Here is a 130,680-nt window from a genome sequence, read left to right as displayed (position 1 = left end):
TAATGTACAGTGTGAGTAAATGTGGTGTTCGCATCAGCAGGTAAAATAAAGAGGCTGCCTATTACTTAAATGCTGAGAGAATGCAGGGATAGTGGGACAGCAAGTAGTTTGGGAAGCTGACAGAACGTGCCTCTTGCAGAGAGAACTGAATATTACATCGGGAAGGGGCACTGGTGGGATCACATTTGGACAGCCAGTGCTGGTCTCGTTATTTAGGTTGTTAATATGCTAGATCAGTACCTGGAGTAGCTGGGATGTCTTACGAGGAAAGGTTGGACACACTTGGTTTATATTCACGGACGGAATGGTGGAGTAATGGTAGAGTGGCTGCCTTACAGCCTCAGAGACGCAGGTTCGATCCTGACCACAGGCGCTGTCTGTATGAAGCTTGTACGTTCTCCCCGTGACCTGCGTGGGTTTTCCACGAGATCTTCAGTTTCCTACCACACTCCAAAGACGTGCAGGTTTGTAGATTATTTGACTAGTGTGTATAGGATAGTGTTAATGTGCAGGGATCACCGGTTGGTGCGGACACTGTGGGCCAAGGGCCTGATTCCGCTCTGTATCTCGAAACTAAACTAATATCCACTCGAGTAACAGCAGAGAGAGAAAGCTGGAAATACTCAGCAGGTCAGGCAGCATCTGTGTGGGGAGAAGGAGAGGCAGTACTTCAGGCTGATGACTTTTTGTCAGAATTGAGAAGTTGCAGCATATCAACTTCCGCATCACAGTCATAACGGCCCAATCCGTAGCATTATTCAAGCCCATTCCAGGCTCCAAACACACCACATTGCTCATGCTTCCTCATCCATTCAGCTGGTTGCAACTTCAAAAATTACCCAGCGATGTGTCAGAGCTAGTTAGACAGAAAGTGCTGGGGTAAAGCCCCTGTCCCACGTACGTGTCCTTGGCACGCTAATTAAGCGACATCGTGGTCGCGTTGAGGCGTGACGGTCCCGTGAAGGTCGCGTGCGACTTGATTCATCTGCACAGCCGTCTGGAGCGTGTGACGTCATTTGAAGATGGACACAAAATGCAGGAGTAACTCAGCGGGACCGGCAGCATCTCTGGAGAGAAGCAATGGATGATGTTTCGGGTCGAGACACTTCTTCAGTCTGAAAGAAGGGTCTTGCCCTTAAACGTCATCCATTGTTTCTCCCCAGAGATGCTGCCGGTCCCGCTGAGTTACTCCAGCATTTTGTGTCCATCTCCAATGGTCTTGGCCCCGCTCTGGGAGTAGGAGTGGGGACGGATCCGGATCAACAACGGCCGTGAGCCCCAGGCCGTGTTCGACGATCGTTTGCCTGCTGCTGCTGCTGTTGGAGGTGAGACGTTGCATTGTGCCAGGCCGGTCCCACTTTGGCCGTCAGGCCGTTGGTGCGCGAAGATTCAGTTCGGTACAAACACTTTGGAGCTCCGCGCGATACCGCGCACAACTACTTACCCCTCCGTGGTTGTCAGTGGGACCGGCCCCACGCAGCCATATGATGCCCGTGCGCCTCAACGCGACGACGAGGTAACGTAATTTGCATGCCAAGGACACGTAAGTGGGACAGGGCCTTAACTCAGTGGGTCAGGCAGCATCTTTGGAGTACATGGATAGATGACATTTCAGGTTGAGACCCTTCTTCAGACAGAGTCAGGGGAGAGGGATATGAAAAGGTACAGAACAAATCAGTCGGCACCGATGACCAAAAAGCCCACAATGGTCCATTGTTGGCTGCGGTGATAACAGAAGGATATGAATGGTAAAACAAGCAGGTTGACTAGGGTGGGGGAGGGAATGGAGAGAGAGAAAAAGCAAGGGTTACTTGAAAGGAGAGGTCAATATTCATACTGCTGGGGTGTAAGCTATCCATGCGATATATGAATCGCTGTTCCTCCAATTTACAGATGGCCTCACTCTGACAGTGGAGGAAGCCCAGGACAGAAAGGTCAGTGTGGGAATGTGAAGGGGAGTTAGAATGTTTGGCAAGTGGGAGATTGCGTGGGCCAAGGCAGACTGAGCGAAGGTGCTCAACAAAACGATCGTCCAGTCTGCGCTTGGTCTCATCGATATATAGGAATCCACAATGCAAACAATGGATACAGTAGATGAGGTTGGAGGAGGTGCAAGTGAATCTCTGCCTCACCTGAAAGGGCTGTCAGGGTCCCTGAATGGAGTCGAGGGGGAGGTATAGGGATAGGTTTTATAGACAGATCTATTGTTGGTCCATGGCCACTGATTCTGCGATGCTCTGATACTGATTCACAGGTGCCTTCCCAGTAACAGACTCTGGCATTTCCCCAACTGCCTTCAGACAAGTTTGGTTTGTGGTTCCCAGTCTTCCCTTCCCCCCTCTGCTCTGGTATCGTGCAGTCACACTTACCACCATCCGGTCTGTGTGGAACCTTCTAGATTCTGTGACCTCTGGAAGATGCCGTCAGCAGGCACCTCCTCTAAAATCCCCACACGTACGTCATCAGGCCCTGAGCAGATTTTAGTCCCATCCATGTCTCCCATCTGGGAGTTTCAATTTCTTTACCAAGATAAGTTTCGTTTAGTTTTAAAATGCAGCGTTGAAACAGGCCCTTCGGCCCACTGAGTCCGTGTTGACCTGCAATCACCCCGTACACGAGCACTATCCTACACACACGAGGGGCAATTTACAATGTTACTGAAGCCAATTAACCTACAAATGTGAACGTCTTTGGAGTGTGGGAGGGAACCGCAGCACATGGAGAAAATTCACACAGGTCATGGGGCGAATGTACAAACTCCGTACAGACAGCACCCGTTGACTGGATCGAACCTGGGTCTCAGGCGCTGTAAGGAAGCAAGTTGAGGTTCTCATTCACTGAATTCTGTTATTTCCTGGCAACATTACTAACCCTTTACTTCAATCTAACACTTTCTTTAACTAGAGATCAACACAAAAAGCTGGAGTAACTCAATGGAACAGGAAGCATCTCTGAATAGAAGGCATTGGTGACGTTTCGGGTTGGGGTCCCTTCGACCCTTCAGAGGGGTCTCTACCCGAAATGCCACCCATTCCTTCTGTCTAGAGATGCTTCTTGATCTGCTGAGTTACTCCAGCATTTTGTGCGTATCTTGGGTGTAAACCAGCATCTGTAGGTCACTCTTACACTTTCTTTAATTATTCTTGACAGCCATGGTTGAATGTAATAAACAGGAACTGCACATGCCAGCTTGTAACAAAGAAAGACAGGGGGAGCTCTCCTAAAGTCTACAATCAATTCCACTGTCTTAAGAGCATTGAGCTCCAGGTTGTTGCGATGGCACCAGGATGCCAGCTGTGACACTTCCTGTCTGTAGGAAGATTCCTCCTCATCCTGGATCTGTCCTGTCAGGGTTGTGTCGTCCGCAAACTTGAGAAACTTGACTAGGTGTCTGTGGAGGTGCAGTCGTTGGTGTAGAGAGATTAAAGGAGAGGGGAGAGTACGCAGCCTTGCGGTGCTCCTATGCTGAGGGTCAGCGGGTCCGAGATGTGTTTTCCCAGTAGGGTAGTCAACTGTCTCGTATTAACTGGGACATCCTGTATATTGGGCAAAATTGGTTTGTTCCATACGGGACCGCCCTTGTCCCGTATTTGACCGCTACAACTCGGGTCGAGGAGACTGTCGTGTCAGAGCGCCGCGTCCGGCCCCGCCTCACCCGTCCCGACGTGGTGCAGCCCATGGAGTGCAGCAGCAGCACCTCGCCCGTGGCCCCGTCGGTTGGCAGCCCGGCCAGCTGTCCGACCTTCGGACCTTCGCTCACCACCGACATCACCACCCCTCCTTCTTATGGCCGATCATCGGTTCACGAGTTGGATGGGGTGCTGGAGCAAGAGAGAGGGGGAAGGGGAGAGGGGAAGGGGTGAGGGGGATTATATTTAGTGAGATTGCAAAATTAAGGTGGGTTTTAGAGCAATTATATTTTCTCCTCCATATGAATAATATCAAACAATTGGAACTGCTTTCTTTTCCTTGATAACAATAATAAAAAATATGAATACCATAGTTTGCGACTCTTTTTGCATCATATTTTTAATATAATTTGAATATTATAAAAATGTGCATGTTTTCAGGATCATCATGGATCTGTCTGCAGTAATGCAGCAGTCCATTGATGATGTTGCTGCTGAGGAAGCTAGGCAGAAGATGGTTAGAACAGGGGTGGGGAACCTTTTCATGTTGGAATGCCACATTAAGTTAGCTGTAATCTAATAAGGCCACATCCAAGAAACTTCAATTAGATATACTTCAAAATGTACATCATTTTGTCAAAATCGAATTACTATGTACTAACTTCAAGAAAATGAAAATAAATTGTTAATTCTAAAGTTAACTAAGCTTTTAATGATTTTGTTGTGACTGCTTTTTGTGGGTAAGCATTTGAATATTTGGTGCAACATGGAGGTACGCAGTTTCAGCTGATCTTCTAGATGGGTATCCGTCATTTGTGACCTTAAGGGCATCTTGATTTGGGTTCGGTAGGAGAATGTACATCGCTCAAAATTAACGGGTGCCCAGTTGCTAATGGCCATCTAAAGTCCCACCGGGCAACCTAAATGCCGTGTCATTTTGCCCGGAATTCACAATCGGCATTTGATTTTTTCGAGTAAATTAAAAAAATTGGGGCACAATATGTTTTTATTCTACACCAGGACAGATGGAGTCTTCCCTTTGGGCTCCTTGTCCCTCTTGCAGCCATACAGCCACTGGATGACCCTGGCATTGCACTAGATGACCGAGAGAGTGGAGGCTTGTTCTTCCCCCGAAGGCGGCATCGGCGGCAAACTTCTCCCTGACCAGGTCTCGATCACCTCGGGCTCGAGTCCGCAGTGCTCTAAATAATTGTCCAAGCTCGAGCAGGCTTGGGAGAAGCGGCAGCTGAGGATGGAGTGTGAGCTCCTCGATCCGCTTGAGCGGCTCCTTGGGGCACTCTGCCGCTGCTTCTCAGTGCGCTGCTGGCGTGGCAACTGGGGGAGGGGGAGAGAGGAGAGAGGTCGGGGGAGGGGGGAGGAGGGGATGGGGAGAGGAAGGGGGGGAGAGAGGAGCAGTGGGGAGCGAGCATCATCCAAAGGAGGAGGGACGGGTGAGGGGTTGACGACACTCGCTTCGCGAGCAAGATTGTGCAGACTTCAAAGTTTGTCAGATTTTTGAAGATTTTCATTAATAACTCGAGAAATAAAGCATGACATTTTCAGATAAGGCAATTTTGGACTCCAGGGGAAAAATCTCTAACGGAATATGTAAAAATGTTACCATTACCCCGTCCTTTTTTCAAGAAGATGTAATTATACACAAACAAACACACACACATGAACAAACACACACACACGAACAAACACACACACACGAACAAACACACACACATCCAAGTTCAGACTTATAATAGTTACTAGACCAAGTGGGACCCATAGGGTCCCGTCCCCTCAACACGCGGTTGGGGGCGGGGGGGGGCAGCCTGAGGTGTCACACACACACTAAGGAGGAGGGAGAGAGAGAGAGGGAGAGAGAGAGAGAGGGGGGAGGAAAGAGAGAGAGGGGGGAGAGAGAGGGAGAGTGGGGGAGAGAGAGGGGGGTGAGATGAAACCCGAACCAATGCGCGAGCATGCGCCAACCAAAGCTCTCGGGTACAGGGCCCGAGCCAAGCCGAGCCGACGAACATCTTCAGTCAACAGGGTGACTTTTGAACAACGGGGGGGAGGAGGGAGGGGTGGGAGGTGACGTCAGTCGCAGTGCGAGGAGACGGCAGGCAGATCCATTGTCACGTCATTAGTGAAAAAAACAGGCATTTTGAATTCAAAGTTGGATCGGATTTGTGAAGATATTTATTAATAACTCAAGAAATAAAGCAAAACATTTTCAGGTAAGCCGATTAATGACTCCAGGGGATAGATCTCTACTGGAATATGTAAAAATGTTCCCGTTAATGCGTTGTTTCTTCGAGTATATGTGATCACACACAAACAAACAAATAAATACACACACACACACAAGATCAGAGTTTTATAGTTATAAGGATATGATTGAATCAAAATCAAGAATTATAAATTCACATTTCAAAAATTGGTTTCACAATTCAGTAGTACTGATTTTCAGTATTCCACACTGATATTTGAGAATACATGTTGAATGCAAAATACTGGTTTTCAAAAATTCAGTTTCTGTGTGGTACGTTCTATTGTATTTATGTGAGAAATACTGATTTCCCCAACAAAATACTGATTTTCAGCCATCAAAACACGGAAATGCTCGGTGAAACGTGGCAGCTCTACAATTATTCACAATCACATTGTGTTTGAGAATTCAAAATGTTATTTGTGATCTTGTTTATGAGTTATCATGGAACTAAAATGTGTTATAATAGTATGACATTATAATAGGTTAGTTTGAAAGCGATCATAGTATGTAAGTGTTTAAGAAGGAACTGCAGATGCTGGAAAATCAAAGGTAGACAAAAATGCTGGAGAAACTCAGTGGGTGAGGCAGCATCTATGCAGCGAAGGAAATAGGCAATGTTTCGGGTCAAGAACCTTCTTCAGACTTCGTAATTCTTAGTAATGTAAATGCACCATTTAGTTTGACTTCAATTTTCATGATGGAAATTGAAGTCGAACTAAATGTTGTATTCAATTCACTATTCCATGTTGAAATTGATGTGATGTGAAGTTGTTCGGTCAGGAGGACCATTAAAGGTGCACTGCACACACTAACACAGTCCAACAGTAACAGGCAATCAAATCAACACACAAAACATTTTCTAAAAAAAGGTTTTATTTACTGCGAAAACTTACAGTGTTTTATAATTAATCGTTTTTTATTGGAGGGAAGAAAATAAATAAATAAATTCACGGTACATCTGATGTATGGCATTACATTTTCCTCCATTTTGTTTTTTATAAATAATAATAATAATAATAATAATAATAATAATATAAACAAAATAACCCTAACCCACCCTCCCTAAACACCCCTTGGCAGCTTATTTTTTCACAATCCAAATATATCACAAAATCAAGTGCACTTTTTAACAATAATAAAGTAACAAAACAGAATAAAGGCGGATCCCCACTTACTGTCAAGTGCCCTCAGTCAATAGGTAGCTCCTTTAGACTCTCAAAGTATGATAAAAAGGGTTCCCATTTCAAATAAAACTTTTTCAATGTGAATTTAATCTTTTCTAGCCTTAAAAAAAAACATGATGTTTTCCAGCCAAGCAGCGGCAGATGGAGGAGTGGTAGATTTCCAGACCGGCAAGATTCTCCTACGGGCCAAAAGTGATGTAAATGTAATGAGATCAGACTGGGTTGTATTTAAACCCAAGGTTTTATCTGTTACACCAAATACAGCTACAAGCGGGCAAGGTCTCACTGTCATCCCAAGGACTTCACTGATGGTTTTAAAAACCACTGCCCAGTAGTTAACAAGTTTGGGGCAAGACCAGAATGCATGAGCTAGATTGGCTGGAGAGAACGAGCACCTGTCACAGCCAGCGTCCGTCCCTGGATATATGTTAGCAAGCCTGGCTTTGCTTAAATGAGCCCTGTGTAAAACTTTAAATTGTATGAGCCCCAATCTAGCACATGATGACGAGGAGTGGACTTTTTTCAGCGCTTCTGTCCAGCATTCCTCAGACAGATCCATACCAAGGTCATCCTCCCACCTAGCTTTAACTTTGTTCAGGTTTTGATCTCCTAAATACATCAATTGAGAATATACTGCAGAGATCAGTCCTTTATTTGCAAAGGTAAGAGTGAGTTTATCCAACACTGGAAGGAAAAGAAGGAAATGTTTTCATGACAAAGTGGCAAACCTGAAGATATTTAAAGAAATGATTATGTGGGAGGCCATGTTTTTTGTGTAGGTTGTCGAAACTATCAAATATGTTGTTAGTGTATAAATCCTTAATGCACATAAGACCATTCAAACCCCACTGTCGAAAGGTTGAGTCAAGTGTAGAGGGGGGGAATAATACAGTGTTTTATTTGCAGTTTTTGCATGCTCCTTCATAAACGTTTTACATAACATTTTACAACTGTACAACTTGATTATTAAAACCAGGACAACTTCAATTCTTGATTTAAAAAAATGTATACAACAATGACCCCATTCCACCCACTCATTACTCTTGACTCAACCAAAATTATTTCTGAAATATTGGTCATAGATTTGGTGCAAAAAAGCTCCAAAATAAGGCTCAGAATGCACCAGAGAGCATCTAAAACCCCAGAGCTTCCAAGGCCCTTAAGCGGGCCCTGGAACCCGGACGCAAGGGGCTTCCCACTTGTGATGTGGGCTGCGCGCACTTATTTCACATAAAATTTGCGTAATCCTGTCATGCCACCCCCTTTTTGAAAATCTTTATACGGGCCTGGGCAGCATCTATGGAGAGAAGGAATAGGCGACGTTTCGGGTCGAGACCCTTCTTCAGACCAAAGATCATAGAGCGGAGTATGATGGTCCACTCCTACAAAATCCAATGGACTGACGTGTAGTACGCAATGGAGCGGAAACTCCGCTGTTTTAGTAAACCCGACCCAACTTCAGTTATGCCTCTTGCAGTGTAATCAGCATTGCAGGGGAACAGTTTGTGTGTGTAGCTCATCTACCAAATTCTTAATTTTATTAATTTTATATTGAAATGTTTTTTTAAATGTTCTTTTTAAATGGCTCATGTCCTGTGTTTGAATTGATTTTTGTATTAAAATTTGCACTCTGTAATTCATCTAATCCCATTGACAGTATTTTGTATGCTCAAAGTAAAATAAGGAAGACTAGGCAGGAATATCAAAATTATCACCTGCAGCTGAAAAAAAGATGATTTGTGTGGTACAGTATTTGGTCAAATAATAGCAATATGAATATTCCAGTTGCTCTTCTTTTGGAGTGTTCCTTAATAGCCAGAGGGTGGAGTGAGATCTGTCTGTAATAGTGGGGTTATCTAAATGAAGTATTTAACAAACTAAAATTTGTTTTGAGCAAGATTAACAAATGATGTATAACTTTATTTTATTCAGCGACCATACAACTTATTTGATTGTGTTAGAAAGAACTGCAGATGCTGGTTTAAATCAAAGGTAGACACAAAAAGCTGGAGCAGGACTAATGAAGGGTCTCGACCCAAAACGCCACCCATTCCTACACTCCAGAGATGTTGCGTGTCCAGTTGAGTTACTCCTAACTTATTGGATTGATCAATTCTAAATTGCAACCATATACAAGTGTTGAGTGAGAATTTGGAATAGTTAAACGTTACCATCTTCACAGCTCCAATTTCAGAACGTTGCCATTTGCTATGTCCTTTTGCTTTTTGTCAAGGTGCTATAAATTTGGCAACTGATGTGAAAGGGTGAGGGATTAGCTGTTTTAGCCATTGTATTTCTCACCCTTTCAATAAATTACACACATATATACACACATATATAAATGTGATATAGATGTATATAATTATATAACACATACATATATATTTCTCGTTTCTTATATATATAAACACATATATTCATTATATATATATGATGCATATAAATACATATGTAAATATATAACACACACACATATATATTTCTCTTGTTTCTTTCTTGAGGTCTCTAATTATTTGTTGAGCATCCTTTTTCTTTCTTTCTTTCATCCATTTAAATCCCTCTCTCTCTCCCCTATGAAATCCTAATATTGTGAATAAAATATCAATGAACACAAAGGCTGGCGTGACAGGATCAAGGGTTTAGTTTAGTCCAGGGGTCGGCAACCTTTATTTTTTATTGGGCCCAGGACCTTCCAGGATTAGCTGCAGTTCCCAGGTCGCCTGCGAGCCCCTGATCTAGCTGCAGTTCCGCTGTCCGGTCCTGGCGGCCGCTAGCAGCCACCCGAGCTACTGAGTGAGTTGCTGGCATGATCCCCTGATCCCAACCTTCTCAACGCTCCTGCCCTCCCCACAACTTTACCCCTGGCGGCCTAGCCGTGCTAGATTCCCCACATGTTGTAGAAGGAACATAGGCACAATTTGGCTTTTTATTGTGATTTATGGATTATGCACCAACCCACTCAATTTTAAATAATGTAACATCGAAATTCATAAACAAGTATAACACTTTTTATTTCGGTCATTCATGGTAAGATTTACATAGTTGACATTGTTTTGTGTGCGAGATATACAGGGTTGCAGTGTTTCGCATATCAGCTAACCAATGACGGCAGTTCTTTGACAAGTACTCCGTAGTTCGGTGTAGGAGATCTTGTCGACGAGTATTCTGGTCGACATCTGAAATTACAGAAAATATCATATAGGATTAATTTATAAGAACAATCTTATTATAAGATTGACATAAGAATATCTTATAGGATTAACATAAGAACAAATTTGATTATAACTACATACCTGCAGAATGGATGACACTTAAATGCAAAGATTGTTTTCAGGGGTGGGGAGAGACATGTATATTGAAGACGCATTTTTCCTCTAATATGTCAATTTATCTTAAATGTAGTTTATAAAATCTTCTTACACTAGCATGCATGCCTTATAACAAGAACAAACCCTAAAATGTACAGCAAGTGCATACATCCTAGTAGGAGGTGGGGCAGGTTGACAGAGCAATTAATAAAGCAAATAGGATGCTGGATTTTTGGCTATATTAAGGGGAAATGGCATGATATTGTCTAGGACAGCTTAATTTGGGGGCTGAGCTCAATGTACAATTCCAACGGCGGAAGTCAATAATATTCGGGCCACCTTAGGTGGCAACGAGAATTTAAGGTATCCCATTTTTGATACCTTAAAATCACTCTTTTTTTAAAATTATAATTCACTGTTATATGGTTTACTTAATAATAGTATTCTGTTTTTTCTATGTATTTTTCAACGCACTTCTTTTTTCTTCCTATGGAGGTTCAATAGACGGAGGAGATGTAAAATAACGTTAATAGGGGACGGTTACCCCACACCCAAAACCTCAAGGTATTTAACCACACCACATGAAATAAAACTAGCAAAATTAATTAAGAATGCAAGACATTAGGGGAAAAAGGAATGGAGGAATCACATTTTGTAGTTGGAACATTAGGGGTGCGAACGATCCAATTAAAAGGGGTAAGATTATGGCTCAATTAAAATCTTTAATGGTGGATATTGCGTTTTTACAAGAAATGCATGTGAAATTACAAACACAGATGAGACTAAAAGCAAATTGGATAAGCCAGACTTATTATTCGTCATTTACTTCTAAAGCTAGAGGTACGGCTATTATTATTCGGAAAGGTATATAATTTATATCAAAGAACACTATATCTGATAAGGAAGGAAGGTACAATATAGTGGCAGGAGAAATTTATTCTACACCACTGACTCTGATAAATATTTATGCACCAAATTTTGATAAACCCCAATTTTTTAAGAAAATCAAGGATATAATAGATGAGTATAATTACCAAAATGTAATATTAGGGGGCGATTTTAATTGTGTTATAGATACATATTTAGATAAATCAATAAAAGTAAGGAAGAGTAAGGTTAAATCTAAAACTAGTGAATTTTTAAACATATATATATAAAACACTAATATAACAGACGTATGGAGAATAGTCAACCCTACGGGAAGGGAATACTCATTTTACTCAGCGGTACATACAACTTATTCGAGAATTGATTATTTTTTAGTGGACACAAAATTAATTCCTTACACAATTAACCCTAAATATCACAATAGTATTATTTCTGATCACTCACCATTGACCTTTACTTTAAAACTAGAGGGAACGCCAGGTATAAAATCGTTTTGGCGTTTTAATACACAGTTAATTAATAATTCACAAGGTTATGAATATTTAAAACAACAAATGAAATTATTTTTTGATACAAATGAGACACCAGGCATTTCACCATCTTTATTATGGGAAACTTTTAAGGCATTTATACGTGGAGTTATAATCTCATGTCAAAGTTACCAAGATAAAAAGAACTCCATAGAACAAGAGACTTTAGAAAAGGAAATTAAAATATTAGAATTAGATAACGCAAAAGACCCAACTATAGATAAACATAATAAGATCACAATATTGAAATTTAAACTTAATCGAATATTATCGGCAAGAGTAATAAGATTATTTCAGATCACAAAACAGGCACAGTTTGAATTTGGTGATTAACCACATAAACTTCTGGCTAGTCAATTGAAGAAACAGGAGAAGGAAAAGACGATTACTAAAATCAAATCAGAGAATGGAGAACTATTAACGTTACCCCAGGATATTAATAAAAGGTTTGCCCAATTTTATCAAAACTTGTATACGTCTAAAACTAAAATAGAAGATTTTATTATAAGACTAAAATTGTAGATTTTTTAGATAATTGTAATCTGCCAAAATTGGATATTTTGGAACAAGAGGAATTAGGAGCACAGATCACAAGGGAAGAAATAAGTGAAACAATAAAAGAGCTGAAAAATGGGAAAACGCCAGGACCAGATGGTTTTAATAATGAATTCTATGAAGGTTTCCAGGAGTTAATGGTACCACGGTTATTTAAGTTATATAAATATGCCTTTACCGAAAATAAATTACCAGAAACATTAGCCGAATCCACAATTACGTTAATACCTAAAAAAGATAAGGACTTAGAAGAACCAGGCTCATATAGAGCCATATCACTCCTAAATACAGATCAGAAAATTTTAGCAAGAACTTTAGCAAGAAGATTGAGTAAATATATTAATAAATTGATAAATCCGGACCAAACGGGGTTTATACCTAAAAGACAATCATCTAACAATTTGAGACGCCTTTTTAATATAATGTATTCATACAAAAAGGAAAAGGAAGACTTGTCAGTTATATCTTTGGATGCAGAGAAAGCATTTGATCAGGTAGAATGGCAGTATTTATACAAAGTACTCCAAAAATTTAATATGGGAGAGAATTTTATCAGATGGGTTAAATTACTGTATGATAAACCAATGGCAAGAATACTAACTAATAATATATTATCTTCAAAATTTCAATTATCGAGGGGCAATAGGCAAGGCTGTGTTTTATCACCCCTGCTATTTGCACTTATGATAGAGCCGCTTCCTGAAAGGATAAGAAGGCATCCGGATATTCAGGGATATAACACTAAGGATACTATTAATAAAATATCACCATATGCAGATGATATACTTTTATATATTACAAACTCCCAAACGAGCATCCCAAATCTATTTTACTTCGGAGTCACGTGAGTGACTACGTGAAGAAGCCCGCCACGACGCATGCGTGTCATATCGCTTTCACGCTTGCGAAACGACAGGCGGGGTGGAGCGTTCCCCCGCAGCGGTAAGTTTGAAACCGCGACCTGCAGGTAAGTGATTTACTCTGCGGTAGTGTTTGTCCCCGCGCTGTTTTACACAGGGACAAAATAGTGTCCACAAGTGCTGCGAGTGAAGCTGGCTGGGGAGGACCGCGAAGTTGCGGGAGCCAGCATCAGCTGAAGGCACAAGCCCCGTAAGGGATCAGCTGTGCCGATTTCTGATTCCACGCCGGCCAGAACACCACGGCCGGGCGGGAGACTATTCAGAATGGGGCCGTCGACTTTTGACAAGTCGATAACGGCAGGAGGCGGGGTGGAACGACGTTCCCCCGTAGCGACAATTTAAACCAGGACCTGCAGGTAAGAACTGCGGTCTTTATGTGTTTTCCCATGCTGATTACAGGTGGAGAAAACAAGGTCTGCGACAAAGCTGGTGAGGGAGGACCGCGGAGCAGCGGGCAGCCAACAGCAGCCAGCGCCACTCGGTTCACCGATAGTGGGATCAGCTGTGCCCGATGTCGCCTCCGCACCGGCCAGATCCACGCGGCCGGGCGGTAAGGCTAGACACAAAAACAAACAAGGTCGTGGACTCAGAGGAGTCCGACTTTGAACAACCGCGGGCGGCCAGCGACCGAGAGCGCTGGAGCCGGATGGAGTGGTGTGTGAAGCATTTGTTCCAACGTGACAGACTCCGGGAGATGGAGTTGGGTCACTGTGATAAACCCACAGCAGTACCTCTTGAAGGGCTGCACAGTGCTTCTACCTCATCAGAGGGGAGCACTGCGGGTCAGTTCTGGGCTGACCTGGAAGAGGGGCCCGCAGAAGGAGAGACAAGTGTGCAAGGGGTGCAGGAACGAGAGAGCCTACTGGACTAATAAAAGGGACTCCAACAAAAACCCACTACAGCCAAAGACAGCACCCCTATGCACCCACCAGCAGAACAAGAATGACTGGTGAAAGCTCGAAGGCCCGGTACTCAAAACATGAGTCTTTTTTAGGCCAGGGCCCAGGTCGGCCTTCTTGGAAGATGTGCGGGCCTCCAACGCCAACCAAACCGAAAATCCAGACACCAGCGCAACAACAGCAGCGAAGAACCTACAAAAAGAAGTAAACCTGCCACTGGTAACTATGGAGGTAGGTGGGTCTGGTTCCCTACAAAATACAGGGAGCATGGAGGTTGGGGGGAGATTACACTCTTTTCTGAATGCATGGAGCATGTTAACAACCGATACTTACATCTTAAGCAGTATCCAGGGATATACAATAGAGTTTATACCCAAGTACAACCCTCCAGTTCAACATATACCGAACCGAATGTTCGTGCTCTCTGAAAAAGAAAAATCAAAAGCGCAAGCTGAACTGGAGCGGCTTTACGTTAAAGGTGTAATTGAGAAAACTCAACACGAACCATTAGAATTTGTGTCCAATATATTTACCAAAAACAAAAAAGATGGTGGTTGTCGCATCATCATAGATCTGACAAAATTGAATATATTTGTACAATATATTCACTTCAAAATGGAAACCTTTGTTACTGCTAAACAATTAATTTTCAAATGTTCCTTCATGTCCAGCATCGATTTAAAAGATGCTTACTATTCAGTGCCTATACGAGGTGACCACAGATGTTACTTAAAATTCAACTGGATGGGACAACACTGGCAGTATAAAGCACTGCCAAATGGTTTATCATCAGCCCCAGGCTGTTCACAAAAATTTTGAAACCAGCCCTAGCGTTTCTACGGAAACGTAAACACATGGTCATGGCATATTTATATGACATACTCATTGTGGGCAAAACATTGGAATTGGCCAAACAAACTTTAACAGCCACAAAACAGTTATTTGAAAAACTGGGATTTATTATCCATCCAGTTAAATCTAAACTAACGCCTTCCACTACTATGGACTATTTGGGGTTCACCATTGACTCAGTTCACATGTCGGTGACTCTGCCTAAGGGAAAGGCTAGATATTTAATAGAGGCTTGCAATAACCTCATTGACATCGGCAAACCATCCATCAGATTGGTAGCAAAAGTAATTGGCAAAATGGTGGCTGCCTTTCCAGCCACACAATTTGGACCTCTACATTACCAAAACTTACAGAGAGCAAAAATACAAGCACTCTAAATTAATGCAGGTCACTTTGACAGACCTATGAAACTACCAATCAAAGCTAAAATGGAACTAAAATGGTGGATAGATAACATCTGGCTTTGTTCCAATCCAATCATTGTCAGTAACCCTTCCATGGTACTACAAACTGATGCCAGTGCACTTGGGTGGGGAGCCACCAATACCATCACCAGCTGTGGAGGTAGATGGACTGCTCAGGAGGCATCATTATTACTCACACTGGGCATAAACTACCTGGAAATGTTGGGTGCATTCCATGGCCTAAAGTCATATTGTACTGGGTCATATCACCAGCATGTTAGACTACAGATAGACAATACCACCGTGGTAGCATACATTAACCACATGGGTGGAAACAAATCGACATCATGTGACAATCTGGCTAATACAATTTGGCAATGGTGTATCCAGAGAGATATTTGGATATCAGCCACTTACCTACCAGGAAGACTAAATTTAGTGGCAGACACCAGGTCACACAAATTTAATGAAAACACCGAATGGATGTTGAATAAAAAAGTATTTGCTGATATTACAGCAAAATATGGAACACCAGATATCGATCTATTCGCATCCAGACTTAACCACCAGTTATCAAATTATGTTTCATGGGAACCAGACCCTGGGGCAGCAGCGACAGATGCATTTTCGCTGCATTGGGGGAAATTGTTTATTTACGCATTCCCTCCTTTCTGCCTCATCAGTCGGGTATTAAGGAAAATACAACAAGACTCTGCGTCTGGTATTTTGGTAGTACCCGATTGGCCTACTCAACCATGGTTCCCAGTGGTATTAAACATGGTATTAGAACCATGTATCGCCATCCCACATAGACCAGATTTATTGCTACATCCCGTAACAAGGGATTGCCACCCATGCCATAAACATTTGAACTTATTAATTTGTAGAGTTTAAAAACACCTCTACTACAACTGGGACTGACGGACCGAACAGTGAACATGATCTCGGCGGCCCAAAGACAGTCAACCAAAAAACAGTATCTGGTCTATATCAGGAAGTGGGAGATGTACTGCCATAAAAACAACATCACCTACAGAGACATGAACATCCCGTCTGTTCTGGAATATCTGGCAGGCCTCCACTATGATGAGGGGCTCAGTTACAGTGCCATCAACTGCGCCAGAAGTGCCCTATCGACTTACCTATGGCAGGGGACAGAGCGTTACACTGTTGGGACTCACCCACTGGTAACAAAACTTATGAGGGGAATTTTTAATACTAATCCCCCAAGAACCAGGTACTCCCAAATATGGGATGTAAGTATTGTCCTGAAGATGCTCAGGAATTGGTCTCCAGCAACAGCTCTGTCCCTACACAGACTGACATTAAAAACAGTCATGCTAATGGCATTGGTCACGGCACAGAGGGTACAGTCACTGCATAAACTAAGACTGGACAACATGACTTCCTCAACAGAAAATATTACGTTTCATATCTATGAGTTAGTAAAGCAGAACAGACAGGGATCAGCAGGCCTCAATATACAATTTAGGTCATACCCAACAGATGACCGTCTGTGTATAGTAAGACATCTGTTGTTATACATGGAGAAAACGGAAATCCTAAGAGGCAATGAGAAGGCACTTTTTGGTCAGCCACAAGCAACCACACAAAAGAGTGACGGTCCAGACCATCTCAAGATGGCTGAAACAGGTGCTAACACAGGCTGGGGTGGATACTAATATTTTAAAATCTCATTCCACCAGGGCTGCAGCTATATCAGCAGCGATACAGTTGGATGTACCAATGGACCAAATCCTCAAGGCAGCAGGATGGTCTGGGGAAAAAACATTCCAATTATTTTACAACAAACCAGTAATGAAACCTGGAACGTTTGCAGAAACAATTTTAAGTTCTGTAAATTAATTTAAACCCATAAAAAGGGGTTATAATTTTGTGTTAATAAATTTTATGATTTCAATGTCGAATTCATGTCCAAATTATGTTAACACAATTCCTCCTACAGTCATCAAGGCAGACGTGATGCATGGACTCGTTTCCACGGCTCCGCTCCCACCCTTGATCATATACTCAACTGGTATCTCTTCTCTAATCTTACTATGTTTAGTCATTACAGTTATCTGTGATTTCACACAGCTGCTTTGAAGAATGACACGCATGCGACGTGGGGGGCTTCTTCACGTAATCCCTCATCGCAACTCCTCATAAAATACAGATCAAACTTCAAACTTTTAAGTTCTCGTTTAATCTTACTATTATATCTAATTGAGGAATTTGGCTCTTTCTCCGGTTGTAGAATAAATTGGAATAAAAGTGAAATTATGTCATTAAAACCCCAGAAAGCGAATCACCTATTAAAATTTCCATTTAAAATCGCAACAGAAAAATTTAAGTATTTGGGTATTCAAGTTACTAGAAGATATAAATCATTATTTAATGCTAATTTTATACCATTATTAAATACATTTGATTCACTGATTAAATTTTGGAGAACGCTCCCACTGTCACTAATCGGCAGAATAAACGCTATAAAAATGATAGCGCTATCACAAATAATATATTTATTCTAATCTATACCGATATATATACCAAAACACTTTTTTTTTAATTACTCAAATATTTTTTATCTTATTTGGGATTATAAAGCACATAGAATTAAAAGAAATCACTTGTGCAAACCCAAAGAGGTGGGGGGGGGGGGGTTTGCATTACCTAATTTTCTATACTATTATTGGGCAGTACATATTAAAAATATAATTTATTGGTTGGACAGTTCTGCTCAACAGTTGGAATGGATAAGAATGGAGAAAGAGGATTGCGCCCCCTACGATCTAGGAGCGATCATTTTTCCCCAATAAAGCTGAATAATATGTTATATAAGAAGAATCCAATTATACAAAATACAATACGAATCTGGAAACAAATAAAATTAACTTTAAAATTAAGAAATTTATCAGTGTTAACACCAATAGTGAATAACCCAGTATTTAAACCATCTGGTATGGATAAAACATATAAACAATGGGAAAAAGTGGGAATTAAAAAGGTAGGTGATTTGTATGAATTGGGAAATTTATTATCATTTCAACAACTAAAATCAAAATTTAAATTGAATAACAATCAATATTTTAAATACCTACAGGTATGTGACTTTATGAAGAAATATATACCAAGATTCCAAAGTATAATTTTAGACCCACTGGAAGAAGTAATGAATATCAATGCGGAGTCAACAAAATTAATATCATACTTGTATAACAGTATTTTAAATATAGAATTACCATCAACAGAGGCAATTAGAGAAGACTGGGAAAAATAATTAATGATAAAAATCTCAAAAGAAACATGGGAAAAATATTTGATACATATACATAAATGTTCGATCAATGCTAGACATAACTTAATTCAATTTAAAATATTACATAGATTATATTATTCCAAAACTAGGTTGAATAAATTTTATCCAAATATTTCTCCCATTTGTGATAAATGTCTTTCTCAAAATGCCAATATTACGCACTCATTTGTCTCTTGTTCAAAACTTTATAAATTTTGGTGTGATATATTTGATATATTCTCAAAGCTATTTTAAGACAAAAATGGAACCTAACACTGAAATGATTATATTTGGAGTAAGTGGAGATGGGAACAAATTAAATACACACCAAAACTAATTTCTCAATTATGGGTTAATAACAGCAAACAAACTTATACTTAAATTTTGGAAAAATGCTAATATACCAACATTTAAAATGTGGATCAGTAATATGCTGGACACAGCACATTTGGAAGAAATGAGACTCCTCCTAATAGACAAACAAGACCTATTCTTAAGGAGTTGGTCCCCATTTATTGATTTCTTGGATTCATGTGGTGACATAGTATCATGAAAACCAACAGTTTCAGGTATGGGTGAAAGATGATTTAGAATATTTGAAAAAACCCCATCTCACTGTGACAATGGAATAATCTCTCTCCTGCTTTCCTTCTTCACTTATTCCTTCTCTTTCACTTTTTCTTTATTGGTTTTTCACCCACGCTCACTAATCTATTCTTCACTTTTCACAACCTCTTTTTCTTCTCTCCTTTTTCACTTCTCTCTTTAAAAAAAAAGGGAAGTTGTACAGAGAATGTAATATGTTAACATCGTTTTTGTACCAATGCATTGTACTCACTTCTAATAAATAAAATATATATTTTTTAAAACAGACACTAATATAAAAATAAAAATATGATGTTGGGATCATAGGAATAGAATTGTACATATGTTATATGTATATGGTTACAATCATCATACATTGGGAAGGAAATTAAGGCTGTAATGTGTGCTCCTCGTGGCATGTCGTTGTTCTCTTAGATATGGGAACTGCACGTGCAACAGAGTCTAGATCAAAGTTCATAGTCCCTTCGTGGATCTTGGAATCTTGGAAACTTTATTGTCATTCAGACCTTTCGGTCTGAACGAAATTTTGTTGCCTTGCAGTCATACATATAATAAGATAACAAAACACAGAATAAACACAAATTTAACATCCACCACAGTGAGTTTACCAGACACCTCCTCACTGTGATGGAAGGCAAAAATCTTAACATAGAAACATAGAAATTAGGTGCAGGAGTAGGCCATTCGGCCCTTCGATCATGGCTGATCATCCAACTCGGTATCCCGTACCTGCCTTCTCTCCATACCCCCTGATCCCCTTAGCCACAAGGGCCACATCTAACCCTCTTAAATATAGCTTGGGAAGGAAATATTCCTTCAACAAAAGAGTCTTTGTCTCTTCCCTCCTTGTTCTCCCTCTGCGCTGAGGCGATCCAGGCCTCCAGACCGGGTGATAGTAAGTAAGTCTCGCGGCTCAACCGTGCTCCGCGAACGGGCTGGTTCAATCTCCGCGGCCCGGGGAAGTCGAAGCTGCCGCCCCCCAGTCCAGCGGACGAAGCTGTTGCCGTGGGAGCTCCGGAAAAACAGGTCACCAACCTGTGACCTGCGAGCTCCCGACGATGTCATCTACTGGGCCCGCGGCCAAACCTCCGAAGTCGGGTCGCCGCCGCCGGAACGCCACCACAACCCCGAGTCGGGCCACCACCGGAACGCCAGAACCCTCCACAGCCCCGAAGTCGGCCAGCCTCGCGCTGGTAAGTCCTGGCTGGCTCTGCCTCTGGAGCCTTGAGGTCGGTCGCAGTTGGAGGCTGCCAGCTCCGCCATTAGCCCTCAGCGCAGATGAAGACGGGAGATACGGGGCAAAAACAGGAAAGCAGACTATTATCTAAATGGTGGCCGATTGGGAAAGGGGGAGATGCAGCGAGACCTGGGTGTCATGGTACACCAGTCATTGAAGGTAGGCATGCAGGTGCAGCAGGCAGTAAAGAAAGCGAATGGTATGTTAGCTTTCATTGCAAAAGGATTTGAGTATAGGAGCAGAGAGGTTCTACTGCAGTTGTACAGGGTCTTGGTGAGACCACACCTGGAGTATTGTGTACAGTTTTGGTCTCCAAATCTGAGGAAGGACATTATTGCCATAGAGGGAGTGCAGAGACGGTTCACCAGACTGATTCCTGGGATGTCAGGACTGTCTTATGAAGAAAGACTGGATAGACTTGGTTTATACTCTCTAGAATTTAGAAGATTGAGAGGGGATCTTATAGAAACTTACAAAATTCTTAAGGGGTTGGACAGGCTAGATGCAGGAAGATTGTTCCCGATGTTAGGGAAGTCCAGGACAAGGGGTCACAGCTGAAGGATAAAGGGGAAATCCTTTAAAACCGAGATGAGAAGAACTTTTTTCACGCAGAGAGTGGTGAATCTCTGGAACTCTCTGCCACAGAGGGTAGTTGAGGCCACTTCATTGGCTATATTTAAGAGGGAGTTAGATGTGGCCCTTGTGGCTAAGGGGATCAGGGGGTATGGAGAGAAGGCAGGTACGGGATACTGAGTTGGATGATCAGCCATGATCATATTGAATGGCGGTGCAGGCTCGAAGGGCCGAATGGCCTACTCCTGTACCTAATTTCTATGTTTCTATGTTTCTATACAACAAGAAAAGTAGCATCCCCCCGAAGGAAGAGACTAAAATACGTTTCACCCACCCCCCCACACATACACAACCTAATAACTCAAATTAACAAGCTACGATCTTTGGTCTAGATGTTCAGCTAAATTTGTATGAGAGGCTGAAAGAAATTATATTATTTAGCCTGCCCGGTCTCTCCCACTTGATAGCTCAGATAGTCGATCCTGGCAACAACTCAACTAACTGAGCTACAGGGAGAGATCGGGCAGCTAAATAATACTTTCACTACACGACAGAAAGTAATACAATTTTTCTCACCTTTCGTTTTTAGTGGGGAACCTGATGAAAGACAGGTCGGGTCGCCTACATTGGCGATTCGAGCAAATTATAGCTCCGCTTGTAGGTGTGGATGCCATGACGGAAGCCGGTTACGGAAATGGAGCTGCAGATTACCCATGACCTACTATGGCTCTTTCGCTGAGTGGACTATCTTGCTCGGCTCTATGATTTTTGCTTCAGACTGATGTCGGGGAGGGGGGGATAGAGAAAGGAAGTAGGCGGAGACACTAGGACTTGGAGAGAACTGGGAAGGGGGAGGGGAAGGAGGAGAAAGCAAGGGCTGACTAAAATTAGAGAAGTCAACGTTCATACTGCTGGGGTGTAAACTACCCAAACAAAATATGAGGTGCAGTTCCTCCAATTTGCGCTGGGCCTCACTCTGGCAATGGTGGAGGCCCAGGACAGAAAGGTCAGATTGGGAAAGCAGAAGAGGGAGGAGATGGGAAAATGTGGCCAGTAGTGGGATCCCGTTGGAGGTGGCAAAAATGTCGGAGGATTATATGTTGTATGCGACAGCTGATGGGGTGGAAGGTGAGGACAAGGGGGACTCTGTCCTTGTTATGAACAGGGGAAGGGGGAGTAAGAAAGGAGCTGTGGGATATAGAGGAGATCCTGGTGAGAACTTCATCTATAATGGAAGAGGGGAACTCCCGTTCCCTGAAGAATGAGAACATCTCCGATGCCCTAGTTCGTCCCTTCCCACCCAAACCTCCCCCTCCCGGTACTTTCCACTACAACCGCAGGAAATGCAACACTTGTCCCTGTACCTCCCCCCTCGGCTCCATCCAAGGACCCAATCAGTCTTTCCAGGTGAGGCAGAGGTTCACCTGCACCTCCTCCAACCTCATCTACTGCATCCACTGTTCTAGGTGCCAACTTCTCTATCTCGGCGAGACCAAGTGCAGGCTCGGCGATCGCATCGCATCGCTGAACACTTCCGCTCAGTCCATGTTAACCAACCAGATCGTCCGGTTGCTCAGCACTTCCCCTCCCATTCCCAATCTGACCTTATAGAAACTTACAACATTCTTAAGGGGTTGGACAGGCTAGACGCAGGAAGATTGTTCCCGATGTTGGGGAAGTCCAGGACAAGGGGTCACAGATTAAGGATAAAGGTGAAATCCTTTAGGACCGAGATGAGAAAAACATTTTTCACACAGAGAGTGGTGAATCTCTGGAACTCTCTGGCACAGAGGGTAGTTGAGGCCAGTTAATTGGCTATATTTAAGAGGGAGTTAGATGTGGCCCATGTGGCTAAAGGGATCAGAGGGTATGGAGAGAAGGCAGGTACAGGGTACTGAGTTGGATGATCAGCCATGATCATATTGAATGGCGGTGCAGGCTCGAAGGGCCGAATGGCCTGCACCTGCACCTATTTTCTATGTTTCTATGTTTCTGTCCAGGGCCTGTGAGGCCCAGCGCAAATTAGTGGAACTGCACCTCATATTTCGCTTGGGTAGTTTGCACCCCAGCGGTAAGAACGTTGACTTCTCTAATTTTAGAATGGCCTTGCTTTCTCCCTCCTTCCCCTCCCCTTCCCACCTATCCCTCAAATCCTACTGGCTCCGCCAACTTATTTTCTCTTTCTGCCATCCCCCCCCCCCCCGCTGCAGATGCTGCCTCACCCGCTGAGTTTATCCAGCATTTTCTGTCTACATATGATGTCACAGTGTCTGTATATTCATAGAGGCTTGTGGTTGCTTCCCTGCACGCATTCCAATCAGTGCAGTCAAAGCAAGACTGTAGGTCATCAATGCCCTCGCTTGTCCACTTTTTCATTGTTCTGACCACAGGCTTAGCAGATTTTAGTTTCTCACTGTAGGTTGGTATATTGTGAACTGCACAATGATCAGAGATTGTTTTTTAAATTTTGCGAAAGTCCGTGCCCAGCTACTTCCTCTGGCAGCTCGTTCAATACACCTACCGCCCTTTGTGTAAAATAGTAACCCTTCAGATTCCTATTAAATCTTTCACCTCTCACCTTAAACCCATGTCCTCTGGTTCTCAACTCCCCTACGCTGGGCAAAAGACTCCTTGAGTTTAACCAATCTATTCCTCTCATGATTTTGTACACCTCCTGCACTGCAAGTAATAAAGCCTTAGCCTACTCAACCTCTTCCTATGGCTCAGTCCCTCGAATCCTGGCAACATCCTGGCAAATCTTCTCTGAACTCTTTCATAAGTTCATAAGTTCTCGAAGCAGAATTAGGCCATTCGACCCATCAAGTCTACTCCGCCATTAAATCATGGCTAGTCTATCTTTCCCTCTCAACCCCATACTCCTGCTTTTTCCCATATCCCCTGATAAATTTCACACCTGATATCTTTCCTATAACACAGCGCCAAAAACTGGACACAATACTCTAAATGTGGCCTAGCCAATGACTTATATGACTGCAATATAACCTCCCAACTTCTATACTCAATACCCTGACTGATGAAGACCAATGTGCCAAAATCCTTTTAGACCACCCTATCCCCTACAGTCAGGCAGCATCTCTGGAGAACATAAATAGTGATGTTTCAGGGTGAGACTCTTCTTCAGACTGAAGCATTAGTCCTGTGTGACTGGGCCTTTAAGGGAGATTAATTCTTTTTGAAGGGTCTTGACCTGAAACGTCACCCATTCCTTCTCCCCAGAGATGCTGCCTGACCTGCTGCGTTACTCCTGCATTTTGTGTCTATCTTCAATTTTAACCAGCATCTGCAGTTCTTTCCTACACATTAATTCTTTCAATGTTAGTCATCATTTGTTTACTGTCACACCTTTTAACATTGTTTCCTAAGCTGCCGTAACCAGCATGTACCTCATGACTTCATTATTCATTTTGTTTGAATTTCAGACTCATTTTTCATACTGAACTAAATTACATTTTGTCAACACTGGGCTTGTACTCGTTGGAGTTTAGAAAGATCATTGAAACATACCAAATAGTGAAAGGCTTGAATAGAGTGGAATTGGAGAAGATGTTTCCACTAGAGGGAGAGTCTAGGACTAGAGGGCACACTCAGAATTGAAGGTCGTACCTTTTGAAAGATGAGGGGGAATTTCTTAGTCACAGGGTGATGAATCTGTGGAATTCTTTGGCACTGCTGTGGAGGCCGTCAATGGATATTTTTAAGGTGGAGATTGATAAATTCTTGATTAGTACAGGAACAGGAGTTATGGGGAGAAGGCAGGAGAATGGGGTTTGGAGGGAGAGATAGATCCGCCATGATTGAATGATGCTGTAGACTTGATGGGCCGAATGGCCTGATACTGCTCCTGGAACTTAAAATCTTTCGATCACATTATGATCAGTTTGCTCTAGTGGCCGTGACTCGTGGATGTGTCACATTGCAGCGGTGGATGTGCCCAAACACTGGTTGCCCTCAGAGCTGGAACCGTCCCTAACCGGGTACATATCACCGCAGTCAATCAACCCGGGTTACATATGTCTTTAACTTTCCGTTGTAGTTCAGATTCGCAGCATCTGCAGCAAGAGCTACAGAGCGACCCAGCGGTGAAAGCGGCCCTTCGGCCCACCCAGTCCGTGCCATCTTGGCGCAGTGACGTGTATGCTGAGCATCGACGAATGATGCGGCGCGTTGACACAAGGCTGTGACGCGGTACGCAAGGATGGTCCCGGCGCATTGACGCAGGGCCATGACGCGGCACGCAGGGTGGTCCCGACGCGGTGACACAGGGCCGTGACGTGACACGCAGGGTTGTCCCGGCGCGGTGACGCGGCACGCAGGATCCCGGCGCGGTGACGCGGCACGCAAGGCGATGGCGGCGCCGCAGGCGGGCGGGCCCGCTCTCTCTCCGCTCCCGGGGCCGGCGGGCGGCGCTGCCGGTGTAGCCGGTGTAGCCGCTGCCGGTGATGCCGGGGGCGGGGCGCTGATATACTCGCAGCTCCTGCAGCAGCTGGTGGGGGAGCGGCGGCAGCCGCGGCCTCTCAGCCCCCGCAGCGCTCGGCGGCTTCCCCGCGCCCGGCAAGTCGGAGGAACAGAAGATGGTGGAGCGGGCCATGGAGAGTTGCGGCTTCAAGGCGACGCTCGCCGGTGTGGGAGGTCAGGGTGCAGGGAGGGAGGCGGGGGGTCAAGGGTGAGGGGGCGGGAGGTCAGGGGTGAGGGAGCGAAGGGCCAGTGAGCGGGATGTCAGGTGTGAGGGAGCGGGGGGTCAGGGGTGAAGGGTCAGGGATATAAAGGTCGGACATGGGATGTCAGGGGTGATAGGTTGGACTGTAGAGGGTCAGGGCTGAAGGGTCGGTGAGCGCAGGTCAGGGGTGATGGGTCGGGGTGCGAGGTCAAAGATGAGGGTTCAGGATAGAGAAATGAAGGGGTCAGATCTGAGGGGTCGTGTGCAGGTTAGAAGGCAGATTAGGGTAAGAGAGCAAGACTGTGTTAAGGGTGAGCGGTTGTAGGGCCAGAGGTGAGGCGAGCAGTTGGTGGTCAGAGGTCATATTGTTTATTATCCAAACGTTGATAAATAACCATGCGGCAGAGGGGGGCAGGCAGGCCCCAGCAGAACACCCTGCATGTTCAGGACATCAGGAGGGCAAACACGGGGCTAGAGAGAATTGTGGTAGATAAGATTTTATGTACATTAGGGAAAAGAGCGAAAAGGGCCCCATGCAAACCAAAGCATCGTCTCTGTGTGCAGCTGCAGAAGGTCCACAATATTTCTCTTCTGTTTTAACCATGGAGAAACAGGTGAAGGCTAGGGAATAAGGGACAGTTAATGGAGGTGTCTTGAGGACAGTCAGTATTACGGTAAACATCCTAAGGCATATAAAGGTAGACATATCTCCCAGGCCGGATCTGATATATCCAAGGACACAGTGGGAAGCTAAAGAAATTGCGGAAGCCTAGATAAGATATATGAATCATCATTAGACAAGGTGAGATGCCAGATGACTGGGGGGTGACCAATGTGTCTCTATTTAAGAAAGGCTGCAAGGAAAAGCCTGGGAAGTATAGACTAGTAAGCCTAACATCTGTGGTAGGCAAGTTACTGGGGAGGATTCTGAGGGATACAATGTAAATACATTTAGATAGACAGGGACTAATTAGAGTTAGTGAGCATGGCTTTGTATGTGGGAGAACAAACACCATCAGAGGGGGGGGGGGGACACCACACCGGCAGCGAATTTGATTGTTTTTTGAAGAAGTAACCAAGATAATTGCATGGACGTAGACATTGTCTATATGGATTTCAGCAAGGCATCATATAAGGTCTGCATGGTAGGCTGCTCTGGAAGGTGAGAGCACTTGGGATCCAGGGAGAGATAGCAAGAGTCCAGTATAGGGAGAGTCCAGTATCGACTTCATGGAAGGAAGCAGAGGGTGATGGTGGTCTGTGACTAGTGGTGTGCCTCAGGGGTGGGTGCTGTTTGTGGTTTGTGTCAACAATTTGGGTTCACTATTTGGCAATGATTAGTAAATGTGCAAATTACACTAAAATGGGTGATATCATAGATTGCGAAGATAGTTATTAAAAATTACAGCGGGATCTTGATTAGCTGCGTAAGTGGGCTGAGAAGTGGTTAATGGAGTTTAATGCAGATAAGTGCGAGGTGTTTTGGAACATCAAACCAGAGCAGGACCTTCACAGTGAGTGGCAGGGCTCTGGGGAGTGTTGTAGAACAGAGGGAATTAGAAGTACAGGTACATAGTTCCCTGACAGTGGCATCACAGGTAGACAGCATGGTTAAATATGTTTTTCTACATAGGCCTTCATATCAGGGTGTCACGTATAGAAGATGGGATGTTATGTTACAATTGGACGTCATTTGGAGCATTGTGTTAGTTTTGGTTACGTTGGCACAGGAAGGCTGTCATTAAGCTGCAAAGTGCAGAGAAGATTAACAAGGGTGGTGTCAGGACTTGAGGGCCTGAGTAAAGGGAGAGGTTGGGCAGGCTGGGACCTGGAGGGGAGGATGAGGGATTATCTTATAGAGGTGTACAAAATCAGGATATGGTAAATGCAGTCTTTTATCCAGGTTAGAGGAATCAAGAACCAGAGAACATAGGTTTCAGGTGAAGGGGTCAACTTTTTCACACTGTGGGTATATGGAACGAGCTGCCAGAGGAGGTATTTGGGGCAGGTACTATAGCAACATATAAAAGACGTTTGGACATGTACACGGATAGGAAAGACTTTGTGATATGGGCCAAATACAAGCAAATGAGACTAGTATAGAGATGGGGCATCTTGGTTGGCATGGATAGAGTTTGGTTGAAGGGCCTGTTTCCCTGCTGGATGTTTTTGGCCACAGGCCCAGGGCCGGCATCTGTTCCCTTCCCAATTTTCCATTTTCTACTCTTCCTTCATTGGTGCTCCTCACCCTTTCCCTCAATATCCTGACTTCTCTGTTCCCCGGGCGGGTCTGGGTATCTCTGATCATTGTCTAGTTCGCCTTATTCCGACCTACAGGCAGAAGCTAAAAGCCTGTGGTCAGAACATTGAAAAGGTGGACAGGCGAGGGCATTGAGAACCTACAATCCTGCTTTGACTGCACAGATTGGAATGTGTTCAGGGAAGCAACTACAAGTCTCGATGAGTATACGGACACTGTATCATATGTTAGCTTTTGCGAGGACAGTTGCATTCCAACTAAGACCTGGACCTGGTTCAACAACAACAAGCCCTGGTTCACTGCAGAACTCAGACAGCTCCGACGGTCTAAAGAGCTGCCAAGAAAAGGTACGCTGAGAAGTTGAGGAGCAAGTTCTCAGCTAGTGACTATTCTTCAGTTTGGAAGGGCTTGCAAGAAATTACCAGCCACAAGAGGAAAGCCCCCCGCTCTTTGGAGTTTTACTGCAGGTTTGAAAATCAGAAACATAACCCTGGTACCCCGACCCCAACCAACACAGCCAGACCCCCAGTCTACAAAGAATGGACCCTGCACCCTCTCCTTCCCATTCACCACTTCACACCTACTTAGGGCAAGACTCCAGTATGAAAAGACTGGACCATTTCGCACCTCAACCAACATGTCACACCCGCTCACAGCCTGACCGCATTTTGCAAAGACTGGGCCTTTCTACACCCACCTCTCTCCAATCACCACTTCACACCCAATCACCCACACCCTCCGAGCTGCACAACATCACTTCTCCATCATCAACAATAAAAATAGAGGAGGTGGAGAGGCTTTTCAGAGTACAAAAAAGCCAGAAATCTCCAGGACCTGACAATGTCTCCCCCTCTACTCTTAAGCTCTGTGCCAAACAGCTGGCACCAGTCTATAGACATTTTTAGCCAGTCCCCGCAAACATGTACTGTCCCTGCCTGCTTCAAAGTCTCCACGATTGTCCCTGTACCCAAAAAGGCAAGGATTACTTAATGACCTGTCGCACTGACCCCTGTGGTCATGAAGACACTCGAAAGGCTTGTGTTGGCCAAGCTGAAAAATATCACAAACTCCCTGCTGGACCCTGTGCAGTTTGCATATCGGGCCAATAGATCTGTGGATGATGCAGTCAACCTGGGCCTGCGCTTCATCCTACAGCACCTGGACCGCCAGGGGGCCTGTGCGAGGATCATGTTTGTTGATTTTAGCTCTGCATTCAACACCATTGTGCCAGAGCTACTACACTCCAAACTTTCCGAGTGGACTGTGCCTGAACCCCTCTGTCGGTGGATCACCAGCTTCCTGACAGACAGGAAGCAGCATGTGAGGCTGAGAAAGCAAATCTCGGACGCGCAAACCCTCAGTATAGGAGCACCGCAAGGCTGCGTACTCTCCCCTCTCCTCTACTCTCTCTACACCAATGACTGCACCTTCACTGACACCTCTGTCAAGCTTCTCAAGTTTGCGGACGACACAACCCTGATTGGACTGATCCAGGATGGGGAAGAATCTTCCTACAGACAGGAAGTGTCACAGCTGGCGTCCTGGTGCCATCGCAACAACCTAGAGCTCAATGCTCTTAAGACAGTGGAATTGATTGTAGACTTTAGGAGAGCTCCCCCTCCCCTCACCCCACTCACCATCAACAACACCACAGTCACATCTGTGGAGTCTTTTAAGTTCCTGGAAACCATCATCTCCAAGGACCTTAAGTGGGACGCTACCATAGACTCCACAGTCAAAAAGGCCCAACAGAGGATGTACTTCCTACGGCAGCTGAGGAAGCACAATCTGCCACAGGCAACAATGGTCCAATTCTACACGGCCATCGTAGAGTCTGTTCTCACCTCCATCATGGTCTGGTTTGGCTCAGCCACCAAGCACGACACCTGGAGGCTGCAGCGAATCGGCCGATCAGCAGAGAAGGTTATTGGCTGCAACCTTCCCTACATTGATGAACTGTACACTGCAAGGGCCAGGAAGTGAGCGGGCAAGATCATCTCTGACCCCTCTCACCCTGGCCACAAAATCTTTGAATCACTTCCCTCTGGAAGGCGACTCCGGACTGTCAAAGCTGCCACATAAAAACAGTTTTTATCCACGAGTAGTTGCTCTACTCAACAGCCAAAAATCTGTAGCCTCCCTTTGATCTGGTATTTTGTTGGTTCATATGCTTGATCAATGGTGTTTTATCATTAATGTTTCATTATTATTAATGTTTAGTGTTTCCTGAGGCATTTGTAACTGTCACTGTATGTTATGTTGCTTGTGGGCGGAGCACCAAGGCAAATTCCTTGTATGTGAATACGGCCAATAAAGTTACTTACTTCTCTGTTTCCTTCAGTACTATTGTCCCAAACTGTCCCTCCCCTGCAGCCCCTTTCCCTCTCTCTACTCTTAACCTTTACTGTTTTATTCGTATGGCTGTATGGTAACTCAAATCTCACTGTACTAATTGGTGCACGTGCAATAAATGTGACTTGAACTTGCCAGCTCTCCCTTTCCCCCCCACCATGTTCTATTCTTCCCCATTTCCCTTTTTCCTCTTCCCTCTGCCACCATCTGCCGGTGTCGTGACTCCCCTCTGACGGTCTCTGTTCCCCCTCAGGCTTGGTGCTGGGCGGTGCGTTTGGCATCTTCACAGCGGGCATCGACACCAACGTGGGCTTTGACCCCAAGGACCCTCTGAAGACACCGACGGCCAGGGAGGTTCTGAAGGACATGGGGCAGCGCGGCATGTCCTACGCCAAGAACTTCGCCATCGTCGGGGCTATGTTCTCATGCACTGAGTGCATCATCGAGTCGGTACGGTTGTGTGTGTGTGTGTGTGTGTGTGCGCACACGTGTGTGGGACTGTATTTGTGTGAGTTTGTGTGCGCCCACGTACCTGTAGCCATGTGTGTGTGTGTGGGGGTATGTATATGTGTGCGTGTGTGGGTCTGTGTGTGTTTGTGTGCGCATGTTGGTCTGTATGTGTGCGTGTATAGGTTTGTGTGTGCACGCGCGTGCATGTGGATTATCGTAGAGGATGATTTGTCCCCTGTCCTCACTGATTGGGGTCCGTTGGTCAGGAAGTCAAGAATCTAGTTGTAGAGATGAGTGAGGATACCAAGTCCCGCAGGTTTTGGTGATAAGGGCTGTCCCACTTGGCGATGACGTATAGATGCACGGTGTTTCCTCAAGTGGCGCAACATTGTTTTTGTCACCGCTGGATTTTGAAATGTTCAAAATCTTTCGGTGACCCTGAAACGTCAGTCAATGACGCCGGCTGTCGCTGAAAGAATCTGCAAGTGGGACTGGCCCTATAAGCTTGGATGGTATAATGGTATTAAAGGCAGAGCTGTAGTATATGAATAGGGGTGAATATATGTGCGAATGCGTGTGTGTGTGTGTGAGTGTCTGTGAGTGAGAGTATCTGTGTGAATGCGTGAGAGTGTCTGTGAATGCTTGCATGAGAGTGTTTACGTGTCTGTGTGTGTGAGAGTATTTGAGTGCTGCACAACTAGTATGATGGCATGGGGAAGGGGGGGACTGTTTACACGTGAGGATAGAGGCTAGCACAGCGGCTGGGGCTGAACGGTCTCCTTGGTGTGTGGGTGTTGTAACAGCTGAGGCTGAGGGTCCAGCGTGTGTGTGACTCTCTGTCCTTCCTAGTACCGTGGCAAGTCCGACTGGAAGAACAGTGTGCTAAGCGGCTGTGTGACAGGTGGCGCCATCGGCTTCCGCGGTAAGTGTGTCGTGTGTTCCCGTCCCCCCCATAGATAGCTGTTTCTCCCTCACCCTCCCCACCACCTGTAACCCCCAAACGTGTCTCCGTTACCCGGTCGTCCACCATGCTGTCTAACCTTCCTGTCTCAGTCACCCCGTCGCCTGTGACCTCCAGCTGTCTCCACCACCCGTGACCTCCGACTGTGTCTGTTTGTCCCGTCCCCCCCCTCACCCGTGCTGCCTGTAACGTGCGTTTGTGCCGGCAGCTGGTCTGAAGGCGGGGACGCTGGGCTGTGCCGGCTTCGCCGCGTTCTCTGCCGTCATCGACTACTACCTGCGCTGAGGTGGTCGGGGCCGAGCGAGGACGGGACGGGCTCCCGACCAACAACACCGACTGACGGGCGGCTGTGGACGGTAGCTGTGGGGCCGGGAGCGGGCTGGCCGGCCGGCTGTTGACGCCGAGTGTCTTGTGACCGGCACTCACTACGGAACCGGGCATCGATCGATCGAACCAAACGCCTGTATTTGTCTCTACCGACGGCATGCCATTAAAGTACTGAACTGTCCACACAGACTGGCTGTTTATTCACAGTGAGGGATCACCAACGTCGGGGCGGGCAGTGTGTGTGTGTCCTATGATGCCCTTGGTGACGGGTACAAGGTTCAAGTGAGTTTATTGTCATGTGTCCCTGATAGGACAATGAAATTCTTGCTTTACTTCAGCACAACAGAATATAGTAGGCATTGACTACAAAACAGGTCAGTGTGTCCATATCTCTATATATATATATTACTAAAACTCTGTTCTTGACCGGTCTTGGCGATCTGTGTTGCGATTTCCGAGAGAACGCCGCCACCTACGGCTGTCATTTTTGGCCACCTCGCTCAGAGCCCCCCTCCGCTGCATTTGTGCCGAGGATTTTTCCCGTCGATGAAATATGACAGAGATATTAATGATTTTACAAAATTCTCCATTCTCTCTGCTGCCCCCGCTGGCAGCAGGGGGGAGGGACTATAAAACCAGGAAGTGGTGCGCCTCAATCAGTCTCTGCAAGTGGTGTGCCTCAATCAGAGCTTTGAATGACACTGCCAAATGTCTACAGCACTGTGAGTACCCTTAATTTGGTTTGAAAATGAAAATATGGTTAGAGGTAAAAAAGCACTGCCTGCAAATGGTTGTTTGGGTTTGGGTTGAAGTAAAAAGGCACTCTTTCCCCCCCCCCCCCTCTCCTCCCCCACCCCCTCCCCCCCCCCCCCTCTCCTCTCCCCCCCCCCTCCCTCTCCTCTCCCCCCCCCTCCTCCTCCTCCCTCTCTCTCCTCCCCCCTCCTCCCTCCTCCTCCTCCTCCTCCCCCTCCTCTCCCCCCCCCCCTCCCTCTCCCCTCCCTCCCTCTCTCCCCCCCCCTCCCTCCCTCTCCCTACTCCCCCCCCCCCCTCCAACCCCCTCCTCTCTCCCCCCCCCCCCCCCTCTCTCCCCCCCTTTCCCCCCTCTCTCTCCCTCCCCCCCTCTCCCCCCTCTCCCCTCTCCTCTCCTTTCCCCCCTCTCTCTCCCCCTCTCCTCTCCCCCCCTCTCCTCTCCCCCCCCGACTCTCTCCCCCCTCTCCTCTCCCCCCTCTCCTCTCCTCCCCCCCTCTCCCTCTCCCTCTCCCCCTCCTCCTCTCCCCCTCCCCCTCCCTCTCCCCTCTCCCCCCCCTCTCCCCCCCTCCCTCTCCTCTCTCTCCTCTCTCCTCTCCCTCTCCTCCCTCCCCCCTCTTTCTCTCCCCCCTCCATCCCCTCCCCCACCGTCCCTCCCCTAAACCCCCCTCCCCTCCACACACCCCTACCCACTCCCTGCTCCCTGCCCCTCATTTCACCCCCCTCTCAGCACTCCCCTTCTCTCTCCCCCCCCTCCCTCTCCCTCCCTCTCTCCTCTCCCCTCTCTCTCCCCTCTCTCTCTCCCCTCCCCTCCCCTCCATTAGCGGGAGTGCGGGAGGGGGGGGGGGATAGTTAGTGTGTGACTGCATGCCGCCTTCCCCCACAACCGCACGCTGGGGGAACAGACTTGGTCTAGTACCATTATATAAATATATACACACATGAATAAATAAACTGATAACGTGCAAATAACAGATAATGGGTTATTAATGTTCAGAGTTTTGTTCGAGCCAAGTTTAATAACCTGATGACTGTGGGAAAGTAGCTATTCACACAGGGGGAGCTCAATGTAACATCTATACACTGTAAATAGCTCGACTGTAATCATGTATTGTCTTTCCGCTGACTGGTTAGCACACAACAAAAGCTTTTCACTGTACCTCAGTACACGTGTCGCTGTCTTACCAATGTAGCCAACAGAATCCTGGACCCATCATCACATCCACGTCATTCCCTCTCCCATCAAGCAGAGATACAAAGCTGGACAGCACACATAATTCCAGGGAATTATAAACAGTTAAGTTCACATGAGCAGTTGGGAAACTTTTGGAGAGGATACTTTGGGATAGGATTTACTCCCAATTGGAAGATAATGGGTTAATTAGGGACAGTCACCCCGTGGCTTTGTACACGGCAGGTTGTGTTTTACTAACTTGATCGTGTTTTTTGAGGAGGTGACAAAGGTGATCGACGAGGGTCGGGAGGTGGGTGACGTCTGCATGTATTTCAGTAAGGTATATGATAAAGTCCCCCATGGTAGGCTGATCCAGATGATCAAGATGCACGGCATTAATGGTGAGGTGGTTGTATGGATTCAGAACTGGCTTACTGATAGAAGACAGGGTTATGATTGAAGGTGGTTATTCAGGCTGGAGGCCTGTGACCAGTGGAGTTCTGCAGGGATATGTGCTGTTTGTGATATATCTATCCATATACTATCCCAAGTGCAGACCCGTTGGGTCTGTTCCCCCAACGTGCGGTTGTGGGGGGGGGGAGGTGGCATGCAGCATCACACACACTAACTATCCCCCCCTCCCCCCGCACTCACGCTAATTACTCCCCTTGATATAATATTAATATTATTAATTTGCTCCTTTTACCCCATAACCACCGTATCTACTGACGCATAGCCCCCAACTTGCAGTCACAGCTAGAGGGGGGGGGGGGATGAGAGTGAGGGCAGAGAGAGAAGGGGCAGAGACAAAGAGGGAGAGAAACACAGAGAGAGGGGCAAGAGGGAGAGGAGGGTGGGGAGGAGGAGAAGGGACGGGACGGTGGAGGAGGGGATGGGGAGAGAGGGGGGGAGAGGGAGGAGAGGAGGAGGGGGAGAGGAGAGAGGGAGAGAGAGCGGTAGGAGAGATGGGGGAAGAGAGGGTGTGATGAGGCGGGTGAGGTGAGGGGAGGGGGAGAGGTGGGGAGCAGGGAGGGTGGAGGGAAGGTGGTAGGGGTGTGTGGAGGGGAGGGGGGTTTAGGGGTGGGACGGTGGTGGAGGGGAGGAGGGGGAGGGGGAGAAAAAGAGGGGGGGAGGGGTGGGAAGAGGAGAGGGGGGAGGGAGTGAGGGGGTGTACTGAGAGGGAGGTGAGGGGATGGTGGCAGAAGAGAGGAGGGGGGGGAGAGGAGAGGAGGGGAGAGAGAGAGTGCCTTTTTATTTCAACCCAAACAACCATTTGCAGGCAGTGCTTTTTTACTTTAACCATATTTTCATTTTCAAACCACATTAAGGGTACTTACTCATAGTTGTGTGGACATGTGTTCAGTGTTATTCACAGCTCAGAGAAACGTGACCCTCTGCCTTCCTCCATCTTGAAGAAACTGATTGAGGCACACCAATTCCTGGTTTTATAGTCCCTCCCCCTGCTGCCAGCGGGGGCAGCAGAGAGAATGGGGAATTTTGTAAAATCATTAATATCTCTGTCATATTTCATCGACGGGAAAAATCCTCGGCACACATACGGCAGAGGGGGGCTCTGAGCGAGGTGGCCAAAAATCACGGCCGTAGGTGGTGGCGTTCTCTCGGAAATCGCAGCACAGATCGCCAAAACCGGTCAAGAACAGAGTTTTAGTAATATAGATAGATAGATATATATATGGGCGGCATGGTGGCACAGCGGTAGAGTTGCTGCCTTACAGCGCCAGGGACCCAGGTTCATGGGTAGTGGGTAAGGGGTTTATACGTTCTCCCCGTGACCTGCGTGGATTTTCTCCGAGATCTTTGGTTTCATCCTACACTCGAGTTGTGCAGGTTTGTAGGTTAATTGGCTTGGTATAAATGTAACATTGTCCCTAGTGTGTGTAGGATAGTGTTAATGTGCAGGGATTGCTGGTCAGCGCGGGCTTGGTGGGCCGAACTGCCTGTTTTTGCACTATCTCTAACTAAAACTAAATATAGACGACTTGGATGATATATTATAAATAACTTTGATGTAAACACAGCTGGTTGGGTTAGTAAGTTTGCTGGAGTCACGCACTGTGAGGAAGGCTGCCAAATTATACAGCGGGATATACAGTAGATCAGCTACCGAAATGGGTGGAGAAATGACAGATGGAGTTTAATCTGAGCAAGTGTGAGGGCGAATGTAAGGGAGGAGTACACAATTAATGGCAAGACCCTTAACACCAATGATGTGCAGAGAGATCTTGGTCTGCATGTCTATAACTCCTTGTAAGTGGAAACATAAGTCGTTACGGCGGTAAAGAAGGTGTGTGGTGTGCTTGTTTTCCTATGTTTGGGCATTGTATATAAGAGCCAGGAAGTCATGATGCAGCTCTATAGAACATCTGAAGATGGGTCTCGACTGGAAACGTCACCCATTCCATCTCTCCAGAGATGTTGCCTGTCCCGCTGAATTACTCCAACATTTTGTGTCTACCTTCTATAGGACTTTGGTTAGGCTGTATTTGGAGTACTGTGTGCAGTTTGGTTGCAGCATTACAGGAAGGATGTGGTGGCTTTGGAAAGTGTGCAGAGGAGATTTACCTGGATTAGAGGTGGTGCAGCGGTTAGTTGCTGCCTCACAATGCCAGGGACCTGGGTTCGATCCTGACTACGGGTGCTGTCTGTACCATGTTTGTACGTTCTCCCTGGGACCGTGCAAGTTTTCTCTGGGTGCTCCGGTTTCTCCAAGGATGTATAGGTTTGCAGTTAATTGGCTTTGTAAATTTGTCCCTAGCATGATGTTAGTGTGCAGGGAGATCTCTGGTGGTTGCAGGGCCACTGGGCCGAAGGGCCTGTTCCTGCACAATGTCTCTAAAGTCTAGATGATTTCAACTACTGGGAGAGTTTGGACAGACTTGGATTGTTTTCTCTAGAATGCCAGAGGTTGTGCGGAGACCTGTTAGAAGTATTTAAAATGATGAGAAGCATAAATAGTGTCAGAACCTTCTTTCACGGGATGGAAAAATCTAGAGGGCACGGTTATAAAGAGAGGGGAAAAGTTTAAAGGAGGTGTGCGCGGCAGGTCTTTTACAGAGCGAAGTGCCTGGAACTCGCTGCCGGGGGTGGTGGTGGGAGATATGCCGTGACCAAAATGGTCAATAAGGACAGCTGTAGCAAAGCGATCAACAAGGTTCCACATAGTAGGCTGCTCTGGAATGTTTGATCGCCTGGGATCGAAGGGGAGATAGCTGAATGGATAGAACATTGGCTTCATGGAAGGAAGCAGTGGGTGATGGTGGAAGGCTGCTTCTAGGACTGGAGGCCTGTGACTAGTGGTGTGCCTCAGGATTCAGTTGTCAGCCCGTTACTGTTTGTCATCTACATCAATGATTTGGATGAGAACATACAGGGCAAGATTAGCAAGTTTGCAGATTATACAAAAGTTAGTGGTTTTGCAGATAGTGAAGAAAGTTGTGAAACTTTGTCGCAAGATCTAGATCGATTGGCCAGGTGGGCGGAGGAATGGTTGATGGAATTTAATGCAGAAAAATGTGAGATGTTGCATTTTGGGAAGTCTAACATGGGCAGGACCTACACAGTGAATGGTCGGGCTCTGGGTAGTGTTGTAGAGCAGAGGGATCTAGGAGTACAGGTGTGCAGTTCCCTGAAGGTCGAGTCGCAGTTAGATAAGGTGGTCAAAAAGGGTTTTGGCACTTTGGCCCTCAGAATTTGGGAGGTCATGTTGCAGTTGTATAAGGCGTTGGTGAGACCGCATTTTGAATATTGTGTTCGGTTCTGGGCACCATGTTATAGGAAAGATATTGTCAAGCTTGAAAGGGTTCAGAGAAGATTTGCGAGGATGTTGGCAGGATTATTGGGTGTGAGCTATAAGGAGATGTTGAGTAGGCTGGGTCTCTATTCCATGGAGCGCAGGGGGATGGGGAGTGATCTTATAGAGGTATACAAAATCATGAGAGGGGTAGATGCACACAGTCTTGCCCAGAGTAGGAATCGAGGACCAGAGGTCTTAGGTTCAAGGTGAAACATAGAAACACAGAAAATAGGTGCATGAGTAGGCCATTCGGCCCTTCGAGCCGGCACCGCCATTCAATATGATCATGCCTGATCATCCAACTCAGTATCCTGTACCTGCCTTCTCTCCATACCCCCTGATCCCTTTTGCCACAAGGGCCACATCTAACTCCCTCTTAAATATAGCCAATGAACGGGCCTCAACTACCTTCTGTGGCAGAGAGTTCCAGAGACTCACAACTCTCTGCGTGAAAAATGTTTTTTTCATCTCGGTCCTAAAGGATTTCCCCTTTATCCTTAAACTGTGACCCCTTGTCCTGGACTTCCCCAACATCGGGAACAATCTTCCTGCATCTAGCCTGTCCAACCCCCTAAGAATTTTGTAAGTTTCTATAAGATCCCCCCTCAATCTTCTAAATTCTAGCGAGTACAAGCCGAGTCTATCCAGTCTTTCTTCATATGAAAGTCCTGACATCCCAGGAATCAGTCTGGTGAACCTTCTCTGTACTCCCTCGAAGGCAAGAATGTCTTTCCTCAGATTTGGAGACCAAAACTGTACACAATACTCCAGATGTGGTCTCACCAATACCCTGTACAACTGCAGTAGAACCTCCCTGCTCCTATACTCAAATCCTTTTACTATGAATGCTAACATTTTTTCACTGCCTGCTGCACCTGCATGCCTACTTTCAATGGCTGGTGTACCATGACACCCAGGTCTCGTTGCATCTCCCCCTTTCCTAATTGGCCACCGTTTATATAATGGTGAAGGGGAAAAGATTTTATGGGAATCTGAGGGGTAACTTTTTCACAAAAAAGGGTGGTGGGTGTATGGAACCAGCTGCCAGAGGAGGTAGTTGAGGCTGGGACTATCCCAACATTTAAGAAACAATTAGATAGGTACATGGAAAGGACAGGTTTGGAGGGATATGGACCAAGCGCAGGCAGGTGGGACTAGTGTAGCTGAGACATGTTGGGGGATGTGGGCGTTGGGCTGAAAGGCCTGTTTCCACACTGTATGACTGGTATTTAAGATTTTCAGGAGTTAGTTAAGAGTGTTTTATTGTCATGTCCCAGACAGAACAATTAAATCCTTATGGGCCTGTCCCACTTAGGTGATTTTTTAGGCGACTAGGCTGTTGCCACATGGTCGTGAGTCGTCTCCTCAGTCGCCCAAAGAGTCGTAGCGTCATTCTGGTCACTGCTGGATTTTCGACGTTGAAAATTTTTCAGAGATGGTCGGCGATTGTGGGTTTGACGCCACTGAGCGCAGCTTGACTTCTCCTGACGTAGGTGCTGTTGTCGTTGTCGCCAGGTCGATGTAGGTTGTCGCTGGTGCTGGCTTTGTTTTGTTTTGTTTAAGTAATGATTTTATTTCAAATTTTATGTCGAAGTGGGGTCCAGTTGCTGTTTTTTTTTTGGCGACCTGCTACGACTCTGACAGTTGCCAGCAGTCGCCTAAAAATAGCCTAAGTGGGACAGGCCCATAATTTGCAGCAGGAACAACAGAATTTGTAAACATAGTGCATTGTAAATAATATAATCAATGAGTTCAGTTAAATATATATACACACACACACACATATATATATATATATATACATACACACACATGAACATATATACATACACACACAAGTACATATACACACACATATATATATATACATACACATATACATACACTTAGTTCTGGAACAAAGATAAAGAATCAAGAGCTTACAAGCAGGGAGAGGGAAACTACAGAGGGTGCAGGGGAAGTAGGGTCCTGCTTTAACAATAGACCTGCTGGAGATGTGAAGGCCAAGAGTCAGAGTTTGAGGACCTGAAAGGTATGGGTATTGTTCACAAATGTCCATGAGAAGTGGTGAGAACAATGATTGGCATTGCCAGGCCTAGCGAGGAATCTGCATTCCTGCCTCTCCCAGTGCCACACACTGCAGTTGTTCCCCTGGGCCAGAGGGAGCGCCACCCCTGCGGGAGGGGAGGATGAGACGAGATGAAGGGTGGGTGGGGGGAAGTGAGAGGGAGGGAGGGACGGGGTTGGAAACATGAGTGGGGGGAATAAATGGATGGGGGTGGGGGCAGGGGTAGAGGGGAGAGAGAGAGGAGGGGGGCAAAGAGAGAGAGAGAGAGGGAGGGGGGGCAGAGAGAGGGAGGGGGGGGCAGAGAGAGGGAGGGGGGGCAGAGAGAGAGAGAGGGGGAGCAGAGGGACAGAGAGGGGGGGCAGAGAGAGAGAGGGGCGGCAGAGGGAGGGGGGCAGAGGGGGAGGGAGGGGGAGGGAAGGGGGCCGAGAGAGAGGGGGGGGCAGAGAGAGGGGGGGGGGTGGGGGGCAGAGAGAGGGAGGGGGGCAGGGGTGAATTCGGGCGCCAGAGAGCTGGAGTCAAACAAACAAACGTAATACAAGACGTGGTGGAGCTGGCCGTTCAACCCATCACGCCCATACTAGCGGGCAATCCCTCCTCACTCTGCAACGCCCCTGAGCGTGTGTTCCGGGTGCTGTGTGAGACCGTGGAGTGAGGAAGTGAGAGGGAGATAGAGAGAGAGGGGAGAAAGAAAGTGAAAGAAACAAAGAATTAAAGAGAGAGGGGAAGGGGGAAGGGAGAGATCAAGCGTGGGGAGAGAGAGACAGGGGAGGGAGCGGTACCTGTTGAGCGGGGCAGCGGCTCTAGGCTCCGGGCCGGGCAGCGATGTGGGACCCGGCCGAGTTTGAGGGCCACTGGCGGCGGGAGTTCCCGGACAGCGAGGCGCCGCGGATGGAGCTACGGTCGCTGGAGGAGGTGGAGGCCGAGCTGGGCCGGTGCCGGCAGCAACTACGGCGCCGCCAGGACCAGCTCGCCCAGGAGAGGTTCAAAGTAATTTACCTGGAGACGGCGCTGGGCCGCGGGCCGGGACCGGGACAGGGACAGTCGCGACCCCAGCCCCGACCCCGGCCCAAGCCCAAGCCCCAGCCCCGACCCCCGGGCGGTAAAGGAGGCGCCGGCCCCTCGGTACCCCAACAAAGTTTCGGCGCGAACACTCCAAGTATCGACCCGGAGATACAAAGCACTGGAGAAGGGGCACAAAGTATCGAACCTGAGACTCAAGGTATCGGCGCTGAGGCACAAGGCACCGACCTGCAGACACAGAGTATCGGTGCCAACACTCCGAGTATCGACCCGGCCACACAAAGTACCGGAGAAGGGGCACAAACTATCGCCGCTGGGGCACAAGGCACCGAGTCGGCGACACAAGGTATCGGAGCCGAGAAAGAAAGTATCGAGTCGGCGAATTCTCCAAGTATCGACCCGGAGACGCCAAGCATCGGCGACGAGGCACCGAGTACCGGAGACGGGCCAGCGAGCACCGGAGACCGGCCAGCGAGCACCGGAGACGGTCCACCGAGCACCGGAGACGGTCCACCGAGCACCGGAGACGGGCCACCGAGCACCGGAGACGGGCCAGCGAGCACCGGAGACGGGCCAGCGAGCACCGGAGACGGGCCAGCGAGCACCGGAGACGGGCCAGCGAGCACCGGAGACGGTCCACCGAGCACCGGAGACCGGCCAGCGAGCACCGGAGACGGGCCAGCGAGCACCGGAGACGGGCCAGCGAGCACCGGAGACCGGAGCACCGGAGACGGTCCACCGAGCACCGGAGACCGGCCACCGAGTATGGTCCCGGGGAGCCAAGGTGTCGGCGCTGGGGAGCGGGGAGCAGCTGCTGCGGGCAGGGAGGTGACCGGGCCCGGCATCCCGGGGCTGGGGCTGGAGCCGGGGCGGGAGGACGAGAGAGACAGCGAGGGAGAGGCGCAGAGCCCGCAGCTGGCGGCCCGGAGCCCGGCTCGGCCCGTGGTCTTCCCCCGCTTCAGGCCGCTGACCAAGCAGCGCGGCAGAGGCGGCGGCTCCCCGGGGCTGCGGCGGCGGCAACAACTAGTCTCTCCGTCTGTCCGCAGGTTCAGGGAGACTTCACCCAGCGACGGCAGCGACCGGGAGTACAGCTCCGACCGCGACTCCACAGGTGAGAGCTGTAGGGCTGGGTCTGTCTGTGTAACTGGGCTGGGTCTGTCTGTGTAACTGGGGTACAGTACCAGTGGGCAGGGTCTGTCTGTGTAACTGGGGTACAGTACCAGGGTGTATGTAACTGGGGTACAGTACCAGTGGGCAGGGTCTGTCTGTAACTGGGGTACAGTAGCCGTGGGCAGGGTCTATGTAACTGGGGTACAGTACCCGTGGGCAGGGTCTATGTAACTGGGGTACAGTGTCGGTGGGTGGGCAGGGTCTGGGCAGGGTCTATGTAACTGGGGTACAGTACCCGTGGGCAGGGTCTATGTAACTATGTAACTGGGGTACAGTAGCAGTGGGCTGGGTCTCTCTGTGTAACTGGGGTACAGTACCCGTGGGCGGGGTCTCTCTGTGTATCTGGGGTACAGTACCGGTGGGCAGGGTCTGTCTGTGTAACTGGGGTACAGTACCAGTGGGCAGGGTCTATGTAACTGGGGTACAGTACCCGTGGGCAGGGTCTGTCTGTAACTGGGGTACAGTACCAGTGGGCAGGGTCTATGTAACTGGGGTACAGTACCAATGGGCAGGGTCTGTCTGTAACTGGGGTACAGTACCAGTGGGCAGGGTCTATGTAACTGGGGTACAGTAGCCGTGGGCAGGGTCTATGTAACTGGGGTACAGTACCGATGGGCAGGGTCTATGTAACTGGGGTACAGTACCCGTGGGCAGGGTCTGTCGCCGTATAACACCTGGGTTTCTAGAGACATACAGCATTGAAACGGGTCTTTCGATCGACTTGCCCTTTCCGCCAAAGATTCCCCATCTACACTAGTCCCACCTGCCCGCATTTGGCCCAGATCCCTCTACACCTTTTCTATTCATGTACCCATTTGGATATCTTTTAAAAGTTGTGATAGTCCCAGCCTCAACTCCCTCCTCTGGCAGTTTGTTCCATACATCCACCGCCCTTTGAGTTTAACAAAAAAAGTAACCCCCCCAGGTTCCTATTAAAATTTTCCACCCCTCAGCTTCTACCTATGTCCTCTGGTTCTCGATTCCTCGACTACCCTGCGGAACGCACCCATCATCGGATGTCTTTAGGGTTTTGGACAATGAGAGGGAATTGCAATGAGCTGTGTTGAGTCAACTTTACTGTGTTGTTGTGAACTTTACCTTAGTTTTGAGATACAGCATGGACACAGGCCTTTCAGCCCACGCTGACCATCGATCATCGAATTCACACCAGTTCTATGTTGTCCCACTTTCACATTCACTCCCTACACAATTAACCTGCAAACTTGTACGTCTTTGGAGTGTGGGAGGAAACCAGTGCACCCGGAGAAAACCCACGCGGTCTCAGGGAGAACGTACCAACTTCACACACAGACAGCAGCCGAGATTAGGTTCAGACCCGGGCCTGCGGCGCTGTGAGGCAGCAGCTCTACCCGCTGCGCCACTGTGCCGCCCCAAGCTGTAAACAAAGTGGGGGCGTGGGATAAAGTGTAAGGGGCGGTGTGCTCCACACATCAGGGTCCAGCGACACAGAGCAGGGCAGGCCAGCCGTGAGAAAGGACTGTGACAACGTCAGACTCAGACAGCATGGAGAGAGGCCATTCGGTCCATCCAGTCCATGCTGACCATGAATTCCTGATCACATTCCCCTGTGCCCGCTCTTTGCCTTCTTCTCGGGCACTCGCCCTGGGGCACAGGAGGTTTACACTTCAGAGATACAGCGTGGAAACTGGCCCTTTGGCCCACCGAGTCCGCACCGACCAGCGATCCCCACACACTAACACCACCCTACACATTAGGAATAATTTACAATATTTACAGGAGCCAGTTAACCTCCAAACCTATACATCTTTGGAGTGTAGAAAGAAACCGGAGCACCCAGAAAAAACTCACGTGGGTCACGGGGAGAATGTACAAACTCCGTACAGACAGGACCCATGGTCAGGATCGAACCATGGCCCCTGGCTCTGTAAGGCAGTGGCTCTACCACTGTGCCACCCCAATGGTGGAGAGGTCCTGCCACCACCACCCTCCAACTCAAGGGGCTCCAGGTCCAACTTCCCTGGGGAAAAACATTCTTCCTTGGACCTCCCCCCCTCCCCCCCCAACCTCTCTATATTTTTTCCCTTTAGCCCTCTGGTCATCGAACATCTCCCCGCCTTGCCCCTCCCTCTCTGTCTCTCACACAGTGGTGCAGCAATAGAGCTACTGCCTTGCAGCGCCACAGACCCAGGCTCAATCCCAACTACGGGTGGAGTCTGTACGGAGTTTGTACGTTCTCCCTGTGATCACATGGGTTTTCTCTGGGTGCTCCAGTTTCCTCCCACACTCCAAAGATGTACAGGTTTGTAGGTTAATTGTCTTGGGTTCGTATACTTGGTATGAGTGTAAATTGTCCCTAGTGTGTGTAGCCTTGTGCTAATGTACGGCGATCGCTGATCAGCGCGGACTTGGTGGGCCGAAGGGCCTCTTTTCGTTCTGTATCTCTAAACTAAACCAAACCTCCTTCCATTCCCCCCACAGTCTCCTGTGCTCCGTTGAAAACAATCCCAGCCTACCCAGTCTCTTAGATGATCAGCCATGATCATATTGAATGGCAGTGCTTGCTTGAAGGGCTGAATGGCCTACTCCTGCACCAATTTTTCTATATTTCTATATTTCTTGTCGTCACTGATACATCCTGTCCAACACAACATCCAGGGGCAGAGGAGGTTGGTCAGGGGGATTCAGTTACAGGGAGAGGTTGGTCAGACTTGGAATGTTTTCTCTGGAATGCAGGGGTAATAGAGGTGTTTAGAATTACGAGAGGCATAGATAGGGTAGACAGTCAGAACCTTTTTCCCCAGGGTGGAAATGTCAAATACTAGAGGGCAGAGCTATAAGGTGAAAGGGGGAATGTTTAAAAGAGATGCGTGGGGCAGGTTTTTTATACAGAGGGTGGTGAAGCAGATATGATAGTGGGATTTTAAATGCTTTTATATCGGCACATGGATATATGATACGATAGATTTATCCCAGGAGGGAAATTGATCTGCCCACAGTCAGAAAAACACAAAATACATGACACATGAAATTAAAGTGACGAGTGGAAAGGCTTGGGGGATGTGCAAAGATTGGGCTGGGGGGGGGCACTCGGTCTACCCCAGGACAGAAGGGTGAGGAGTTGAACAGTTTGATAGCCACAGGGAAGAAGGATCTCCTGTGGCGCTCTGTGCTGCATCTTGGTGGAACCAGGCTGTTGCTGAAGGGGCTCCTCAGGTTGACCAGTGTGTGTCATGGAGCTGTATTGTCCAGGATGCTCCGCAGTTTGAGGAGCATCCTCCCCTCCAAGACCACCTCCCGTGAATCCAACTCCACCCCCAGGATGGAGCCAGCCTTCCTGATGAGTTTGTTGATCCTGTTGGTGTCTGCAGCCTTCGCCCTGCTGCCCCAGCACACGGCAGCGAGGAAGATGGCGCTGGCCACCACCGATTGGCAGAACATCTGCAGCATCTTACTGCGGAGGTTGAAGGAGCGGAGCCTTCTCAAAAAGAACAGTCGGCTCTGTCCCTACTTGTACAGGGCATCAGCGTTCCTGGACCAGTCCAGTTTACTGTCCAGATACATTCCAAGGTATTTGTACTCCCTGGTAAACTGCACATCCACACCATTGATGGAGACAGGGGACGGGGTGCTCCTCTCCTCCTAAAGTCCACCACTAACACCTTAGTCTTGGGAATGGGGGGGGATATGGGTTATGTGCAGACAGATAGGTGATAGTTTTGGCATCATGTTCAGTACAGACACCGTGGGCCGAAGGGCCTGTTCTTGTGCTGTACTGTTCTATGACAGTGTAGATCAGCCAGGGACTGTGTACATCCATAATCTAGCATAATTCTGGTAAACTATGTCTGTACACTATACAAAGCCTCCACATCCTTCCTGTAATGGGGTGACCAGGAGTCCAAATACAGTCTAACCAAACGACATCATGACTTCCTGACTCTTGCACTCATACTTTGACCAACGGAGGCAAGCAAACTGCACGTCTTCTTAACCACTCTATGTACTTGTCACCTTCAGTGAGCTACAAACATCCAGTTCCCTCTGTACATCAATGCTTTTTAGGGTCTTGCCATTAATTTTATCATTTCCCCTTTGCATTTGACCTCCCAAAGTGCAACACATCGCACTTGCTCGGATTAAACTGCCACTTCTACCCCTATTTCTGTAGCTGATCTACAGTATATCCCGCTGTATACTTTGACAGCCTTCCTTACAGACCCCTGCAGACTTGGTGTCACCTGCAACCTCACCAACCAACCCATCTACATCACAAAACAGCAGCGGTCCCAGTACAGATCCCTGTGGAACTCCACTGGTCACAGACATCCAGCCCGAATATTCCACCACAACCCTTTAAAGCTGAAGGGGAAAAGATTGAATAGAAATCTGAGGGATAACTTTTTCACGCAAAGGGTGGTGGATGTATGGAACAAGCTGCCAGAGGAGGTAGTTGAGGCAAGGACACGATGACTGCCTTTTGTCAGTTTAGCCAGTTCTGAATTACTGTTAATCCTGTGCATGTTAATTTCCTGGAGCAGCCTACCGTGGGGGACTTTATCAAATGCCTTACTGATATTCATCTAAACAGCATCCACCGTGCACACTCGTCGATCACCGTCGCCACCTCAAAAAACGCGAGATCAAGTTAGCAAGACATGACCTGCCAAGTACAAAGCAATTCTGACTGCCCCTAGTTATCCCATTCTCTTCCAAATGGGAGTAAATCACATACAGAACAGAAGGCTCTCGACCCCAAACATCACCCATTCCTTCTCTCCAGAGATGCTGCCTGCACAGTTACTTTTGTGTCAATCCTCTCTAATAGTTTCCCTATCACTCATGTGAGGCTCAGCGGTCTATAATTCCCTGGATTCTCTCCAATTCCCTTCTTAAATAAAGTAACAACATTAGCTACTCTCCAGTCCTCTGGGACCTTGCTTGTGGCAAAGATCTTCATCAAGGCTCCTGTAATCTCATCTCATGGCTCTCTCGATAACCTGGGATAGATGCCATCAGGTCCTGGGGATTTATCCACCTTCATGAAGCCAACACCACGTCCTGCTTGATCTCAAACTGCCCTTGCATGTTAGTGTTCTCCACACTGATCTCACTGTCCTCCATGTCCTTCTCCTCGGTGAAAACAGATGCAGTGAATGTTTTTAATGCCCATATTGACAGATTCTTGATTATGGGGTGAAGGCAGGAGAATGGGGTTGAGAGGGAAAGATAGGTCAGCCATGGTGGAATGGTGGAGTATTGATGGGTCGAATGGCCTAATTCTGCTCCTATTGCTTACATATGAGCTTATGAAAGTATTTGTTTAGGACCCCACTTAAATCCCCAGATTCCAAGCACAAATTCCACCTTTAAACCCCTTTCTCACGGGGTGACTTGACGCAAGAGTTAACCAGAGTTGAACATCATGGGAACGTCTTGCGATAACCGTGCGGCATTCGTGGACCACCGTGGCGCTAACGGCAGGTACTCGTGTAACTTGGTGACTCGGGAGGAAATTCAAACAAGCTTGAATTTCTCCAAGAGTGACTTGTACACTTGTGGTTGAACATTGCAACATTATATGCACGTAGTGGCCAGTGCGATATCCGTACTGACTCTTGCGTGTACCGTGGGAACTCCTGCGAATGGTTAACCCGGAAGCTGGACAGAGGGGACAGAAGGTGAGTAAAAAATTGTCTTCTGTGGGATTGAATTTAAAAAATAAAGATTTGCATCCGTATATGGACATCAACTGCTGAGGTCATCTGTTGTTGGCCCTGATTTGTCCCGGTCTTTTCTTGCTTCCAGTTCCCCCCTACAATCATCCCGAAGAAGGGTCCCAACCAAAAATGGAATCTATTCCTTTTCTCCAGAGATGCTGCTTGGCCCGCTGAGTTACTCCAGCATTTTGTGTCTAACTTGCTGATTCAGACAGTTTTTGATTATCAAGGATTCTGCGCTGACTCTTTACTCTGAAACGCACGTTGGAAATTTAAACTTGGGCGCAACTAACATCGTCTTAATACCGTGGGAACTCTTTAGACTGATTCCTGGGATGTCAGGACTGTCTTATGAAGAAAGACTGGATAGACTTGGTTTATACGCTCTAGAATTTAGGAGATTGAGAGGGGATCTTATAGAAACTTACAATATTCTTAAGGGGTTGGACAGGCTAGATGCAGGAAGATTGTTCCCGATGTTGGGGAAGTCCAGGACAAGGGGTCACAGCTTAAGGATAAGGGGGAAATCCTTTAAAACCGAGATGAGGAGAACCTTTTTCACACAGAGAGTGGTGAATCTCTGGAACACTCTGCCACAGAGGGTAGTTGAGGCCAGTTCATTGGCTATATTTAAGAGGGAGTTAGATGTGGCCCTTGTGGCCAAGGGGATCGGAGGGTATGGAGAGAAGGCAGGTACGGGATACTGAGTTGATGATCAGCCATGATCATATTGAATGGCGGTGCAGGCTCGAAGGGCCGAATGGCCTACTCCTGCACCTAATTTCTATGTTTCTATGTTAACTCAGCAGGCAGGCAGCAGTTAATTGTTGCTCCCTTCAGTTTCCCAGGGGGTCGGGACGGGACTGGAGTTGGGAGGGAAAGGTGGGGGAGTCGAGGGAGAGGAGGGGGAGACAGATGGGGGTGTCTTCATTTACTGGCGGCGGGTGTCTGTCACTGAAACAGGCAAGTGAGATTTCACATTCACCTTGTATGTGCCTCTCTCTCTCTCCCTCCCTCCCTCTCACACAGGCTGAGAGACTCTGCCTCTGTGAGTGTACGTCTCTTTCTCCCCCTCTCCCACACGCAGTAAGACCGAGGTACTGTGCTCAGTCCATCTGTGTCTCCCACATACACAGTAAAACTCTGCTTTGTGTGTGTATATACGTCTCCCCTCATTTCTCTCTCTCCCCCCCATCATTTGTGCCACGTGGTGATTTAATTACACTTGACAGTTTACAGTGGTCATTCAAGATTTAACGGGAAAGCTCGGGAGACGGACAAGTCACTCGCACAAATAACAGAAATGCCGAGTACTGCGGGAACTCTTTGTCTACCCCCCCCGTTATATCGTGCTAGACCACGACCACTTCACTCTGGCTACATCTTGCGTCACGTCGCCCCGTGAGAAAGGCCTATTACCGTGAGTGGTCGGTCCTACCTCCTCCATTGTTATCCCCTTTTTATTAAAAGGAAAAGCTATGGGATTTTCTGTAACCCAACTCACCAAAGCCTTTTTTATGCCCCCCTTTGGCCTTCTCATCATCTGCTTGAGTTCTTTCCTCCTTTCTTCTTGTTGCTGAAAGGCCCTTGTCCCTGACTCTAACCCCCCCCCTAACCCCCCCCCCCCCTCAGGGCCAGAGTCCTGACCCTCCCCTGTCCCCCTCCCCCCAGATGGTGCCTTCCACTCTTCCCCTTACTCGCCCCTTAAGATATAAAACTGTATAAGATCATGAGAGGAATAGAGCAGGCAGATGCACAGAGTCTCTCGCCCAAAGTAGGGAAATCGAGGACCAGAGGACATAGGTACAAGGTGAAGGGGAAAGGTTTTAATAGGAATCTGAGGGGTATTTTTTCACACAAAGGGTGTTGGGTGTATGGAACAAGCTTCCAGAGGAGGCAGTTGAGGCTGGGACTATCCCATTGTTTAAGAACAGTTAGACAAGTACATGGATAGGACAGATTTGGAGGGATATGGACCAAGTGCAGGCAAGTGGGACTAGTGTAGCTGGGACATGTTGGGTGGTGTGGGCAAGCTAGGCTGCAGGGCTTGTTGCCCTCCCCTGTTCCAGGGTGATTCCCTGCCCACCCAGCTGTGTTCCCCTCCGTCAGTCCCCTGTCTGCATTTGCTGCAAACTGCAGGGGAGTGGGAGGGTCGGCAGGGTTGCAACAGTGGGTGGTGCAGGGGTGTGTACTGCAGGGGTGCAAGGGGGAGGTGCTGCAGGAGTGCAAGGGGATCTGTAGGGGTGCAGCAAGGGTCAAGCTGGTGATGCAGAGGTGCAAGGGTGGGTGGTGTCGGGGTATACAGTGCCCTCCATAATGTTTGGGACAAAGACCCGTCGTTTATTTATTTCCCTCTATACTCCATAATTTGAGATTTGTAATAGAAAAAACATCACATGTGGTTAAAGTGCACATTGACAGATTTTATTAATGGCCATTTTTATACATTTTGGTTTCACCATGTAGAAATTACAGCTGTGTGTATACATAGTCCCCCCACATTTCAGGGCACCATAACGTTTGGGACACACGGCTTCACGGGTGTTTGTAATTGCTCAGGTGTGTTTAATTGCCTCCAGTCTTTCCATCACCTTTGGAAACTTTTATTGCTGTTTATCAACATGAGGAACAAAGTTGTGCCGATGAAAGACAAATAAGCCATTTATGAAATTGAGAAACAAGAATATAACTGTGAGAAACATCAGCCAAATTTTAGACTTACAAAAATTAACTGTTTGGAACATCATTAAGAAAAAAGAGAGCACTGGTGAGCTTACTAATCGCAAAGGGACAGGCAGGTCAAGGAAGACATCCACAGCTGATGACAGAAGAATTCTCTCTATAATAAAGAAAAATCCCCAAACACCTGTCCGACAGATCAGAAACACTCTTGAGTCAGGTGTGGATTTGTCAATGACCACTGTCCGCAGACTTCATGAACAGAAATACTGAGGCTACACTGCAAGATGCAAACCACTGGTTAGCCGCAAAAATAGGATGGGCAGGTTACAGTTACACCAAGAAGTACTTAAAAGAGCAACCACAGTTCTGGAAAAAGATCTTGTGGACAGATGAGACGAAGATTAACTTATATCGGAGCAATGGCAACAGCAAAGTATGGAGGAGAGAAGGAACTGCCCAAGATCCAAAGCATATCACCTCATCTGTGAAACACAGTGGTGGGGGTGTTACAGTCTGGGCATGTATGGCTGCTGAAGGTACTGGCTCACTTATCATCATTGATGATACAAGAGTCCAGAGTTTTATTGTCATATGTCCCGGATGGGACAATGAAATTCTTACTTGCGGCAGCACAACAGAATATGTGAACATAGTACATAACGGGGCCAGAGATTAAAAAAAAAGTTAAATAAATAACAAATATAGTACAATAATAAAATAGTATTTTGCAGTTCAGAGCACAGAGCTTATTTGTTGTTGTGTTTGACAGCCTGATGGCTGTAGAGAAGAAGCTGTTCCTGAACCTGGACGTTACAATTTTCAGGCTCCTGTACCTTCTTCCCAATGGCAATGGTGAGATGAGTGTGTGGCCAGGATGGTGCGGGTCCTTGATGATTTTGGCAGCCTTTTTGAGGCAGCGACTACGATAGATCCCTTCGATGGTGGGGAGGTCAGAGCCGGTGAAGGACTGGGCAGTGGTCACAACTTTATGCATTCTTTTCCGCTCCTGGACGTTCAAGTTGCCAACCAGGCCACGATGCAAACAGTCGATGTGCTCTCTACCGCTCACCTGTAGAAGTTTAGGAGAATCCTCTTTGACATGCCGAATCTCCGTAATCTTCTCAGGAAGTAGAGTCGCTGATGAATGATCAATTCTTTATAATTGCATCGGTGTGCTGGGTCCAGGAATGATCTTCGGAAATATGCACGCACAGGAATTTGAAGTTATTGACTCTCTCCACCATCGTCCCACTGATGTGAACAGGATTGTGGGTCCTCATCCTTCCCTACCAAAGTCCACAATCAGTTTGTTGGTCTTACTGATGTTGAGAGCCAGGTTGTTGTGCTGGCACCATTTGGTCAGTCGGTCGATCTCACTTCTATACTCTGACTCATCCCCATCTATGATTCGTCCAACAACGGTGGTGTCGTCAGTGTACTTGAGGATGGAGTTGGCACTATGTCCATCTACACAGTCATGGGTATAGAGTGAGTAAAGCAGGGGGCTGAGCACACAGCCTTGAGGTGCTCCTGTACTAATTGTTACTGAGGATGAAGTGTTTCCGCCAATTCAAACAGACTGTGGTTTGTGGATGAGGAAGTCGAGGATCCAATTGCAGAGGGACGCGCAGAGAACCAGTTCTGTGAGCTTGATAACCAGCTTGGAAGGGATGATGATACAACTGCTGATGGTAGTAGCATAATGAATTCTGAAGTGTATGGACACATCCTATCTGCTCAAGTTCAAACAAATGCCTTGTAACTCATGGGCTGGCTGTTCATTCTACAGCAAGACAATGATCCCAAACATACTGCTAAAGCAACAAAGATGTTTTTCAAGGCTAAAAAATTGTCAATTCTTGAGTGGCCAAGTCAATCACCCGATCTGAACCCAATTGAGCATGCCCTTTATATGCTGAAGGGAAAACTGAAGGGGACTAGCCCCCAAAACAAGCATAAGCTAAAGATGGCTGCAATACAGGCCTGGCAGAGCATCACCAGAGAAGACATCCAGCAACTGGTGATGTCCATGAATCGAAGACTTCCAGCAGTCATTGCATGCAAAGGATATGCAACAAAATACTAAACGTGACTACTTTCATTTACATGACATTGCTGTGTCCCAAACATTATGGTGCCCTGAAATGGGGGGACTATGTATAAACACTGCTGTAATGTCTACATGGTGAAACCAAAATGTATAAAAATGGCCTTTATTAAAATCTGTCAATGTGCACTTTAACCCCATGTGATTATTTTTCTATTGCAAATCTCAAATTGTGGAGTACAGAGACAAATAAATAAATGATGGGTCTTTGTCCCAAACATTATGGAGGGCACTGTATATGTGTGAGCTGCAAGGTTGAAGGGAGGCAACTGTAAATGGGCAATGTGGGGGTGTAGAGGTGCGGGGGTGGGAGGAATGGTCGCGCTGCGGTAGGATAGGCCGGTGGGGCTGAAGGGCCTGTCTCCTGCACGCTGCGGGGAGGGGGAGGGGGGAGGCGTGTGTGTGTGTGTGTGTGTGGGCAGCAGCCGCTGCATTGTCCCGGCTGCAGAGAGCAGCGGCGGTGCCCAGCTGCTCCACGTCGCAGAGGCCCCGAGCACCGGCAGCGGGCAGCGGCAGCGGCAGCGGCAGCGGGGAGACCGGCAGGGAGTGAGGGAGGGGAGTGAGAGACTGTGAGGGAGGGGAGAGAGAGGAGGTGGTCAGTGAGAGGGGAGGGTGAGTGCGGGAGGGGGGACACACATCGAAGGGGAGAGAGAGCGGAGGTTTTGTGGAGAGAGTGAGTGTGGGATACACCGGGAGGAGAGGGAGAGACAGGGAAGGGAGGGGGGAGACTGAAGGAGGGGGCAGCGAGTGAGGGGGGAGACACAGGGGCGGAGGGGGGGGGGGGGTCTGACTGTGGGAGCCCCTGTGTGGGATGAGCCAGGAGACGAAGGGGGATCATGGACCCCGTCAGTCACCAGCCTCCACCTCGGCTCTCCTGGATCAACACTCTCTACAGCAGTAAGTCTCCCTTCCCCACTCTCCCTGACCCCCCCCCCCCCTCTCTCCCCCCCCCCCCTCCCCCTGCCCCCCCCCCTCAAACCCCCTCTCCCTGCCCCCCCTCTCCCCCCCCCCCCTCAACCCCCCCTCTCCCCCCCCCCTCTCCCCTGCCCACCCTCTCCCTGCCCCCCCCCCCCCTCACCCCCCCCTCCCTGCCCCCCCCTCTCCCTGCGGCCCCCCCCACTCTCCCTGTCCCCCCCCCCTCCCTCACCCCCCTCCCTCCCCCCCCTCTCCCTGCTCCCTCTCCCAGCCCCCCCCTCTCCCTGCCCCCCCCTCCCCCCCCCCCCCTCTCTCTATCTCTCTCTCTCACACCTCTCCCACTCTGTCCCAATCCTTACAGTACTGGTGGGGACGGGTCTGTGTGTAACACTGGGGTACAGTATTGGTGGGGACGGGTCTGTGTGTAACACTGGGGTGCAGTGCTGGTGGGGACGGGTCTGTGTGTAACACTGGGGTGCAGTGCTGGTGGGGAGTTTAATCAGGATTAAATTCAAGATAGGGTTTAATCTTTCTAGGCTGGGGTAAAGCTGTGATCTTTAAACCAATACGCCTGACGTAGGGTGAGCTGTTACTGGGGGTGAGGGGGGTTCGAGGGGGCATCTGAGGATAAGATATACATGCATTTGGATAGCTAAGGGTTGATTAGGGATAGTCAGTATGATTTCACAAATTTGATTGAGTTTTTTTGAAGTAACCTAAAGATGAATGAGGGTGGAGTTGCAGACATTGTCTGTATGGACCAGCAAGGTATTTCATAAGGTTCCGCATGGTAGGCTACTTGGTTTAGTTTAGAGATACAGCGTAGAAACAGGCCCTTTGTCCCACCAAATCCCCCCGACCCGTGACCCCCGTACACCAGCTCTATCCTGAAGCCAATTGAACTACAAGCCTTTGGAGTGTGGGAGGAAACCAGAGCTCCCAGAGAAAACCCACACAGGTCACGGGAAGAATGTACAAGCTCCACACAGACAGCACCCGTGGTCAGGATTGAACCCGGGTCTCTGGCCCTGTGAGGCAGCAGCTGCGCCACCGTGCCGTCCCTCCTGCTGTGGAAGGTTAGATGGCATGGGGTCCAGGGAGAGCTGGCCGACTGGATAGAGAGTTGGCTTGGTGGAAGGATGCAGAGGGTGAGGGTGTTTTTCGAACTGGAGGCCTGTGATGAGGGTGTGCCTCGGGGATCGGTGCTGGGCCCATTGCTGTTTGTGGTTTATATCAGCGATTTAGATGAGAATGTATATGACATGATTAGCAAGTTTGCAGTGGGTGGTTTTGGAGACTGCAAAGATGGTTATTAATAATTATGGCAGTATCTTGATCATCGGCCCGATGGCAGAGCAGTGGAGTTGCTGCATTACTGTTCTTGCAGCGCCACAGAGCCGGGTTCCATCCAGGGTTCAACTACGGGTGCTGTCTGCATGGAGTTTGTACGTTCTCCCCGTGACCGGGGGCTTGTACACTCTGGAGTTTAGAAGGATGAGAGGGGATCTCATTGAAACATATTAGATTGTTAAGGGCTTGGACGCGCTAGAGGCAGGAAACATGTTCCCGATGTTGGGGGAGTCCAGAACCAGGGGCCACAGTTTAAGAATAAGGAGTAAGCCATTTAGAACAGAGACGAGGAAACACTTTTTCTCACAGAGAGTGGTGTGTCTGTGGAATTCTCTGCCTCAGAGCCAGGTTCTCTGGATGCTTTCAAGAGAGAGCTAGATAGGGCTCTTAAAGATAGCGCAATCAGGGGATATGGGGTGAAGGCAGGAACGGGGTACTGTTTGGGGATGATCAGCCATGGTCACATTGAATGGTGGTGCTGGCTCGAAGGGCCGAATGGCCGAATGGCCTACTCCTGCACCTATTGTCTATTGACCATGTGGGTTTTCTCCGAGTTCGATATCCTCCCACGCTGCAAAGATGTACAGATTTGGAGGTTAATTGGCTTGGCGTATGTGTAACATTATCGCTTGTGTGTGTAGGATAGTATTAGTGTGCGGGCATCACGGGTCGGTGCGGACTCGGTGGGCCGAAGGGCCTGTGTCCGAGCTGTATCTCTCAACTAAATGTTGGGCAGGTGGGCTGAGGAAATGGTTAATGGAGTTCAATACAGATAAGTGTTACATTTGGGGAGTTAAACCAGGGCAGGACCTTCACAGTGAGTGGCAGGGCTCTGGGGAGTGTTGTAGAGCAGAGGGATCTAGGAGTACAGGTGCATGCTGGTTTACCAAGGAAGGACTCTAAATACTGGCGTAACTCAGTGGGTCAGGGACTCTTGCAATCCATCTGAAGAAGCGGCCCCACCCGAAAGGTCACCTATCCATGTTCTCCAGAGATGCTGCCTGACCCGCTGAGTTACTGCAGCACATTTGTGACTTTCCTAGGAGTGCAGTTACTTAGTTCCTTGAAAGTGGCATCACAGGTAGATAGGGTGGTCACAACGGCTTTCAGCACTTTGGCCTTCATCAGTCAGAGCACTGTGTATCGAAGTTGGGATGTTACAGTTGTACGAGTCGTTGGTGAGGCTGTATTTAGAGTATTGTCTTCAATATTGGTTACCTTGCCTCGGGAAACATTTTGTCAAGTTAGAAAGCGTGGAGAGAACATTTACGAGGATGTTGCCAGGACTTGAGAATCTGAGCTACAGGGAGAGATCGGGCAGGCTAGGACTTTATTTCTTAGAGGGCAGAAGGATAAAGGGTGATCTTATAGTGAGTGGTGTGTATAATCATGAGGGGAATAGATAGGGTCAAGAACTGGAGAACATAGCATCAAAATGAGAGGGGAAAGATTTAATAGGAACCTGAGTGGAAACTTTTTCACACTGGGTATATGGAACAAGCTGCCAGAGGGTACGGCACAGTGGTAGAGTTGCTGCCTCACAGCACCAGAGATCTGGGTTCAATCCTGCCTATGGGTGCTGTCTACGGAGTTTGTTCGTTCGCCCCGTGACCGCGTGGGTTTTCTCCGGGTGCTCCGGTTTCCCCCCCACATTCCAAAGAGGTGCAGATTTGTAGGTTATTTTGCTTTTGTACATTGCCCCTAGTGTGTGGGATGTGAAACAGGGCTGATGTAGAATTATTGTGTGGGGATCACAGGTTTGTGTGGACTCGATAGATTAAAGGGTCTGTTTCCACGCTGTATCTCTAAACCAAACTAAGGAGGTAGTTGAAGCAGGTATTATAACAGCATTTAAAGAACGTGGATAGGAAAGGTTTGGAGGGAAATGGGTCGGGTGGGTGAATGGGTCACAGTTCAAGAATAAGCGGTCGGCCATTTAGGACTGAGATGAAGAAAAATGTTTTCACCCAGAGAGTTGTGAATCTGGAATTATCGGCCACAGAAGGCAGTGGAGGCCAATTCACTGGATGTTTTCATGAGAGAGTTAGATTTAGCTCTTAGGACTAATGGAATCAAGGAATATGGGGAGAAGGCAGGAACGGGGTACTGATTTTAGCAGGCTCGAAGGGCCGAATGGCCTACTCCTGCACCTATTTTTCTATGTTTCTAATAGGATTGGTGTAGATTGATATCTTGGTCGTGATGGACGGGTCGGGCCGAAGGGCCTGTTTGGTGCTGTACGACTGTGTGCTGGGGATGGGGCAATGAATGAATGCGGGCAGCACGGTGGCGCAGCGGTAGAGTTGCCGCCTCACAGCGGCAGAGACCCGGGTTTCATCCTGACTGTGGGTGCTGTCTGTTTGGAGTTTGGCCGTTCTCCCTGTGACCTGTGTTGGTTTTCTCCGGGAGCTCTGGTTTCCTCCCACACTCCAAAGACGTGCAGTAAATTGTGAGTTGTCCCCAGTGTGCAGGGTGGTGCTGGGATGGCTGGCCGACGCGGACTCGGTGGGCCGAAGGGCCTGTTTCCGTGCTGTACCTCTAAACTGAATAGACGCGGAGTTGAGGAGGGTAGGGAACAACACTCTGGGAGACGGCAGTGGACATGTGTAAAGTGAACAAGTAGGTGTGACCGGGTACACTGTGGGTTGGTGGAGGCAGGAGCGTTGCTCAGCACTTGTCAACGTGCTGTTGTTGTTCACAGACAGGTCAGACCAGCCCTGCAACATTCCAGTGTCTGCAGAGAATGGGGGCAGTGCAATAATGCTGATGTTTACAGGGGCATTGAGTACAACACTTTAGTTTATTGTCACGTGTACTGAGGTACAGTGAAAATATTTTTGTTGCCTGCCTTCCAGTCAGCAGAAAGATTTTCATGATTACAATTGAGCCATTCACAGAGTACAGATACATGATTAGGGAATAGTGTTTAGTGCAAGGATAGTCCGAATGTTCCCGATGAGGTAGGTGGTAGTTCAGCACTGCTCTCTGGTTGTGATAGGATGATTCAGTTGCCTGATAACAGCTGGGAAGAAACTGTCCCTGAATCTGGAGGCGTGTGTGTTTTCACACTTCTGTACCTTTTGCCTGATGGGAGAGGGGAGAAGAGGGAGTACATCCTGGATTATATTGGAAGATGCATCTATGCTGGGACCTCTGCTGTCTGTAATATTTGTCAATAACTTAGACGGAATGGTTAGTAAGTTTGCAGATGACACCATGATTGCTGGGATCATGGACTGTGAGGAAGGCTACCAATGTATACAGTGGGATATAGATCAGCTATAGAAATAGGTGGAGGAATGGCGGATATAGTTTGACCCGAGCAAGTGTGAGGTGTTGCACTTTGCGAAGTTGAATGAAGGAGAAAATATACAATAAATGTCAAGACCCTTAACAGCATTGACGTACAGAGGGATCTTAGGATCCAAGTCCATGACTCCCTGAAAGTGGCCACAGAAATAGATAGAGTGGTGAAAAAGGCTTACCTTCGCAGGGCGGGGCATCTATACTTAATTAAAACTCTGATCTTGTTATTTTCCGGTTTGCGTGGTCTTTCTATTTGCGCAAAAACGGTACGCGAGAGCGCTCCAATGTTCGACAGCGTACTCACCGTTCTCCTGTGCTGCGAGTGCATCGTTTCATTCCGATCGGTGGTCTAATGTAAAAGTTAGTGAGGTTTAAAAATCTTAAAACCCGCGCGTGCGCAGATCGATCTCCTCTCCTGCCAATGAAAACCTCCTCTACCCCACAACCCCGTCTATTCTCCGAGCTTCCCCCCCCCCCCACAAATCCCCCCAGCCCACGCACACACAACCCCTCCGCTCACAGCAACCCCGCCACACAGCGGCTGGCCACGGCAACCCTCCACCCCCCACACCCGGCCCCCACCTGAAGCCGTCCCGTCCTCAGCAACAGAATGCTCCCCCACCCCCACCCCTCGCCCCCCCCATCAGCCCCCTGAAGGCGTCTCGATGCTCCACACCGGTCCCCACCTGAAGCTGGTGGGGAGCGGTAGGCCATGGCAGCCCTCCCCCTCCCCTCCCTCCACTGGCCCCCGACTGGCGCCACCTGAAGCCGTACCAGTCCCCGGCTGCAGGACGCTCCCCTCCGGCCCCCGCCTGAAGCAGTCCGCATCCCTCGGCTCCAGAACGCAACAAAAGACGCAACAAGAAAGAATGGACTGAATAAATCTCATTTTTAACATTTAAATTGTTATATTTTAAGAGTTATTCACATTTTAAGCTTGTGGTGCCCGTCAGCTGCGCCTGCCTGCGCAGTAATACTTGCATGTCCTACGTCACAATTAGAACCCAATGGGCGGGAATGGCTGCGCTGCCAGAGAATGACGAAGAGTGGATGGATGGCGGGGGTTGAGGGGGGATGGAGTAAGTACAGGACGCTCCCACCCCCACTGGCCCCTGACAGCCCCCGCCAGAAGCCGACCCCCTCCCCCGGCTGCCCGTAGTATGTGGGATGTGAAACAGGGCTGATGTAGAATTATTGTGTGGGGATCACAGGTTTATGTGGACTCGATAGATTCAAGGGTCTGTTTCCACGCTGTATCTCTAAACCAAACTAAAGAGGTAGTTGAAGCAGGTATTATAACAGCATTTAAAGAACGTGGATAGGAAAGGTTTGGAGGGAAATGGGTCGGGTGGGTGAATGGGTCAAAGTTTAAGAATAAGGGGTCGGCCATTTAGGACTGAGACGAGGAAAAACGTTTTCACCGAAAGAGTTGTGAATCTGTGGAATTCTCTGCCACAGAAGGCAGTGGAGGCCAATTTACTGGATGTTTTCAAGAGAGAGTTAGATTTAGCTCTTAGGACTAATGGAATCGAGGGATATGGGGGAAAAGCCGGAACGGGGTACTGATTTTAGATGATCAGCCATGATCATATTGAATGGCGGTGCTGGCTGGAAGGGCCGAATGGCCTACTCCTGCACCTATTTTTCTATGTTTGTAATAGGATTGGTGTAGATTGATATCTTGGTCGGCATGGACGGGTCGGGCTGAAGGGCCTGTTCCGTGCTGTACGACTGTGTGCTGGGGATGGGGCAATGAATGAATGCGGGCAGAGTTGCTGCCTCACAGCGGCAGAGACCCGGGTTCCATCCTAACTGTGGGTGCTGTCTGTTTGGAGTTTGGCCGTTCTCCCTGTGACCTGCATGGGTTTTCTCCGGGAGCTCTGGTTTTCTGCGGGACCTCTAAACTGAATAGACGTGGAGTTGAGGAGGGCAGGGAAGAAACACTCTGGGAGATGGGAGTGAACATGTGTAAAGTAAACAAGTAGGTGTGACTGGGTACACTGCGGGTTGGCGGAGGCAGGAGCGTTGCTCAGCGCTTGTCAACATGCTGTTGTTGTTCAGAGACAGGCCCTGCAACATTCCAGTGTCTGCAGGGAATGGGGGCGGTGCAATAGTGCTCAAGGTCCGAAGGTCCCCAATAACCATATAACCATATAACAATCACAGCACGGAAACAGGCCATCTCGGCCCTTCTAGTCTGTGCCGAACACTTACTCTCACCGTCCCATCTACCTGCACTCAGACCATAACCTTCCATTCCCTTCCCGTCCATATACCTATCCAATTTATTTTTAAATGATAAAACCGAACCTGCCTCCACCACTTCTACTGGAAGCCCATTCCACACAGCTACCACTTTCTGAGTAAAGAAGTTACCCTGAAACTTTTGTCCCTTAATTCTCAAATCATGTCCTCTTGTTTGAATCTTCCCTACTCTCAGTGGGAAAAGCTTATCCACATCAACTCTGTCTATCCCTCTCATCATTTTAAAGACCTCTATCGTCCCCCCTTAACCTTCTGCGCTCCAAAGAATAAAGACCTAACTTGTTCAACCTTTCTCTGTAACTTAGTTGCTGAAACCCACGCAACATTCTAGTAAATCTCCTCTGTACTCTCTCTATCTTGTTGACACCTTTTCTATAATTTGGCGACCAAAATTGTACACTATACACCAGAATTGGCCTCACCAATGCCTTGTACAATTTTAACATTACATCCCAACTTCTTTTCTCAATGGTCTGATATATAAAGGCCAGCACGCCAAAAGCTTTCTTTACCACCCTATCTACATGAGATTCCACCTTCAGGGAACTGTGCACAGTTATTCCTAGATCCCTCTGTTCAACTGCATTCCTTAATTCGCTACCATTTACCATGTACGTCGTATTTTGTTTTGTCCTGCCAAGATGTAGCACCTCACACTTATCAGCATTAAACTCCAACTGCCATCTTTCAGCCCACTCTTCCAAATGGCCTAAATCTCTCTGTAGACTTTGAAAATCGACTTCATTATCCACAACACCACCTATCTTAGGTTACACAAAAAAGCTGGAGAAACTCAGCGGGTGCAGCAGCATCTATGGAGCGAAGGAAATAGGCAACGTTTTGGGCCGAAACCCTTCTTCAGACCTGTACGAAAGAAGTTAACCACCTATCTTAGTATCATCTGCATACTTACTAATCCAATTTACCACACCATCATCCAGATCATTCATGTATATGACAAACAACAGTGGACCCAACACAGATCCCTGTGGCACCCCACTAGTCACCGGCCTCCAACCTGACAAACAGTTATCGACCATTACTCTCTGGTATCTCCAATGAGGTAGATAGTAGTTCAGCACTGCCCTCTGGTTGTGATAGGATGATTCAGTTGCCTGATAACAGCTGGGAGAAACTGTCCCTGAATCTGGAGGTGACGAGGGAGTGGCCGGGGTGAGACTCGTCCTTGATTATGTTGGAAGATGCATCTATGCTGGGACCTCTGCTGTCTGTAATATATGTCAATAACTTAAGCCCCTGTCCCACTGTACGAGGTAATTCACGAGTTCTCCCATGTTTCCCCTGATTCGAACTCGGAGAATTACGGTCATGGCTGCTCGTAGGTACTCGGGGCTTTTGTGGACATTTTTCAACATGTTGAAAAATCCTCACTAGTCTTCACGGGCTTACTGCGTTTCTCGAGTACCTGCCATTAGCGTTACGAGCCGCTAAGAGACGCCCCGAGCTCCGACGTACCCGCTATGTACATTCTACGTGCTTACCACGAGTTTGATTTTTTTTTTTAAACTCGGGAGAGTTCTTGGATGACCTCGTTCAGTGGGACAGGCCCTAAAGACGGAATGGTTAGTAAGTTTGCAGATGACACCATGATAGCTGGGATCATGGACTGTGAGGATGGCTGTCAATGTGTACAGTGGGATATAGATCAGCTATAGAAATAGGCAGAGAAATGGCAGGTGTAGTTTGACCCAAGCATGTGTGAGGTGTTGCACTGTGCAAAGTTGAATGAAGGAGAAAATATACAGTAAATGACATGACCCTTAACAGCATTGACGTACAGAGGGGTCTTGGGGTCCAAGTCCATAACTCCCTCACAGTGGCCACACAAGTAGATAGAATGGTGAAGAAGGCGTATTGTATACTTGCCTTCATAGGTCGGGGCGTTCAGTATAAGAGTCAGAATGACATGATGCAGCTTTATAGGATGGCTACATCAAACCACGACAAAGATTCACCTGTATCTCCTCCAACCTCATCTACTGCATCCGCTGCTCTAGATGTCAGCTGATTTACATCGGGGAGACTAAGCGGAGGTTGGGCGATCGTTTCGCCGAACACCTCCGCTCAGTCCGCAATAACCTACCTGAACCCCCGGTGGCTCAGCACTTCAACTCCCCCTCCCATTCCCAATCCGACCTCTCTGTCCTGGGTCTCCTCCATTGCCAGAGTGAGCAACACCGGAAATTGGAGGAACAGCACCTCATATTCCGCCTGGGTTGCTTGCGTCCGGATGGCATGAACGTCGAATTCTCCCAATTTTGCTAGTCCTTGCTGTCTCCTCCCCTTCCTTAACCGTCGAGCTGTCTCCTTCCATCCCCCTGCCCTCGGGCTCCTCCTCCCTTTTTCCTTCCTTCTCCCCCTCACCCCCCATCAGTCTGAAGAAGGGTTTCGGCCCGAAATGTCGCCTATTTCCTTCGCTCCATAGATGCTGCTGCACCCGCTGAGTTTCTCCAGCAATTTTGTGTACCTTCGATCTTCCAGCATCTGCAGTTCCTTCTTGAACAGCTTTAGAGGATGTTGGCCAGGCTGCATTTGGAGTATTGCACGCTGTTCTGGTCGCCCTATTCGAGGAAGGATGTGGGGCTTTGGAGAGGGTGCGGAGAAGGTTTACCAGGTTGATGCTTGGATTTGGGGGTATTAGTTACAGGAAGAGTTTGGACACTCTGGAACGCCGGAGGTTGCGGGGAGACCTAATAGAAGTGTATAAAATAATGAAAGGCATAGGTCAGCTCGATAGTCAGCATCAAAATGTCACATAAATTTGTCCCTCCCCAAACTATGTTTTAAGGTGAGGGGCAAAGTTTAAAGGAGATGTGCAGGGGCAAGTTTTTTTACACGGGATGGTGCCTGGAATGAGCTGCCGGGGGTGATGGTGGAGGCAGGTACAATAGTGGTGTTTAAGAGACTTCTGGATAGGTGCGTGCATATGGAGGGATATGGATTGTGTATCTCGGCATCATGTTCGATGTAGACATTTTGCCGGTTCCCTGTGCTCTACATTTCTGTGTTTTTCATGCTTTTAAAGGGAAGCATCGCGGCAGTAATGAGAGGATATCATAGCATTGATGCAGGCCATTTGGCCCAACTAGACCATGCCGACCAAGATGCCTTGCCATTTATTAGTCCATCTAAACCTTTGCTATCCATGTACCTGTCCGAATGTATTTTGAATGCTTATATAGTACCTGCCTCAATTACCTCCTCTGGCAGCTCGTTCCATATATCCACCACCCTGGGTGAAAAAGTTGCTCCTCATGTTCATAAGTCATTGGAGCAGACGTAGGCCATTCGGCCCATCGAGTCTACTCTGCCATTGAATCATGGCTGATCTACCATTTCCTCTCATTCTCCTGTTGTTAGTGATGGAGAAGTGGCCAGACTGATGTTGGGCAGCAAGGTGGGTGTGGGTAGTGGACGATGGCCCAGTTTGTAGACTGGAGTCAGGCTGTGAGTAGGTGTGAAGTCATGGTTGGAGAGAGGTACCAGGGTTAAGTTTCTGTTTATCGAACCTGCAGTAGAACACGTTCGGGTCAGCTGACGATTGTCCAAGGAGCAGGGGGGCTTTCCTCTTGTGGCTGGTGATTTCTTACAAGCCCTTCCAAACTGAAGAAGCCATTAGCTGAGAACTTGCTCCTCAACTTCTCAGAGTACCTTTCCTTGGCAGCTCTGATTCCTCTTCTCAGCTTGTACTTGGCCTGCCTGTAGAGGTCTGCATCCCCGCTCCTCTTTAGACCGGCGGAGCTGTCTGAGTTCTGCTGTGAACCAGGGCTTGTTGTTGAACCTGATCCTCACAAAAGCTGACATATGATGATACAGTGTCCGTATACTAATCGAGGCTTGTGGTTGCTTCCCTGAACACATTCAATCCATGCAGTCAAAGCAGGACAGTAAGGTTTAGTGTAGTGTAGTATTGCTGGTTGGTGCGGTGGGCCGAAGGGCTTGTTTCTCCCGCTGTATCACTAAACTAAACTAAACGTCCTGCTCTGGTGTAACTGCCCACAGTGCAACATCTTGTGCCTGCGTGAAATTCTATCTGTCATTCTTTGTCCCCCTCTCCCAGTGGGTCTAAGTCCTATTACCCATGGGGCAACCTCCATCACTATCCGCTGTACCACAATTTTAGTCTCATCTGCAAAATTATTAACACTGCCAAAAACATTTGTTTTTTCAGGTTGTTTAGCCTAGAGATACAGCGTTGAATCAGGCCCTACGGCCCACCGAGTCCACGCCGACCACCGATCGCCCCTTCACACTAGTTCTAGGTTATCCCACTGCAACATTATGTCAGCTTTTGTGTGGGCAGTCACGGTGGCGCAGCGGTAGAGTCGCTGTCTAACAGCAAAATGCAGCGCCAGAGACCCAGGTTCGATCCCGACTACGGGTGCTCTCTGTACGGAGTTTGTACGTTCTCCCCGTGACCATGTGTGGGTTTTTTCCGAGAACTTTGGTTTCCTCCCACACTCCAAAGATGTACAGGTTTGTAGGCTTGTTTTATTGGCTTGATAAAATGTTAAATTGTCCAAGTTGGCGATATGCAGAGTACTGCCCTGCCGACAACAGAATTGAGAAGGCTCCCGCCCACTCCCTCCGCACCAGGGGCAATTTACAGGAGCCAACTAACCTGCAAACCTGTACGTCTTTGGAGAGTGGGAGGAAACCCGGAGCACCCGGAGAAAACCCACGCAGTCACGTGGAGAACGTACAAACTCCGTACAGGCAGCACCCGTAGTCTGGATCGAACCCGGGACTCTGGCGCTGTGCGGCAGCAAATCTACTGCTGCACCACTGTGAGCAGACTTGCTAATGTAGATGACGAGCATCAGTGAACCCAGCATTGACCCCCTGTGGTGACCACTGGTCTCAGGGCTCCCGTCTAATCCATCACCTTTACTCCACCCTCTGGCTTCCACCAAAGCACTCACTCTACAAAATCTTCCTCCATCCCATGCAATCTCACCCACCAGACTAACATACCATGCGGGACATTGTCGATTCCCCCCAGACCTTTAGGCTTTAGTTCTGACTTTAGAGATACTGCGATGAAACAGGCCCTTCAGCCCACCGAGTCTGCGCTGACCAGACGTACACTAGCATTATTCTACACACTAGGGTCAATTTACAATTTTATCGAAGCCGATTACTTTGATTTATCATAGAAACATAGAAATTAAGTGCATGAGTAGGCCATTCAGCCCTTCGAGCCTGCACCGCCATTCAATGTGATCATGGCTGATCATCCAACTCAGTATCCCATACCTGCCTTCTGTCCATACCCTCTGATCCCTTTAGCCGCAAGGGCCACATCTAACTCCCTCTTAAATATAGCCAATGAACTGGCCTCAACTACCCTCTGTGGCAGAGAGTTCCAGAGATTCACCACTCTGTGTGTGAAAAAGGTTCTTCTCATCTCGGTTTTAAAGGATTTCCCCCTTATCCTTAAGCTGTGACCCATTGTCCTGGAAAAAGGTATCCTTTTTCATACCTTTCATTCATTTGTTCTATGTACCTTTTCATATCTCTAGTTTCCCTCTCCCTCGACTCTCAGTCTGAAGAAGGGTCTCGACCCGAACTGTCACCCATTCCATCTCTCCAGAGAAGCTGCCTGTCCCGCTGAGTTACTCCAGCTACTTCGGTTTAAACCAGCATCTGCAGTTCCCTCCAACACATTCAAACCTGTACGTCTTTGTGTGGGAGAAAACTGCAGATCCCGGTGGAAACCCAGGCAGGTCACGGGGAGAACGTACAGACTCCGCACAGACAGCACCCGTGGTCAGGATGGAACCCGGGTCTCTGGCGCTGTGAGGCAGCAACTCTACCCATTGTAAATGATGAAATCTGCGGTCAAATGTCCGTCTCAGTAACAGTGACCAGGGTCACAACCCTCCTCCAGACACTGCCCCTCGCTGTGCAGTCCGGCGCCGGCCGCTCGGCCCGTCCTGTCCCGCCCTATCCCGTGGATGCTGACGGCCAGGTAGCGGTCTATGGCGACGCCCAGGAGGCTGAAGATGGAGCTCTGTGTGAGGACGAGCACGAAGCAGGCGAGGAAGCGGCAGGGGTGGAACGGGATGGAAAGAAGTATTTGATGCAATTTGTCTCCTTGTCCTGGATGTCATGGACCTCTTGACAACACAGCCATGCTGACGACCACAAGCAGTCCCGGCCTCTCCCTGTGAATCCTGTCCTTCCAGTAACATTCCCACCACTCACGTCAGGCTCACCGCGGTGCCTGCAGCTCCAGGCCTGTCCCTGCCGCCCTCCTTAATCAACCCCCTCCAGTCCTCCAGTAGCTTACCGTGACTAGTGATAGGAAGCAGCCCACCACCGCCAGAGTTGGGGCCAGAGACCCGGGTTCCATCCTGACTATGGGCGCTGCCTGTGCGGAGGTTGCACGTTCTCCCCGTCACCTGCGTGGGTTTTCTCTGGGGGGTCGGGGCGGGGGTCAGAGGTTGGGTCGGGGTCATCATCACTCACCTGTGCTCTCTCTTTCTCCACAGACTTTGGGTTTGGGGAGGGGAGTGAGGGGGAGAGGGGTGAAGATCCTCCCCCTACACAGGATGGAGCAGAGACCCTCCCCTTCATCGACGAGTCGCCCACCAGCTCCCCCCAGCCCAGCGCCACCGCACCCGAGGACCAGCACTCCCCACCCCCCACCCCAGACGGCACCCCTGAGGTAGGTCACAGCAACTGGGTGAGGGGGAGGGAGGGGTGGGAGGAGAGGTGGGGGCTTAAGGGGAAGGGGAAGGGGTGGGAAGAGGAGGGAGTGGGGTGGAGAGGGATTGGTGACGGGGAGGGGGGTAGGAGAGGGACAGGGGAGGGGGGAGGGGGGAGCAGGGAGATATTATCTGCCATCTGCCCCATTTTTGCCCTGATTTTCTTATGGTGGGGTACAGTACCGGTGGGGACAGGTCTGTGTAACACTGGGCACTTTGGCAGGTTCAATGTAAGGGGAACATATACAGTTAATGGCACCACCCTTAACAACATTGATGTACAGAAGAATCTTGGGGTCCAAGTTCATAACAGCCCGAAAGTGGTGAGACTAGTAGATAGAGTGGTGAAGAAGGTGTCTGGTATACTTGCCTTCACAGGTCATGGCATTGAGTATAAGAGTCAGGAAGTCATGAAGCTGCTCTCTAGGAGGTTGGATGGGCCACATTTGGAGTAGTGCGTACAGTTCTGGTCGCCCCATTACAGGATAGGCTTTGGTGCAGTGGAGGTTTACAGATATAACAAACAAATAGAGACAAAGTGCTGGAGTAACTGAGTGGAGTTGGTCAGCTGGAGAACATGGAGAGGTGACGTTTCAGGTCACGATCCTTTTACGCGAATGATGCCTGGATTAGTGGGTGTAAAGGGCCTGTCCCACTTTCACGACCTAATTCACGACCTCTGCCGAGTTTGCCCTTGACTCGTACTCGCAGCATGGTCGTCACGAGGTCCTAAGCAGGTCGTAGGTAGGTCGTGATGCTATAGGTACTCGTGGCATCAAGTAGGTCGGGACGTTTTTTCCACATGATGAAAAATGTCCACGAGTAAAGAAAGGTGGTGAAAGTGGGACAGGCCCTTTAGTTATCGGGAGAGGTTGGGCAAACTTGGATTGTTTTCTCTGGAACCGTTGGAGATTGAGGGGAGACGTGATGGAAGTGTGTACAATAATGAGAGGCAGGGATAGGGTAGACAGGCAGAACCTTGCTCCCAGGATGCAAATATCAAATACTAGAGATCACAGCAATGAGGTGGGAGGGGCAGAGATTCAAGATGTGCGGGGCAAGTAATTTTACACAGAGGGTGGGGGCCTGGAACACAGTGCGGGGGGGGGAGACAGATATGATGGTGGTGTTTAGGAGGCTTTTGTAAAGGCGCAGGGTCTACAGGGAATGGAGGTGATGTGCATTATGTGATGGGCAGGTAAGAGTGGATCACGGCATCGAGTTTGGTACATCGCCCCCATGTGGTAATTCACAGTGTTGGTGTGGTCGGGAACTGACCTCTCTCCCTCCCCTTCCGCCCTCTATCCCCCCCTCCCCCCCCCCCCCCCCCCCCCCTCTCTCCCCCATCCCCCCCCTCTCTCCCCCCATCCCCCCCCTCTCTCCCCATCCCCCCCTCCTCTCTCCCCCATCCCCCCCCCCTCCTCTCTCCCCCTCCCCCCATCCTCTCTCCCATCCCCCCCCTCCTCTCTCCCCCCCACCCCCCTCCTCCTCTCTCCCCCCCCCTCCCCTCCTGCCCCCTCCTCTCCTCCTCCTCTATCCCCCTTCCCCCCCCTCCCTCCCCCCCCCTCCTCCCCCCTCCCCCTCCCTTCCTCTCTCCCCCTCCCTCCTCCTCTCTCCCCCCCCAATCCCTTCCCCTTCACCCTCCAGCCGGGCAGACAGCTGGAGATGAGGGGTCTGGTGTTGTCGGGGGTGCTGGCCAGTGAAGAGATCTACCTCAACCAACTCGAGGCCCTGTTGCTGGTAGGTGGGGGAGGGTCGGGGGGGCGTGACCTGGGTGTGGGGGGGCTGGGGGGAGCGAGTGAGCCCCTGTGTGGCTGGCTGTGGTGGCCAGGCCAGTGGTGACGTGGGGAGGGGAGGGGGGTGGGAGACCAGTGGTGATCTGGGGGTCGGGGTGAGACCCCCTGTCATCCTCTCTCTTGATATGGGGGTTCAGGGGGGTGGGGATGGGGTCGGGGTCGATCGTGGGGTGACACCCTTTCACTCCCCCCACCCCCTCAGCCCACTGAAGGCGGCCATGATGCAGTGGGCCGCGGAGGGGGGTGGGGTTCGTGGGGTCAAGGGTCAGTCTCGGTGTGACCCCCCCGCCCCAGCAGCTGAAGCTGGTCGTGGCCATGGTGGGAGGGTGGGTTGGGGGGGTTAGCGTCAGCCCCCCTCACTCTCTCTCCCCCCCACTAGCCACTTCGGCCACTGAAGGGCGGCGGCCACCACCTCTCAGCCGGTGCTGAGCCACCAGCAGATCGACACCATCTTCTACCGGGCTGCCCGACATCCACCAGGCCCACCACACCTTCACACAGAGCCTGAGGCCTTGTCTCCAGAACTGGCACCCTCACAACACAGTGGGACAACTCTTCCACACGCTGGTACATGTGCGGCGGGGGGGGGGGGGGGGGGGCAATTTGGGGGGGGGGTGGAGGGAGGAAGGTAATGTAGGGGGGGGGGGGGTGGGGGAGAGGGTCAGGGGAGAGAAGCAGGAGGTAGACAATAGACAATAGGTGCAGGAGTAGCCATTCGGCCCTTCGAGCCAGCACCACCATTCAATGTGATCATGGCTGATCATCCCCAATCAGTATCCCATTCCTGCCTTCTCCCCATATCCCCTGACTCCGCTATTTTTTAAGAGCCCTATCTACCTCTCTCTTGAAAGCATCCAGAGAACCTGCCTCCACCGCCCTCTGAGACAGAGAATTCCACAGACTCACCACTCTGTGAGAAAAAGTGTTTCCTCGTCACCGTTCTAAATGGCTTACTCCTTATTCTTAAACTGTGGCCCCTGGTTCTGGACTCCCCCAACATCGGGAACATGTTTCCTGCCTCTAGCCTGTCCAAGCCCTTTACAATCTTATATGTTTCAATGAGATCACCTCTCATCCTTCTCAACTCCAGAGTGTACAAGCCCAGCCACTCCATTCTCTCAGCATATGACAGTCCCGCCATCCCGGATATTAACCTTGTAAACCTACGCTGCACTCCCTCAATAGCAAGAATGTCCTTCCTCAAATTAGGAGACCAAATTAGGGTGTGGTCTCACTAGGGCTCTGTACTACTGCAGAAGGACCTCTTTGCTCCTATATGCCCTCTCATCCTTCTAAATTCCAGAGTTTACAAGCCCAGCCGCTCCATTCTCCCAGCATATGACAGTCCCGCCATCCTGAGAATTAACTGTGTGAATGGTTAGATAGGGGTGAAGGGGGGCATAGATGGGGAGGGGGGGTTTGTAAGTTCTCCCCGTGACCCGCGTGGGGTTTCTCCCACACTCCAACGACGTACAGGATTGTGGGCTACTTCCCTTCTGTAAAAATTGTAAAATTGTCCCGAGTGTGTCGGGAGTGGATGAGAAAGTGGGATAATATACAACGAGTGTGAACAGGTGATCGATGGTCAACATGGACTCTGGGCCAACGGTCTTGTTCCACGCTGTGTCTCTAAATGAACTAAAGTCATCTCTCTATGCCCCCCCCACCCTAGGCTGAGAGTCTGGGTCTGTACAAGGAGTTTGTGGACAACTACAAGTTGGCGGTGGAGATGGTGGAGAGATGCAGCCTGACCAATAGCAACTTCCGCAAATCTCCGAGGTGTGGGAGTTGAGGGTTGGGGGGGAGGAGGGTGGGGTGATGGGTAGCGGTGGGTGGGGGAGGAGTGAGGGTGGGGGGGGAGTGAGGGTGGGGGGGGGAGGTGTGGTGGGGAGGAGGTGGGGGGGGGGGAGTGGAGGGTGGGGGTGGGGGGGAGGCCATGAGGGTGGGGGGGGGGATGTGTTGGGGGGGGGCAGTGAGGGTGGGGGGGAGTGTGGGGGGGGTGGGGGAGGAGGAAGGTAAAGGGGAGTGTGGGGGGGGAGTGAGGGTGGGGTGGAGGCGTGTGGGTGGGGGGGGAGTGTGGGCGTGAGGCAGTGGGTAGTGGGAGTAGTGGAAGTGGGCGGAGCCGAAAACGAGGGGGAGGAGCAGGGGGAGGTGAGGCTGGGGGTGAGTGGGGGGGGGGGAGGGAGTGAGGGAAAGTGAGGGGGGACGGGGACAAGGGGGGGGGTGGTATGGGAGGGAGAGTGGAGAGGAGGGTGGGGTAGGGGGTAGGGGGTAGGGAGGGAGGGGTGACAGGGGTGGGGGAGGAGGTAAGGGATGGGAGGGGGTGGTCTGGCCGGTGCTGACTCTCCGTCTCCACAAGGATCTAAAGGTGAAAAATTCCCGGGACCCAAAGGAGACGTCCACCTCCGTCAAACTGGAAGGTAGGAACATGGACCTCTGACCCCTGACCTCCCCAACCACTGACCCCTGACCTCCCCAACCCCTTATCCCAAATACAAAGGGGCTTGGGAGCTGGTGCAGGAGTCCCAAAAAGTTAATCTGCAAGTTGAATCGGTAGTAAAGAAAGCAACCTCATTGCGAGCATTTATTTCGAGAGGGCTTGTATACAAAAACAGGGATGTGATGCTGAGGCTCTATAAGGTGCTGTTCAGGCCACATTTGGAATATTGTGAGCAATTTTTTGCCCCGTATCTGAGGAAGGATGTGCCGGCTCTGGAGAGGGTCCAGAGGAGTTTTACAAGAATGATTCCAGGAATGAGTAGGTTAACCTATGATGAGCGTTTGTCGGCACTGGGCCTGTACTCGCTGGAGTTTGGAAGGATGAGGGGCACCTCATTACAACTCACCGAATAGTGAAAGGCTTGGATAGAGTGAATGTGGAGAGGATGCTTCCAATGGAGAGTCTAGGACTAGAGGTCACAGCCTCAGAATGAAAGGATGTTCCTTTAGGAAGGAGATAAGCAGGAATTTCTTTAGTCAGAGGGTGGTGAATCTGTGGAATTATTTGCCACAGAAGGCTGTGGAGGCCAAGTCAGAGGATATTTTTAAGGTAGAGATAGATATATTCTTGATTAGTACAGGTGTCAGAGTTTATGGGGAGAAGGCAGGAGAATGTGGTTAGGAGGGAGAGATAGATCAGCCACGATTGAATGGCTCAGTAGACAATGGGCCGAATGGCCTAATTCTACTATCACATATAAACATGAAACTTTCCCAAGACCTCCGTCACACCTGAAGCTAGGACACAGGTTTCCCCAAACCCCACCCTACCCCGCCCCCCCTTTGTACCCATGGGGATGTGAGTGGGAGGTGGAGGCACTGCCCCACCCATCTCCCTCATCCCTGGCCCTGCCCACCCCGCCTCCCTGCCCACTCCCCCTCTCCCTTCCTCCTCCCCTCTCCCTGCCCACTCCCCCTCTCCCTGCCCACTCCCCCTCTCCCTGCCTCCTCCTCCCCCTCTCTCTGACCCTTTCTCCCTTTCTGCCCCTCCCCCTCTCCCTGCCCCTTCCTTCCCTCTCTCCCCCTCCCCCTCCCCCTCACTCTGCCCCTCCTCACGGTGCCTCTTGTTTTGCAGCTCTCCTCTACAAGCCCATTGACCGGGTCACACGCAGCACCCTCGTACTGCACGTGAGTATCAATGGGGGAGGGGTTCCCAGGACATGCCCAGGGAGTCTCCTGTACAGACCCCTCCTCCACACCCCACGCTTCCCTGTCCACCGTCAGGTCATGATGTGGGGGGCGGCGTTGCCCCCCAGGGGGGTCTGTCTACACAGTGATTCTTCCCCATTAGATCGGGGACCCGGGGTGGGGGATACAGCATGGAAACAGGCCCTTCGGCCCACCAAGTCCATGCTGACCAGCGATCCCCGCACACTGGCACGATCCTACACACTGGGGACAATTTATAATTTTACCAAAACTAATTAACCTACAAACCTGCACGTCTTTGGAGTGTGGGAGGGAACGGAGCACCCGGGAAAAACCCACGCGGTCACGGGGAGGAGAATGTACATCTCCGTACAGACAGCACCCGTAGTCAGGATCGAACCTGGGTCTCTGGCGCTGTGAGGCAGCAACTCTACCGCTGCGCCACCGTGCCTCCCTTAATCATTGTATCATGGTGAAGGGTGTGTTATTATAGTTTGTTTTGTAAATATTATTATTGTAAATAATTGAATAGTTAGTTTTGATTTATAAGAAACAGTGGGGCCCTCTGACCCCTGACCCCTGACCCTGCACCTTGGCCGTTGCAGGACTTGTTGCAGCACACGCCACCCGAGCACCCGGACTACCCGCTGCTGCAGGACGCACTGCGCATCTCCCACAACTTCCTCTCCTCCATCAACCAGGAGATCGGAGAGCGCAGGACCCCCGTCGACATGGCCAAGGGCGAGGTGGGGAGAGGGGGGGGGGCAGGGATGGTGTGGGTGAGGGGTGGGTTCATTGTGGGAGAGGGGACGTGTCATGAGGGGAGAGGTGGGGGGGAGGGGTAGAGAGGGGGAGGGTGGGGGGGGGGGGGAAGGGGGAGGCAGAGTTGTGGGGAGGGGGTGTGGGGGTGTGATTTAGTGGAGGACGACGGGCGGATAGGGGCAGAGATGGTGTGGGTGGGAAGGGGTGAAGACGGGTCAAAAGAGCACAGGGAGGGGGAGGGGTCATAGTGGAGGGGGGAGGGTGGGAGAGGATTGCAGGGAGGTAGGTAGGGGGTGGTTGAGGGTGGGACGGTGTGTGGTGGGGGGGTTGTTTGGGGGGGGAGGGGGAGTGGAGGGGCCTGGGATGGGGGAGTGAGGTGCGCGGTGGTGACTGGGCCCGGACCCCCTTGCCATGACAGAGCCGGCAGCGGGTGCGGGATGGGGTGTGGAGGGGAGTGGATGGGGGGAGTGTGGGGATGGGGATGGGGGAGGAGGGGCTAGGGGGGGATGGAGGGAGGGGGCTAGGGGGGAGAGTGGGGAGGGGATTAGGGGGGAGAGTGGGGGGAGGGGGAGTGTGGGGAGGGGGAGACAGTGTGGGGGAGGGGCTAGGGGGTGGAGAGTGGGGAGGGGCTAGGTGGGGGAGAGAGTGGGGAGGGCTAGGGGGGGGGAGAGAGTGGGGAGGGGATGAGTGAGGGGGGTGTGGGGAGGGGAGGGGCTAGGGGGGGGAGAGTGGAGGGGATGAGTGAGGGGGGTGCGGGGGGCATTATGGATCACCTGGCGGTGAGTGACCCCCCACTGTCCACACAGAGCCGGCAGCTGGTGCGGGACGGCTTCATGGTGGAGGTGTCGGACGGGGTTCGTAAGCAGAGACACGTCTTCCTCCTCACCCCCCTCCTGCTCTGGTCAACTGAAGAAACAGGCCGGCGCACAGGGGGGGTGAAAACCGACCCCCCTCCTCGACCCCCCCCTCGCCCCCCCCTCTCCCCTCGACCCCCTCCACTCTGAACCACCCCCCGACCCCCCACCCTCGACCCACCCCCCTCAACCCGCGACCACCCCCCCTCGACCCCCGACCCCCTCGACCCCCGACCCCTCGACCCCCCCACCCCTCGACCCCCCTCACCCTCGACCCTCGACACCCTCGACCCCTCGACCCCCTCGACCCCCCCACCCCCCTCGAACCCCCCACCCTCGACCCCCCCACCCTCGACCCCTCACCCTCGACCCCCCCCCTCGACCCCCCACCCTCGGACCCCCCTCCCCGCGACCCCTCACCCTCGGACCCCCAACCTCGCCCCCCTCACCCTCGACCCCCCTCCCCCCTCACCCCCCCCCGCATCATCGACCCTCACCATTCGGCGAACCCTCACCCTCGGCCCCCCTCACCCTCGGACCCCCCTCACCCTCGACCCCCTCATTCTGACTCTTCACCCAAACCCCACCCCTCACCTTTGACCCCTCCACTGGTCCTCCACCACCCTCTCCTCAACTCTACCTGACCAACCTCCCAACCATGCCTTCCCCCATTCACACCCCACTTTTCCTCCCCTCGTGCTGGCCCCCTGTCCCTCTGGGGGGGGGTTGTGCCTGATGTTGAGGAGGGGCGTTGCTCTGTATGTTCCCCCCCCCCCCCCCCCCCCCCCCCCCCCCTCTAGAGGCACTGTGACAGGTAAAGTGTGGGTGAAAAGCTCATGCAAAGTCAGCAGGGAGGGCGGCTGGAAGAACACTAGCTTATGGAAAGACTGTTCACAAGCCTGACCACAGAGGGCAAGAAGCTCTTCTAGGGTCCGGTGGTGCTCACTTTCAAGCTTCTGTACCTCCTGCCGATGCGAGCAGGGTGAAGAAGGAATGACCGAGTCTCTGATTATATGGGCTGCATATCCCAGGCAACGTGAAGTGTGGATGGAGTCAATGGTGGGGAATCTAATCTGGTGGTGAATCTGTGGAATTCTTTGCCACAGAAGTCAATGGATATTTTTAAGGCAGAGATAGATAGATTCTGCATTAGTGCATGTGCTGGGGGTTATGGAGAGAAGGAAGGGGAATGGGGTTAGAAGGGAGAGATAGAAACACAGAAAATAGGTGCAGCAGTGGGCCATTCAGCCCTTCGAGCCAGCACAGCCATTCAATATGATCATGGCTGATCATCTAAAATCAGTACCCCGTTCCTGTTTTCTCCCCTTGATTACGTTAGCCCTAAGAGCTAATTCTAACTCTCTCTTGAATATATCCAGTGAATTGGCCTCCACTGCCTTCTGTGGCAGAGAATTCCACAGATTCACAACTCTGGCTGAAAAAGTTATTCCTCATCTCAGTCCTAAATTGCCTCCCCCTTATTCTTAAACTGTGACCCCTGGTTCTGGACTCCCTCAACTTTGGGAAAATGTTTCCTGCATTTAGCTTGACCAATCCCTTAAGAAATTTATATGTTTCTATAAGATATCCTCTCATCCTTCTAAATTCCAGTGAATATAAGCCCAGTCGATCCATTCTTTCATCGTATGTCAGTCCCGCCATCACAGGAATTAACCAGGTGAACCTATGCTGCATTCCCTCATTAGCAAGAAAGTCCTTCCTCAAATTAGGAGACCAAAACTGCACATAAGACTCCAGGTGTGATCTCACCAGGGCCCTGTACAACTGCAGAAGGACCTCTTTACTCCTATACTCAAATCCTCTTGCTATGAAGGCCAACATGCCTTCATTAGCTTTCTTCACTGCCTGCTGTACCTGCATGCTTATTTTCAGTGACTGATGTACAAAGCCAACCAGGTCCTATTGCACCTCCCCTTTTCCTCATCTGGCACCTTTCAGATGATAATCTGCCTTCTTAATGCAGAATTCTACCATGTTCACTGTTGTCCAAGGGGCTTTGCACAACAACATTGCTATATAAACCTTCCTCATTACACAATACCCAATCAAGGATGAAGAAGGATCTCAACCCGAAACGTCACCCATTCCTGCTCTCCAGAGATGCTGCATGGCCCACTCAGTTACTGCAGCTTTTTGTGTCTTTCTAGGATGGCCTGCCCTCTAGTTGGTTCTTCTACATAGTGGTTTAGAAAACCATCCCGTATACACTCCAGAAAATCCTCCACCTCAGCGCTGCTACCAATTTGGTTGGCCCAATCTATATGTAGATTAAAGTCATCAATGATAACTGCTGTACCTTTGCTACGCGCATCCCTAATTTCCAGCCTGATGTTGTCCCCAACCTCTCTACTGCTGTCTGGTGGTCTGTACACAACTCCAACAAGCGTTTTCTGCCTTTGTCTGTTTCACAGTTCTACCCGTACAGATTCTACAGCATCCAAGCTAATGTCTCTCCTTACTATTGCATTAATCTCCTCTTTAACCAGCAATGCCACCCCACATCCTCTTCCTTTCTGCCTATCCTTCCTGAATATTGAATAACTCTGCACGTTTAGCTCCCACCAGCCTTGGTCACACCTGGAGCCATGTCTCCGTAATCCCAACTATATCATATCCGTCAACAACTAACTGCACATCTAATTCATCCACCTTATTACGAATGCTCCTCGCATTAAGGCACAAAGCTTTCAGGTTTGGTTTTCGTTTCTCCCTTCTATCTTTTGCCCCTGCCCTTATTTTACGGCCCTCTGTCTCCCTGCATTGGTTCCCATCGCCCTGCCATATTAGTTTAAACGTGACCTTTCCTGCACGCATACGCTTCCACATTGTTGACCCCACCATGATTGATCAGCCATGATTGGGCTTGATGGGCTGAATGGCCTCATTCATCTCCTATCACATGAATTTATGACTGGGCTACATCTACAACTCTGCAGTGTGAGAAGTTGGTGAGTCACTGGAGATGTGCTGGACTTGCTCAGTCCCCTCAGGGAGTGGATCTGTTGGATTGTCTTCCTGCTCTTGCCCCAGTGTGGATGGTGGAGCTGCTGGGGAGAGGCAGTGATTGTCCCAATCCATCCCCATGTTTACGGGGAGAGGCAGGAGGTTAATATGGATGTGAGGGTGTGGTGTGTGTGTGTGCGGGGGTCAGGTACACCACCCTGTGGACATGGCTGGCAATCACCTATTTATTTCTCTCATTCATTTTTTCTCTATCATTCTCTCTCTCCCTCTCTCCCTCCCCCTCCCGCGTGCAGGAAGCAGCAGCAGTATGAGTGTAAGTGGTACGTGCCGCTGAGTGAGTTGGTGTTGTTGAGTGGCGAGGAGGTCGATGGCCCCCTGGTGCAGGCCGTGCCTGATTACGAGCTGGAGGAGGCCAAGGTGAAGATCTCCCACTCCATGAACGAGCTGCAGCGAGAGAAGGTGGGCTCACCGCGACCTCTGACCCCGCCCTCACCCCCACCCTGTCCTCTCACCCCCACGCCGACCCCTAACCCCCACCCCGCCCTCTCACACCCCCACGTCGACCCCTAACCCCAACTCCCACCCCTAACCCCCACCCCGACCTCTCACCCCCGACCTCACCTTCACCTATCAGACCTCCTGATCTTTGAACCCCCCCCCACGACCTCTGCCCCCCTGCACACACTCTCTGGCACCGCCCACTAATCTCCGTTCTCTGAACCCGCTCTTTGATCTCCCTGTTTTCCGAGCCCCCCCGAACATTAGCCCCGATCCCTCCTTACCCCCCACTCCCCCCTATCCCCCCTGACCCTTTAACCACCCTTGACCTCTAGCCTCCGACCGCCCCACACCTCCCCCCCCCCCCACCCCCACCTCCCCCCCCCCCCCCCCCCCCCCCCCCTGCACCTCTGCCCTGTCCAGAGGGTGGGAGCCCGGAGTCTTGCAACACTCAACCTGTGACCCCCACTCTAACCCCATGTGAACTCCGCTGACCCCTCTCTGACCCTCTCTACCCTCCCCCAGAGACAGCCGGGCCGTGCGGTGGAGCGGTTGAAGAAGAAGGTTTACGACTTGGAGTCATGGCTGCTGCTGCACTCGCCCGCCATCCCGCTCCGCATGCACCAGCGCAACGGCAAGGTCAGCCCGGGGTCATAGGGCAAGGGGTCACGGGGTGGGACCCAGGATCATAGGGATTCCTCGGCAGGTACCTTCCCCTGGAACCGCAGAAGATGCAACACCTGTCCCTATACCTCCTTCCTCGACTCTATCCAGGGACCCGACAGTCCTTTCATGTTCGGCAGAGGTTCACTTGCACCTCCCCCAACCTCATCTACTGTATCCGCTGTTCAAGGTGCGGACTCTTCTACATCGGCGGGAACAAACATAGGCTGGGCGATCGTTTCGCTGAACACCTTCGCTCAGGCTGCCTGGACCTACCTGATCTCCCGGTTGCCAAACACTTTAAATCCCCTTCCCATTCCCACACTGACCTTTCTGTCCATTGTCAATGAGGCCACGGGCACATTTGTGGAACAGCACCTCGTATGGGCAGTTAAAACCCAGTGGTATGAATGTTAATTTCTCTAACTTCAAGTAACCCCTGGCATCCCCTCTCTCTCTGTGTCCCTGCCCCACCCAAGTCATACTATCTTCAAAGTCGTCTTGTTGTCCCGTTGTCTTTAACTCATTTTCACACAGATAACAACGGCCTGTTTCCTTTATCATCGTTACTTTATTGCATATCTTTCATTCATTTGTTCAATATCTCTCTACATCACCGTCTATATCTCTCGTTTCCCTTTCCCCTGACTATCAGTCTGAAGTCTCGACCCTCCAGAGATGCTGCCTGTCCCGCTGAGTTACTCTGGCTTTTTGTGTCTATCTCCAGGAACAATATTGTCCTTCCAGCACCACACTCTGCCTTCTATCAATAAGGCACTCTGCCTTCTGAATCCATACAACCACATTCATAAGGTATAGGAGCCATTCGGCCCATCAAGTCCACTTCACCATTCAATCGTGGCTGATCTATCTCTCCGTCCCAACACCATTCTCCTGCCTTCTCCCCATAACCCCTGACACCTGTAGAATTCATCCATCTCTGCCTTAAATCTCTGCATTAAATCCCGTACATCTAATAATAATAATAATAATATAATAATAATAAGTTTATTTATATAGCACATTTATAGTCAATTTTCATTGACCCCAAAGTGCTTTACATAATTTAAAAATCAGTTCCATACAAAGCATAAAGATGGGTTAACAAAATAATAAAATGCATAAACAGGACACAACATGTAACATAAACATCCACCAGAGCATTCATCACTGTGGTGGAAGGCACAAAAAATTTTGGCCGTCCTCCTCCATTTTCCCCCCCCCCCCCCCCCCCCCGTGGACAAGACCAGAGTCCAGTGCAGGATCGGTCTTTCCTCACCGGAGACCGCGGCTTCAAGATTGTGTAGGCCGCAGGCCGGCAGTCGAGATTTAAAGTCCCCGCCGCAGCCAGAAGCACCGTAGACTGCAGGGCCGGCGGTCGAAGCTCCCCTCCAGGGGTGATGGTAAGTCCATGCCGGGCCCGCGGTAGAAGTTATCCGCGGGCCGGCAATGGCGGCTTCTTCTTCCCCCGGGCCCCCCACGAGGGATCCCGGGCTGTAGACGCCGCACCAGCTGGAGCTCTGCAGACTGCGGCTTCAGGCTGCCGGCTGCCCCGGGCCAGCGAAACGGAGCGCTCCCCTCCAGCGAGCCCCAGCGAGGCTCACCCGCTCCACGCCGAGTCCACGCTGCGCCTGCCGCTGAAGCCCCGGGCAGTCTCCGGGAAAGACCTCGCCGATCCTTGATGTTAGGCCACGGGGGAGGCGACCTGAAATAGTCGCCTCTACATGGAGGAGGCGACCTCAAGCGGTTTCCCCCCTTCCCCCCCCACCCCCCCCCCCCCACCACCCCCCCACACACAACACACAAAAACCCCACTAAATACACACTTTAAAACATACTAAAAATAAAAATAAACTTGAAAGGCTGACACGCTGCTGCCATGGCTGCCGCCAGAAAAGCACCCCCTTCAGCCATCTTCTGGATCAGTCAGTTTGGAGGAGTTTATTAAATGCCGACTGGAATCCATGTCGACACGGCCCTCTGGACACACTGATCTGTTCTGTATTATGCCGACTGTGTTCTGTGTGCTGAAGCAAAGCAAGAATTTCATTGTCCTATCAGGGACACATGACAATAAACTCACTTGAACTTGAACTTGTCCCCCCTCCCCCACATAATATAGCTTCATCACCTCATCAAAAAACAGTGGACAGGGCTCAAGGGCCGGAGGGAGGGTGACCATGGAGAGGGTTCAGGGGTCAGATTGCAAGGGTCAAGGTTGGTGCTGGTCTAACTGTATCCGTCCTATCCAGAGTTTCCAGTTCCTGCTGTCGTCAGACTACGAGCGGTGTGAGTGGAGGGAGACCATCGAGAAGCTGCAGAGGAAAGGTAGACCCCCCCCCACCTGACCCTGGCCCCTCCTCACCCTCTCCCTTTGCCTCCCTCCCCCTCTCCTCTTTCCTTTGTCTCTCCCCTCTCTCTCCCACCTCACACTCCCCCCTCTCACACTCCCCCCTCTCACACTCCCCCATCTCCCCAGATGTGCAGGGCCTGGTGCTGAGTTCTCTGGAGCTGCAGATGTTGATGGGATCGTGTGTGAAGCTGAGAACCGTCCACAATCTCCCGGTCACCAGCAACAAAGAGGGTGAGGGGTAGGCAGGGGTAGAGAGGGGTGGGGGAGAGATGGGTGGGGGTGGGGGGGGGGGGGGGGGGGGGGGGGGGGGGTGTGGGGAAGAGAGAGGAGTGGGTGGGGGAGCGTGGTAGGGGGAGGGCAGGATGGGGAAGTTTACGGAAGGGGGAGGGAGAGTTGGGGGAGGGGGGCGCGTGTTTGTGGGGAGGGTCGGCGCGTGTGGGGGTGGAGGGGTCTCGGAGCCCCCACTGACCTCTCTCTCTCCCCCAGATGAGGAGGTGGGCCGGTCCTCTGGGGATTTCTCCACGTCATTGTCCGGTCCGCACGAGGCCTTCCGCAGCTCCGCCTGAGTGATCACCTCGCCTTCCCCCCGTGTCCACTCCACTCCCCCCTGCGTGACCCCTCCCCCCCTGAACCCGTTTCAGTCCCTTCCCCCCCCCCCCACCGTTCCAATCTGTCTGATAGTGTATTTTAACTGACCGTTGCTCATCTCCCCCCTCCCTATCTTCCCCCCTCCCCTCTCGCTCGCCTCCCTCCCCCCATCCCCCCCTCTCTCTCCCCCTCCCTCCCTCCCCCCTCCCTCTCTGGCCCCTCCCTCTCTCCCCCTCCCTCTCTGCCCTCGCTCTCTGTCCTTTCGCTCTCTGTCCCCCTCCCTCTCTGTCCCCCTCCCTCTCTCCCCTCTCCTCTCTCTCTCCCCCCTCCCTCTCTCTCCCCCTCCCCCCCTCTCTCCCCCTCCCTCTCTCCCCCTCCCCTCTCTCCCCCTCCCCCCCCTCTCTGTCCCCCTCCCTCTCTTCCCCTCCCTCTCTCCCCTTCTGTCTCTCCCCACCCTCTCCCTCCCCCTCTCTCTCTTCACCGTCCCTCTCCCCCCCCTCTCTCCACCCTCACTCCCTCCCACTCTGAGACATGGATCTCCTCCCCCTCCCTCTCCTCCCCCTCCCTCTCTTCCCCCTCCCTCTCTGTCCCCTCCCTCTCTGTCCCCCCTCTCTCTCTCCCCCTCCCTCTCTCCCCCTCCCTCTCTCCCCCTCCCTCTCTCCCCCTCCCTCTCTCCCCCTCCCTCCCTTCCTTCTCTCCCTCAATCTCTCTTCTCCCTCTCTCCCCCCTCCCCTCTCTCCTCTCCCTTCTCTCTCTCCCCTCCCTCTCCTCCTTTCTCCCTCTCTCTCCCTCTCTCTCTCCTTCCCTCTCTCTCCCTCTCTCCCTCTCCTTCTCTCCCCCCTCCCTTCTCTCCTCCCCCTCCCTCCCTCCCCCTCCCTCCCTCCCTCCCTCCCTCCCCCCCTCTCCCCCCCTCCCCCTCTCCTCTCCCTCTCTCCCCTCTCCTCCTCTCCCCCCCTCTCTCCTCCCTCTCCCCCAGGTCTGTATTGTACGCCTGGAGGTTGATTCCTTCGGCTACTTTTGTCAGTAAGGCCAAGACCCGGGTCTTCAGAGACACCACCCGAGCCGCAGTGGAACGAGGTGGGGCAGGGGGATGGGGAGGTGTTTTCTTTGTGGGGGGGGGGGGGGGGTATGGAGGGGTGGCTGAGAGTCGGGGAAGCTGAGGGAGGGGGTGTGGGTTTCAGGTCTCTGCAGTGGGGGAACTGTCCATGGGGGGGGGGGAGGTGAGGGGGGTGGTCTCGGGGCGGGGGGAGGTTTAGGGGGTGGTCTCGGGGCGGGGATGAGGGGGGAGGGGGGGCGGGGGGGATCAGGGGGGTGGTCTCGGGGCGGGGGGGGTGGTCTCGGGGCGGGGATGAGGGGAGGTGGGGGGGGGGGGGGGGTGAGGGGCTCTGGGTCGTCTCTGACTCTCGCCACTACACCAGGAGTTTTGAGATTGAGCTGGAGGGCTCGCGCTGGGTGCGGGTGCTGTGCTACGAGACATCGCTGGACAAGCTGAAGCTGCACAAGGACGACAACGAGATCATCGACAACGTCCTGTTCAGGGGGCAGCTGCAGGTCAGCACAGGGGGGGGGGGGCAAAGGTCATCACGGGGGGCAAAGGTCATCACAGGGGTTGGTCGAGCAGGGACAGGGATGGGGTGCAGGGATCACCAACTGGGGTCAAGGGTCACCGGCAGGGAGCACGGGTCAGCATTTTTGGGCGGGGTGGGTGTAGAGGGGGGGGGGATGAGTGGACCCCACACTTGGGACCTGGGTCGGGCTGCCTGTCTAGCCCAGGCCAGAGGGTGAGATGGGAGCGTCACGGGCTGGGTGGGCATTGGGTGGGATCTGGGGTTGTGGCTCTGGGTGGGGGGTGTATATGGGGTGGGGGTGTATATGGAGGGGTGGGGGTGTATATGGGGTGGGGGTGTATATGGGGGGGGGGGGGGTCTGGGTGCAGAACTCCCAGGCCCGGTCAGTGGGACGCCTGTACCCGTGTTCAAGACCAGTGCCACAATGCTGGCAGCAACACAGAACAGTACAGGAACAGGCCCTTCGGCCCACTATATCCATGCCCGACGTGATGCCAAGTTACACTGATCTCATCTGCCTGTAGTTGATCCATATCCCTCTCCTCTCTGCACTTCCATGTGGCTCTATAAGCCTCTTAAACACCATTATTGTATCTGGCCCCGCCCCCACCCCTCTCTGTGTAAAACATGATGATTTGGGTCGGGCTCTTCCCCACACTGACGTGTGCTTGTTGTACATTCTCTACGTGATCATGGCAGCTTCCCTGTCCCCTTGTTCTTCATCAACTCCACAACCTATTTCCATCCTGCACTCAAATTTACTTGGACCATCTCCGACAACTCCTTCCAGGCTCACTTGCACCTCCTCCAACCTCAACTACTGTATCCGCTGTTCCAGGTGTAGGGGTGGAGCAGGCTGGGAGGGGGACGGTGGGGGCGGGACCAGTGGGGGGTGGGGACCAGTGGGGGTGGGGACCAGTGGGGGAGTCTGTGTCGTTGCCAACATTCACCTTATACCCCTCAGCTGGACGAGACGTTGGCCCAGAGCAAGAGCTGGCAGCCGGCCACACTGGAGATGGACGGGGTGAGTGAGGGGGGGTGGGGAGAGAATGGGGGACAGAAGGGTGGGAGTGGGTGGGGTAATCAGGTGTTGGGGGATTAGAGGTGTCTTAGTAGCAATGTTACAAAATGTTGAGATTTTAAAAATCAAGTCTGCAATTTATCCCATCAGATAAAGCATAACAATAAGTTTAATTTGACACCAAATTCACTTTCATATCTCAAGTATTAAAAAAGTTATGGCCATTTTCATACTCGGAAATTAGCATCTTGTTCCCTATTGATTTTCAATGGACATTACAAAAAAGCTGTGATCTTGGATAGTCAAAAGCCCATTTCTTAAGGAAAGATTAACATTTTTAAATAGCCTAAGTGTCCAAAGATTATTCACAAATAATTCACAATATAACATGATTTTAATATCTAATTTACATTAATTTATAGGCCAAATGGAAGGAATTTAGTGTTCAATTGCTGTAAATAAATGCCCATTTAAATCGGCTTTCTAGTGGGTTCATGTGGAACGCGCTGGTTTAGAACGTTGACATCGCGCTGGATTAGTGTCCTCAAATGCCGAGAAAAATACTGCGGGATATAAAAAGCCCAAAATGAACTACTCGCTATAGATAACTTTAATTACAGGGTTATATATGCCCCATTTAATGTAAAAATAAGGTACATACCTTTAATAGTTTGCTTTATAAAACCCTGGGGCTGCGAGAGGTTGCGGAGTGAACGAGAGCTTTTAAAACTATTATATCTATTATTCGAGGCCTATAAAACTAATAATAGCTTTTGCGACCGGGTCTTGCAGCGATTCTCCGTTAATGATTTACTAGGCTGAACATCTGCGATTGGAACAGCCTAGTAAAAATCGCGTTTTAAACCCGCCCCCTCCAAACAGCGCCAAAATCACACACAAGGGGTGGGGCAGATGCTCAGCCACGATTCAGGTAGGTTTTGTAACATACCTAGTCTTAGGTTGCAGGATGGGGTCAGAGGTTGTGGAGCTGGTTTGTGGGTCGGTTAAGGTTCAAGGCTTGGCCAGGGGTCGGGCTGGGATTGAGGGTGGGTCAGGGGTCGGGGCTGGGGTTGCGGGTGGGTCAGGGGGTCGCGGCTGGGGTTATGTTGGGGTAGGGGCTGGATGTGTCAGGGGTGAGAGTGCGGGGGTGACCCTGTGTGTGACCCTCAGGTGGAGGTGGACATGTCGGTAAAGTTCACCAGCCGTGACCTCAGCCTCAAGCGCACCCCGTCACGCAAACAGACCGGCGTCTTCGGGGTCAAGATCAGCATCGTCACCAAGTGAGGAGAACACCCCCCACCACAGAAACCCACAGAAACCCCCCTCCCCAAAACCCCACCCCTGCCCAACCACACCCCACCCCAAACCCCACCCCAACCCCCACCCCAACCCCCAAACCCCAACCCCAACCACACCCCCAACCACACCCCCACCCCCACCCCAAACCCCCCGCACCAACCCCACCCCCCAACACCCAACTCCAGACCCCACCCCCTCCCCCCCACCCCAAACCCCACCCCACCCCAAACCCCCCACTCCCCAAACCCCCCCCTCCCCAAACCCCCCCTCCCCAAACCCCACCCCTCCCCAAACCGTACCCCTCCCCAACCCCCCCCCTCCCCCAAACCCCCCTCCCCCAAACCCCACCCCTCCCCAAACCCCACCCCCCCCCAACCGTACCCCTCCCCAATCCCCCCCCTCCCCAAACCCCCCCTCCCCAATCCCCTCCCCAAACCCCCCCCTCCCAAACCCCCCCTCCCAATCCCCTCCCCAAACACCCTCCCAAAACACCTCCCCTCCCCAAACCCCCCCCCTCCCCAAACCCCCCCTCCCCAATCCCCTCCCAAACACCCTCCCCAAACACCCTCCCCTCCCCAAAACCCCCCCTCCCCAATCCCCTCCCCAAAACACCCTCCCCTCCCCAAACCCCCCCCTCCCCAAACCCCCCCCTCCCCAATCCCCTCCCCAAACACCCTCCCCAAACACCCCCCCCTCCCCAAAACCCCCCCTCCCCAATCCCCTCCCCAAACACCCTCCCCAAACACCCTCCCCTCCCCAAACACCCTCCCCAAACCCCCCCCTCCCCAATCCCCCTCCCCAAACCCCCTCCCCCACACCACCGCTTCCCCAAACCCCACCCAAACACCCTCCCCCCAAACCACACCCCACCCCAAACCCCACCCCTCCCCAAACCCCTCCCCAAACCCCACCCCTCCCCAAACCCCACCCCCACTCCAAACACCCCCCTTCCCTCTCTTCACCCCTCCCCTCCACCCCCCCTCTTCCCCCCCCCCCCAATAGTTTGTACTCTCATGCCCCAGTTACAGAGCTGTGCCCATGGTGAATGAACAGATCCACCACCGATGTTGCGGCAACTGGTGATCCAGCGCCTCCTTTACTCCGGACACAATGACCACAACGTGCTTGAAATCCCCCCAGGAAGTCCCCCCGTAATAGTGTCCCCTAGGCCGGGTGAGGGGGCCGATCTTGACCTCATCGGGATTTCCACGGCCGATGGGCGGGTTGAATCTTCCCCCGTGGCCAGGGCTGTGGAATTCTGGCCCAGCCAGAGCCGGCAGATCCGTTCCCGTAGCCGAGCCTCACGGCAGACTTTACGGGCCAGTATATCGGCCCCTCGGCAGCCCAGCCGGAATGTTCCAGGACCGTTGGATTAATCTCAGAGGCCGAGACCTGTGTCGGTCTGGAAAAACGGATAAACCAGGGTGCTGGAAAATCAGTGGTGGATCTGTACTGTATTATTGATGATATTTATGTGTTCATCGGCCTGGAACACTGCAGCAATAAGAATGTTTCCTTGGTGCTGTATACACTTGATCGCACAACATATCAATTCCCCTCTCCCCTCCCCCCCTCTCTCTCCCCCCCCCCCCTCTCCCCCCCCCCCCCCTCTCCCCCCCTCTCTCCTCCCCTCCCCCCCTCTCTCCCCTCCCTCCTCTTCCCCTCTCTCTCTCCCCCCCTCTCTCTCTTTCTCCCCCCCTCCCTTCTCTCCCCTCTCTCTCCCCCCCTCTCTCCCCCTCTCTCTCCCCCTCTCCTCTCCCCCTCTCTCTCCCCCCCCCTCTCTCTCCCCTCTCTCTCTCCCTCTCTCTCTCTCTCTCTCTCTCCCTCCCCCTCTCTCTCCCCCTCTCTCTCCCCCCTCTCTCTCTCCCCCCTCTCTCTCCCCCCCCTCTCTCTCCTTCCCCCTCTCTCCCCCCCCCCTCTCTCTCTCCCTCCCTCTCCCTCTCTCTCTCCCCCCCTCCTCTCTCTCCCCTCTCTCTCTCCCCCTCTCTCTCCCCCCCTCTCTCTCCCCCCCTCTCTCTCCCCCCCCCTCTCTCTCCCCCTCTCTCCCTCTCCCTCCTTCTCTCTCCCCCCTCTCTCTCCCCCTCTCTCTCTCCCCCTCTCTCTCCCCCCCCTCCCCCCTCTCTCTCCCCCCTTCTTTCCCCTCCCCTCTCTCCCCAAGACGTGAGCGTTCCAAGGTGCCGTATGTGGTGCGTCAGTGTTTGGAGGAGTTGGTGAAACGGGGCATTGAAGAGGTCGGCATCTACCGTGTGTCCGGGGTTGCCACCGACATCCAGGCGCTGCGAGCTGCCTTCGACAGCAGTGAGTGGAAACCCCCACACGCTCCACACCCCCGGGACCTCCCCCACCCCCGCGACCTCACCCACCCCCGCGACCCCACCCACCCCCGCGACCCCACCCACCCCCCGCGACCCCCACCCACCCCCCGGGACCTCCCCCACCCCCGCGACCTCACCCACCCCCGCCACCCCACCCACCCCCGCGACCCCCCCCCACCCCCGCGACCTCCTCCACCCCGGGACCTCCCCCACCCCCGCGACCCCACCCACCCCCGGGACCTCCCCCACCCCGGGACCTCATCCCCCACCCCGCGACCCCACCCCCACCCCCGCGACCCCCACCCACCCCCGCGACCCCACCCCCCCCCCGCGACCCCACCCACCCCCGCGACCCCACCCACCCCCCGCGACCCCACCCACCCCCGCGACCCCACCCACCCCCGCGACCCCACCCCCCGCGACCCCTCCTCCACCCCCGCGACCCCTCCACCCCCGCGACCCCACCCACCCACCCCCGCGACCCCACCCACCCCCGCGACCCCACCCCACCCCCGCGACCCCACCCACCCCCGCGACCCCACCCACCCCCGCGACCCCACCCACCCCCGCGACCCCACCCACCCCCGCGACCTCCTCCACCCCCGCGACCCCCACCCACCCCCGCGACCCCACCCCACCCCCGCGACCTCCTCCCACCCCCGCGACCCCACCCACCCCCCGACCCCACCGACCCCACCCGACCCCGCGACCCCACCCCCGCGACCCCACCCCACCCCCCCGACCTCCTCCACCCCCGCGACCCCACCCACCCCCGCGACCTCCTCCACCCCCGCGACCCCACCCACCCCCGCGACCCCACCCACCCCCGCGACCTCACCCACCCCCGCGACCCCCACCCACCCCCGCGACCCCACCCAACCCCCGCGACCCCACCCACCCCCGCGACCCCATTCCCCCCGCGACCCCCACCCACCCCCGCGACCCCACCCACCCCCCCGCGACCCCACCCACCCCCGCGACCTCCTCCACCCCCGCGACCCCACCCACCCCCGCGACCTCCTCACCCCCCCGCGACCCCACCCACCCCCCGCGACCTCCTCCACCCCCGCGACCCCCACCACCCCCGCCCCTTCCCCACCCCCGCGACCCACCCACCCCCGCGACCCCACCCACCCCCGCGACCCCACCCACACCCCGCGACCTCCTCCACCCCCACCGCTACCCCTCTGACCCACCCCCCACCCCCCCACCCACCCCCGCGACCTCTCACCCACCCCCGCGACCCTACCTCCCCCCCGCGACCTCCTCCACCCCCGCGACCTCCTCCACCCCCGCGACCCCCACCCACCCCCGCGACCTCACCCACCCCCGCGACCCCACCCACCCCCCGCGACCTCACCCACCCCCGCGACCTCTCCCCACCCCCGCGACCTCCCCCACCCCCGCGACCCTCCTCCACCCCCGCGACCCCACCCACCCCCGCGACCTCACCCACCCCCGCGACCTCCTCCCCCACCCCCCGCGACCTCCCCCACCCCCGCGACCCCCTCCCCACCCCCGCGACCTCCCCCAACCCCCCCCCCACGACCCCACCCACCCCCCGCGACCTCCCCCACCCCCCGCGACCCTCCCCCACACCCCCGCGACCCCACCCACCCCCGCGACCTCCCCCCCCCACCCCCGCGACCTCCTCCACCCCCGCGACCTCCCCCACCCCCGCGACCTCCCCCACCCCCACGACCCCCACCCACCCCCGCGACCTCACACACCCCCGCGACCTCACCCCACCCCCGCGACCCTCACCCACCCAGGGCCGTGACCACGTGGGTTTTCTCCGGGTGCCCCGGTTTCTCCCATATTCCAGACGTGCAGGTTTGTAAATTAATTGGCTTGGTATGAATGTAAAATGGTTCCTAGTGGTTGTAGGATAGCGTTATTGTGCGGGGATCGCTGGTCAGTGCAGACTCGGTGGGCCGAAGGGCCTGTTTCCGCGCTGTATCTCTAAACTAGTGTTAACCCACCCATTCTTTACCCCACTGACCACAACCTGCACTGTGGGACCCTCCCTCAAAATCACCTTCAACCTCGAACCTCTCCCTCCCCTCCCCCTTGCTCCCACCTCCCCCTCACTCACTCTCTCCCTTCTCTTCACTCCCCCCCCTCTCTCTCTCCCCCCCCCCCCCCCCCAACCCCCCTCCCAGATGCCAAGGATGTGCTGCTGATGCTGACTGACCTGGACATCCACGCCATTGCCGGGACCCTCAAACTCTACTTCCGACAGCTGCCTGAACCCCTGCTCACTGACCGGCTGCACCCCGCCTTCCTGCAGGGCGTCGGTGAGTCCCCGCACACACACCGGCTCACACACACACACACCGCTCACACTCGCACTCCCCGCCACGCACACCCGCTCACACACACCCGCGCACACACTCACCCCGCCACGCACACCCGCTCACACTCACCTCGCCACACACACCCGCTCACACTCACACACCCCGCCACACACACACCCGCTCGCACACACACCCGCTCACACTCACCTCGCCACACACACCCGCTCACACTCACCTCGCCACGCACACCCGCTCACACTCACCCCGCCACGCACACCCGCTCGCACACACCCGCTCACACTCACCCCGCCACGCACACCCGCTCACACTCACCCCGCCACACACACCCGATCACACACACCCGCTCACACTCACCCCGCCACGCACACCCGCTCGCACACACCCGCTCACACTCACCCCGCCACGCACACCCGCTCACACTCACCCCGCCACGCACACCCACTCACATTGATCCCGCCACGCACACACAACCGCTCACACACACATGCTCACACACACACACACACACACTCCCTCGCACAAGTGCACATAATCACACACGCCGCACACACCCGGGGACGCACCACACCCGTGCACGCGCTCACACATGTACACACGCTCACAATCATGCGCACATGCTCGCACACCCGCGCTCACGCCCGTGCACTCCCGCCCACACACACACTCGCACCTGTGCACACCTGCTTTTGCACACTCACACCCTTGCAAACACATTCACCTATGCTAATGCCAGTGCACGCATGCTCACACACGACCACACCCATGAAAACACACTCAAACATTCTCACGTGTGCACATCTGCTCACTTTGCCTCTGCCTGTGCACACCTGCTCACGCGCACTCAACCAGTGCATGCATGCTCACCCGTGCATGCTAGCTCACACCCGCTCGCACACGTTCACGCCTCTGCATGCACCCTCGTGCCTGTGCACGCCTTTCACACCACTGCACACAGGCGCACTGCAGTGCACATCCACTTGCACCTGTGCATGCCAATCACATTCGCTCACGCACACTCATCCCTGTGCACATCCACTCGTGTGCACACACGCCAGTGCTTGCACGCATGTTCACACCTGTGCACACATTTCACATCCCGGCACGCATGCTCACACCCACTCACGGCCATTTACACACTCACACTTGCACACCTGCCCACACGCTCAAGCACACTCACCTGACCACACATGATCACGCCCATGCACTCACGTGCACGCTTATGCACATCCGCTCACACCTGTTCATTCAAGCTTAAGCACTTACATGGCCGCTCACACCCGTGCACACCCGCTCAAGCTAGTGCACACCTGCTCGTGCACAGCTGTGTACCCACCACCACTCCTGCACACACCTACGCGCTCACACACACACACACACCTTTGCACACCCTGCTCGCAGGCTAACATTCATGCAGTGCCGCGCACACCCGTGCATGTGTGCATGCAACTCACACACGTGTGCCCCTCACACATGCGCACGCGATCACACTGACGGCGAGGGGCAGCGTGGTTGCTGGCTCTGCACTGACCACTGGTGCACTATTGCAGCTCTGTCGGACCCCGCAGCCAGGGAGAACTGCATGCTGCATCTACTGCGCTCACTGCCTGAGCCCAACGCCAGCACCTTCCTCTTCCTGCTGCAGCACCTCAAAAGGTACAGTACCCCCCCCTCACCCCCAACCAGTGCCCCCCATCCCTCCCTCACTCCCTCCCGCCCTCCTCCACCACCATCCCTGCCTTTATCCCCGCCCCACCCCACCCCTCAGCCTCCTGAGATCCAAGGAATAAACTCCTAGTTTGCCCACCCTCTCCTTGCCTCAACTACCTCCTCCAGCAGCTCATTCCATACACCCACCTCCCTCTGTGTAAAAGAATTACCCCTCAGATTCCTATTAAATCGTTTTCCCCGCACCTTAAACCTATGTCCTCTGGTCCTCAATTCCCCTACTCTGGGCAAAAGATTCTGTGCATCTTTTATCCACCTCTATAAGATCCCCCTCCCTCATCCTCCTGCGCCCCAGGGAACAAAGTCCCAGTCTACTCAACCTCTGCCCATAGCTCAGGCCCTCTAGTCCTGGCAACATCCTCGTAAATCTTCTCTGTACCTTTCCCAGCTCGACACCATCTCTCCCGCACCAGGGTGACCACACTATTCTAAATGTGGCCTCATCAATATCTTGCATATAGAACCCACAACAGTACAGCAGGAACAGGCCCTTCGGCTCACAATGTCTGTGTTGTATATGATGCCAACTCCACGTGCCGATCCAAAAGTCTGGTAAACACCACTATCATATCTGCCCCCACCACCCCCACCCTGCAGCATGTTCCAGGCACCCACCACCCTCTATGTAAATTAACTTTCTCCACAAATCACCTTTAAACTTGCCCCTCTCACCATAAAGCTCTTCCCTCTAGTCTGTGATATTTCCACCCTGGGGAAAAAGGTTCTGACTGTCTACCCTATCTGTGCTTCTCATTATTTTACACACTTCTATCAGGTCCCCCTGCAGCCTCCGGCATTCCAGAGAAAACAATCCGAGTGTCCAACCTCTCCCTGTACCCGTAGCCCTCTAATCCCGGCATCATTCTGGTGAACCTCTCCTGCACCCTCTCCAAAGCCCCCACATCCATCCTGTAATGGGCCGACCAGAACTACACGCAATACTCCAAATGCAGCCTAACCACGGTCCTATAAGGATGCAGGATGACTTCCTAATTTGTGTACTCAATGCCCCGATCTGCAAAAGCAAGCAAATAAATTTACCTTCTTTACCACCCTATCTGCTTGTGCTGCCACCTTCATTCAGTTAGATACCAAGTCAGATTCCAAGATCCCTCTACAATCAATGGTGTTAAGAGGCTTGCCATTGACTATACTTTCCCCTTACATTCAACTTCCCAAAGTGCAACACTCCTCACTGGCTCGGGTTAAACTCCATCTGCCATTTCTCTGCCCATTTCTGCAGCTGATCTATATCCCACTGTATCTTCTGACAGGCTTCCTCACTGTCTGCAACTCTGCCAATTTTGTTGTCATCAGCAAACTTATCCACCAGCCAATCTATATTTATGTCCAAGGTAGACAAAAATGCTGGAGAAACTCAGCGGGTGAGGCAGCATCTGTGGAGCGAAGGAATGGCTGATGTCTCGGGTCGAGACCCTTCTTCAGACTGATGTAGGGGTGGGGGGGGGGGCCGGAAGAAGAAAGGAAGAGGCGGAGACAGTGGGCTGTGGGAGAGCTGGGAATGGGAGGGGAAAGAGGGAGAAAGCAAGGACTACCTGAAATTGGAGAAGTCAATGTTCATACCGCTGGGGTGTAAACTACCCAAGCAAATATGAGGTGCTGCTCCTCCAATTTACAGTTGGACTCACTCTGGCCATGGAGGAGGCCCAGGACAGAAAGGACGGATTCAGAATGGGAGGGGGAGTTGAAGTGCTGAGCCACCGGGAGATCAGGTTGGTTATTGCGAACTGAGTGGAGGTGTTGGGTGAAGCGATCGCCAAGCCTACGCTTGGTCTCACCGATGTAGAGCAGTTGACACCTAGAGCAGCAGATGTAATAGACGAGGTCCAACTTGTTCCAACTCTACATTTACGTCCAGGTCCCCTATGTATCTGTAGAAGGGTCTCGACCCGCAATGTCACCCATTCATTCTCTCCGGAGTTGCTGCTTGTCCCGCTGAGTTACTGCAGTTTTTTGTGTATGTCTGTGTGTGTACGAGTGGGTGTGAGTGTATGTGTGTGTGTGTATTTATTTATATACATGTGTGTGTGTATATATATATACAGTGCCCTCCATAATGTTTGGGACAAAGGCCCATCATTTATTTATTTGCCTCTGTAATCCACAATTTGAGATTTGTAATAAAAAATCACATGTGGTTAAGGTGCACATTGTCCGATTTTAACAAAGGCCATTTTTATACATTTTGGTTTCACCATGTAGAAATTAAAACTGTTTATACATAGTCCCCCCATTTCAGGGCACCATAATGTTTGGGATACATGGCTTCACAGGCGTTTGTAATTGCCTCCTTAATGCAGGTATAAGAGAGCTCTCAGCACCTAGTCTTTCCTCCAGGCTTTGGAAACTTTTATTGCTGTTTATCAACATGAGGCCCAAAGTTGTGCCAATGAAAATCAAAGAAGCCATTATGAGACTGAGAAACAAGAATAAAACTGTTAGAGACATCAGTCAAACCTTAGGCTTACCAAAATCAACTGTTTGGAATATCATGAAGAAAAAAGAGAGCACTGGTAAGCTTACTAATCGCAAAGGGACTGGCAGGCCAAGGAAGACCTCCACAGCTGATGACAGACGAATTCTCTCTAAAATAAAGAAAAATCCCCAAACACCTGTCCAACAGATCAGAAACACTCTTCAGGAGTCCGGTGTGGATTTGTCAATGACCACCGTCCGCAGAAGACTTCATGAACAGAAATACAGAGGCTACACTGCAAGATGCAAACCACTGGTTAGCCGCAAAAATAGGTTGGCCAGGTTACAGTTTGCTAAGAAATACTTAAAAGAGCAACCACAGTTCTGGAAAAAGGTCTTGTGGACAGATGAGACGAAGATTAACCTATATCAGAGTGATGGCAAGAGCAAAGTATGGAGGAGAGAAGGAACTACCCAAGATCCAAAGCATACCCCCTCATCTGTGAAACACGGTGGTGGGGGTGTTATGGCCTGGTCATGTTTGGCTGCTGAAGGTACTGGCTCACTTATCTTCATTGATGATACAACTGCTTATGGTAGTAGCATAATGAATTCTGAAATGTATAGGCACGTGCTATCTGCTCAAGTTCAAACAAAACTCATTGGCCAGTGGTTCATTCTACAGCAAGACAATGATCCCAAACATACTGCTAAAGGACCAAGGGAGTTTTTCAAAGCTAAAAAATGGTAAATTCTTGAGTGGCCAAGTCAATCACCCGATCTGAACCCAATTGAGCATGCCCTTTTATATGCTGAAGAGAAAACTGAAGGGGACTAGCCCCCAGAACAAGCATAAGCTAAAGATGGCTGCAATACAGGCCTGGCAGAGCATCACCAGAGAAGACACCCAGCAACTGGTGATGTCCATGAATCACAGACTTCAAGCAGTCATTGCATGCAAAGGATTTGCAACAAAACACTAAACCTGACTACTTTCATTTACATGACATTGCTGTGTCTGAAACATGGTGCCCTGAAATGGGGGGACTGTGTATAAACACTGCTGTAATGTCTACATGGTGAAACCAAAATGTATAAAAATGGCCTTTATTAAAATCTGACAATGTGCACTTTAACCACATGTGATTTTTTTTTCTATAATAAATCTCAAATTGTGGAGTACAGAGACAAATAAATAAATGATGGGTCTTTGTCCCAAACATTATGGAGGGCACTGTACATGTGTGAGTCTGTCGCCATCACCTGCCCCACCCCAGCAGCCAGTATTAGTTGTACCCATCACTGTTTACCCATGTTGACCCCCCCACCCCCCCCTCCCTGTGCTCACCCCGTGTCCCCCTGTGTGCCGCAGGGTGGCGGAGCGGGAGGCGGTGAACAAGATGTCGGTACACAACCTGGCCACGGTGTTTGGGCCCACTCTGCTGCGGCCCTCAGAGATACAGACCCCCAGCGCCACACCCAGCCACGCCTGGTCACACGAGATCATGGCACAGGTACGGCACCTGGCAGTAGGGGATGGGGCCGTGGGCTGGTAGTGAGGGGGGGGGGAGTGTGTGAAGGGGAGGGGGAGTGAGGGGTGAGGTGAGGTGAGGGGAGGGGGGGATTGAGGAGGGGAGGTACTGTGGTGGGCGGTGGTGATGCTGGTGGATGTGGGCGGGGGGGGGAGGGGAGGGATTGGCCTGGACTGTGGGGGTGTGGGAGAGGGGGGGGTTGTGGTGGGGGCTGGTGCTGAGTGTGAGGGGACTGTGGAGGGGGGGGGGGGGTTATGCTGCACCTTCTGACACTCCTCGTTCCCCTCTCTCCCCCCCCCAGGTACAGGTGCTGTTGTACTACCTGCAACACCCTCCTCTCACGGCCAGTGAGTTGCGGCGTAACTCTCTCACCTACCCCATGTACCCCCCCCCCCCCCCCCCCCCCCCCCCCACCACGGTGCACGGACCACTCGCTTGGCACGGAGACCCAGCCAAGCCCCAGTGGTGAGGAGAGGGCTGGCCCACCCCCCGACACCCCCAACCCGTTCCCTCCGTCCACACACCTTACACCCCCACATTACTGCAACAACCAGGGGCCCAGCAGGATCCCGGTCCCAATGCCTGACCGCTCTGTGACCTCTGACCCCTCCCCCATCCACCCAGACCCCTTGACCCCCTTCCCCACCACCTTGAATTCCTGACCTTCCTGACAGTCCTGACCTCTCCTCACCCTCTGACCCCCCTGACACCTCACCCCCTCACCCCTCCACTTCTCCATTGACCCTATGCCACCCCCCGACCCCTCTCCCCAGGGTCATGCCCTCTGCCCTGGGCCTGTGTATCGAGCGCCGCTGGACCAGTCACGGATGAAGCGACCCATGACCCCGGACCCCTGACTGACCCAGGGCAACGTTTCCAGTGTGTGTAACGTGTGAGAGCTCCCCGGGTAACGGGGGCTCAGCTTGGTGAATGTTTCTGTGTGTACGTCATGTCAGCATGGCTAATAAACGGCAACCATGCAGTGTTTGTACAAACTCCAAACTCCTCGCACTCAATTGTACTTTAGCCTAGTGTAAAGATACAGCGCGGAAACAGGCCCTTCGGCCCACCGAGTCCACGCCGACCAGCGATCTGCCCAGAGAGTTCACCTCCACTGTTGTGACTGCAGCCTATATCCCTCCTGATGCTAATGCCAAGCTTGCAATGAAAGAGCTGCATACTGCCATTAGCAAACAACAGACTCACAACCCCGAGGCAGCCTTCATTGTTGCGGGTGACTTCAATCACTCCAACCTGAAGACTGTACTCCCCAAATTCCACCAACATGTATCCTTCCCCACTGGAGTAGACAAGACACTGGACAAAGTCTACACCAACATGGCTGAAGCTTACAAAGCCGTCCCCCTCCCCCACCTTGGTCAGTCTGATCACCTCTCACTGTTCCTGCTCCCTAAGTACTCCCCACTCATCAGACGGGTTAAACCAACTGTGAGGACAGTTAAAGTCTGGTCAGAGGAAGCGGACTTCACACTTCAGCAGTGTTTTGGAAACACTGACTGGAAGGCGTTTGCAGCCCAGGCCACCCTTGACTCCCACACGGACATTGATTCCTACACATCCTCTGTTCTGGACTTTATAAACTCCACCATCAATAGTGTCACCTCCCTCAAACGGGTGACCATATTCCAGAAGCCATGGATGAACAGCGAGGTCAGGCTACTGCCGAAAGCACGGGACACCGCTTTCAGGTCATGCGATGCTCGAGCCTACAGTTCATCCAGGGCTAACCTGAAGAGGGGCATCAGGAAGGCCAAGCACTGCCATAAGCTCAGGATTGAGGAGCACTTCAACAACAACTCCGACCCCCGACGCATGTGGCAAGGCATCCAGGCCATCACGGACTACAGACCCTCCAACATCACCCCCACATCCAGCGACGCCTCCTTCCTTGAGGAGCTTAATCGCTTCTATGGCCGCTTCGACAGGGACAATCTAGAGACAGCCATCAAGGCTGTGCTACCTGCCGATCACCAACCCCTCACACTCACCCCCTACGACGTGTACGTGGCACTGAGTAGGACTAATGCACGTAAGGCTGCTGGCCCTGACGGCAACCCCGGGCGCGTGCTCAGGGCCTGTGCTGCGCAGCTGACAGACGTCTGGACTGACATCTTCAACCTGTCACTTGCCCAAGCAGTTGGCCCCACGTGCCTTAAAACCACCTCCATCGTGCCGGTGCCAAAACACTCCACTGCGGCAAGCCTCAACGACTTCCGCCCAGTTGCACTTACCCCCATCATCACCAAGTGCTTCGAGAGGCTGGTCCTGGCACACCTCAAAGGCTGCCTTCCCCCCACATTGAATCCCTATCAGTTTGCCTACCACAAGAACAGGAGTACGGAGGATGCCATCTCAACGGCACTTCACTCCGCCCTCTCCCACCTCGACAACGGAGACACGTAAGAATGCTGTTCATCGATTACAGCTCAGCATTCAACACCATTATACCCTCTAAACTGATCACCAAACTCGGTGACCTGGGCATCGACCCCTCCCTCTGATACTGGACTTTCTAACCAACAGACCCCAGTCTGTGAGGTTAGACAAGCACACCTCTTCAACCCTCACCCTGAACTCCGGCGTTCCACAGGACTGTGTGCTGAGCCCCCTCCTCTACTCCCTCTTCACCTACGACTGCACACCTGTATATGGTACTAACACCATCATCAAGTATGCAGATGATACAACAGTGATTGGCCTCATCAACAAGATAAGATAAGAATAATAAGTTATAATTATTTTCCACACAACAGGGCGGTGGTGTTGTCAGCCTACAATAATAAAGAACACACTCTACTAACCCAAACATCACCTACACTTCATCACTGTGTGGAAGGCACATGGCCAGTACTAATTTCCCCCCCATCATCCAGAGTATGCAGATCGGCTCTTCCTACGGAACGGCTTTAAGATGGTGTAGGGCCTCACTCAACAACACCGTACGATGCAGGGCCGGCGGTCGAAGCCTCCAGGGGTGATGGTGGTCCATGCCGGGACCCGCGGTAGAAGAGTCCAACTCCTAGCAGCATGGTGCGCTGACAACAACCTGGCCCTTGACTCCAAGAAGACCAAGGAGCTCATTGTAGACTTCAGGAAGTCTAGGGGCGGCACGCACACCCCCATCCACATCAACGGGACGGAGGTGGAACGTGTTTCCAGCTTCAGGTTCCTGGGGATCAACATCTCCGATGACCTCTCTTGGACCCACAATACCTCAACTCTGGTCAAGAAGGCTCACCAGCGTCTCTTCTTCCTGAGGAGACTGAAGAAGGTCCATCTGTCTCCTCAGATCCTGGTGAACTTCTACCGCTGCACCATCGAGAGCATCCTTGCCAACTGTATCACAGTATGGTATGGCAACTGCTCTGTCTCCGACCAGAAAGCATTGCAGAGGGTGGTGAAAATTGCCCAACGCATCACCGGTTCCTTGCTCCCCTCGATTGAGTCTGTCCAAAGCAAGCGTTGTTTGCGGAGGGCGCTCAGCATCGCCAAGGACTGCTCTCACCCCAAACATGGACTGTTTACCCTCCTACCATCCGGGAGGCGCTACAGGTCTCTCCATTGCCGTTCCAGCAGGTCCAGGAACAGCTTCTTCCCTGCGGCTGTTACACTACTCAACAACGTACCTCGGTGACTGCCAATCACCCCCCCCATGGACACCCCTCCCACAGGAAAAACACTATGTATACATGTAAATAGATTTATTTATTGAAATCATATTCTATGTCGCTCTTCCAGGGAGATACTAACTGCATTTCGTTGTCTCTGTACTGTACACTGACAATGACAATTAAAGTTGAATCTGAATCTGATCAACCCGTGTACACTAACACTATCCTACTCACACTAGGGACAATTTACAGAAGCCAATTAACCTACAAACCTGTAAGTCTTTGGAGTGTGGAAGGAAACTGGAGCACCCGGAGAAACCCCACGTGGTCACAGCGATAATGTACAAACTCTGCGCTGACAGAACCCGTAGTCAGGGTCGAACCCGGGTCTCAGTCTGTAGGGCAGTAAGGCAGCAACTCCACAGCTGCGCCACCATGCCACCCTGAATTGTCTTCCATATGCTCCATTCCTACATCCCTCGCTCCCGCTCTGGCCTTCCATCCCCCTTCTCTTCCTCCCTCCCCTCTCACTCTCCCCCCCCCCCACCCACCCAACGTCCCTCCCCTCACTCTCCCCCCTCCCTCAAATTTCTCCCCATCCCCCTCTCACCTCTTCCTCCCATCCTCCTCTCTTTACCCTCTCCTCTCCCTGTCCCCCCTTTCTCTCCCCTCTTCCCAGACTCCCCCCCCCCACTGGAAATCTGGACGAAACATGCAGTCTTCCTGCGGCGGGTGGGACGGTGTTGGTAAAACCCCGGACCCCTCACCTGGGTTGAGGGAGGGAGGGAGGGAGAGAGCACTTGCTGGCTGTGCTGAAGGCGGAGAATGAGTGTTATGGGTAGGTTTGATCGTGCAGGTGTGTAGGTTCATTGGCTTCTGTTGTCCCGAGTGTAGGAGAGTGCTCATGTGCGGGGATCACTGGTTGCGATGGACTCGGTGGGCCGAAGGGCCCGTTTCCGTGCTGTCTCTCTAACGTAAAAGGGAGAAATAGATCGGCCGTAATTGAATGGTGGAGTAGACTCGATGGGCCGGATTCTGCTTGTACAACTTATAGAAGTTGGGGTGAGGGGAGGAAGACGAAGGGGTGATGAGAGTGTAGGGAGGGTGAGAGGTGAGGAGGGAGTGAGAGGTGGGAGGGAGGGGAGAGTGGGTGATGAGGGGCGGGGTGGGGAGTGGATGGAGTATGGGGTGGGTTAGGACAGTGAACATCTGGCCGGGGTGGGTGGATACAGTGAGGGAGGGGTGGGGGATATGGTGCGAGGAAGGGGGATACTGTGGGAATATACGGGGGGGGGGGGGATACAGTGGGGGATACAGTGGGGGGGGAGAGCCGTTATTGGGTGAATTTGCCTGTGGCGCCGGCAGGGCGCGGGAGCTGGCCCGGTGGGGCGGGAGCTGGCGGGGGATTGGCTGGTTGGAGCCGCTGTCCGTCACCCCGGGGGCGGGGTCCTGTGATGCAGGGGGCGGTGGTCCTGTGATGCCAGGGGGCGGGGAAATCAGCGGATGCAGGGGCATCTATGGGGCCAAGGATGCAGGCGACGTTCGGGCCTGTGAGGAAACCCTTCTTCAGGAGGACTCAGAGGGACTTCAGATAGTGAGCCCAGAGGCCGGGAGCGGGGCCCTATGCCGGAGGGGCGCGGGGAATGTGATGCAGGGGGGCGGGGAATGGTGATGTAGGGGCGGGGTCTGGTGATGCCGGGGGCGGGGTCTGGTGATGTAGGGGGCGGGGCCTGGTGATGTAGGGGGCGGGGTCATGTGATGCCGGGGGCGGGGTCCTGTGATGCTGGGGGCGGGGTCTGGTGATGAAGGGGGCGGGGTCCTGTGATGCAGGGGGCGGGGTCCTGTGATGAAGGGGCGGGGGCCATGTGATGCAGGGGGCGGGGAATGGTGATGATGGGGGGGCGGGGTCCTGTGATGAGGAGGAGGAGGGGCCTGGTGATGCAGGGGGCGGGGTCCTGTGATGCAGGGGGCGGGGCTATGTAATGGCGGGGATGCAGGGCCCGGGGCTCGAGTGGCGGCGCCGCTGCCGTCTCCACTGGCGCCACATGCCCGACCTCCAGCGCCGCCGCTTCACCTCCAACACCCGGCTCGGCCCCCTCCTGCGGCTGGCCCGACGTTGGCTGAGGTGAGTGAGGGAGGCGGGGTCGGGGTCGCCCCGCACTCTGTCAATGACTGAGTGAGGAATATTGGAGCCAGCAGCGCCGTTCACTGTCACCATGGCTGCCCATCCACAGTCAGGACCCTGTTCCTGCCTTCTCCCATATCCCTTGATTCCTTTAACCCGAAGAGCTAAATCTAACTCTCGTTTGAAAACATTATTGGCCTCCACTGCCTTGTGTGGCAGAGAATCCTACAGATTCACAACTCTGGGTGAGAAAATGTTTTCCTCATCTCCGTTCTAAATGGCCTACCCCTTATTCTTAAACTGAAAGTTTCTCCTCAGATTCCTATTAACTCTTCCCCCTTCTGGTCACGAGTTATGGGTCATTCGGCCCATAAAATCTACTCCGCCATTCAATCATGGCTGATCTATCGTGTTTAAGAAGGAACTGCAGATGCTGGAAAATCGAAGCTAGACAAAAGTGCTGGAGAAACTCAGCGGGTGCAGCAGCATCTATGGAGTGAAGGAAATAGGCAACATTTTGGCCCGAAACAATGCCTATTTCCTTCGCTCCATATATGCTGCTGCACCCGCTAAGTTTCTCCAGCATTTTTGTCTACCTATAGCTGATCTATCTCCCTCCTAACCCCATTCTCCTGCCTTCTCCCCAGAACCGCTGACACCTGCACTAATCAAGAAATTGTTATCCCGTCCCCTGCTCTAGGCAAGAGACTCTGTACATCCACCCAATCTATTCCTCTCATGATTTTATACACCTCCATAAGATCACCACTCATCCTCCTTGCGCTCCAGGGAATACCCAGCCTACTCAACCTCCCCCTATAGCTCACACCCTCTAGTCCTGGCAACATCCTCGTAAATCTTCTCTGAACCCTTTCCAGCTTAATGACAGCCATCCTATAGCAGGGTGACAAAAACAGAATACAATATTCTAAATGAGGTCTCACCAACGTTTTGTACAACTGTAACATAACCACCCGACTTCTATCATCATTATAGTAATGGTGGGGCTGGTCTGTCACTGAAAAACAATATCATAGTCATAATCACGGAGCGTTACAATGTGGAAACAGGCCCTGTGGCCCAACTACCTCCTCATGCAGCTTGCTCCATATACCCACCACCCTTTGTGTGAAAACGTTACCCCTCAGATTCCTATTAAATCTTTCCCCTACACCTTACACCTATGTCCTCGTGTCCTCGATTCACCTGCTCTTGGCACAAGACTCTGTGCGTCCACTGATCTATTCCTCTCATGATTTTATACATCTCTGTAAGATCATCCCTCATCCTCTTGTGCTCCAAGGAGTAGTCCCAGCCTCCACAACCTCTCCCTATAACTCTAGCCCTGACAACATCCTCGTGAAGCTTCTCTGTACCCTTTCGACCATAATGACAGCCCGATCACACCCATACCTGCACATGTTCACTCCCCTCTCTCAGAGTGTTTGTACCTTGCCCTCTCCCCGCAGTTCAGGCCTGCAAGCCCTGGCAACATCCTCAAAAATCTTCTCTGCACCTTTTCCAGTTTAACAACATCCTATACTAGGGTGACCAAACTGAACACAATCTGGCCGCGCCAACATCTTGTACAGCTGTAACATAACATCCCAATTCAGGTTAACCATCTTCACTGCTACGATACCACCTATTTTAGTGTGATTTGCAAACCTACTAACCATACCTTCTACATTCTAATCCAAATTGTTGATATAGGGGGGTTGCACGTAAGGTCACCGGGTCAAAGATGTTGACGCACGGAGCCGCTCAATCCATCTGGAGGACATCGTTGTTAAAAACCGCCAAAATTGTGAATTTTTGTACTGTACATAAGTGTGGAAGTCGGGGTAACCGTAAGAGACATCTATCCTACTTCAGAATTCCAAAAGTGAAGAAAAATGAAGGTAAAGAGAAGCGAGAGCTGAAGGGACAACAACAGCTAAAGTGCTTGGCGAACATTGGCTGTGCAGATATCAAGATTGAAAATATTGGGAATTATTGCGTTTGCTCACTGCATTTCATCAAAAGTAAGGCATTATTTGTGTTTTTTCTTGATTCCTTTGGTATCTAAAAAGTTTCAGAAGTGATAAATCTGGCTGTAAAATTTAAAAATCGCCCATGGTTCTGAAGTGGGTTTTTACATGCAAAAAGAAAACGCTTCTGAAGCTAAATTTATCATTAAAAAAAATCTCCAGACTTACAAGTGGTGTGTGGAAAAGTAGGTTTTCTATCATGCTATTGAGATGTATATTTTGGCAAATAATAAAATGTCCTGACAGCTTAAACACCCACTGCCTTTCAATAGGATATTGTCAATTTGCTGAGGTTGATGTCCAATTAACAGCTAACAATTATGCCATTCCTTGGCTTGCATCTGAGTAAAATGTAATTCAAAACACATGTATGGTTTGCGATTTTTTTTTCAATGATAGATTTTGCTTCAGAAGCGTTTTCTTTTTGTATGTAAAAACCCACTTGAGAACCATGGGTGATTTATCATGCCAAAGGAATCAAGAAAAAACACAAATAATGCCTTACCTTTTATCTTTTAATATTTTATCTTGTATGTATCGTTAACTTTTAGAAATGTTTGAATGGTGCACTGACTGGCTGACATTTTTAAATTTTGTTGTACATGGTTCATGTTACAATGACAATAAAGAAACTTCTATACTTCTTCTTCTATTACCGTTGATGAAATGCAGTGAGCAAACAGCCAATGTTCGCCAAGCACTTTGGCTGTTGTTGTCCCTTCACCTCTCGCTTCTATCTACCATCATTTCTCCTCACTTTTAGAATTCTGAGGTAGGATAAATGTCTCTCACACTTATCCCGATTTCCATAAATATTTACAGCGCAAAAAATGACCATTTTGGCGAGTTTGTTGGGCCCGCTACGCTGGAAACAATGGTCAGTGCCTACCTGCAGTTTATCGCATGTACTCCAGTTGGCGTAGCGTAGCAACAGTACGGGTCATGGGTCGTGACCCGACTGCCGTGCAACCTCCCTATAGATGATAAATAACAGTTGTCCCGGCACCAATCCCTGAAGCACGCCACTAGTCACAGGCCTCAAGTTCACAAAATACCCTTCTACCATCGCCCTCTGCTTCCTTCCATGAAGCCAATTCTCTATCTAGTCAACTAGCTCTCCCTAGATCCCATGCGGTCTAACCTTCCAGAACAGCCTATCGTGCAGAACCTTATCAGATGACTTGCTGAAGTCCAATAAAGACAACATCTATCACCCTGTATAAATCGACGATCTTGGTTACTTCTTTAGAAAAACAAAATCAAATTTGTGAGAGACAATCTCCCACACAAAGCTTAAATTTATTGGCCAAGTATATTCACATACAAGGAATTAACCTTGGTGCTCTGCCCGCAAGTGACAACATGACATACTGTGACAGTTAGAAATGACACATTAAACATTAAAATAATAATAAAACATTATCCATTAAACATGTGAATTAAATAAAATACCAGAGCAAAAGGAGGCTGCAGATATTTGGTTATTGAGTGGAGCTATTATTCGTGGGGAAAAAGCTGTTTTTATGTCTGGCTGTGGCAGCTTTGACAGGCCGGAGTTGCCTATCCCTAATCAACCTCTTTCTTTCTAAATTCATATATATCTGAACCCTCAGAATCCTCTCCAGTCACTTACCTGCCACAGATGTTAGGCTCACTGGTCTATATAGACAGGTACACCATAAAAAACATTCTATCATACATCGCAGCTCCGTTTGGCATCACCTCTACAAAAACCGTAAGAGATTGCAGAGGGTTGTGGATGTAGCCCAATCCATCACAGAGACCAGACACCTCACCGTTGACTCCACCTACACTTCATGTACCTTGAGAAAGCAGCCAACATAATTGACCATTTTCACCCTAGACATTCTTGCTTAGTTTAGAGATACAGTGCGGAAATAGGCCCTTGGGCCCACCGTGTCAGCGCCGACCAGCAATCTCCGTACACTAACATTGTCGCACACACACTAGAGATCATAGAGACTCCTTACAGACAGCACCCATAGTCAGGATCGAACCCGGGTGTCTAGCGCTGTAAAGCAGCAACTTTACCGCTGTGCCGTTCTCCCCTCTCCCGCCGGGTAAAAGATACAAAAGCTTGAAAGCACGCACCACCAGATTCAGGAACAGCTTCTTCCGTGCTGTTATCAGACTACTGTCTAGTAGCAATATCTCAGTACAAATGGCAATAACAAACCAATACCATCAGTTCCCAGATAGACACAAAATGCTGGAGTAACTCAGCGGGACAGGCAGCATCTCCGGAGAGAAGGAATGGGTGGCGTTTTGGGTCGCGACCCTTCTTCAGACCTGAAACGTCACCCATTCTTTCTCTCCAGAGATGCTGCCTGTCCTGCTGAGTTACATGGAAACATATAATGTAGGTGCAGGAGTAGGCCATTCGACCCTTCGAGGCAGCATCGCCATTCAATATGACCATAGCTGATCATCCTGAATCAGTACCCTGTTACCGCTTTTTCCCCATATCCCTTGATTCCGTTAGCCCTAAGAGCTAAATCTAACTCCCTCTTGAAAACATCCAGTGAATTGGCCTCCACTGCCTTCTGTAGAGAATTCCACAGATTCACACAACTCTGGGTGAAAAAGTTTTTCCTCATCTCAGTCCTAAATGGCCTACCTCTTATTCTTAAACTGTGACCCCCGGTTCTGGACTCCCCCAACATCGGGAACATTTTTCATGCATCTAGCCTTTCCAATCCTTTAAGAATTTTATATGTTTCTATAAGATTCCCTCTCATCCTTCTAAATTCCAGTGAATGCAAGCCCAGTCGACCCATTCTTTCATCATATATCAGCCCTGCCATCCCGGGAATTAACCTGGTGAACCGACGCTGCACTCCCTCAATAGCAAAAAGTTCCTTCCTCAAATTAGGAGACCAAAATTACACACAATACTCCAAGTGTGGTCTTGCCAGGGCCATGTACAGCTGCAGAAGGAGCTCCTTGCTCCTAAACTCAAATCCTCTTGCAATAAAGGTCAACATGTCATTAGCTTTCTTCACTGCCTGCTGTGCCTGCGTGCTTACTTTCAGTGACTGATGTACAAGCACACCCAAGTCTTGTTGCACCTCCCCTTTTCCTAAGCTGACACTATTCAGATAATAATCTGCCTTCTTGTTCTTGCCACCAAAGTGGATAGCCTCACATTTATCCACATTATACTGCATGTGCCATGCATCTGCCCACTCACCCAACCTATCCAAGTCACCCTGCAGCCTCAGCATCCTCATTGCAGCTCACATTGCCACCCAGCTTTATGTCATCCGCAAACTGTACATTTGTTACATTCAATTCCCTCGTCTAAATTGTTAATATATATTGTAAATAACTGAGGTACCAGCACTGGGCCTTGCTGCACCCCACTAGTCATTACCTGCCAATCTGAAAAGCATGCTTTTTGTGTCTATCTTCGGTTTAAACCAGCATCTGCAGTTCCTTCCTACACATTCCATCAGTTCCCAGAATTTCCTTTGTGGCCATAAATAACAGCACAGCAATAGACATCCACCAGTCCTTCCACACCTCACCTGAGGCTGAAGATAAAATTACCACGGTGTTCTTGGATAGATCTGATCAGGCCTAGGAGATTAATTGGAGGAACAGCATCTCATATTTCGCCTGGGCAGCTTGCAGCCCAGTGGAGAGACACAAAAAGCTGGAGTAACTCAGCGGGCCAGACAGCATCTCTGGACAGAAGGAATGGGTGGTGTTTTGGGTCTTGACCCTTCTTCAGACTGGTTGGGGAAAAGGGTAATGAGAGATATAGACGATGGTGTAGAGACATTACTTTTTTGTTACTTTTTTGCATATCTTTCATTCATTGTTCTTTATCTCTCTACATCATCGCCTATATCTCTTGTTTTCCTTTTCCTTAACTAGTCTGAAGAAGGGTCTCGAACCGAAACGTCACCCATTCCTTCTCTCCAGAGATGCTGCCTGTCCTGCTGAGTTACTCCAGCATTTTGTGTCTATCCTGGAGATTTAGTTTAGATGCAGCACGGAAACAGGCCCTTTGGCCAACTGAATCCTCGACGAACAGCAATCCCCGCGCACTAACACTATCCTACAAACACGAGATAATTTACAATTTTACATAGGCCAATTAACCTACAAACCTGCGCGTCTTTGGAGTGTGGGAGAAAACCTACGCAGGTCACGGTGAGAGCGTGCAAGCTCCATACAGACAACGCCTACAGTCAGATCGAACCCGGGTCTCTGGAGCTGTGAGGCAGCAATTCTACCGCTATGCTACCGTGGCAGATTCATATGTTTGAAGATATACAGCACCACCTCTACTGTAACACGGACTATCCCAAGACAACCTGTTAACTTTCCAGAGTTCATGTCTTTCTCTGCAGTAAAATGGAAAACAATATTCCTTAAGGACCTTGCCCATCCCCTGTGGCTCCACACATAGATGACCACTTTTAGTCTTTGAGGGGCCCTATTCTCCCCTTCATTACTATTTTTTCCTTTAATGTATTTAACAATTCTAAATATTCTCCTTGTTTGAGTTTAGTTTATTGTCACGTGTATCAAGGTACAGTGAAAAGCGTTTGTTTCGTGGTAACAAGTCAGTCGAAAGACAATACATGATTACAATTGTTCCATCCACAGTGTACCGATACATGATAAAGTGAATTATTTTTCTCTGCCAGAGCTTTCTCACAACTGTTTTTTTTTTTTTTCCCCCTGGTTTCCTCCTGTAGGCCCGATACACCTCCAGGAATGCCCTTGTTCCCAGCTGCTGTTACCTTTACTGGCGGCGCAGTGGGGCAGTCCAGTTCCTCCTCATCTCTGTCCCAGACGTACAGGTTTTTAAGTTAATTGACTTGGTATCAATGTAAAAAAAATTGTCCCGAGTGTAGGATAGTGTTAATGTGCGGGGATCGCTGGTCAGTGCGGACTCGGTGGGCTGAAGGGCCTGTTTCTGCACTGTATCACTAAACTAAACTTTATCCATCCCTCCTTTTCCTTACCAAACATTATTTTATTGTATCGCCCAGTGTTCCCCACTCCTGCCTGCCTGCCTTAAACTTCACTCAACCCAAAAACAGATCTGAACTCTCTCCATCTCACTTTCTAAAGCATCCCACTTTGCCTGCAAACAACCTACTCCAACCAGCTTCTGCAAGCCCCTGTCTAATATTGTAAAACATTTACATTCCACATGTTTAAAATTAAACTAGTGGATCAGCGCTGTTCTTATCCACATAACTGGACTGCCCCACTGTAGCTTCAGTCACTTGCTGTCCATACTTCCCTGGAGCAGGTCAAGCCTCGCCTTCTTCCTAGTAGGTTTATAACCTGAGGAAACTTTCCAGAACTCTTAACAAATTCCACCCCATTAAAGCCCTTAACTCAATGGCAAAGATAAAATCGCCTACTAATGACAGCCTCATTGTTTCTGTAACTGAAATCTCCTGGCATATTTGGTCTTCAAAAATTCATAAGATGTTGGAGCAGAATTAGTCCATTCGGCCCATCAAGTCCACTCCGCCATTCAATCATGGCTGATCTATCCCTCTCAGCCCCATTCTCCTGCCTTCTCCCCATAACCCCTGACACCCGTACTAATTAAGATTCTCAATCCCCACCTTAAAATTTCCATTGACTAGGCCTCCACAGCCGCACTGATTCACCACCCTCTGACTAAAGAAATTCCTCCTCATCTCTGTCCCAAAGGAACGTCCATTAGGGATGTAAAACAGGGATGTAATGTTCAGGCTCTATAAGGTGCTGGTCAGGCCACATTTGGAGTATTGTGAGCAATTTTGCACACCATATCTGAGGAAGGATGTGCTGGCTCTGGAGAGGGTCCAGAGGAGGTTTACTAACATGATCCCAGGAATGAGTGGATTAACCTATGATGAGCGTTTGACAACACTGGACCTGTACTCACTGGAGTTTAGAAGAATAAGGGGGGACCTCATTGAAACATAGAAAATAGTGAAAGGGCTGGGTAGGCATGCAGGTGCAGCAGGCAGTGAAGAAAGCGAATGGTATATTAGCATTCATAGCAAAAGGATTTGAGTATAGGAGCAGGGAGGTTCTACTGCAGTTGTACAGAGTATTGGTGAGACCACACCTGGAGTATTGCGTACAGTTTTGGTCTCCAAATCTGAGGAAGGACATTATTGCCATAGAGGGAGTGCAGAGAAGGTTCACCAGACTGATTCCTGGGATGTCAGGACTGTCATATGAAGAAAGACTGGATAGACTCGGCTTGTACTCGCTAGAATTTAGAAGATTGAGGGGGGATCTTATAGAAACGTACAAAATTCTTAAGGGGTTGGACAGGTTAGAGGCAGGAAGATTGTTCCCGATGTTGGGGAAGTCCAGGACAAGGGGTCACAGTTTAAGGATAAAGGGGAAATCCTTTAGGACTGAGATGAGAAAAACATTTTTCACACAGAGAGTGGTGAATCTCTGGAATTCTCTGCCACAGAAGGTAGTTGAGGCCAGTTCATTGGCTATATTTAAGAGGGAGTTAGATGTGGCCCTTGTGGCTAAAGGGATCAGGGGATATGGAGAGAAGGCAGGTACAGGATACTGAGTTGGATGATCAGCCATGATCATATTGAATGGCGGTGCAGGCTCAAAGGGCCTGCACCTATTTTCTATGTTTCTATAGAGTGGATGTGGAGAGGATGCTTCTAGTAGTCGATAGTCTAGGACTAGAGGTCATAACCTTTGAATTAAAGGACATTCTTTTAGGAAGATGAGGAGAAATTTCTTTAGTCGGAGGGTGGTGAATCTGTGGAATCTTTGCCACAGAAGGCTGTGGAGGCCGTCAGTGGATATCTTTAAGGCAGAGATAGATAGATTCGTGATTAGTACAGGTGTCAGAGGTTATGGGGAGAAGGCAGGAGAATGGGGTTAGGAGGGAGAGATAGATCAGCCATGATTGAATGGCGGAGTAAACTTGATGGGCCGAATGACCTAATTCTGCTCCAATATACTTATGACCTTTAATTCCCATTGACTATTTGGAGGCCTATAATACACTCACAACAAGGTGATCAATCCCTTTTTATTTCTCAGCTCCCCCCATATAGCCTCACTGGACAAGCCATCTTTAATGTCATCTCGGACTACTGATGCAACATGCATCTTAATCAATAGAGCAACCCCCTTCTCATCTCTTATCTCACCTCTATCTCTCCTGTACCTGGCCCATTAATCTGCCAGTCCTGTCCATCTCATTTTTAGTTGAGTTTAGTTTAGTTTAGAGATACAGTGCGGAAACAGGTCCTTCGGCCCACCGTGTCCACACCGATCAGCGATCCCCGCACACTAACACTATCCTACACACACACACAAGGGACAATTTACTTTTACACCAAGCCAATTAACCTACAAACCTGTATGTCTTTGGAGTGTGGGAGGACACCAAAGATCTCGGAGAAAACCCACGTAGGTCACTGGGAGAACGTACAAACTCCGTACAGACAACACCTGCAGTCAGGATTGAACCAGGGTCTCTGGCGCTGTGAGGCAGCAACTCTACCGCTGCGCCACTGTGCCGCCAGAAGTGTATGTGTAGAAAGGAACTGCAGATGCAGGTTTATACTCAAAACAGACATAAATACAGCGGAGATGCTGCCTGACCTGCTGAGTTACTCCAGCACTTTGTGTCTGTCTGTCCCTCTCTTAGCCAGGTTTTCTATAATGGCCACAACGTCTCAGTCGCACACACCTATCCATGCCCATCAGGCCTCTCGCATTTAAATGTGCAATTCAATCCAGCAGTCCTTCCTACGTCCCGGCCATGCTCCTGTCTATCCTGTCCACTGAACTTTCTTTCATCGCCTTCCCTATCTACTTCCAGCCTCTCCCCTGCCTTGGATCCTGCCCTTCTGCTAATCCAGTTTAAACCCACCAGCATAGCACGAGCAAACCTGCCCCCAGGATATTGGTGCAGGTGCAACATATTCCTCTTGTACTCTGCTCCAGACGAGATCCCAATGGTTCAAAAATCTGAATCCTCATCCCCTGCACCAACTCCTCAGCCTGAAGAAGGACCTCGACCTGAAACGTCACCCATTCCTTCTCTCCAGAGATACTGCCTGCCCCGCTGAGTTACTCCAGCTTTTTGTGTCTATCTTTTTGTCCTATCTTCCTGTTCCTACCCTCACTAGCACGTGGCATCAGGAGTAATCCAGAGATCACTAGCCTGGAGGTCTCGGTGTTTCATCTTTTGCCTAACCGCCTATATTCACTTTGCAGGACCTCATCCCTTTTCCTATCTACATCATTTGTGCCAACATCAACATCACCTCCGGCTGCTCCCCTTGGGGATGTCATGCAGTCACTCCAAGATACCTTAGCGCCAGGGAGGCAACACACCATCCTGAAGGGTCCCGACCCTGAATGTCACCTGTCCATGTTCTCCACAGGTGCTGCCTGACCCGCTGTTATTCCAGCACTTTGTGCCTGTTGTTTGTAAACTGGCACCTGCGGTTACTACTTGTTATTGCACTATCTTGGAGTCTCGTTTGCTGCCACAGAATAACTGGTCTGTCCCCCCCACCCCTCCCTCGTTCTCCCTTTTGCACCCCTCTTACTCTCCCATCCCCCCACCCCCCTGTCTACTGTCTCCCCCCGTCTCTGGTCACCACTAACCAACGTGCCCTCTGTGCTGTGCAGACCTGCGGACACGGCTGTGCTGGACGAGCTGTGCGCGAGCTGGCGGGCTGGCAAGGACCGCAGCACCGCTCTCGACCTGAAACAACGGGGCAATGACAGCTTCAAGGCCAGGGACTACCCGCAGGCCCTCTCACTCTACACAAAGGTAGGCCCAGCCCCGAGTGGGAACAACATCCCCACCCCAACTCACAGTGTAGTTGTGTAGTTCTGGTCGCCCCTTTACAGGCAGGGTGTGAAAGGTTTGGAGAGTGAGTGGAGGAGGTTGACCTGAATGATGCCTGGATCAGCGGTTTTCAGCTACATGGGGAGTTGGGATAGACTTGGATTGTTTTCTCTGGAATGCTGGAGGTTGCAGGGAGACAATAGACAATAGGTGCAGGAGTAGGACATTCGGCCCTTCGAGCCAGCACCGCCATTCAATGTGATCATGGCTGATCCTTCCTGCCTTCCTGCCATTCTCCCTATATCCCCTATTTTTAAGCCCTATCTAGCTCTCTCTTGAAAGCATCCAGAAAAACTGCCTCCACCTGCCTCCACTCTGAGGCAGAGAATTCCACAGACTCACTACTCTCTGTGAGAAAAAGTGTTTCCTCGTCTCCGTTCTAAATGGCTTACTCCTTATTCTTAAACTGTGGCCCCTGGTTCTGGACACCCCCAACATCGGGAACATGTTTCTTGCCTCTAGCGTGTCCAAACCCTTAACAATCTTATATGTTTCAATGAGAATCCCTCTCATCCTTCTAAACTCCAGTGTGTACAAGCCCAGCTGCTCCATTCTCTCAGCATATGACAGTGCCGCCATCCCGGGAATTAACCTTGTAAACCTACGCTACACTCCCTCAATAGCAAGAATGTCCTTCCTCAAACCTGGTAGAAGTATATAACATTATAGGCATAGATAGGAGAGGGTGGTGAGTGCCTGGAACACACTGCATGATAGTGGGATTTAAGAGACTTGGATAGGACATGGATATGCAGGGAATGGAGGGATATGGATCATTTGCATGCAGATACGAATTGGTCTTGGCATCATGTTGGGTACTGATACTGTGGACTGAACTGCCTGTCCCAGTGCTGTACTATGTTGTGTTCCTGAGGACATTGGTGGAGGGTTGTGTTCCTGTATGGAGGCCAGTGACCAGTGGAGTGCCATAGGAGGTCAGAGTTGGGAACTACATTAATAGTTGGCATGCCTATGTTGGCAGGGGTACACACAACTGGGTGTTGTGTACAGGCCACCTAACAGTAGTAGTGAAGTTGGAGATGGTATCAAACAGGAAATTAGAAATGCATGCGACAAAGGCAAAACGGTTATAATGGGTGACTTCAATCTACGTATAGATTGGGTGAATCAAATTGGCAGGGGTGCTGAGGAGGAGGATTTCTTGGAATGTATGCGGGATGGTTGTCTAGATCAACATGTAGAGGAACCAACGAGAGAGCAGGCTATTTTAGACTGGGTATTGAGTGATGAGGAAGGGTTAGTTAGCAGTCTTGTTGTACGTGCCCCCTTGGGCAAGAGTGACCATAGTGTGGTTGAGTTCTTCATTAGGATGGAGAGTGACATTGTTAATTCAGAAACAATGGTTCTGAACTTGAGGAAAGGTAACTTTGAGGGTATGAGACGTGAATTGGCCAAGATTGACTGGCAATTAATTCTAAAAGGGTTGACGGTGGATATGCAATGGAAGACATTTAAAGACTGCATGGATGAACTACAAAAATTGTTCATCCCAGTTTGGCAAAAGAATAGATCAGGGAGGGTGGTGCATCCATGGATAACAAGGGAAATCAGGGATAGTATCAAAGCGAAGGATGATGCGTACAAATTTGACAGAGGAAGCAGCATACCGGAGGACTGGGAGAAATTCAGGGACCAGCAGAGGAGGACAAAGGGCTTAATTAGGAAAGGAAAAATAGATTATGAAGGAAAACTGGCAGGGAACATAGAAACTGACTGCAAAAGGTTTTATAGATATGTGAAAAGAAAGAGATTAGTTAAAACAAATGTAGGTCCCTTGCAGTCAGAAACAGGTGAGTTGATCATGGGGAACAAGGATATGGCGGACCAATTGAATAACTACTTTGGTTCCGTCTTCACTAAGGAAGACATAAATAATTTGCCGGAAATAGCAGGGGACCGCGGGTCAAAGGAGTTGGAGGAATTGAGTGAAATCCAGGTTAGCCGGGAAGTGGTGTTGGGTAAATTGAATGGATTAAAGGCCGATAAATCCCCAGGGCCAGATAGGCTGCATCCCAGAGTACTTAAGGAAGTAGCTCCAGAAATAGTGGATGCATTAGTAATAATCTTTCAAAACTCTTTAGATTTTGGAGTAGTTCCTGAAGATTGGCGGGTAGCAAACGTAACCCCGCTTTTTAAGAAGGGAGGGAGAGAGAAAATGGGGAATTACAGACCAGTTAGTCTAACATCGGTAGTGGGGAAACTGCTAGAGTCAGTTATTAAAGATGGGATAGCAGCACATTTGGAAAGTGGTGAAATCATTGGACAAAGTCAGCATGGATTTACGAAAGGTAAATCATGTCTGACGAATCTTATAGAATTTTTCGAGGATGTAACTAGTAGCGTGGATAGGGGAGAACCAGTGGATGTGGTGTATCTGGACTTCCAGAAGGCTTTCGACAAGGTCCCACATAAGAGATTAGTATACAAACTTAAAACACAAGGCATTGGGGGTTCAGTATTGATGTGGATAGAGAACTGGCTGGCAAACAGGAAGCAAAGAGTAAGAGTAAACGGGTCCTTTTCACAATGGCAGGCAGTGACTAGTGGGGTACCCCAAGGCTCAGTACTGGGACCCCAGCTATTTACAATATATATTAATGATCTGGATGAGGGAATTGAAGGCAATATCTCCAAGTTTGCGGATGACACTAAGCTGGGGGGCAGTGTTAGGTGTGAGGAGGATGCTAGGAGACTGCAGGGTGACTTGGATAGGCTGGGTGAGTGGGCAAATGTTTGGCAGATGCAGTATAATGTGGATAAATGTGAGGTTATCCATTTTGGTGGCAAAAACAGGAAAGCAGACTATTATCTAAATGGTGGCCGATTGGGAAAGGGGGAGATGCAGCGAGACCTGGGTGTCATGGTACACCAGTCATTGAAGGTAGGCATGCAGGTGCAGCAGGCAGTAAAGAAAGTGAATGGTATGTTAGCTTTCATTGCAAAAGGATTTGAGTATAGGAGCAGAGAGGTTCTACTGCAGTTGTACAGGGTCTTGGTGAGACCACACCTGGAGTATTGCGTACAGTTTTGGTCTCCAAATCTGAGGAAGGACATTATTGCCATAGAGGGAGTGGTGAGACGGTTCACCAGACTGATTCCTGGGATGTCAGGACTGTCTTATGAAGAAAGACTGGATAGACTTGGTTTATACTCTCTAGAATTTAGAAGATTGAGAGGGGATCTTATAGAAACTTACAAAATTCTTAAGGGGTTGGACAGGCTAGATGCAGGAAGATTGTTCCCGATGTTAGGGAAGGCCAGGGCAAGGGGTCACAGCTTAAGGATAAAGGGGAAATCCTTTAAAACCGAGATGAGAACAACATTTTTCACACAGAGAGTGGTGAATCTCTGGAACTCTCTGCCACAGAGGGTAGTTGAGGCCAGTTCATTGGCTATATTTAAGAGGGAGTTAGATGTGGCCCTTGTGGCTAAGGGGATCAGGGGGTATGGAGAGAAGGCAGGTACGGGATACTGAGTTGGATGATCAGCCATGATCATATTGAATGGCGGTGCAGGCTCGAAGGGCCGAATGGCCTACTCCTGCACATAATTTCTATGTTTCTATGAAACCCAGTTCTGTGCTCTTGATAACCCGTATGGAGGGGATAATGGTGTTCAACACTGAGCTGTAGTCTATGAACAACAGCCTGACATGTGTGTTTTATTATTCAGTGCTCCAGTGCAGAGTGAGATTCCATCTTCTGTGACCTGTTTAGTTTAGATAAACAGTGCGGAAACAGGCCCTTCAGCCCACTGAGTCTGCGCCGACCAGCGATCCCCGTACACTACCACTATCCAACTCGCACTAGGCACAATTCACAATTTTACCAAGTTAATTAACCTACATGTCTTTGGAGTGTGGGGGGAAACCGGAGCACCCGGAGAAAACCCACATAGGTCACGGGGAACGTACAAACTCCATTCAGACTGCACCTGTTGTCAGGATCGAACCCAGGTCACTGGCGCTGTGAGGCAGGCAGCAGCTCTACCGTTGTGCCACACTGTTTTGTTGTGGTAGTTGGCAAATTGTAGTGGGTGGAAGTTTAGAGAAGATTTACAAAAATTCCCTTGAATAAAATCTGACAATGTGCACTTATAACCATATAATATAACCATATAACAATTACAGCACGGAAACAGGCCATCTCGACCCTTCTAGTCCGTGCCGAACACATATATATATATTTTTTTACTTAACTTTCACTTTAACCACATGTGGTTTTTTTTCTATTACAAATCTCAAATTGTGGAGTACAGAGACAAATAAATAAATGATGGGTCTTTGTCCCAAACATTATGGAGGGCACTGTAAGTTTAAGATGAAGGGGGAAAGATTTAATAGGAATCTAGGTAACTTTTTCACACAAAGGATTGTGGATGTATGGAATGAGCTGTCAGGTGAGGGAGTTGAGTCGGAGACTATCGCAACGTTTAAGAAACAGTTAGACGGGTACATGAATAGGGTAGGTTTAGTGGGATATGGGTCAAATGCAGGCAAGTGGGACTAGTATAGATGGGGCATGTTGGCCGGTGGGGGCAAGTTGGGCCGAAGGGCCTGTTTCCACACTATCACTCTATGATCGCATGGGCATCTCTAGTTTCCTCCTACGTTCCAAGGACGTGCATGTTTTAAAGTTAATTGGTTTCAGTAAAATTGTAAATTGTCCCTAGTGTGGGATAGTGTTACTGTGGGGATTACTAGTTGGCGTGGACTCGATGGGCCAAAGGGCCTGTTTCAGTGCTGTGACTCGAAACTAAACTAAACTAAGAAGTAGTGAGGATGGTGAAGAAGCCATGTGTAAGCTTGCCTTCATAGATCAGGACATTGAGCTGAGAGTGGGGCGTGAAGCTTCATCTGTACAGGTGACTGGTGGGACCTCACTCGGGGAATTGTGCATGGTGGGCTCACCCTGCCACAGGAAGGATGGTATGATGCTGGAGAAGGTGCAGAGAAGATTCACCAAAACCTTGCCACAACTGGAGGGCTTGAGTTACAAGGAGATATTGTCAAGCTTGAAAGGGTTCAGAAAAGATTTATGAGGATGTTGCCAGGACTTGACGGTGTGAGCTATAGGGAGAGGTTGAGCAGGCTGGGTCTCTATTCCATGGTGCACACGAGGATGAGGGGGGATCTTATAGAGGTGTACAAAATCATGAGAGGAATAGATTAGGTGGATGCACAGAGTCTCTTGCCCAGAGTGGTGGAATCGAGGACCAGAGGACATAGGTTCAAGGTGACGGGGAAAAGATTTAATAGGAATCCGACGGATAACTTTTTCACACAAATGGAACAAGCTGCCAGAGGAGGTAGTTGAGGCAGGGGCTAGAACAGGATTTAAAATCCATTTGTACAGGTACATGGATAAGAAAGGTTTAGAGGGATATGGGCAAAACGCAGGCAAATGGGGCATCTTGGTTGGCGTGGGCAAATAGGGCCGAAGGGTATGTTTCCGTGCCGCCCAGCCAGGTGAGGGGTATATGAGCGGGGGCAATGCAGTGCTGAGTGATCGTTCACCCCTTCCCCCCCTCCCCCCGTGTCTGACTGTCTCTCTGTCACCACCAGGGTCTCAGGTACATGCCCGCTGACAGCCCAGAGTGTGCGCTGCTCTACGCCAACCGCTCCGCCGCACTCTACCAGCTGCACCGCTACCAGGTGAGACCCTCTCTCTGCACTCCTCCCCCACCCCTGTCCCCCACTCGACCAGCTGCAGCAAGACCCTCCCCCTGTTCCCATCCACCCTCCCCTCTCTCTCCCCCACCCCTTGCATTGACGTTGCCCCCTTGCTCCCTCCCACAGGACTGTGTGGAGGACATAGACAGAGCGGAGAGCCTGGGCTACCCGCCGGAGCTGCAGCACAAGACGCAGTCGCGCCTTGCAGCCTGCCTGCAGCGGCTGGGAGGGTCCGGGGGAGGGAGCAAGGAGTCAGAGCCCCCCTCCCCAGCGCCCCCTGCCCCGGGGGTGGGGGAGTGCGCCCCCGGCCTCTCTCTGCGCTGGGAGGGCAGCAGGGGTCGGCACTACCGCGCGTGCCAGGATGTGGTGAGGGGGCAGGCGGTGCTGCGGGAAACTGCCTTCGCCGCTGTGCTGGTGCCCGGCCTGCCGTCCCCGGACCACCCCCCCACCCAGGAGCTGCTGTGCCACCACTGCCTGGCCCCCGCCACCCTGCCCCTGCCCTGCCCCTCCTGCAGCTACGCCCAGTACTGTGGGCAGCTGTGTCGCTCCACCGCCTGGCACACACATCACTGGCTGGACTGCCCACTGGGCGGGCATCTACTGGCCCTGGGCACCGGCAGCCATCTCGCCCTACGCACCACACTGAGGGGGGCATGGGGAGAGGAAGGGGCACTGCGGGGGGAACCTCTAGGAGAGACAGAAGTGGGACAGAGGGGTGGCGCCCAGGGAGAGGTGCAGTACAAAGTTGCGGCATCTGAGCTTGGAGGAGTGGGGGGTGAGGGCAAGAAGGTGGTAGAGGGTGAGGAGGTCATGCCCAAGGTGGGGGGAGTGGGCGGGGAGGAGAGGGGTGACGGTGAGAAGGGGGGACCCAAGCGGGCGGGAGTAGTGGGGGAGGATGAGGATGAGGATGAGGGGTGTTTGCCCTGGGGGGGGGTGGGGGGAGATGAGGGGTCCTGGCGGGGAGGATGGGTGGGGCGGGTACCTGGAATGGGGGGGGAGGGGGAGGAGGAGGGGAGGGGGGGCCCTGGCGTTGTGGGGAGGGGAGGATGAGGGTGAGGAGGGTGGCTGGGGGGGGAGGGGGAGGATGAAGGGGGGGAGGATGAGGGTGAGGAGGGGGTCCTGGCGTTGGGGGGAGGGGGAGACCCCCGGCTGTTACCCGGGTGATGTGCAGCTTGCTAACGCACCGCCGCTCGCAGAGTCCCCAGCAGCGCTTTGTGTGTGCAGCCAGCGCCGCAGCCCTGTGCTGGGCCCTGCAGCACCGCCGGCCTCAGGGCGAAGGGGTGGGGGCGCTGGGGCAGGGTGCGCGGCTGGCTGCACTGGGGGGTGGCAGTACTGCGACACATGCTGCAGCTGCAGTGCAACGCCCAGGCCATCACCGTGCTCCACGACACTGGTGAGTGGGGGCGGGGGGGGGGGGGGGGGGGGTGTACGGGGGAGGGGGGTGGGTGTACAGGGGGTTAGGGGGTGGGGGAGGGGGTGTATGGGGTCATTGGGGGAGGGGGGTCGTGTATGAGCTGGGGGAGGGGGCAGCAGAGCTGGGGACAGAGGTCTATGATCTGGCAGAGACGGAGTGGGGGGAGGGGGGGTGGTGGATGGGGGGGGGGGCAGATCCGAGCACAGGGGGGTGGCAGGGGTGGGGGCCAAGTTGCGGGTGGGGGTCGGGAGTCATAGAGTGATACAGCATGGAAACAAGCCCTTCAGCCCAACTTGCCCACACTGGCCAACATGTCCCATCTACACTGGTCCCACCTGCCCCCGTTTGGCCCATATCCCTCTAAACCCGTGTTATCCATGTTCCTGCCTAACTGTTTCTTAAATCTTTCTTACCGAATGTTTCTTACCCTCTCGTTCCTATTAAAAGTTTTCCCCCCTCATCTTAAACCCATGTCCTCTGGTTCTTGATGCCCCTACTCTGGGCAAGAGATTCTGTGCATCTACCCGATCTCTTCCTCTCATGATTTTATACACCTCCGTCAGATCACCCCTCATCCCCCTGCACTGCAAGGAATAGAGTCCAGCCTATGCCCAGACCCTCCAGTCCTGGCAACATCCTCGTAAACCTTCGCTGTGCCCTTCCCTAGTTGACAACAATGTTCTTACAACATGGTGATTAGAACTGAACACAATACTCTAAATGTAGCCTCACCAACGTGTTATACAACTGCAACATGCCCTCCCAACTTATATACTCAGTTCTCTGACTGATGAATGTGCCAAAGCCTTTTTGCCCACCTTATCTATCTGTGAACCGACTTCCAAGGAACGATGTCTCTGCACTCCTAGATCCCTCTGCTCTATAACCCTCCCCAGAGCCCCACCATTCAGTGTGGGTCCTGCCCATGTTAGACTTCCCAGTGGGGGAGTGAAGGGGGGAGGGGGAGGTGGGGTGGCAGGACCAGGGGAGGGGGGGGAGCTGAGTCAGGGTTAGGGGTCGGGGGAGGGTGTTGAGGGCTGGGAGAGGGGATAGCTCCATGGATGGGGTGTGGGTGTGTGTGTTGGTCCTCTTCCCCTGACTGTGTGTGTGTGTGTGCCTACAGGAGAGGGTGCGGGGAGTGTCAGGGACACGCGGGAGGTGTGTGTGGGCACAGCCCTGTACTGCTGGGCCAGCCTGCTCAACCACTCCTGCCAGCCTAACACCACTGCCAGCTTCCAGGGGACCCGCATCACCCTCCGCGCCACCGAGCCTATCCCCGCTGGAGAACAGGTGCTGCACTGCTACGGTACGTAGCCCCCCCCCCCCCCCCCCCCCCCCCCTCCACACCATCCAGGGGGACGGGGCGTGTAGTGGGGACGGGGGGGGGTGTAGTGGGGGGGGGGGGGGGGGTGTAGTGGGGTGGGGGGGGTGTGTAGTGGGGACGGGGGGGGGGTAGTGTGGGGACGGGGGGGTGTAGTGGGGACGGGGGGGTGTAGTGGGGACGGGGGGGTGTAGTGGGGACGGGGGGGTGTAGTGGGGGGGGGGGGGGTGTGGTGTAGTGGGGACGGGGGGGTGGTAGTGGGGACGGGGGGGGTGGGGGGGGGGGGGGGGTGTAGTGGGGACAGGGGGGTGTAGTGGGGGGGGGGGGGGGGGGAGGGGGGGTGGGGGGGGGTGTAGTGGGGACGGGGGGGGGGGGTAGTGGGGACGGGGGGGGTGTAGTGGGGACAGGGGGGTGTAGTGGGGACGGGGGGGGTGTAGTGGGGACGGGGGGGGGGGGGTAGTGGGGACGGGACGGGGGTAGTAGTGGGACGGGGGGGGGTGTAGTGGGGACGGGGGGGTGTAGTGGGGATGGGGGGGGTGTAGTGGGGTAGGGGGGGGGGGTGTAGTGGGGGGGGGGGGGTGTAGTGGGGACGGGGGGGTGTAGTGGGGACGGGGGGGGGTGGAGTGGGGACGGGGGGGGTGTAGTGGGGTAGTGGGGGGGGTGTAGTGGGGATGGGGGGGGTGTAGTGGGGACGGGGGGGTGTAGTGGGGTGGGGGGGGGGGGGGGGGGTGTAGTGGGGATGGGGGGGGGGTGTAGTGGGGACGGGGGGGGTGTAGGGGGGGGGGGGGGTGTAGTGGGGATGGGGGGGTAGTGTGGGGGAGGGGGGGGGTGTAGGGGGGGGGGGGGGGGGGTGTAGTGGGGGGGGGGGGGGTGTAGTGGGGACGGGGGGGGTGTAGTGGGGACGGGGGGGGGGGGTGTAGTGGGGACGGGGGGGGGTGTAGTGGGGACAGGGGGGGGTGTAGTGGGGACAGGGGGGGTGTAGTGGGGACGGGGGGGGGGGGTGTGTGGGGACGGGGGGGGGTAGTGGGGACGGGGGGGGGTGGTAGTGGGGGGGGGGGGGGTGTAGTGGGGGAGTGGGGGGGGGTGTAGTGGGGTGGGGGGGGGGGGGTGTAGTGGGGACGGGGGGGTGTAGTGGGGACAGGGGGGTGTAGTGGGGGGGACAGGGGGGTGTAGTGGGGACGGGGGGGGGGTGTAGTGGGGGGGGGGGGGGGGGGGTAGTGGGGACGGGGGGGTGTAGTGGGGACGGGGGGGGGTGTAGTGGGGACGGGGGGGGGTAGTGTAGTGGGGACAGGGGGGGTGTAGTGGGGACGGGGGTGTGTTGTGTGGGGACGGGGGGGTGTAGTGGGGACGGGGGGGTGTAGTGGGGGGGGGGGTGTAGTGGGGGACGGGGGGGGTGTAGTGGGGAGGGGGGGGGTGTAGTGGGGACGGGGGGTAGTAGTGGGGACGGGGGGGGGGGGTGTAGTGGGGAGGGGGGGGTGTAGTGGGGACGGGGGGGGTAGTGGGGACGGGGGGTGTAGTGGGGGGGGGGGTGTAGTGGGGACGGGGGGGGTGTAGTGGGGACGGGGGGGGGGGTGTAGTGTAGGGGGACGGGGGGTGTAGTGGGGTGGGGGGGGGTGTAGTGGGGATGGGGGGGGTGTAGTGGGGATGGGGGGGGGGTGTAGTGGGGATGGGGGGGGGTGTAGTGGGGATGGGGGGGGTGTAGTGGGGACGGGGGGTGTAGTGGGGTAGTGGGGGGGGTGTAGTGGGGATGGGGGGGGGTAGTGGGGGGGGGGGGGGGGTGTAGTGGGGATGGGGGGGGGTAGTGGGGATGGGGGGGGGTGTAGTGGGGACGGGGGGGTGTAGTGGGGATGGGGGGGGGTGTAGTGGGGACGGGGGGGGTGTAGTGGGGACGGGGGGGGTGTAGTGGGGACAGGGGGGGGTGTAGTGGGGACGGGGGGGTGTGGGGGGGGGGGGGGGGGGGGTGGGGGGGGGGGGTGTAGTGGGTGTAGTGGGGGGGGGTGTAGTGGGGATGGGGGGGGGGTGTAGTGGGGATGGGGGGGGGTGTAGTGGGGATGGGGGGTGTAGTGGGGACGGGGGTTGTAGTGGGGACGGGGGTGTAGTGGGGACGGGGGGGGGGGGTTGTGTAGTGGGGGGGGGGGGGTGTAGTGGGGAAGGGGGTGTAGTGGGGACGGGGGTCCTTTAGTGGGGGGGGGGGGGGGGGGGTGTAGTGGGGACGGGGGTGTAGTGGGGACAGGGGGGTGTAGTGGGGACGGGGGGTTGTAATTGGGACGGGGGGGTGTGGGGAGCTGGGGGGGGTGTAGTGGGGACAGGGTGTAGTGGGGGGGGGGGGTGTAGTTGGGGGATGGGGGGTGTAGTGGGGACGGGGGGGGTGTAGTGGGGACGGGGGTGTAGTGGGGGGGGGGGGTTGTAGTGGGGACGGGGGGGGTGGTAGTGGGGACAGGGGGGTGTAGTGGGGACGGGGGGGTGTAGTGGGGACGGGGGGGGGTGGAGTGGGGATGGGGGGGTGTAGTGGGGATGGGGGGGGTTGGTAGTGGGGGACAGGGGGGTGTAGTGGGGATGGGGGGTGGTAGTGGGGATGGGGGGGGGTCTCGGGGGGGATGGGGGGGGGTGTGGTCTGGGGGGGTTGTAGTGGGGATGGGGGGGGTGGAGTGGGGATGGGGGTGGGTGGAGTGGGGATGGGGGGGTGTCAGGTGGGCATGGGGGGGGTGTAGAAAGCTGGGGGGGGGGGGGGGATGGGGGGTGGAGTGGGGATGGGGGGGGGGGTGGGGATGGGGGGGTGGAGTGGGGATGGGGGGGGGTGTACAGGGGGGGGGTGGGGGTGTAGTGGGGATGGGGGGTGGGGATGGGATGGGGGGTTTGTAGACAGTGGGGGGGGGGGGGGGAGTGGGTGGAGGGGGGGGTGTAGGTGGACCGAGGGGGGGGGGGGGGGAGTTTTTTTGGGGGGGGTGGGGTGAAGTAGTGGGGAATGGGGGGGGTGTAGTGGGGATGGAGGGGGGGGTGGAGTGGGGACGGGGGGGTGGGGTGGGGACGGGGGGGGACGGGTGGGGGGGGGGGGGGGCTAGCCGTGTGGGGGTTGTCAGTGTCCATGATGAGATTCTGTGTGGTGTGTGCAGGTCCCCACTGGAGTCGGCAGTGCGTGAGGTGATCGGCGGAAATCTCTGCAGACACAGTACTACTTCTGGTGTGAGTGCAGTGCGTGTGTCGCGGGGGGGGCAGAGGGAAGCCCGGCCCCACAAGCACAGTTCCTGTGCCGCCCCTGTGGGTCCGCTCTGTCGGTGAGTCTGGGCGGCTGCAGGCCCCCTCCGGTCCACCCACACCCCGCTGAGTGCTCCCACTTGGAACCCCGCTCCGGTCCCACCACACCCCGCTCCGCTCTGCTCCCACCCACTCCGCTCCGGTCCCACCCACCACGCTCTGCTCCCACCCACCCCGCTCCGGTCCCACACACCCCGCTCCGTCCGCTCCACCCACCCCGCTCCGGTCCCACACACCCCGCTCCGCTCTGCTCCCACCCACTCCGCTCCGGTCCCACCCACCCCGCTCTGCTCCCCACCCACTCCGCTCCGCTCTGCTCCCACCCACCCCGCTCCGGTCCCACCACCCCGCTCCGCTCTGCTCCCACCCCACTCCGGTCCCACCCACTCCGCTCCGCTCTGCTCCCACCCACTCCGCTCCGGTCCCACCCACTCCGCTCCGCGTCACCGGGTCCACTGATCTTCACTGGGTGGGTGTGGGTGGCAACGGTCTGCACTGGGTTCCTTCTCCACACTTAGCTCCAGCCCACCCTCTCCCACCTCCCCCTGCCCCCTGTCCTCCGCCCCCCACTGTCCTGCCCCTCACACCCCTGCTGCCCCCGGCCTCTCATGGCCATTACTCCACTCTTCCCAGCTTCCCTCCCCTTGCATATCGGCCCTCTAGTATTTCACGCTGGCACCCTGGGGTCAAGGCTGTGAATGTCTACCCTCTCTGTGCCCCCACAGCTGGAGGAGGGGGGCTACAGATGTGTCCGCTGTGCCCAGCTGGTGCCCCCACAGTCTCTACAACAACAACTGCAGCAGCTGCGGCTCCAGATGGAGGGAGCCGGCAACATGCACTCCACACACACAGGTACACACTGGGGGAGGGGGAGAGAGGTTGACGGGTGGCTGGTGGGGGGGGGGGGGGGGGGATGCTGCTGGGCTAGCCTTTAGCCGGTGCTGGGGATGAGGGCGAGGTGGGTGGGTGGGAGGTTGTTGAGGATGCCGCTGGCCCTGATGGTGGGGGGGAGGGGGGTTTGTCGTCCGTGTGTGTGTCCCCGCTCCCCGTCACTGCGCCAACACGTAGGGCCAAGGGCCGGCTGTCACCGGGAGATGCCCTGTGACCGGGAGCCAGGAGCTGCCCACTCCTCTCAGCCGGGCGTGGGGAGGACGGGCTGGCACTGACGGGCCCTCTCTCTCCACAGACACGGCCCTGGCCCAGCTCCAGCAGTGCCAGGCCGGTGCCCAGAGCCTCCTGCCCGCCCAGCACCCGCTGCACGGAGAGATTGATGACAGCCTGGCCCGGGTCTACGCCACTCGCGGTAGGTGGTCCGTGTGTGGTCCGTGTGTCGGGGGGAGGCGGAGGGAGGGGGGGGCGCGGTGAGAGTGAGGAAGGGGGGTAGATGGATGTGTGTGGGAGGGTTGAGGGGAGAGAGAGGCATGGGGGGGAGAGGGGTGTTGAGGTGATGGGTGGGGGGGGGGGTCTGTGTGGTGTTGGGGTCCTGAGGCATTGTGAGGGGGTTTCAGGTTGGGTGGCTGTCAGTAACGGGGGTGTCAGTAACAGATTTGGGGGGGTTTCTGCGTGGGGCGGTTCCCTGTCACTAACGACTGGCCCTGTGCCTGCAGGGGAGTGGGAAGCAGCGGCGCAGCACCTGCAACGGAGCGTGCATGCGGTGGAGCTGCAGTACGGGGCCGGCAGCGTGGAGCTGGCACAGCAGCTCCTCAAACTGGCACAGGTGCTGTTCAACAGGTACGGGGGAGGGCAGGGTCTGGGCATGGGGGGGGGGGGGGGCACCAGAGGGGAGGCACAGGGTCATGGGGGTGCATTGCCTGGGCATGAGGGGGCTCAGGGTGGCAGAGGGTGCCCTGGGCACGTGGGGGGGGGGGGGGGGGGGGGGGGGGGGGGGGGGGGGATGTACATTGACTTATTGGGGGGAGTCCATCGACTGCCTCCCTCTGCAGTGGTGTGTTGGGGTTCCCCATGACTAAGAGGGGGGTTCCCCATGACCTTTGGGCGGGGGTGTGGGAGGGGAGGTTACCATGGGTGGAGGTCCCCATTGACTGAATGTCTCCCCTGCCCCTGTAGCCGGTCGGTGTGTGAAGCGGAGAGTGTGATTGACCGGGCCATCCCGTTGCTCACCACTCACTACGGCGCTGACCACGACACGGTGGCGGAGCTGAGGGCGATGAATTCCTGTCTACGGAGCCTGCCCGGCCGGAGCTGACCACACGAAGCGACCCTGGACGAGGAGCGGGCAGGGACTGGACTGGAGCCCGCGGGCAGCTGTGGAGAGGCACAGAGTGTGGCCTGGGACTGGAGTGAGCAAGAATGGACTTATTCACCCTGGGCAGCGGGGACCAGACAGAGTGACCCTGGGCAAAGAGCGGGCAGGAATGGACTCGTTCCCCGTGGGCAGGAGTGGTCACACACAATGATCCTGGGCACGAACAGATGACCCTGGTGTGGGGGATGGAGGGGCCGCCGTGCCCGTGTTCACGACCCCTGCAATAAACGTTGGCAGTGCCCATGGTGTGTGTGTTCATTATGTGGGGTGTGGAGGACAGCCAGACACTGTGGTGCTCTGGGTTCAGATTTAATTACTTCATGTACCGGGGTAAAGTGACCACCTTTACTCTGCATATAAACAGATTAGACATACCTTAGATACAATCAAAGGTAAAGTCCATTGAACACCTGGATAAGAGACACACCTACGTCAGCCTCCTATTCATCGACTACAACTCTGCCTTTAACATCAATATACCATCCAAGCTTATTATCACCATACTTGTGGGACTTGGTGTCAGCCCTCACCTCTGCAACTGGATCCTCGACTTCCTGACCTTCGGTATGTCCCCAACTGTTAGAAATTTTCCAACAAAGACCATTACAAAAACGGAGGTAGAATCTGAACGAACTTTATTGAGAGAGAGAGTCACACAGAGCCCAAGTGTCCGTGGGAGTCTTCTCTGAGCTGATGCTGAAAACCATCTCTTTTATACATTGATTTAGACAAAAAAGCATCCAGACAAATGGTAATGAACAAGGACACTCAGAATTCAAAGGAAATAACATTTAGCTGTGGAAAGTTACACCGGAGCAAGATTAGCCGTTCTGCAAGTTCTGTGATAGACTCTTAATCTCTTGACCGTGACCTGTCAATCACTTGTGCCCTAGGCAGTTTCCGTAAACAATCTTGTACAGACACAGATAGAATACACAAGGAAATAGTTACATACATTTTTCCATCATTTTCTTCCTCTTTATACAAATTTACTGAATTATAATCTAAAACAAATTTATGTCCTTCGAGTTGAAGTCCCCAAGTTTCTTCACAGAACCACATGTTCTCTCGACTTTCTGTAGTTCGATCATTCGTGAGGGTTCAATCAGTCGGGAATGTTTCTCTCAAGTCAATTTCATAGCATTGTCTCTCTTCTGCTTTGGATGGTATTAGTTCGTATAACATAGTCATTTTCTTAGTGAGGGCCATTTCAATCAGTCGCTGGGCGAGTCCTCTCACACAGGGGATGATGCAGCAGCCCAGGCAGACCAGTACCCCTGCAATGACTATGAAAGCGGTTAGTGCAGAAATAACAACATTTTTCCATTTTCCAAACCATGAGTCCAGGAACCCTGTCCAGGAGGTGACGACTCCTGAATTCTCAGCCAATTCCTCTGCCAGTGAAGTGAGACCAGCCAGGGCCCTGGAGACCGACCCATCAGGAGCGGTATTATTGGGAATAAAGGTACAACAAGATGATCCGAACATTACACATACTCCTCCCTTGTCTGCTAGTAGCATGTCCAAGGCCATTCTATTCTGCCAGGCCATTAGACTGGTCCGATCTAGTTGTTCGGCTAACCCTTTCACAGCATCTCTTGTATAATTGATAAATCGCTGCTGATTATAATATAAGTAATTTATCCAATCTACATTTTTATTAATGGTTGACCACCAGAAGATGACAGACTCAAATCCTGCAGCTATCTGATTGCGTGCCTTAAATTGATCTGGAACCCCTCTGGGCACTCCAATTTCATCTATGTAAATGTGTGCATCAAAAGAACCTTTAGCAAGTTCCCTTTTCACTCTATTCCCTGTCTTGGATTTCTCCTTCACATCTTTCAGTGTTACGAGAGTAAACGGCATCATCAGCTGTATCAATGCACAGGTACCTTTCCAGTTCTTAGGTAGTTTTGCCCTCAATATTCTCCCTCCACAGTACCACCAAACATCTGCCCTCCCGACCTCATGTTCAACCAGAGCAGTTGCATCCAACCCTGGCAAGGGACCAGATGATAGTACAGGGGCAGGGACGGAGACATTTACTATAATCTCGCATAACTCCAGTGTTCCCAGCTCCTTACCTCCAAGATCCCATCTAGTGAAACAATTAAATTGTCCGCCGGTTGGTACAGTGAATGGAGGTGGGATCATGTCCTTAACTATGGGGGGGGGAATAGAAAATGCAAATCTGTGCAATTCTTATTCTGTGGCTTGCGTTTACTAAGGTACAATGATAACATGCACTTGACTCCTCCTGGTGAGTTGGTAAAATTTAACGGGAAGGGCGTTGGAATAAGTTGTGGTTTTGCGGATGCACAAACATAACAAACCGTCCTGTCTAAGGACTTAGCTGTGTAACGCATCCATTCCAGCCATGCATTATCATCCGTATATACGGTCTCAATTTCCTGACTCTTCCGGACGTCTGCTACTGGGATGACCATAATTACTTGTTCTCCTGTCTTTGGTGGTGCCCGAGTTTCCTTATCTACCTGGGGCTTTACTGTAACTTCAGTGTCTGCTGGTTCGACTACTCTCACTTCCAACTGGCTACAGGGATCCTTCCAACTAACTTCGACACACACGTAATACCAGCCTTCATCTTTCTTCTGGATGTTCCTCACGGTTATATACGTTTTCCAAGTAGGCTGTGTATTTCCCCATCTTCCCCGGTTACTCCAGCCAGGGTTCGTATGGGTGTAGGACTTTCTTTTTAATGACCATCGCTGGTATTGCGCGATTCTGGTCTCTTTCTAGCCTGAGGCCTCAGAGTGTTGGAAAACATAATGCCATTTCGAACAGGGTGCTAGACAGACATACACCCCATCCGTTACGTATGCTTTGTTCTTGCAACTGTCACTTTTATACTGACATGGGTCGATTTCAAAAGTGCTAGTACTTCCTCGGTACAGGTATATTGTATACTTCACATATGCTGTGGTGATTAATGCAATTCCACTCAGAATAATCAGCCCCCACTTCATGGTTTCGGAGGTGTAGGTTTCCGATCGTTACTGGACCTATACAGGCCGTCAGCCATCGTCGGTCCCCCTTTCTCCTACTCTGAAGTTGGGATTTTTACTCTTTTGCAGTGTGTGATATGTACCCACGTTGGCCTTTCGGCAATTCTTACCGCAGTGGGAGTAGTAAGTAGTACTTGATACGGACCTTCCCACCGAGGGCTTGACCAGCTTTTTCTTTTGGTAATTTTTATGAACACCCAGTCTCCGGGCTTTAATTCCTCCACGAGATCCCCTTCCGCTTTCAAGACCTGTTAAACCTTTCAACACACGAGATTTGTTTATTAGCATTTTCTTCATGTACTGTGCTAGGGTACTATCTTCACTTACTGTTTCAGAAAACCTTTGTAGAACAGGGTATTGGAATGGTTTACCATACAATATTTCGTACGGGGACTTTCCCCTCGTACTTGGCAGCATTCTCATATTTAATAAGACTAATGGGAGACAATCTATCCAGGAAAATCCCGTTTCCGCCATTGCCTTCCTTAATTTGCTTTTAATAGTTCCATTAGTCCTTTCTACTAACCCTGCAGACTGTGGGTGGTAAGAGCAGTGATGTTTTAATTGTATCTTTAGGGTCGCCGTGAGCTTCTCTATTACCTCATTGACAAAATTGCTCCCATTGTCACTATATATTTTCTCTGGTATCCCGAACCTTGGTATGATGTCCCTGAGGAGAGCTTTTGCCACTGTCAATGCATCCACATTGGCAGAGGGAAAAACTTCAACCCATCGGGAAAATACATCAATAATCACTAAACAATATTTCTTCCCTTGCGAGGGGGTTAATTCAATAAAGTCCATATTTAAATTTTGAAATGGGTACCTTGGTTGTGGGTACTTCCCTTGTTGTTTCTCCATGTTTCCTTGTGGATTGTACCTGACACATATCTTGCACGTTTCGCAGTACTTCTTTGCATAACTCGTGAACCCATAGGTTTTGAACACCTTCTCGACTAGTTGCACCATTCCTCCTGTTGAGACATGGGTTACCCCATGGCTCATAACACAGGCAAATCGGAATAGGGCCTTTGGCAATATCAAGCGTCCATCTTTATATCTCCACAGTCCATCCTCCTGTCTTTCCGCTTCACCCATTTTCCATTTGTATATTTCCATTGGGGGTGCGGCCTTTTACATGTTTTGCAACACTTCCTGGTCCACTTCTTGTATCTCCAGTCCAAACACTTCTTTATGGTCTGGGGGTCGCTGGGCTGTCTCCTTGGCAGCTGCATCAGCTCTTCGGTTTCCGTTACTGATTGAGTCTGTCCCTTTGGTGTGTGCGGCACATTTGCAAATGGCTATTGCTTTTGGCAGTAACATGGCTCCAAGAAGGTTAATGAGATCCTTATGCAGTTTGGGTTTTCCTGTGGATGTAACCATTAATCGGTTCCTCCATTGTGCGGCGAAGACATGTACCGTGGAGAAAGCGTAGGCACC

The 130,680-nt window shown here is 51.6% G+C and overlaps 2 protein-coding genes and 1 pseudogene across 2 annotated transcripts; all 3 read left to right on the top strand.

The window, feature by feature from the left end:
• Positions 1–25,493: 25,493 nt before the first annotated feature.
• Positions 25,494–32,355, top strand: timm22 (translocase of inner mitochondrial membrane 22 homolog (yeast)). The gene is given in 5 exon segments (XM_055657470.1): positions 25,494–25,686; positions 25,688–25,796; positions 30,690–30,886; positions 31,736–31,808; positions 32,056–32,355. Coding segments are annotated over 5 exon segments (630 nt in total). The 5' UTR covers positions 25,494–25,512; the 3' UTR covers positions 32,133–32,355.
• An 8,378-nt stretch (positions 32,356–40,733) lies between these two features.
• Positions 40,734–100,887, top strand: LOC129710442 (active breakpoint cluster region-related protein-like; annotated as a pseudogene).
• A 297-nt stretch (positions 100,888–101,184) lies between these two features.
• On the top strand, positions 101,185–127,225 carry smyd4 (SET and MYND domain containing 4). Its single transcript, XM_055657395.1, is given in 12 exon segments — positions 101,185–101,340; positions 112,041–112,185; positions 117,848–117,937; positions 118,082–118,692; positions 119,152–119,348; positions 120,493–120,675; positions 123,804–123,832; positions 123,834–123,965; positions 124,671–124,797; positions 125,132–125,248; positions 125,553–125,676; positions 126,013–127,225. Coding segments are annotated over 12 exon segments (2,037 nt in total). The 5' UTR covers positions 101,185–101,197; the 3' UTR covers positions 126,152–127,225.
• Positions 127,226–130,680: the final 3,455 nt, after the last annotated feature.

Source organism: Leucoraja erinacea, chromosome 28, assembly GCF_028641065.1.
Source record: "Leucoraja erinacea ecotype New England chromosome 28, Leri_hhj_1, whole genome shotgun sequence".
NCBI classification, from domain to species: domain Eukaryota; kingdom Metazoa; phylum Chordata; class Chondrichthyes; order Rajiformes; family Rajidae; genus Leucoraja; species Leucoraja erinaceus.
Note: the sequence above shows the minus strand (reverse complement) of the source record. Positions and strands in the feature narration are given on the sequence as shown.